Source organism: Anoplophora glabripennis, unplaced genomic scaffold (genome assembly GCF_000390285.2).
Source record: "Anoplophora glabripennis isolate ALB-LARVAE unplaced genomic scaffold, Agla_2.0 scaffold62, whole genome shotgun sequence".
NCBI lineage: Eukaryota > Metazoa > Arthropoda > Insecta > Coleoptera > Cerambycidae > Anoplophora > Anoplophora glabripennis.
Window position 1 is genome coordinate 1,230,591 of NW_019416420.1, and position 144,179 is coordinate 1,374,769.

Here is a 144,179-nt window from a genome sequence, read left to right on the forward strand (position 1 = left end):
CTAATCAGGTTTTAGTAGGTACCACTCTAGCGCAATCACAAAAACTGTAAATGTAAGCGAAAGTAATATTCCTTCTAATATTAATTTTGAAAATTGTACAAATGTAACATTTAATTTAAATGTCAATAAATAATTTCAGTGTTATATTTTTTTTGCATGAAAAACGTTCTCCATAATGTATACTCCCTTGGGAGCATTATACTCCCTTGGGAATAATCGACTACTTCTGTTTTAATTTTGATGTCATAGAAACTGATTTCTACTCCCGACCGTGGAAAAACAATACTTGTTTGTTGCACCTACACAGATCTTCCTCATAGTGAAACCGTTTTTGATAAAGAACATGATCACTGTTTTCCACCCTCTTTATTCGCCAGATTTTTGTCCCCTGCGATTCCCCTAAATACGACTCAAACTTATTAATTGAAGTAAATTTAAAGATAGAAGAATATATACACTAATTTTAGTGATCGATCCCTTTTACTCAAATGTTTAATTAATTTTCTCGCATGTTATAAAATCATTTAACAAAAAAATTAAATGAATGTTCATAGTGGCTAATTCTATAGACTGGAAGTACAAGAAAACAATAAAGGTACATTGGTGTGAGAGACGTTAGAACACTTAATTTGAAGACAAACTATAAAGTAATGAATGTAATATCATGCAATATTGAAGCAATAACTTATATTTAGTTACCGCGTAACGTAAATCACAATGGATCGCCTCGTACCTACTTACGACGCCGGCGTTACGTTACCATCTAGGCCGGCCAATATTTTTCATTGGAATCTGGAACGCTACTCTAAAATATTCATATTTAATAATAAAAAGCGTTTTAAGGAAATTATATTTCTATAGCTTGCTCGGCTATTCAACCGTGGCGTCATAAATAACCACTGGAAAACATTGGACCATTACGCTTAAACCGGCTATTATCTGGAAAATATGGCCCAATAATCTTTCTTAATTGATAATAACGCATCGGAAGAGCGAGATTCGATAAGACGAAGGACAAGCATGGTGCGTTTTAAATTAATAATTAATAAGTTTGTCGTAATTAATTCATTTCACTATATTTTATGTTTTATTATTTAAAACCACTCAATTCCCTGGTAGTAGTACTCCAGACAAATTTTATAATTTCTTATATTTCCTATAAAGTATACCTAAAATATTTGGCCAAATTTTACTGACGTACTGTCAAAAATTAAGAAAAGGTGAAAGCCAGCAGACTCTCAAAAGTTAAAATTTCAAAATTCAGGAACCCGTTACTGGGGGTTCTTATTCTTTTGGCCGTTCTGTTGTATCTTAGAAGCCAACACCGTCGTCTATAACCATTTTAAACCTATTTAATTTCTAGCCACTTTTGGTGTATTCTCAAGGTTCCGTTCTGGGGCCATTATTATTTAACATATTTAAAAAATAGCATAACTGATATATTAAATGCATCGTATTTGATTTAATCTGGTGATTTGAACATTTTTACCACTTTCAAATCCTTAGGAGACTGAGGGATCATTCCGATTGATCGTGCATAAAAAATATATTACCAGTTAATATTCTAAACTGTAAAGTAATGTCATGAGGCCTAGATCTTGAATGAAATGTAGGTACGCAATAAATTTTCAACAATATTCTGAAATTAAATTGTTAATGTAAATTTTTAGAACATACAGTTATGTCACAAGTAAAGGGGTGCTATACAATGCAACTAAAGCAGGAACCCGGAGAAAACTATATTTTATTTTACATATTTTTTTGGAAGAATCGTGAGAAACCCTCAGTAGAGCCTTGGGACCTATTTCTTCTTTGATAAGCAAGGATAAATTCAAGGTATCGAAAGGCTACAAACACGCTTGATTTCAAGTCGTGTACTAATACCAATCAGAGACTTCCACTCTGGTTACTACACAGGATATCATAGTCGACGTTTGATCACAGTTTCTCAATTCTCAATGACTGCCGTTTGGTTTGGATCCTCAAATCTGGCCTTTCTCGATTCGGGTGATTCATGACTGATGAAATTTTGCATAACCCAAGAGGGTTGTCAGTGGTCGCTCTGCTAACAGCGTTGGGCTCTCCAGATGTCACCTTCTGATGCTTGGGATGTTTGGAACAGTTTGCGGCTGTGTGGGCAGTTTTGGCGGTTGAATTAGAAACATAGGTAAAAATTAATTACTACCTATTATCCAAAAGAAGCGTTGTATCCAAATGTAGTAAATCGCAGATAGTAGATAGAGGCATACTGTATAGCAGGTACCTAGTTAAGTTAAACCAAGGGCTAGAAACAGGCGATGGCATAGTTCGCTGAGAAAGAAGCCGTTCTCACGCAAGGCGGCTTTGAAAAAGCATCTCGGCGTGATTTAAAGTAAACAAATCTCAAAAGTTATCGGGATCTCGCCGGATATTCGTTATTAATTTTATCTTTAACACGACTCCTTCGAAAACTGTCAATTTAACAACTTTTGGAAAGATAACTGTTCCTGGAAACTTTCGGGCCGTGGGGAAAAAAGCTGCGGTTGCAGAAAGGAGCAGTTACGCCTTTTTTAGTAATGGCCGACGGTATACTTAGATACTTTTACTTTTTATGATAGAAGACAAAACACTTAAGTGGAAATAATTTATTGGAAAAATTGAATAATTGATTGGTGGGATAGATTTGACCATGTTATAATATAGGAGAGCTTTAGAATACAGGGCGGGGTTAAAATATTGGAAAATCGGGAGCTTAAGACTTTGAAGCAAGTCAGTTAGTCAGTCGTTGCGGGGACTACAGAGTCGTTGCGGCGCTCCGGGAATCGAGGAATTATTGCGTGGATCTGGGATCCGAAAGTCGTTCAGGACTCTGGGAATCCAAAGTCGTTGCGGGACTCGCTGAATTGGAAGTTTATTATCTAGTGCCGGGCACTAGGCCTTGTTTTGGGCCATAATTTTCTAAAGTCGGTTTCGAGTCAGTCAGAAGTCAGGTTTCGGGACGATCAACTGGGAATCAAGGCAATAGTCCGGGGACTATAGAGTCACGGGCATCCGACGGTCGAAGTCGGGAATTAATTACAAGTCAGCTGGGATTGAGTTTTGGGTTTATTCTTTTATTTTAGTAAAGTTGTGGCAACCGCGACGAAGTGTACTGTGCACGGTGGGTGCCATTCTGTTTCGTGTTTCTCAGTGGATTAACACCAATTCTGTTTCAAAAGTTTTGGTAAGTGTACCAAGTAGCATTTTTGTTCTTTTTCTTTGATTTAGCGTGTAAAGTTATCCTAGATAGGGCGGCAGCGATCAGACTGTCTCTCTGAACATTATTCAATAAGTGTACCAAGTAGCATTTGGTTCTTTTTCTTTGATTTAGCTTATAACATTATCCTAGACAGAGCAGCAGCGATTAGACTGTCTCTCTGGACATTATTTAATATATGTACCAAGTAGCATTTGGTACTTTTTCTTTGATTTAGATTGTAACGTTATCCTAGACAGAGCGGCAGCGATTAGACTGTCTCTCTGAACATTATTCAATAAGTGTACCAAGTAGCAATTTGTTCTTTTTCTTTGATTTAGCTTGTAAAGTTATCCTAGACAGAGCGGCAGCGATTAGACTGTCTCTCTGAACATTATTCAAGGTTGTAGTAATGGAGTGTAGAAATTTGGTCACAGGATGGAGAGCTAAGGGGAAAACAATTACATATTCCAAAGAAAAATGGGTTTTTCTTTTAGCGCAAGTTTGGATCGTTTTTTGCACATATATTTTGGTGTCAGGTGCATTGTTGCACATGTACAAAAAAGAGTCAGGTGCTTGAAACACATGTACACAAATATATGTATTTGCACAGGGTGTTCTATTAAAACTCTAGCAAGCGTAATACTTAATTGTTTTTCGACGCATTTTTCAAACCCCAGGAAAATTGCCTTTGGTCTATTCTATATTTTTACCAATGTAATAGATATGAGGGTAGATTCTTGATATGAACTTTTTCTAATTTTGTTACAATTCAAAAACGTGGCCAAGCATTGTATGCTGTGCAAAAGGATGTGTAACGAATTGCAATAAAGGACTAATAACATTTTATGGGTATTTGGGGTTATACAATTTATTACTAAAATTATTACAAAAATGTTTAAATTTATTTAGCTATATACTCCTTCTTCTCCTTCTGTATTGTAATGTTTCGTGAAAAAAAGGAATTATAGAGCTCTAGAAGAATAATAATAAAGAGAGGAAGAAGATAAGAGGAGAAGAAAATAATAGAAGAAAAACAAATGTCTCTCGATAAGTTCACACAGCGGTTAAAATAAAACATTCGAAACATATCCGACAGGTATTGATGTATGGAATGTAGAAGTTGCAGTTTTATTGGGAATCCTGAAAGAATTTATGCACGTGGAAATTCATAAAATTAATTTCAGGCGAGATCGCTGGAGAGAGTTGCCGGAAATATTTGTTGAGAGGGCGTTACAACCCGATTACCTTTATCCGTTAATACGGTTTCGTTGATGTATGTATTTATGGCACCCATGCATCAAATACAACCCGAATAATTTCTCCGATCCGCAAACAACCTCGTTGAAGCTCTGCTTTTTCTGCTGTTTATAAATCAAATTGGATTTCAGAACCGAACTTTTGGTTATTCCTTGCCTGCCTGGGTAATATGTATGTGGGGTCGAGAACAAATTGTTAGTTGTTGCTATATCTACGTCCATATATCTTTGCTATTGCCTTTGTCTGTTGACGTTACTTTATACCTGAGATGATTTTAGGAAATGTGTGGAACTTTCCAATGAATCATGACTTTGCTTGTAATTTATCTGTAACCTACACCAACAATGTTACATGTCTAACGATTAATCATATTTAGAGCTCACATAAATTACTTCCTATAGATATTTCTTCAATTACCAATTTAAAAACAAATTTTGAAAGATCTTTTATAGACGTATATTTACATCACAATTCAGTAAGAGACATTTAAACATAAGCTGGCGAGACGATATTAAAGTCACTAGACTGACTGCTGATTTTGCAAAGATAAGGGAGCTGTGTTCAAGAAAATTAGTTAATTAAATTATTTTCAGGTTAGAAACGTTTCTGAATATTAATACATACTTCGTTTGTTTTGTGGTGACGAATACAAACTTTATCTAGTTAACATGTTTTGATACATATTCTCTAGAAATTCGTATTCACAAAGTTGGAAGGATGGACGAAGTGTAAGAATCTCAAAACTTCTGGCACAGTTTCAAGTACATAACATATATTTTTAAGTAAAGGATTGATTATAATTATTAAGGCGAAGTAATCTACGCAGAGGTGGATGTGATATGAACAACTTATACAGATCACATTAAAACGATTGTATGATGAAATTGTTAAGGACAGATATGAGACAAAGATTATAATGCACGCAATTGAGTTTTGGTTAGAGCTAAAAATCAAGGAGTTGACAGGACAGTTCTATCAGTCCTAAAACCAAATATAAAAATATAAAAAAAATAACGTACTGTTAAGTCCTTTAACATAATCAATTAATATATTTTTTTCTTCTTAGTAAAGAACAAAATAGCCCACACAAACTTGAATGTGTACGTTTTTTATAAAATTAGAAATGCTAGAAAGCAAAAGTAAATTGTTTGGTAGTATTATTTTAATGACTTAACGCACCAACAATTAAAAGATCATCATCACCATCAAGGTGATAAGTTGTATGTTGAATGAATATGTACTTGGTGAATTATAAAGCATTGATAATGAAGTAGTAGATACTAGAAATTAAATAGTAGATACTAATAACAAATCTTCCACTGCACCTGCAACAACCATATCTGTATTGCTGCTGTAACAACACATGCACATGAGGAAAGTAAGCGTTTAGAGAGTATAGGTGCTTCCTCCAGCTTATTTCACTGCGATGGCTGTAAAAACATGAATCGAGCCTGTTTTGAAATTTACTAAACGTGCTAATTATTTCCCCAAATCGTATTATACTATCCTCAAAAATCTTTTCTCTCATAGACACACATTAGACATTAAAATAAAGTTGTAACTGTGTGAGACACTCATATTTTCGAAATTGGGTTAATGGGGCTGGAAAGTAGCGCAGTATTAATAGATTACAACTTTTAAAAAACGCTTATCTTCGTTTTGCCACTTGCCATTCGATCAGGTAGGAATAAATGGGTGAAACTTGATGAAACTGCGCGATATCGACAGCTTTTTTCTAACATAAAATTTTAGTTTTAGGTACACCCGAATGTTTATGGATGAAAATGAATGAAAATTATTCTTCTTGATATATTGCAACTCTAATACCTGATAAAATAAATAAAAATACTTAACGTCAATGCTGTTTATTTTACAAGTGTTATGAAAATCTTTTGAAAATGTCTTCGATATAAATTATGTAGTTAATTTCTTCTTGCTACTAGTTAGTTAGATGTAAGGAAACAAAGGCAGTTTATTTTTAAAATCTATAATTTCTTCTGTTTAACTATTTTATAATACTTTTATATTTATTTATAAGAAATATATTCATTTTCTAAATAAAACATTTATTGACAAAGCCCTGTACTTACTGACTTATACAAATTTTAAGAATGGGTATAAAGATGACAACATTGGACTGTTCAAGTATGGAAGTTTCAAACTATAATAATTAAAATTTTCAATTTTTTAAATCGAAGATGTTATTAGTTTTCCTTAAAATTACCTGATAGTTTCTATTTGTTTCTAGCTTTATATAGTTCAAATTGAAATAGCAACCATCCATCACACTCGTTATTAGTATAGTGCATTTAATGATAATAGTGAATTACTTACTTATATATATTAACAATGAGGACAACGAGAACAGAGAAAACGACTCCATTATACCTCCGAGCATTAACAAATCGCGTTACATTAGTTACCCGTATAATGAAATACTCTCGTATACCGAGAAAGCCATATTTCTTTATAAAAACCGTATAATCTGGACGACTGTATATTTTTACATTTCCTTTGACAGAAAAAGCAGCAACTTCCAATGCTAATCGCAAAGCTTGTAGAGCAAGCATATTTAATGGAAATCCTCGGGTGGTTTTTCCATCTACCATTTGTCTTACGTCTCTCGGGCCGCTGCGTTCTCAATCAATTTTCTTGCTTTTTTTTTCTCTCAAGAAACGCGTCAGTCCGAAGGCCTGCGGGAAACGGCTAAGATACTTAGTTTTAATTATAGCCAGACACAACTGTGCACCAGTCTGACGTTTATTAGCCACTTCTTCGTCATTCTTGAGCTGCCTGTTTACAGTGAGTATTTCCCTAGTGGCTGCCGATCGGCTCACGAAGAATATAGCACGAATTGTTTATATTTACTGAGGTAGTAAATAATTAATCAAGAAAGAGAACAATGAAACTAAACATGGAAAAACTCTAATAAAATAACTTACAAAATAGTCCAAGTGAAACTAAGGGAGTGATAAACTCTCAACACCCAGGCGATGGGTAAGGCGTGCGAAAAAGTGGTTCCATGGGCTTATCATTTTAGAGAAATTATTACATACAAAACAACAAATAGATATGTTCATTGGTTATATACAGGGTAGCCCATCGAAAACGTACCGCAAGGCATTACAGGGTAATAATGAACTTTTCGGAAAAATCCAAAAACAGGTAAAGTTTGCTTCTGAGGGGGACAACTTGTCTCCTTCTTGGGCCTTCGGGGAATCCGAAGGAGTCCTGGGTTGCCATTATATATATTTTTTTTCTTGAAGAAAAAAAAAATGTTTGGGTTGTCGGAATGATAGGTGTAAAATTAAATATTTATATGTGTTAAATGACCAAAAGCGTTGCGAGACTATGTTAAAAAAAATAATGTGAGGTTCGATGAAGTGCGGGACGGCTCGAGTCGAGGTTTGATGTCGTGGCTGGAGCGCGCGGAATATATATTGTAAAAAGGCGGACGGGGGACTGAACGCTGCCGCCGGGCCTCCTGGCTTGGCTGTCGGGCCCTCTGGCTCGCGTTGAATGTGCATTTTCTGTGTCACAGAGACGCGATTTTCGCGTCTTTCGCGGCCTTCACGGCTACGACACCCTCGGTTTTATACGCGGCCGAGGTAGAGCGACGTGTCACCACGACATCCCCCCGGCCGAAGAGTCTCGCAAGTGCTTTTGGTTGACTTTATTTCAATAAAATCAACCTATATGTACAAATCTAAGTAAACAAATTAAATGAATCAATTCTGGGCAAGAGAAATTGCTAAATATAGTATGAAATGAAACAAGTTACATTAAAATATTAAAAAAAATAGTAAAGAAAAAGGCAATGCTGCAATATCGGGAACATATTTACACCGTTTACATGATCTCACCAAGTTTTTAAGTTCAGGCCGCTTGGTCCGGGTTCACTAGGCGGCTCTGGGTTGGAGTGGCCGCGCTGCAGTGGTATGGCTGGTCCTGGCTCGTCGCTCGCGCTGGATTCCTCGGGCCGTGGCTGTGGCGATCTGACGATTACCAGTGATTGTCGACGTGGGCTTCCGAGCTCGGCCTGGCGTGCGGCGCTGAATCGCCGTTCTCGTCCAGTAAATTGTGGCGGAGTACGGGCTGCTAACTGCGACTGGTCCGGCTCTTGACGTGCCAGTTCAGGGGACTTCTCGCGTGTCGGCGGCGTTGGTATAGGGCGTACGGGCTGCCGCTCGGGAAGTGGAGCTGCGGCTTCGGGCTGCTGTTCATCCGGCTCTACGGGGTCGTCGTCTGCAATCTCGACCCTGGGTGGTGGCGTTGGACGGATATCATCGATATGTATAGGTTGTGCATTCCCATTCTGGTCGATTACGTATACTCCGTCGCCTAATACTTCGATCACTGGGTAAGGGCCGGACCACTTTGGTGCAAAAGTCGATTGGCCGGGTCTCGTTTTAGTTAATACCAAGTCTCCGACCTGGTAATGTCGTTGGGCTTCCCTTGGCTCGGGAAATAGCTGCTGTTGGTACATCTCTTGCCGTTGCCTGGCTCTGGCGACTCGTTCGTCGTGCGGCTGTATAGGAGGCCGCGCTTCGGCCGGCATTGTCCAGTCTCCGGGTCGCCTGAGGTTTTGGCCGAATAGCAATGTGGCTGGGGCTGTTCCCGTGGCAGCGTTTGTGCGAGTTCGCAGCGCGTACAGGGCGTTAGGCAATTTTTCTGGCCAGTTATATGGTCTATCCTCGACCAAGGCTCGAATTGACTTCTTCAATTCCTGTATACGTCGCTCGACAGGATTAGCTCTCTGGTGGTATATGGGCGACGTATACCCCTGGATATGGTGTCTCTCTAGGTAGTTGGTCCAAAGTACGGANCCCACTTAGGGGGTTGAAGATTTTGGTATGCTTGTTGAGCCAAAAGTTGTCCCCCTCAGAAACAAATTTGACCTGTTTTTGGATTTTGCCGAAAAGTTCTTTACTACCCTGTAATGCCTTGCGGTACGTTTTCGATGGGCTACCCTGTATTCAAACATCCAACAGGTAACTAAATACTTTTTTATTTAAAGAATGGCAAAAATAGCCTATTATCACTCATGTAGGTACACTTGTTACTTCTCGTTTCATTATGTGACGTATCCAGTGCTATCGTTGACTGGACAAGTTGTCTCTGCGTTAAGTAGTCGTATTAATTGTAACAGTAAGGCCAGACAAAAGCCACTAAAACTACTAAATTACTGAAAAATTAGATGTATCACCGATAACACAGTAGAAACGATGTTATAAACATTAGTAAAACCACTGGTTATTGCTGTCGTTATCACTGTCACTGTCACTAACGCTATCACTACTATCACATATGATAAGTAGTTATAACTTGAACTACTGTATCGAGGTCCCATATAGGTACATTGTTCTTTTTGTACACGTATTCCATGTCTCCACAGTTTACCCTAAGTACTTTTACCATAATTTAAAAGCTGTGTTATTTCGTGTCATGTAAGTTTTTATATCGGCGCAGATTAGTTCAATTGGCTTCAGCCATTTCATCCACTACATATTTCGTGTATATAACATTTTCTTTTTCTACAGTGACTAATAATTGTACTTTTAACATCTTGTTCTTATTTTCCATATGTTTTCTATTCAATCATTCCATAATTTCGTATTTTCTTCGTGCATATGTTAGCAATTTTTCTATTCGTTGACTATGGTAAGGTGCATTATTCACGACAATAATTGCACCAAGTTCGATGTGTGACAAAATAGATGCAAAACATTTTCCCCATTGAGTATCTGTCTGTTTGTTTATGGTAATGTCTTATTCGTCGCGATACGAACACATGTAAACTATTATCCAGAAATCTACATTCACTTCCGATATGCGTGGTTATTAATCGACGTTCTTTCCCACAGGGTCATATAATCCCGTAGAAAATTATTCTACAAATGTTTCTCCTATTTAAATCTTGCTAAACCGATAATAAATTTTCGTTTGCGATGTAAAACGTTCTCTCTTTTCTAAATGTTCTCTTATTATTCTATTAGTTTTTCCTACTTATTCTTTTCTTCTTTTTTTGTTAGCATACTTTTTCGATTGCGTAAAACTATTTGAACAGTACAGGCAAATCGTCGTCTTCTGCAATTGCAGTTTAAATTTTTTTAATATTGGAAGTTCATTTTTAAAATAACATTCATGAATCTTCTTACGTACTGCATAGCCGATTTCAATGGTTTTCCTGCCACACGTTTCGCATTTTTTCTTATTTACACTTAACGCACGGTAAACGTTTTTGACAGACATTTTTGTTAAAAAACTACACATTTAAATGGCATCACTACTTATATCATGCAATGTTCTTGACCGTTAAATTCGCTTGCATTTTTAAAAAATCAGAATAATAACTAAAATGTGCGTTTTTCGCACTTGCATGCATATGATAAGAAAGGAAACGCCTAAGTTGGAAACTGACAAATTGAAAGAAAGGAAACTACCCAGCGCTGATCATTTCTCTTTCTGTATATGACAAGCTAATATAGAAATGGGCGCTTGTAATAACAGAACATCTCAAGTATGCGCTTAAAGGTTAAATATATTATCGGTACATTATGCAAAACAAACGGCACATTACAAATTATTTGATTTTATTATTTGTTATTTATATTATTTATTATTTGTTGGTAACCCAAACGTTCATTTTACTAAAGTAAATAAGTAGAATAAATTTAATATTGGCTTTCCTTCCCTTCATAATTGTGTACAAATCATTGTACATGTACTAATAAACTTATCTGGAACATTATTCGGAATAGCTCCAACGCATAGTCTATTTATACCCGCAATTTATTTCTACTTGGATTAATGGCACCCACTAGAATATTTATATCCGTTGTATTTCAGTACCCAGAAATATTATTTAACTGTTTAAAAATTTCCATTAAAGGTTAAGTGTTATTTTATTATTTGAGAAGGGAAGTTAAAAAAAGTTAAAATAAAAAAAATAAGCAAACAAGAAAAACGCAAAACTGAGTCAGTTTTAAAAACTGAGCGGTTGATGAGCTGCACTTTAACACTAATGCAAATAAGATAAAATTTATTTTATTTTTGAGATTGATAGAAACTTTAGAACCCTAGTTTTGACAGTGAAACGAAATGTAACATTAGGTAGTACTTTAAATGTACGAAAGCACTTAGGGCCTTCGAATTTTATCTGGTGCGGATCATACAGGTTTATGAACTTATAGTTGATTCTCTGCGGATGTATTTCGTAATAAATTTCAAGTCGAAGAAAACCCAATAAAATTCTTAGTGCTATCCATCACCGATTCTTTATTGTAGTTTTACTTTGTAAGATGTGCTCCATTCGAATATACTGCAAACAACTTTGATTTTATAGTCTCTTGCGATGGATGATTATACCGGCAGAAAAGCAGGACTATGGCAAAATCGAAATAAAATTTAAAAGTATAATCACTTGAGGGGAGCTCAGATAGTGCCAAGGGAGATTTAACCACAGATATGTTGGTATTTTACAAAGAGTCCAGTTTACATCTTTCGGCGAGATTTTAATCATTAATAGTATAACTGATACAATAAAAGTATTTTTTTTCTTTTAGCTGAATTATACCTAGGTACACCATTTACGAAGAATGTTTAGTTTTCTGTTAAAGACAATTCAAAATCAAAATCCACTTTTGATTAGGGATTTTGAAACATACAAGAAAGTGTAAAATAATTAAATTGGCCTTATGAGGAACATTTGACACAAAGCCGCTGCATATTCCTGTATAAATATAAAATCTGAAAATTTCAAGAAAATGTGTTATTTTCTCCTCGAACAAAACAATTCCAATATTTTTTGAGACGCAGTTTTGTACCCTCTTTTATTAGATATCAACCTTTGGGGTATTAAACAAATCCTCACGTTCCCAATATAAAGTGATTCATTAGTAGCATGTAACCTCAAAAAAAAATAAAAAATATATACGCTAAACACAAATATCAAAAGAAAAATATTCAAAATATAACTTCTGTATAAAGAGTAAAAGAAAATCCTTTGCAAATACTAAGTTGTTTTTCAGTATAGGAATTTGTGCAAATTCCTATTATTGGAAGTTTCAAGTTAAAAATGCCTTATTAGGGACGGGGTCGAATTTCGTACAGGTACTTTATAGGTAAGCTCCTTAATTTGCTCATTGCTAACTTTCAAATAAATTTTAATAATGTCGTACTCTGGCTTCATTCATAATAATGGCTTGTTTGCATAAAAATGTGTAGCGTTTTATCAATGAATTTTATTTTATACGAAAGTTAATGCGAATCTTATAAGGAATTTTGCCAAAAACTCCTTATACAGGGTGATTCAGTCATAATGTCATTAATTTTAACCACGTATTCGGAATTCCTAATAAAGAAAATCGAAAAACAAAATGTTTACTCGACCTTTAAAGAAATAAGCAAATTACCCCTTAACTCGGGGCTCTAATTCACAATAGGGAACGCGCCGGCAGACTATAGAGCGTTAGAACGTTGAATCGAAACAGCTGATATCCCCAGTCGTCTTGAATTTTGCAACTGGTTTCAAAATCAAGATGTAGCGGATCCCAAATTTATTAACAAAGTGATGACGGATGGAGTGAGTGTTTTTTAGCCGTACTGTCATTTACTCTTTGAAAAGCAATAAGTCGGACAATAGGGTATACGTACTACAAACTAAATAATTATTTGAACATAATACTAATATAAAAACTCATATTCAATAATTATAAAATATAGTGAAAACGTTAACAATATTAAAAATACTAAAATGTAATAACCTAACATTCGAAAACAATTATTATTATCCTTATATATTTGTTTTTATTAACAAATAAATAAAACTTGTTAATATTTAAAATGTACTAAAAATATCTTATTAATTCATGTGTCTAGATAAAAAGCTCTGTTTATTCGTTATTGTTCACTACAGATTAAAAATACATTGAGTACTAGGTTAATGACCAAATAGTAAGGTAGGTCAAGGTTCACTCTCAATAAACCTTAGTAGATCAGCGTTCAGGAGCGGTCCGAAAATGATTTGAAAATATTTTTTTCAGCGTAAATATGAATTTTAATTTTTTTTAATCACGCAAGTATTCGTATTTTATTCATCTTCCCTATCTTGACATTATGACTGAATCACCCTGTATAATTTTTTATTTGATTTTAAAAATTTTAATTCAACTTGTGACGTATTAGACTACGGACGTAGTTATTACATTTAAGTAACAACTTCTCTCTGTCTATTGTATTACTAAATAAAGGAGGACAGTAGTACGAGATTTTAGTTGAGCTTCGTATTAATAGACGGAAAATAAAACAATGCGAAGCAGGTTTTCTGTCACATTATTTCATTTTCTGTTAATATTTAAAAAGGTAGCAAACACCCCATTATTAAAATATCAAATAATATTTTGCTTTTAGTTCTATTTAGCGTAGATACTTATTAAAATATATACATTTTTATTAAATTGGTGTAATTTTGTTCGTGAGAGTTATCGATCTCGCTTAGACCCTTGCAGTTTCTTTGTTCTACCAATCTTATAAATGTGGGTCAAGTTTCTTGAAGTCTATTCAGTTACTGTCCAAAGGTAATATGTAATTCAAACCATTTATATCATTATATACATATTACTACTTTAACTCGTTCGATACTTATTAAACTATTGAAAATAAAATTTCGTTTTAGAAAACCCAAACCGCTATTCACAAAAGTTATTTCGAGTATGATAAATAATTTAAATTAATAATTTATTATTTTGTCATCAATCAACTTAAAGAGAGTACTTTAAAAACTGATTTATTTATATAATTTTAAAATTCTTGTAGGTCTACGGATCGATTAGCTTATTCAGCTCTTTTGCAACATTAATTACGAACTTAAGTGTGTATTGCAGATAAAAAAGCGAAATCAGCGAGAAGACGATTCAAAAAATAAACCTCGATCAATTAGTAAAAATTTGTCCGTGAATAAATCAGGCTTATATCGGCAATTGGTCTTTAATAATCCGTAACATTTCCCCCTTACGCAAAACGATGTGATATTTTCCAGTGTATCAAACTTAATAATCCAGACATCACTAAAAACATAATAATTGCATTATTCAGGATAGCACGCAGATGTATTCAATTTATACCTTAACCAGAACAATGGGGACCATTTCTATCCTAATTCTGGATTTGCGGCGTTTCAGCTGCCTAAACCACTCAGGACTCATGAATTAATCATCGAGAGATGTTGTGGCTTATTCGCGCAATTGTGAAGGGGCGGGAGAGGCGGCGAACGTTCGCACGTCTTCAGAATAGATAGAAATGTCCCATAAAAGCCCAACTCTCAATGTGAACCTTTCAGTGGACCAGCCGCATACACATAAAGCGGTTTTAAAGTCGTTCCGCACATATCAAATCGGAGCTGTCTCCTGCACGAAGTAAATAAAATAATGACACTTAGCCCAAATAGGTTCGGACACGGCTGCAAGGACCTCCGCCAAAGCCTGAGGTTGCTGGATATAATTCTATTTTAGGTAAAATCTAGAGAATACATTTTACGATTAATGATCATACATGTGGTTTCTCCATAAGCTTTAAGAATAATTATTTCGTTTTTAATTACCCACTTCTAGTGGCAGTGGCAGAGATGGAAGTGTGTAGGTACCCGCCTGAACTTAGAGGTGCAGCAATTAGTGTAAGTAATGATTTGTTGCCAGAAAAATCGAAGAGATTGTACATGAATGCATACACTCAATTGCAAACATGGTGTGAAAGTTTTTTAAAACAGAAAAATAATAATTATAAACCCAAAAGAAGAAATCGACAAATTTATATTTGAAGCTTCTGATGACGAATATGTATCAAAAAAGGTACATTTCATTATTAATTTGTGTTTAGCTTTTTACAAGAACTATTTCTATAGGCTATTATGGTAACTGAGGTGGCAGGTGCTTGCAGAACATATGAACTGTGCAATATGGTTATTGATGATTTAGACATCCGATATGATATTATTGTAATAAATATTCCTAATTCAAAGAATGGAACATCTAACAAGTTCATTATTGTTGAGCCAGAATGGATTAATATTGTTAAAAAATACCTAGCTAGCTAACAGGCCAACTGACATTAGAAAACTTTTTATTTTATACAATAGAGGTAAATATATTAAACAAAATTAGGAAGATTATTACCTCGATTTAAATATTTAAGAGACTTTTTGGATACGTACCACCTAAAAATACTTTATTATGCCTTAGTACAATCTCACTTGAATTACGGTATAATTGGTTGGGGTGGGGTGTCTGATAGCCACTTACAAAATTTAAATATAATTCAAAAATGGATAATTAAATTAATGTATAAAAAACCATTACTTACCCTAGCGACCAATTATTTAGAGAAAGCGGCTTAATGGATGTCCGTCAATTATTCTGTTTTAATATTTTAATAAAAACCTATAAAAAAATATTTAATTCCGCAATCGATAAATCACCCATATAGTACTAGAAACAGAGACAATTATGTTAATCCAAGGTCTGTAAAAACAATAGGACAAAGAAATTTTAACTATCTGGCTTCTAGATTATATAATATTTTACCAAATAATATTAAAAATATTAAGCATAAAGTAAAACTATGGATTCATGAAAGAGGCAGAGAAATATTTCATAACATCATAGGTAAGTCAAAAAAATTGAGTTCGTTGTTTTATAGATATTTAAGTACATGTCCAAAGAAGTGTTGTATATTATCTGTTGATAAATGTATGTAGAAGTGTATTTTGTTCACTGTATAGTCACGCACAAGCGGTAGTAGCCGCTTCAGTGACTTACTAGTTTATTTATATAAGTTCAGTTATATCATTGTTTTGTAATTTTGATTTATTTTATTAACGTTTTATACATGTTGGTGATTTTATGTTGTAATGTATTTTGTTCTAAATTTGTCATATACTTTTGTAAATAAACCTATGTCATGGCTGAATATATGAACACTTCTGGCAGAAAATGGAGGAGACTTGCTAAGTTTAAAAAGAAACGGCGGGTGGAAGTCGGCTACAGTGGCTGAAGGATATATTGAGGAATCAATAGCTGACAAGAAGAGAATTAGGTACTAAATTAGTATCAAAACCTATCTTTTCCAATGAAAATTGAAGTACTTATATCTCCCACTTTCTTTGCACGTCAATATGCTGTCCTAGAAAGCTTCCAGGCTACTGACGATTTAGTGCCAGGTGTCAAAATATGAAAAATATTCATAACGAGCGTTCAAATAAAAACGTGGTCAAGTTGGTTCTGAAAATTTGGACGTAGGGCGTAGCGTATAGCAAATGAACTTAAACGTCATCTGTCAAAGCGCTATATCGCCGCTATCAATTTGAATATTTTCGTTTTAAAAANACATTGAAGTAAATACAGTAACGCAAAAAACAGATATTGATAAAAAAGTGTACAAAAGAAATCCGTAAGTACGCCTGGCAACATTACCAAAGTTTTGTTTATATGTTTCTAGGATACGCTTAGGTATGCGGGCCGCTGTATTTGATTCTTCCTAAAATTCTGCTGGTGGTGTACTCTACCGGCAATTCGGAAATTTAAAACTGCTGGCCTATTCCAGGAGCGGTCTGTGACGATAGCTATTTTGTCTGTGGTAAAACTATGGATTCATGAAAGAGACAGAGAAATATTTCATAACATCATAGGTAAGTCAAAAAAATTGAGTTTAGTGTTTTATAGATATTTAAGTACATGTCCAAAGAAGTGTTGTATATTATCTGTTGATAAATGTATGTAGAAGTGTATTGTTCACTTTATAGTCACGCACAAGCGGTAGTAGCCGCTTCAGTGACTTACTAGTTTATTTATATAAGTTCTGTTATATCATTGTTTTGTAATTTTGATTTATTTTATTAACGTTTTATACATGTTGGTGATTTTATGTTGTAATGTATTTTGTTCTAAATTTGTCACATACTTTTGTAAATAAACCTATGTCATGGCTGAATATATGAACACTTCTGGCAGAAAATGGAGGAGACTTGCTAAGTTTAAAAAGAAACGGCGGGTGGAAGTCGGCTAAAGTGGCTGAAGGATATATTGAGGAATCAATAGCTGACAAGAAGAGAATTAGGTACTAAATTAGTATAAAAACCTATCTTATCCAATGAAAATTGAAGTACTTATATCTTCCACTTTCTTTGCACGTCAATATGCTGACCTAGAAAGCTTCCAGGCTACTGACGATTTAGTGCCAGGTGTCAAAATACGAAAAATATTCATATAATACAGAAGTAAATATACCTGTTACAAATGTTAGTTCTATTAATACAGGAAATGCAGGAATACACATGATTTGCCATAACTTTACAATTAACTATAATTTCAATTACTTTTTTTTTGAATTCCAATATCCCACTTACCAGTGTTGAATTTTCGAGTTCATTTGTTTACTTAGTTCATTATAGTTCATTATAAGAGTTCATTAAAAATATAGAAAATTTTTCATTATTTACCTAGGCATGTTTTTATTATCATTAGCTACCTAAGGAGAGAGACATTACTTCTCATTAGAGGAATGAAGTAAATAATGGCGATTTCTCAAGTGAGTTGTAAAAAATTTAATTAACAAAAATTTGCATACATATGCGATTTCAAGATTAAAATATAATATGCATATATAAAACAAATACATACATATACGTTTGTTTCTTTAAAAATTCAAGTAGAAACATTTGACAGATGTCAAAATATAAAAAAGGTACTATTTACAGACACTTGTGCAGGAACGAATTTCAGCACATTATTAAACGCTAAGCATAGACTGCAATATGATGAAAAAAATATAAAGTTATTAACATAAACATATTAAGGAACAATTTCACTAAATAAATCATTTGTATTTGGAAATGAAAAAAAAAAGGTAAATGAGAGGAAAAACAAAATTTAATAACGACTAACCCATAAAACAACAAAATTTGTTGTAAGAGAATTTGAAAAAATATTTGTAAAGAATTATAAAACCTCAAAAAAACCTATAAAACCTATAAAATCAGGTCATACTTACATCAAAAGAAAGCTTAAAAATTATAGGCACAGGAACCAATAGCGGATTCAAAGACATATTCAGGATAGTGGGAGAATTTTCTAATAAATATTTTTATTCTAAATGGCATTATAGAAAAAACTGAAAAAAAAGCAATTTTAATGTAATTTCATAAATGTGATTTATATATTCTATGATTTTTCTTCTTTAATATAATATGGTTTTATTAAATTGCTTTTGTTTTTAAATAAATTGAAGATAAGAGACAACTCTAGAATCAGTACTAACTAAATACAACTATCAATTTAACAAAATCAGAAAAAATTGTTAATTGGATTACTTGTAATTAGTGTTATAGTATTGTATTGTTAATATCTAGAAAATTTCAAGAAACTTTGCCGCTGTATATAGATAAGAGTGAAAAACTTTCTCCTATAAAGTTCATAAAACTGGAAAACCTCATTTGGTCGTATTGACGAGATTGTTATAGAAGTAACTACGTGGAGAAACAATTTTATATTTAGATTATGCCCTATACACCTCAAGAAAAATTATCCCAGTCCACACAGAAAATCAATAAGGTAATTATTCCCATAACCACAAACTGCGGAAGCTGAATCATGTAACTTCTCTGTGATGGCGGCAATAATATTCATTAACCAGGTTATTATCTTCCAATTTCGCAATATCCTTAGTAATCAACTATAATAATATATGACATGGTATACTAAATTAGGTACATGCACATACATAACTCAGATTCCAACAGCAGGAAATTTTACTGGAGATTGGAAACCATCATAATACGTCAAAATATATCACACATTGTGCATAAACGTCGTTAGTAACGAACGTGTTCGCCATAATAGAATGTAGAATATTTTTATTAGTAATTAAACTCTTACATTTTAAGACAACCACAAACCATTACAATTTTTCAAGTTTTGTTAGCAAATTAAAAATTAGGGAAGACCTGCTCAAGTAAGAAGTATGTGGATTTGTACCTGTTTCATAAAAATACACGTTACTTTTTCCAAAATGTATTATTTATTTATAACTACGATTTTATGTAATGTTCGGTATGTTCTTTGACGATATTCTACAGACCCTGACTTTGTTTCAAATTTTCCTTATCATACTTGTACTTCAAAGCAGTTTTTATTAGAACATTCATTTTATAAAGTCCAGTGTTGGAACATGGGAGTAAAACTGCATTGCATCGCCGTCACATATCACATCTCTTTGAATAGCGTTTTTTATTTGCCAATATCTTCCCCGAATATCGGAATTTGTACGTATATATTTTCCTGAATAACATGTTCTAAGATGTTTCGTTTGACAATTTTTGATATTAGGGTTTAATTAGAAATAGTCCCTTATATTGAAAAATCCTTTATTGGGTAAATTTTTCTTCCGTAAGGAAATTTTAGATTCATAAAAAATATATGATCAGTTGAATTGAGTAGCAAAATTTATTCATTTAAATTATATGTTGAAAGCAGAGGAATTTACTTAAATCAATATTATGATAATTATATTATTGCCTATTGCTTATTATTGCTTGTTATTATTATTAAAATTTTTAGTTATTCTAGGAAAAACATACATATACAAAAACAACTAATTTAATTGATGAGGAAAAAATAACTAAAAACCGAACCAAATCAATAGTTAATAAAATTTATAGGATTTATAAAGAACAATTTATTTTTGCAAATTGACCTTTTACCACTGAAGAAACAAATATTTTTTTAAATGATATTAATAATAAAGAAGCAACTATGAAATTTACTAAATAGAAAATAATAGTACATTATTCTTTCTAGATATTGTAAAAAAATGACAATTTTTTAGTTTTTAGAAAAACAATTCATACTAACATATAATATAAATATAAATTTTAATCATGATATTGGTACAAAAGAAAGGTGTTATTCATGTTTGCATAACATAGACAAACCGTTGATTTAAAAAATGAATTTTATATGTTCAAGTAAAATATGTACTAATAGCCAGTCAATACCTTGTGTGGTGTATTGGAGAGTTTTTAAAAATACTAAAGCAAATTATGTCTAACAACAGGGAGAAATTTCATGTACAATAAAAAATCCATATATTCTTGTATTATATAAGAAGTAAAGGTAACAAATTTAACATTAGCACAGTTTTTTAGCCAACTAGTAGGTACTTTACAAACTTTTTAATCAAAGAAGCGCATCGATGTTCAAAATTCAAAGAATTGTATTTACAGCATATCTTGTATAAACATTATGTTGAAGATACCTCCCGACTTGTAAATATTAGAATAGACGAACACAGAGGTTACATTAAACAGCGGGAGTTTGAGAAATCAAAAGTTCCCCATTACGCTTGGGAAAATGGCTATATAATTTATATAGCTCGGCTAAAATTATGCAGAGTTAAATGAAATTTAAAAGAGATAAAAGAGTAAACATTATAATGGTGTCAGTAACTACGTAAGCAGACAAACAAACAAAATTAACTATTAAATCTAACTACGCCACTCTCAGTTTTGAAAACGAAACCAGATGATTTAGTGAATTGGGTGCTTTGGTGGTGAATTTTTTGTTTTTTGTCTGTGCATTTTTCAGTGTCAGATTTCAGGTCATGAAAAAATTGTTTCATAAAAATAACTCCTGACTGATTCACTATTTTTTTTAACTCTGGTGGCAAAATTTTCATAAATAAAGGGAAAGCATGGATAATAAGGTCACTAGATTTACGAACAGAGGTATACTAGCTACTGTAAAAATGTTTCTTTGTTACGCGTTATGCTGCCCTCTGTTAACGGATGTTAGTCGAAATTGTATAAGTAGTGACATCTATTAAAGAGAAGCCAAACGACGAAAACAAAGATGACCACCGGTCGCTGAATTACAAGTGGAAGTGGATCTTATTTGTGGAAGGGCGAAACGGGCGGTTACTATGAGACTCCTTCATTATAGCTATCCTTCTCTATCGCACGGATTTCTATGACTTGACTTTATCGCTTTCACATAACGGCCGATGAACCATGAGGACTTTCCGACCCTGATATGAAATATTCATACCCCTTTAAAAATTTTGATTACTTTATAAATACATTAAAAGTTAAAGACGCTTTCATTAATTTCGACCAAGGCCTGTTTATTATGGGAGCAGCTAATACCGAGTGTCCCAAAATTTTGCGCCATTTGTGTGGTAAAGTGTTGCCAATGAGAAAAAAAAGCAGCGTGACAGCTGATCGTTCAGGGTAATTAAAAATGGAGCTCTACATGAAAGAACAACGTGTTTTAATTGTTGAGAAATATTATAAAAATAGTGGTTTGGCAGCTACAGTTCCCTATTTTCGTACATAATATGGTCGGAATAGTGATTTAATTCTTCAACTGTAAAGAATTCAAGGAGAATGAATCAATTAGTGATCTTAGACACTGGCCGTCCTTTAACAAGTCGTACAACACAAAACATCGAAGCAGTTCGTGACAGTGTTGTTGAGAGTCCAAGACCATCAATTCGGCACCGTGGTCAAGAATTGGACATTTCGAGAAGCTCTACAGATTCTCACGAAGGATTGACATCTTCATGCTTACAAAGTTCAATTAACTCATGAACTGAATGTGACCATGCAAAGCGAAGAGAGTTCGTTGAATGGATTATGAGAGAAACAAGTGGATGCTGATTTTTCAAAAATATCGCATTTGGGGTTCACAAAATAAATACACATCATAGAGATCCCTCTGAGCAACGTCATCACCTTATTCTCCTTGATAGGCTGGTTGATGTCTCAGAAAAGCTGATCTCTCGTTGGGAAGATGCACAAGGAGCCCAATGGGGCCTAAGTGCTGTAGCTCAGTATACTGAGTTACCCTCCAAATTATTCCAGAATCCAGAAGTTTGAGGCCAGGACCACCCACACAATGAAGAAGAAAATGGAACATTTTATCAACGAAATTCAGCGCATTTATGGGGCTTAAGGGTCAAGGAAAATTTCGATAAAGGATTGTTTATGTACCAGCAAAGCAGTGGAGGTCACTTATCCCTTATGCTGTTCCATACATAACCCTATTTTGTATATTTTATTAATCAATACAAAATTTATAATTTTGAATTAAAAACCTGTATTTTCTATCAAAACTGCAGTTCACGAACATTCGTTTCTCGGTATTCGACGAACACTGCGCGTGTGGTACCGGCTTAACAGGATGACTGTATTACTGTATTATTTGTCGAGGACTGGATCCTGAAACAAGCCCACACGAGCGTGCAACATAAACCGTTGATGGGGCACTGATAGAAGATTATTCAAACAAACGTTTGATGCCCTAGTAATTAAAAGTCTAATAAGGCCGATGTGATATGAGCTAGATATGAAGTAGTTAAATATTCAATGACGTCACGTAGTTACGCAGATCCCAGATTAAGTTAAATCCAATGACACAAGTTTGGATAAGCTTAAAACTTAAATGGTAACACTGGTTTCGTTTAGAATCGCAAAAGGGTCGAGATCCCACGTATGATACATTTTGAAACGTATTTCACTGCGTGTCGCTTGTGAATTTAAATTAATGAAATTAAACTTTACCCGCAAGCTTGAATGTGCGTAATTAAGGCGATTATGACATAATAAGGGTGCGGTAAGTAGTTTTCTTAAGACCCACCCCCTTACGACATTCTTTTAATCGACTCAAAAAGTTATGTTTTATCAGGGCGTATGTACATACAGCGAACGAAGGGTGGTGGACGAATTTATTCGTTTAATTTTGTACGTTGTAAGGGATGTCATTGAATGTATTCCATCCAATTTTTTCTTTGTATGAAGGTAAATTTTTTGCTGTCCACATTGCACATTGAGTTTTCTGGATGAAAATCAACTTAAGGCGAATTTTATTTTGTTTCATTCGATGATGTTCTTTACAGCGTACACATTAAGCGGACATTTGTTTGTTACGTGTGTATACACGCCTTTAGAATAACACTGCCGCATATACTAGAAAAAGCATATCTTGAAACTATAGGTCGAATTAGATCATAAAACCTGAAAACTGGAAAAAATTATTAGTAGATATTTAAATCGAATTTGAAACGTTCAAGTAAAAAATCTCGCACGCAACGAGAGCGACGTTCACGCGTATGCGCGGGCCCCTCATGCAGGCCGTTCATTAACGTTAACTTTTACTTTTGCTAGTAAGTTAATTAACAATTAACATTATAAAAAAGCTATCTTGTGAACAAAGAGGCATAGGTGATTTCTTTTATTTTTTAAATTACCGTAAAAATAAGCTTTATTAATGCAAAAAGAGAGATCTCCCGAGCAGCTTTTGCCTGACCCTGGGACAATTTGTTTATAACGCTGCTTTGCACGTCCTAGTTTGTTAGTTGTAAAGAGCTACTTAATTTCAACTTTTTGAAATTTTTATCTTTCGACACGTTTCTTTGGATCAATTAGAACCTATACTCGTATCTACGATATTAACGTTTAGTAATTACACAATTAGTTGTAAAAAACGGACGAAATTGGTTTACAAATACCTGGAGCAACAATTTCACGGTCAATAGAGTCGGCCTTTGGCACACATGTTGCTCTTTGGATTAACAGTCTTTTCCATAAATTTCATCAACATTCATCGCTTTTTGCAATAATAATGCGCAATTTTCAAAAACTGATTTTACGCTTTGCATCCTTTATTTTACAGTCGTGAAATATGACTTTGGATACCCTAAATTGTAGGTAATTTAATTGCTTACAACATAAAACGACTAATTTTCCAATAGTTCTTCTAGATTTTCGTGGGAAGTAAAAAAAGTGGAAACACGTAAATTTGCCACTTAATTGCAATTTGCCAACTTAGCGTCACTACTTTCGAGTTACTTCCTAAATTATGAGCATATCATAATATTCGCGATTGCTAAATTCAAAAGAAAACTTGTAAATACGGCTATTAAATGTACTCTCGAAAAACATCACAGCAACCACTACAACAGTTTATTACAAACTGACTTTCATAAGAAACCTACAAAGTCTTAAGTGTTACAGATTTTTTTGTAAGTATTAGCCGCGATAAAATACATGTATTTCAGCAGTTCCAAAACAATTTTAAACACATTTTTAATTAATTTTTTCTCTAGGACCCTAAACTTCCGATAAAAGTTTGTGACATCAGTTAACTCAGTTTTTGCTCCTTTTTCACCCCTTTAATTTTTTTTACACAAGTTCATTAACACCCTGTATAGTAACAATGAGAATCCTAAAATATGTCTGCTTTAAAATCCCCCTGAAAGACACTCATATGACTATGTACTTAACATCTTAAATTACGACTAGAAACCCACCTGTTTATCAAAGTTGGAAATATATGTTTCGGTAATAGCCACAAGTTACATCGCAGGCTACCTACTTGCTTGCCTTATTCATAACTTACACTCGTATTAGTCTCCACATGGTTAAATATAATATCGAGTTAGCCATTAATTTTTCGTAAAAGCTCTTAATATCCCAGAAAGCCTACCCAAAACTATATTAATCCGTTAAGTAAAACTAAAAGGTTCCACCAACCCTTCCCGTCATATAGATTCTATAGAAGTGACGTGATCTAATATTATTTATTTATGATAATTACTAAATGTGGAATATCCAAAATATAGTTTTATGCAAGTGTTTACAGCGTATTTTAATTATCATACAATCATATTCTGCAGTTACAGTATATTTTCTCTAATTTATATAGGTGATATGTAGGGTAATTTATTTAAAAATTATAAAGAAAGAAATATTCAATAAATAAATGTAAAAAATAAACAATTCAAACATACCGACCAATTTTTTTTGGTCTGCAACATGCCTCTTTGTAATAATGATTGGAAGCTTGTGCATTACATTTAAAATCTCATTTTAACGGGTGAGTAAAATGTTCACGTACGCGATTAGATTTGCTCACGGATTGTGTTTGTGGCATTGTCGATGACTTATATTAGGTCCTGTCCACTACTAAATAGGAAAATGGTGTGCATTATTTCTTACATTTTCTTTTGCAGCACAATCGTGTCACATTATTCTAGAAAAGTTAACATTGTTACGTTTTTGCACCATAATCTTATCTGACACATTCGGACTTGCTAGTCGAGTCACTGAACTAAACTAACTAAGCGTGCGAGCGAATTGGATACGTCGCGCTGAAGCTTGCGTGCAAGCAAATGGTGGGTACATCGGAACATCTATGAAAATCAGCAGTTCTCAAAAATCCGTGTACTTACCTCATTTTGACATAACGGACATTTGGCAAAAATATTTGACATACATTCATTAACACCCTGTATAACTGAAAACAAAGTACAGAAAAATTATAATTGTAGATGTAAATACATTAATATCCTTTATTAAGAATATGCCTAGTTTTTCTAAAGCAATTCACGTCAAAAAAGTATGTGGTACTTTTAAAGAGTGGATGAATTTATTCTTTAGGATACAATCCACGAAGGTAAACACAGTAGAAAATTATACAGCGGAATAATATACATTAAGTCTAACAGATACACAAAACATTAATCATTGTAAAATGGTGTTGACACATACCCATGTTTTATTCTACAGAACAATGACGTTAAATAAGAGGAAAGCGAGGATCAGATGAGAATTTTAAGATTTTTAACCGTTCACTCGAAAACCCTCGTTCATTATTCACTTAAACTGCAGTCCACAATGGAAAAACTTAGTAATAATTAACATTAAAGTGCTATCAGGATTCAGGATGGGACTAAAAGTGGAGACGAGACACCACACCATTTGTCTCTGTCGTGGGGCTTGGGACTCATTTCCTCACACGGTTTATGACATTGATTAACATTGCCCAAGAACAAAAAGACGCAATTTCTATGTGCGTGATATACTAAATCTAATAAGAGAGTTCATACTCAAGTTATTTTATTTCTTAATGTTTTATTTCCCTACGTATACTAGGTGTTTCAGTTGTATTGTTCTAATGGCATATCTCCATTACTTGAAATGCCATAAATTTGAAATTTGGAGCATCTGATATACACTTAAACTTCTTTAAATTGAGCCTAATATTAAAATTCTTTCACCTCCGGTTTAACCGGAAACGACCCTTTTTAGTGACGTATTACACTTTGTATCTAGACTTCAAAACAGAAATGAAATTGCATTTTAAATGTTTCCAAAATTGAGCTTACAGAAAATTGTGAAAAGCATGTGCATTATTTTGGATTTAATTTTAATGTAGCAAATAATACAAAAATAATGTTAAATAAATTACAAGAAGATAATATACCTTTTAATTTTATTTATGCAAGAACGGTATGACTCTCTTGACACCAAAGATTAACCGAAAATGTTGTCCATTCAATGCAACACTTGGTTCGATGCAAAAGTTTACGAGAGGTAACACTTTTTAATAATTCGGCATTAACAGCTACACAGTCATTTCGAATTATATTTTTTAAATCTTCTAAATCTGCAGGAAGCGTCTGGTATACCCTATCCTTCAATTGTCTCTTGGAAAATAATCTAACGATGTTAGGTTAGGTGCTCTTGCAGGCCATCTTATTGGTCCATATGGGCCAATCCACTAGGGAACATTTGATATAAATAAGCAACTACAATTCTAGAATTGTTCATGCTAAAAATACATGTTGGCACGTATATTCAGGAGAAAATTTTCAAGAAAACCTGGAAATTCGCTTTGAAGACATTCTAAATGTGTCATCAATTAATGTTCTTTCATAAAACTTAGGTCCAATAATGGACCCATCGATCATCATCTTACGTTAATTCCTCCAATTCTTTCTCTTCTAAGTCTCTCTCAGCCAATGACGATTATCTACAGACCAGTAATGCCGATTGTGTCAATTGACAGTTCCATTATTATGAAAATGGCTTTCATCTGACCATAATAATCTTCACGAGCAGTCGCTAGCCATGCAAGAAACGCTAGCCTTCATAATCTCCTGGTTCTAATCCTAGATGCAGGTGGATTTTGAAATATCTGAATTTGCCAGATTTTAGGATTCGTTGAATCCTAAACGAGATATATCGGATCCTGCTTCAATTTCTCGAATTGAATGAAATATGCGGATTATTAAACACACTTTCCAAAATACCAATACTGTGAACTTCATCAGTAGCAGTCTTTCTATTAAAAACAGTTTTTATTTTTTTTAGAAGGCTTCACATGTCGCTAAATTTAGCATACGGCTGTCAGGATACCGCTCTCCGTAAACACGGAAGGCATCACACCTGTTTTTTCTGCAGTCCCCATACATTAGGATCATACCCAATTTTCCCCCAATACTCAAAATATAAACACATAAAATAATAATAATATTAGGACTTCATATTTGGTTTACATTTATGCAAAATAATATAAAACGAAGAAGCGTATCTATTTGATAACAATGATACATAAATTTAAAAAAATGAGAAGCAAAGAATATGAGAAAACGACATATTTACTAATTTATGAAAAACACAGCCACACAAAAAAAGAAAAGTAGTCTGTACTTTTCATGCGACATATGCTATCTATAGTATTTTTGCCTCCTGATCACGAATCCGGTGTCAGAATTGAGCTACCACATCACAGGAATTTCCTAACCTCAAAAAACAGGTAAAAAATATCAAAAATTCATGAAAAAGTGCTAGGAAAAATACAAACATTTTTTTTCGATATTCAAATGTTGATTTATATACTTAAGACCCCGCTCAATGTGAATCCGCGGTCAGCATTAATGGTGACCTCGAAAAAAAAACGGGTCAATTAAAGTCAGATACCTATCACGAATTTTCAAACAATAACAGATTCGCGCCAAATTTGATAAATGGGGATTTTCTGGGTCGCTGATCACGGATTCCAGGTCAATTTTGCAAAATTCAAGATTGCGGATCTAAAATGGCCGACCAAATTTTCAAAAAATAACAGAATCGCAGCAAATTTGGTATACGAGGGTTTTCGGGGTAGCTGATTATGTATGAGGTCAGAATTACGAAACTCATTTTGTAATACTTTACTTTATAACCTGAGTACCCAATCATGTGTTAATCTACTTTTTTCGGCTATATCTTGCTCTTTCTTCTGTAAAAGATCTATTCATGGGTTGAATTTTGTAAATCTGAACTCGGATTCGTGATCAGTGACCTCGAAAACCCCCGTATACCAAATTTGGCGCGAATGCGTTATTTTTTGAAAATTTGGTCTTCCGCCATCTTGAATTTTGCAAAATTGACCTCGAATTCGTGATTAGCTACCTCGAAAACCCCTTTATACCAAATATGATGCAAATCTGTTATTTTTTGATAATTTGGTCGGCCATCTGGGATCCGCCATCTTGAATGTTGCAAAATTGACCTCGGATCCGTGATTAGCGACCCCGAAAACCCCCGTATACCAAATTTAGCGCGAATTTGATATTTTTTGAAAATTCGTGATAACTGACCTTAATTGACCCGTTTTTTTTTTTGAGGTTAGAAAACGGACCATCAATTCTGACCGTTAATTCACATTCGGCGGGGTCTTAACTATATAAATGAACATTTGAATATAGAAAAAAAAATTTCTGGTTTTCCTAGCACTTTTTCGTGAATTTTTACTATTTTTGACCTGTTTTTGAGGTTAGGAAATTCCTGTGATGTGATAGCTCAATTCTGACCCTGGATTCGTGATCAGGAGGCAAACATACTACTGATAACATATGTCGCAGCATTAAAAGTACAGACTACTTTTTTTTGTGGCTGTGTAATTAATCGTTTGCACTGATTTGAGATATTCGTTTGATGGTGTATTTAACTGGTGATGACCCTTTCAATGTATCGATAAACGCACCGATTTCAAAGCAAGGACAGAAAATTGGAAACAGACAAAAAATAAATATTACCCAGTATATACGTTTGTGGAAAAAATAAATGAAACTCCATGGCAAGATCAAACGTTTTCCAAACTTCAAAGAATAAAATCAGCAAAATATAACACATCTCTTTTTTTTTTTGTTTTGTATGAATTCAAATCACCTGATCCCACAAATTCAGCGAAGCGCTGAATTTGATACGGATAAATCTGAACATGTTCTCGGGCGATTGGAGCTCGATACAGAGAGAACCTTCTATTGATATAAATATTAAGTTACTTTAAAGAAGATACTTTCAGAAAGGGTATTAAAGGTAGGGAATTACTTTGTAGTTTCTAATATAAATAAAACATAATTTATTCTTTACATTTTAAAAATGTCTCGAATAAAATGTGCAATTGATTTATTTAACAAATGCCACGCAAGTAAATCTTCAATTTTGTATATTCCAAGACTGTCCAACGTCCCTAAGCGAACGTTCATTGAACATTACGAGTAATATTTATTAATGGACGATTTAACAACGACCTTAGAATGTATCTGTGTTATATATGGTACCCTGTACACGATGTAAAATAAGTAAAATATGACTTTAATGACATGTAGTACAAATTCATTGTCCATTCCAGTACAATAATATAGCCTACCACTTTAATTTAGGTACTAAAAATAGTAGATGTACATTAGGTATCAACAAAAAGCACTACAATTTAAGTAATTACTTAAACATCGATATACATATGTTAGTATTTTGTGTCGTTAGAAAAATTATTGGTAATTTTATCGATATTTATGGTGTAGCTACAAACCACCTTTAGTGCCATTATGGCACTAAAAATAATACTTCCAACATAACTCCTGTGAAACTGTTTAAATTTTGTTGTTGTATATGTACGTGTGCTATCATTAACTTTATTAGGTAGATATTACATTTTATTTGCTTTCCTCCTGTACAAACTTTGTAATGTAAAATGTCGATTAAAGACTATTATCGTTTAGTATCCATTACATTTTTCGTAGGTATAGTTTTCTGTGGAGGTAACAGCAAAAAATTTCTTTAGTTGCATATCTAGATAAATACTTTTTGTTAAAAAAAAACATTTCATTTTATTTCGTTTAACAATCATTACATTTTCACATAATTTCGTTAAAACTGATAGAGGCAACGAAATTGTAGGTACTAATTCACTTGCAGACATTGTTTGTCGACTCTTTGGTATGTCAATATGTGTGAAACTATGTCTGTGTAACTTGCTGGTTTCTAACCCGTCGTTTAATGGAATTAATCCTTCGAGGTCACTGGGTAAAAATAATGGCTGTGTAAACGTTTGGAAGTAAACAGTTGTTCGCGGTTAAGAAGTATATACATAAGCAAATCATTATTGACAAAATCAATATACAAGGTGTGGCAAAACTTATGAAGGGTTTGTATCTGGACCCGTTTGTCATTCTTCTCTCGTTATTTAAAAGGTGATTAAGATTCCCACAATTTTGCGGCTACTTGAAAACTAGATAAGCAAATTTAATTTCTAACATTATTTCTAACAAAGAAAATCTTCCATTTTTATAAGCTTTTATTTATTGTATTTATATAAATATGTATGTTTACTTCAAATTTTGCATACTTGTTCAGTTCTGATGGCAATATACTGAAATGAGTTTTTTTTAACATCACATATATGTATGTTTAGTTGAAATCTTGCAAGCCAAATTTGAATCACTTCCTCTAAACTTACGACTTTGAAATTTTGCATCAGTTCTGATGACAATACACTGAAATAGAAATAACCTAATGCTGCAGTCAGGATTGTCTACCCATATTAATTGTCATAGGTGAATGCAAAATTGAATGCTCTTTCGACTGATATAAGGTTGTCCATACTTATCTCTAACAGTTCTCCAGAAAAATCAGGCGTAAGCGTCAAGAAGACCTTGCAAAACCACTTTTCTCTTACATTTTATCAGGCCTAGGATTGACAGTGTCAATATTTATTGGCATGTTAAAAAAGTGGTTTGACAAAAGTAAACCACTAACAACAACTAAAACAAAACGCAAAACGAAACAAACTGAAACTCGGAACACAACAAGGAGAAGAATACTTAGACCGCTTATTTACATTAATTCCTCGAAGTGTCCTCCATTTTGATTAATACACAACTGAATTCGGTTTTTAAAAGACTGTTCAAGCATGTCTGGCGTAATTTCTTGAAATGCTACTGCAATGTGCTCCCACATATTTTCGCGGTAGTTGGTGGTGTAACGTAAACTTTGCATTTTATAAATCCCCATAAAAAGAAGTCGCAACTTGTCATATCTGGATACCTTGAAGGCCAACTCACTGGTCCCCCGCGCCCAATCCATCTGTTAGGAAAAGTTCCGTGTAAAAACTGACGAACCGCAGCGATATTGTGAGGTGGAGCACCATCATGTTGCATCCACATTCTTCGAAGTGTAGCTAAAGGAATATCGCCTAACAAATCTTCTAGAGTGTTTGTTAAAAGGTTTAAATAAACTGCTCCAGTTAGATGCTGGTCAATAAAGAATGGTCCAATGACATGGATTCCCAAAATTGCTCCCCACACGTTCAAAGACCAAAGGCTATGAATTGTCCGGAATTGGTGAGGATGTACTGTGTCATAATAATGGCAATGATGACTATTAACGAAACCATTTTTATGAAAAGTAGCCTCATCGGAGAACATGACCCGTTTAAAAAATTCATCATCTTGATTTAACATCTCAAGTGCCCACTGACAAAACTCCAGTCTCCGCTGAAAGTCTACTTTTAGTAACGCTTGGTGTAATTGGATACGATAAGGATGTGCTGTGGTGTGCTTTTGTAAAATCTTATGTATCGACGTTGTACTAATACGCTGTTGACGCTGTTACATACCTACCTTTTTGGACTTTAGAAAAGAACCTGATTTTTCTGGAAAACTGTTAGAGATAGGTATGGGCAATCTTATATCAGTCGAAAGAGCAATCAATTTTTATTCATCCATGACAATTAATATGGGTCATTCCATTTGAAAAAAAAAGTTTTTCAAATCGTAGGATTATTAAATATAGATCTCAGTATTTCTGAGTCTGAATAATTTACACGTTTTGCTCACAGATGACAAGATAGAGTAATAGAGTAATTTAATTTAATTTTAACTTAAATTAATACAAATCCATTTTCTTTCAAGTCCAATGATGCATAATTTATGTTTAGAGATGTTTCTAACTGGAAAACGCATCGTTAATGTTATTTTTCTTAAAAAAAATTTCTTTTAATTATAACACCTTATATTTCGGTTAGCAGTAGTTTTACAACCTCAAAAATTTGATTACATTAATAGCGATTTCCTGGTAAACGGTTACATATATCGGCTTGAACAGAGAGTATATAATTTTTTCTGATATTGTTTCTCTTTCCAATAATTTTTACATTTCTGTGATGTCTAGCAAGAGAAAAAAGTTATGAATAAAAGAAAGTTTGAGTTCTGGGTAAAATGCCCTCTAGCGGTGCATAATGACACTTTTCTCTGACTGTATATTAATTATTCTTACTTCAGCTGTAACATTAAAGCAGTCATATAAATATTTCTAGAAAATTTCGCATTAATAGTATTTTAATTAAATATTCATATGTCATATCAAATAAAAATTTTCCATTGCTTGAATAACACCGATACAGAGCGTTCATAGATGTTCACAAGACACATGACCCCCGAACTTAGACATTCCAACGTTGCACGATTGGTAGTCGTAACGATTAATATGAATGGCTTGTTTACGTAACAATGACAAACCGTTACGTCTGTGCTCAAGATAATGCGATCGCTGATTGGTTGAACAGAATCTCGTGAAAACACCAATCACGGCCGATGAAGCAGAGTATTGTAATCTTGATCTTATTGTTTTAAATTTACCAAAATTTAATTGCCAACACGAAGGAAATAAAATTACTGTTCCAAACAACATTACTGGTCACGTGACTTGTGATCATTTACGAAAGTTCTTTATAAATTAATTATAGTTAATATTGTTTCAAAGAAATATTGGTCAAATGTATTGGAAAGCAGGTTTCTCCATGTATATGCTATATAGTCAAGGTAAAAACCAGTTAACTTTTAACGGGTTTATATTATAGTATAACAACCCTAGGTTCGATAAAAAAAATCATACAAAGTTGTGGCCAAAAATATGTGATCGTCATAAGGAATACCTACGTTGTGTGTATCTATTTTTAATGGACCGGAAGGCGCTGGCTACTAACTTTTTTTGAGGGGATGTATGGTTTAATTTTATAAAACAAAAGCAGAGTAAATACACCCTACCTATTATTTACGTACAACAGTATTCAAATTAAACATGTGACAAATAGAAAGAACAACAAAAACATTAACAACCATTTAACATAAATTGAGAGTGCCAGGCTCACCTAGAGCTCCTGTGGGGAAAGAGCATGGCAGAGAAACCCACGATCGTTGCTCTTACCACCCAAATATAAATACAAAACAACCGCTAACCAAAGGCATAAATTAAGAACCTTTGCTAATGATAATTAAGACTGAACTTATTTAATGTCTCACTAAATGTCATCTCACTCGAATTAGACAGACACACTTCCAAGTAAAACTGAAGAGGTTTGGTGTTAGTTAGCCGGCAGAGCCGGAAGGTACTGGAGTCCCATACGGGAGGCAATCCAGCTATAGTTGAGATTTCGGAAGATCCTTCATAACACTGGAGTCCCATACGGGAGGCAATCGAGCTTAATCCAGATTCGTTCCGCACGGGCGAAAATGTTAGTAAACTCAACAAGGCTCGTATAGACGTATGACATAAAGTGAGCACAAGAAATCAAAGAACAACTTAATCATGATAAAACAAGTTAAATGTGAAACAAAGAGGTCGTTAATGCAATATCTGGGCAGTCACGACAATATACATATTTTAACATGTAATAAATAATGAGCAATCTATAATAATAATTGTAACAATTTTATCTTAGAAAAATATACGCCCCTGAGCGTAAGACAATGAAGGCTAAACATATACAGAATTATTATCATGAAACATCTATATTTTACGTATAACGTAATCGTGGCAAAAACAAGTTAGATGTGAAACAAAGAAGTCGTTATTGTAATGTCTGGCAATCAGGACAATACATATATTTTTAACATGAAATAAATAATGGGCAAACTTTAAGTATAATTATAACAATTTTACCTTGGAAAAATATATGCCCTTGAGCATAAAGCAATGGAAGCTAAACTTACAAAGAATTATTATCATGAAACATCTATAATCATCACAATCATAAGATTATATAGAACAATTAACAACAAAGTACTTAAAGAATATTACCTGCTAACCGGTTAAACACTTAATTTTCCACTACTTCTGTATTTTTCACACTACACTGTCCGCCGATCGTCTTGCACACTGTTCTCACTTCAACTACCTATTTTCAACTCTTTTAGGCTTCCTTCCAGAATTGCCCCACCTAGGCGTTTTCTTTTTTGCGCTTCCTTCTACCGACCGTTAATATTACTTTTTCATTATTATACAACACTCATGTAACAGGTGACGTCGAAGTTGATAAGATAAGTACGGTTTTGCACAATATTGATAACCTTTATTACATTGTAAGTTTAGAAATAAGAAAACTTACACATTGAACAAGTATCAGCTATTGTGTTAATTTATTTGTCAATTGGCAGTGTTCGTACTATAATTTCTTATTAATATTTTTTTCAGAATGCTGGCATACAAACCATTTCGTTTGAATGAATAATAATTCTTCTAAGAGCAAATAAAAATGTATTTGATATTTATTTAAGGGTGACGTACATAGCTAATCAAATAACGATGTCGCCAGATGAATCGAGCACTATCTTCAAAGCGATTGAGACCATAAATAAAACTGGGAAGTGAATTCGCAAGTGAACGAAATAAAATTTTATTTATTCCTCTTCCTTTCCCCGGTGCAATAATTATCCGCCAGTATATTAAGCTGATTCGAACGAATCCAGTTTAAAATCTGTCAATGTCTGACGCGAGTCGAAAGTTGCAGGAAAAAGGAAATGGCGCCTGAGGTAGGCGCATTTGCATGTAAATTGAATAACGAGGAGCGAGGTGGAGGCCTCGCTGAGACAAGCGAGACTCGGTGACGAACTGAAGGATAGGATTCTAGACAGAAATATGATGAATTGAAACCCAAATGCACCCGACTCATATCTATGTTAATAAATCGGCGAGTCTGGTCAAGGGTTATTCCTGGATAGACGTCACAGAAAAAAAGAGGCTTAATAATTTAGAGACCGAAGCTGTAAAATATGTGGGCGGAAGATGGGTTATACCTCATATTGTCAGATATGATCAAGTGCACATTGACTGTAAAAGGAAAACTGTAACGGTTCCTTACCGTCAACCATAAACCTCCAACATTTTTTCCGGTTATAACTCGTTAAAATAATTTAATTGTTTGACATTGACATTTAACAATAAATAATTTTTTTAAAACACGTAAGGTAAGTAGACTATTTAACTTCTATAGAGCGTTTCTAGGTCTAAATAAACAAATCATTTTAATGAATTATGGCTCAATTCCGACTTCTTAAAAATAAATATATATAAAAATAATCCATTTTGAAATGGTTCTGATAAAGAAAATACGGACATATTTTTTTATTTTTTGAAAAATGCAAAGTTTAACTCTGTAGAGTGTAATAGTGATAGCAACTGAAAACACATTTTTTTTAATTTATACGATTTTCAAGAAAAAATAAAAAAACATGGTTAAGTAGGTACTTTCTTGGACGATTTATCGAAATTGTCAATTGCATGGCCCGCTCGACTGCCAGATTTGAATTCATGCGACTTTTATTTTTTTTAAAACAGACATTGCATTCCACTCCAGTTGACACGGTTGAGAAACTACGAGAACGAAAACGAATAGAGAATGTTTATTATTCAAATTAACCATGCATTTCAATTTACACTCCAGTGGCGTGTAATAAAAATTTGAAATTTAAAAAATTTATACATATAAACTTAAAAACTATGAGGTTCCGAAAAAAAATATTAGACAAAAATTGTTGCTTTTGATGAGTTAAATATATGGTTAAAATTTTAGCATTTGTTTAACACGCTGTATACTATTTAGCTCTTTTTACAATTGTTTTAAATATCAAAACCCAAATAGTTGTCCCTAATGCTTCTCAAATAAGTTCTTGCAAAATATATTACAGATGATCTACAAATGTCTCAATAAAGTGTCGAGTGTCAAATATACGTTGTAGGTATAACTGAAAATTTTAAATTGCTAAAACTATACAGAAAAGTATCTACTAGAAGCATTTCAATAGTGAAGTAACTAATTCCAGATTATTTAACTTGACAATATAAAGCGATATAAAAGTTGTTTTTTTGTAAAAATTACTCATAAGTGTACCATTTTTACTTTGACTAATTAACTTTGCTGTTAATTGTTTTTGGTAAATAAGATTATTACATTATTGCTACAACTAAACGTATTACTGGATAAAGAGCTACAAAGAGTTACCACAAGTAAATATGTTGCTGTGTTAAGTGAATTCGCTCTTTTTTCTGTACCAAATTACGCCACGCAGAAAGGCGAATTGTTCTGATGGTGTACATCGAAAGCAAAATTTTAGTTTTAACTATTATGGACTACCGTGGAAATTCATTTAATTTCTCACCGTTGTGTTATAAAATATATAATTTAAATGTAGCTTAACATTAAAATGAATGAAATGCATGAATGAAATAATTTTTATATTTTCTAAGTAAACCGTTATTACTTAACCATCACTCCATTTTTTTTGCAAATAGACCCTTTGATTTTGAAAAAATTTCTTTCAATGTAAGCAAAAGTTTTATCTTGACGTCAGGGAACATATTAAATAAGCTCTTACCTTAAAAGGAGTTGATTTCAAATATGTATAAGTGTTATATAACAGTTCTCTCATCACAATTTGTTACAAAAGTACATAGTGATATCAAAAGAAAACTTTGCATTTGTGTCGTATATTTCAATGTTAAAATTTTGGTCGCACAAAAGTTACTTTTTGGCTAATTCTTTTTGTTTTTGTACTTAATATTTTAGATTAATACACATTAATAATTAATTTAATAATTAATATCCAACGTATAATGCACTTATTTTTGGAACAGAATATACTGACCTACCTACCTACCTATTTTTTTATCTATACTAAATGAGAAGGCATTCTAGGGTAAGTAAAAAATGTGCACATTTAGCAACAATATGTGTTGTTTCTGATGTTCTATCGAAAACAAAGCTAACCTACAATTGAAAAGTTAATTTGCTGTTAAAATAGTTAAATTATTACAGTAGCTTCAGTTAGATGGCTTTGTGAGTGAGTAAAATCTTGTTTTAGCTACAGCAATTAATTGAAATGTTTATTTGTTATCGTTACAATAGCGAAACTTCTGCCTTTTCTTGTTTAGTTCACCACAATTGTACCAAACTGGCAAAAAATCAACGAACGAATTATTTTTGGATAACAACAATCGCTGAAGACAACAATCATTGAAAGAATGGGACATCTCGTTTCCCTCTTCCGAACAGTGAGAACAATCCGTGCAAAGTAATCTAACCTAAATGTCCAATCAGTTTAAGGGTTTCCCTGACCGCCTGTGAATCAAATAGTCATCGCTTCCACTTACTACTTGGCCGGGGATCTTATTTATTGATGAATGTATTGGGCTAGCGAGCACCCTATATATCCAGTTGTTGAATTCCGACAAGGGTTCAAACCCACTATCTCTTCCGTCGCTGTATATTTTACAGCGCACCACTGGAAGGACGACACCGCACTCGCTGTTATCAGAGTCGTCGGCCGCTGGTTACAGTCCCCGAGGGGTGAGACTTATATTCTGCGCAATTACACTTTGGGGTACGTGTCTTGGGACGACCTTGTAAATTTGTGAATGGCCTGTGTATACAATAATAATTGTCCAGGAACATATCTCAGGCAGTTTCTCAAAAGTAATTAATCTAATTTTTTTTGCCAAAAACTTTAAAAAAATGTATGACACGTTGACTTATTCTCATATACCTGCTTTTCTACTGGTGGGCACATGGCAATAATAATCTGTAAAAATAAATGTAAGAGAACGAAAAGTTCTGTACAAAAAAGTTCTTTTTTCTGAAATCGTTCAGAAATGTGTACTTTTTCGTCCCAATTTCAGATCCCAATATACGTTTTTTAGTATTTTGGTTCGTTGCTAAGCCACCATCAGCAAGCAGTTTTTTTATCTATATTTTAAACAGTAAATACTCATAAGTACATGCAGGCCAACCAATTCACATCAAAAATGCATTATTTAATAAATATAACATGTATTGAACGTATTCCACTTATTAAACGTTTATTAGTGTTTAGTGTTTATTGATCATGTTAAATTGCATACAATCTTTATGGCAACATTATAACTATTTGTTTATATTTATAGTTTTGCTGCAATTTATACAACTATTAAACATTGGCTGAACTTTACTGGAATAGTCGGCGACATTATTGCTGCTACTTACAAGAATATTATTACTCTTAGCAATTTTCTCTTCGTCCCTCCCCCCTCTAAATATTTTTTCTGTTGTGTCTAGTATATTTGTAAAAGATTCCTCTATAGGGTGTCCCGAAATTAGGGGGCAATATTTCTACAGGGTGTTCTGTGTCGACGGTTACTTGTTCTTTAAATAAATATGTGTCCAAAAATTCTTCCTAAGGAAGTTATAGCCTGTTAAAGGGGTTACTCTGATGATGGTCTAAATAACTCCGAATTATGTTGAGATAAATTTATGAAATTTGGTAACTAGCTTAACACTATACGTGTTCAGTCCGCTACTAAAACGAAATTTACAAATTTTCATAACATACGTTCCAACACTGGGTTAGAGGGGGTAACAGTTTTTTGACTTTTGACTGAAAAATACGAAATTTATATTTTTTTTTTGTAAAAAAGGTACTCTTGGTCCATATTTGTAGAATGTTCCATTTTTGTCAATATTTTCTATCGTAGCGAGTTGTGAAGAACAAAAACGCGCATTGACAGTTGTTATTTACTTTTTGCCAATTGTTATTTTCACAGAAATTTATTATTTTTGGTAAATTATTATTTGACAAAGTAAAAAAAAACAATTGAAATTATTAAATAGTAATACAATAAATAAAAATAATTGAAAACCATACTATTAATAAAACTTATCTCAATAGTAATTTCTTTAGCAATGTTCAAAAAGATTTCCATTTTGCTGAATACATTTTTCAACTCGACGTCGAAGTGCCCGCGAATACCTCAAAACTTATTGTTAAAATTATTTTGTGTGATTTGATTCGCAGCCAAATGAATCCTCTGTTGTAATTCTTCCGAAGGATTTATTTCTGTAGCGTAAACTACAGCTTTCATTCTACCCAACAGAAAGTAATCTAGAGGATTTAGGTCTAGAGATCGAGGTGGCCATGGAATGGGGCCACCTCTACCTATCCACCTGCCAGGATAATAATCGTTTAACCAATTTATGATATTATGGGTAAAGTGTGGTGGTGCCCTATCTTGTTGATAGTGTAACCATCCAATGGTTCTTTTACATCATTTTGCAGACAGTTTAAGTATCCTTCTGCATACAGACAAATGGGAAACTGAATTAATTGATCCAAGTATCTGGTACCCTAAAATTCCTGTCCACACATTTATTGCAAACCTATCTGAAAATTTATGCGTCGTATTGCCCATGGATTTTCGTCTGACTAGAAATGGATATTATGAATATCTGCTAACTCTACATTCGTAAAATGTTGCGTATTCGACTGATAACAATTCGCAAAAAGTAAATAACTGAACTGTCAATGCAAATGACGCCAAATGCATTTTTGTTATTCGTAACCTGCAACGATAAAAAATATTGACAATGTCCATTCTCCGTGATTAACAAAATACATGTTAACATTATTTTTTAACTGATTTTATACAAAAACGGAACATTCTACCAATGTGAACCAAGAGTACCTTTTTTTACTTAAAAACTTTTAAATTTCATACTTTTCAGTCAAAAGTCAAAAAAGTGAAAGCATAAAAAAGTTAAGGTAAATTTTACTCCCCTCCCACTTTTAGTAGCGGAAATTTTGCTACAATTTGAGGTATTTTACCAAACTGATGAATTCCTACTACTTGCCTACAATCTTCCCCAGTTGAATATTTAAAGAAAAAGCGTCAACTTTCAAAATTTTCTGGGCGGCACGCAACATATTTTCTATACAGTAGCATACTAGTTTTTTTCGTTTTATTATCCAGCATTTTAATCATCTACATCGTTCAAATTTAATTGATACAGTCCATCACGGCTAAATGCATCGGCAACATCAAATATTTAGGCAACCTAAAAAGTACAAACTAATATCTATATATTTTAAATCTGTTGTTTTTATGTGTTTTTATAGCTATGAACAAAAGACTGACCGTCATATATGTATTTGTCACACGCAGCATCTTTATAGCAGCAAATATGTTAAAATTCCATATGTGATATATTCAGTAATCTTTTTAATAACAAAATGACAAAAATATTATGCAGAAAACCCTCCCCTAAGAAAGAATAATATCTATATTTACCAATAACTTTGTTTCCTTAAAAAAAATAACATATTTTTATTAACAGAAGAAAAAATTTGTTGAAACAGTTTCTATAGAATTAAAAAATTAAGGCATATGTTTAAAAATACTTAAAGTACCGTTGGTGGTTAATGATATCAGGAATTGCTACAGCAGGCTTTTATGTACGTAATGTACATGAAAACATTGGAAAGTGGAACGAACATACATTGTCTAAGGACACAGAGCACTGTAAATAAATTAGGTAATAAAACAGACATATCTTGTTACATTTATGTCCCTTCACAAACATCTCTACAAGCTTTTATGTTGGGGCAACGAATGATAGCGGTGGTCAAGAGCAAAGTGCAGGCACAACAGTTGCTTTCGTCGCTCGCGACGATAGTCGCCAGCATGTAGATAATATGCAAGAGGAGATTTCATCTGTTAATTACACAGCATTACGGTCTCTGATTTCCCATAGGATGCGACTGTTACATCATACTTGATTTTGAAAGATGAAACACAGCTATCATCTCAATGATTGCCTTGAAGACGAGATAGAAGCCCATTTGTTGTTTTCTGTGTAGGCAGTGGATTGTTATCCGCTAATGTGTAATGTGTAATGGTCTTTGAAGGTTGCAAACGTACACGAGCATGTTAAATTCGACTGTAACTTCAGGAAAATAAAATATGATTTATTTTATTCACTAATTTTTCAAGAGGAAATCCTCAAAAATGAGATGCAGATATTGCTCCTGTTCTTTTTTTTTTTTTCAATGGAACATAGCGTATATTTTTACATACTCTCAGGATTACAGAAGTATAACGCTTAATAGAGAGATCTATCTTTAAAATTAAAAAGACCAAACGCATATACTATAAACGGTAATATACAAATATTAAGTAACAATATTCAGTTTTTAATACATTATGAACTGACACGAATAAGTTTGCGTCTGAGATAGCTCCTCCCACAAAATGTGCGCTCGACACAGCAAGGAGAACTTTCCAGTAGTACATTTGTACATCCACTCTCCCAAATCGCCCCGTTTACTACTTATTCCTTCTTGAGGAATACATTCTCTCTCAATATCGCGCAGCTCTGCCTGAGTCAAGAACGCAAACTTATTTGTTTCGGTCTGTACACCTTTTTATGATTATATCTGTCCTCAATATTAGAGATAGAATTTAAACATATAGTTATTTCATAAGAATAAACATATTTGGTGTCTTTGTTGAAATGTCATACTCAATGATTTTTGATAAAAGAAATTAATTCTTCGTGAAAAAAAAAATAGTGAATAAATGATATTTCGACTTTGTTGACTTTGGAAATATTAAGAAAGTAAAAATTTAAAGGATTTTTTTTCTGAAAAAGAAAAATAAGTGTCACATTCCAAACTCTGTTTATTTATGCACCACCCTGAATTTCTTTCTTTCTTTAATATATACATATATGTTTTTTAATTACAGTGATATAAGAATGATGGGTTCGTCTCTATTAGAAAACAGGGCAAAAGAAGTATTTCATAAATAGAAATAAAATAGATATATTATTCGATACATAACTAGACAAATGAGTCTTCACCTGATATGTTGTACAGGGTGATTCAGTCATAACATTATTAATTTTAATTACGTATTCTGAAGGCCTAATAAAGAGAGAAAATCGAAAAAAAAATTATTGGACCTTTTAAAAACTAAGCAAATTACCCCTTAACTCCCGTTAATTCGGCGCAATATTTTGCGTTACATTTTATGACCGGGAACCTGGCGGTGGACTACAGAGCGTTTGAACGTTGAAGCGAAACAGCTGCTTTCCCCAGTCATCTTGAATTTTGCAATTGGTTTCAATATCGAAGTGCAGCGGACATTATTAATAAAGTGTTATGGATATATGAGTGTTGTTTTAGCCGTTCTGGCATTTTAAGTAGATAGGTACCATACTACTCATTGAAAAGTAATAAGTTACTAGGTATACGTACTACAAACTGAATAATTAATTGAACACAATCCTAAAAACTCATAAAAACGATAGGTCAAGCTCCACTCTCGATAAACCTTTGTGGATCAGTGATCAGAAGCGGTCCGAAAAGAGGTTCAAATAATGTTTTGAAAATATATTTTTTGCGTAAATATGCATTTTAATTTTTTTTAATTTCGCATTCGTATTCTACTAATTTTTCCCTATCTTCCCTTAATATTAATGACATTATAACTGAATCACCCTGTTTATCAAATTTTGTAATACTGTATATCTGAAAGAAACAGTATGTAAAAATATAGGATGGTTCATAATTATATACAAAAAAATAACCAATGCATATTGTAACCAACATACCAAAAGATTTTCTAAAAAAGTTATTCCTCGCTATAATTAATATATTTCAAGGAACTTGACAAACGGAATTTTTGGGATAATCAGACTTGATTAATAATTTAATTACAAACTGTAGTATAACAACCCTTGGTTCGACAAAAAATAAGTAAACGTAGTTGTGGCCAAAAACATGTGATCGTCATAAGGACTACCTACGTTGTGTGTATCCATTTTTAAACGACCGGAAGGCGCTGGCTACTAACTTTGTAGAGGGGAAGTATGGTTTAATTATATAAAACAAAAGCAGAGTAAATACACCTAACCTTTATTTACATACAATTCAAATTAAACATGTGACAAATAGAAAGAACAACAAAAACATTAACAACCATTAAACATAAAAGGAGAGTGCCAGGCTCACCTAGAGCTCCTGTGGGGAAAGAGCATGGCAGAGAAACCCACGATCGTTGCTCTTACCACCCAAATATAAATACAAAAACAACCACCAACCAAAGGAATAAGTTAAGATCCTTTGCTAATGATAAATAAGTCTTGTCTCATTTAATGTGTCACTACATGTCATCTGTTAACCCCATATTAGTCATACACATTACCAAGTAAAATTGAAGGGATTTGGTGTTAGTTAGCCGTCAGAGCCGGAAGGTACTGAGGTTCCTTAATACGGGAGGCTACTCAGCTAAAGTTGAGATTTCGGAAGATCCTTCTTAACACTGGAGTCCCATACGGGAGGCTATCCAGCTTAATCCAGATTCGTTACGTACGGACGAAAATGTTAGTAACTTCAACAAGGCTCGTATAGACGTGCGACATAAAGTGAACACAAGAAATCAAAGAACAACCAGATCTTGTTTAAAACAAGTGAAATGTGANTTGGTAAATTATTATTTGACAAAGTAAAAAAAACAATTGAAATTATTAAATAGTAATACAATAAATAAAAATAATTGAAAACCATACTATTAATAAAACTTATCTCAATAGTAATTTCTTTAGCAATGTTCAAAAAGATTTCCATTTTGCTGAATACATTTTTCAACTCGACGTCGAAGTGCCCGCGAATACCTCAAAACTTATTGTTAAAATTATTTTGTGTGATTTGATTCGCAGCCAAATGAATCCTCTGTTGTAATTCTTCCGAAGGATTTATTTCTGTAGCGTAAACTACAGCTTTCATTCTACCCAACAGAAAGTAATCTAGAGGATTTAGGTCTAGAGATCGAGGTGGCCATGGAATGGGGCCACCTCTACCTATCCACCTGCCAGGATAATAATCGTTTAACCAATTTATGATATTATGGGTAAAGTGTGGTGGTGCCCTATCTTGTTGATAGTGTAACCATCCAATGGTTCTTTTACATCATTTTGCAGACAGTTTAAGTATCCTTCTGCATACAGACAAATGGGAAACTGAATTAATTGATCCAAGTATCTGGTACCCTAAAATTCCTGTCCACACATTTATTGCAAACCTATCTGAAAATTTATGCGTCGTATTGCCCATGGATTTTCGTCTGACTAGAAATGGATATTATGAATATCTGCTAACTCTACATTCGTAAAATGTTGCGTATTCGACTGATAACAATTCGCAAAAAGTAAATAACTGAACTGTCAATGCAAATGACGCCAAATGCATTTTTGTTATTCGTAACCTGCAACGATAAAAAATATTGACAATGTCCATTCTCCGTGATTAACAAAATACATGTTAACATTATTTTTTAACTGATTTTATACAAAAACGGAACATTCTACCAATGTGAACCAAGAGTACCTTTTTTTACTTAAAAACTTTTAAATTTCATACTTTTCAGTCAAAAGTCAAAAAAGTGAAAGCATAAAAAAGTTAAGGTAAATTTTACTCCCCTCCCACTTTTAGTAGCGGAAATTTTGCTACAATTTGAGGTATTTTACCAAACTGATGAATTCCTACTACTTGCCTACAATCTTCCCCAGTTGAATATTTAAAGAAAAAGCGTCAACTTTCAAAATTTTCTGGGCGGCACGCAACATATTTTCTATACAGTAGCATACTAGTTTTTTTCGTTTTATTATCCAGCATTTTAATCATCTACATCGTTCAAATTTAATTGATACAGTCCATCACGGCTAAATGCATCGGCAACATCAAATATTTAGGCAACCTAAAAAGTACAAACTAATATCTATATATTTTAAATCTGTTGTTTTTATGTGTTTTTATAGCTATGAACAAAAGACTGACCGTCATATATGTATTTGTCACACGCAGCATCTTTATAGCAGCAAATATGTTAAAATTCCATATGTGATATATTCAGTAATCTTTTTAATAACAAAATGACAAAAATATTATGCAGAAAACCCTCCCCTAAGAAAGAATAATATCTATATTTACCAATAACTTTGTTTCCTTAAAAAAAATAACATATTTTTATTAACAGAAGAAAAAATTTGTTGAAACAGTTTCTATAGAATTAAAAAATTAAGGCATATGTTTAAAAATACTTAAAGTACCGTTGGTGGTTAATGATATCAGGAATTGCTACAGCAGGCTTTTATGTACGTAATGTACATGAAAACATTGGAAAGTGGAACGAACATACATTGTCTAAGGACACAGAGCACTGTAAATAAATTAGGTAATAAAACAGACATATCTTGTTACATTTATGTCCCTTCACAAACATCTCTACAAGCTTTTATGTTGGGGCAACGAATGATAGCGGTGGTCAAGAGCAAAGTGCAGGCACAACAGTTGCTTTCGTCGCTCGCGACGATAGTCGCCAGCATGTAGATAATATGCAAGAGGAGATTTCATCTGTTAATTACACAGCATTACGGTCTCTGATTTCCCATAGGATGCGACTGTTACATCATACTTGATTTTGAAAGATGAAACACAGCTATCATCTCAATGATTGCCTTGAAGACGAGATAGAAGCCCATTTGTTGTTTTCTGTGTAGGCAGTGGATTGTTATCCGCTAATGTGTAATGTGTAATGGTCTTTGAAGGTTGCAAACGTACACGAGCATGTTAAATTCGACTGTAACTTCAGGAAAATAAAATATGATTTATTTTATTCACTAATTTTTCAAGAGGAAATCCTCAAAAATGAGATGCAGATATTGCTCCTGTTCTTTTTTTTTTTTTCAATGGAACATAGCGTATATTTTTACATACTCTCAGGATTACAGAAGTATAACGCTTAATAGAGAGATCTATCTTTAAAATTAAAAAGACCAAACGCATATACTATAAACGGTAATATACAAATATTAAGTAACAATATTCAGTTTTTAATACATTATGAACTGACACGAATAAGTTTGCGTCTGAGATAGCTCCTCCCACAAAATGTGCGCTCGACACAGCAAGGAGAACTTTCCAGTAGTACATTTGTACATCCACTCTCCCAAATCGCCCCGTTTACTACTTATTCCTTCTTGAGGAATACATTCTCTCTCAATATCGCGCAGCTCTGCCTGAGTCAAGAACGCAAACTTATTTGTTTCGGTCTGTACACCTTTTTATGATTATATCTGTCCTCAATATTAGAGATAGAATTTAAACATATAGTTATTTCATAAGAATAAACATATTTGGTGTCTTTGTTGAAATGTCATACTCAATGATTTTTGATAAAAGAAATTAATTCTTCGTGAAAAAAAAAATAGTGAATAAATGATATTTCGACTTTGTTGACTTTGGAAATATTAAGAAAGTAAAAATTTAAAGGATTTTTTTTCTGAAAAAGAAAAATAAGTGTCACATTCCAAACTCTGTTTATTTATGCACCACCCTGAATTTCTTTCTTTCTTTAATATATACATATATGTTTTTTAATTACAGTGATATAAGAATGATGGGTTCGTCTCTATTAGAAAACAGGGCAAAAGAAGTATTTCATAAATAGAAATAAAATAGATATATTATTCGATACATAACTAGACAAATGAGTCTTCACCTGATATGTTGTACAGGGTGATTCAGTCATAACATTATTAATTTTAATTACGTATTCTGAAGGCCTAATAAAGAGAGAAAATCGAAAAAAAAATTATTGGACCTTTTAAAAACTAAGCAAATTACCCCTTAACTCCCGTTAATTCGGCGCAATATTTTGCGTTACATTTTATGACCGGGAACCTGGCGGTGGACTACAGAGCGTTTGAACGTTGAAGCGAAACAGCTGCTTTCCCCAGTCATCTTGAATTTTGCAATTGGTTTCAATATCGAAGTGCAGCGGACATTATTAATAAAGTGTTATGGATATATGAGTGTTGTTTTAGCCGTTCTGGCATTTTAAGTAGATAGGTACCATACTACTCATTGAAAAGTAATAAGTTACTAGGTATACGTACTACAAACTGAATAATTAATTGAACACAATCCTAAAAGCTCATAAAAACGATAGGTCAAGCTCCACTCTCGATAAACCTTTGTGGATCAGTGATCAGAAGCGGTCCGAAAAGAGGTTCAAATAATGTTTTGAAAATATATTTTTTGCGTAAATATGCATTTTAATTTTTTTTAATTTCGCATTCGTATTCTACTAATTTTTCCCTATCTTCCCTTAATATTAATGACATTATAACTGAATCACCCTGTTTATCAAATTTTGTAATACTGTATATCTGAAAGAAACAGTATGTAAAAATATAGGATGGTTCATAATTATATACAAAAAAATAACCAATGCATATTGTAACCAACATGCCTTAGTACCAAAAGAATTTCTTAAAATGTTATTCCTCGCTATATTTAATATATTTCAAGGAACTTGACAAACGGAATTTTTGGGATAATCAGACTTGAATAATAATTTAATTACATACTTAACAAAAAAAAAATAAAATCTAATTACACTTAAATATTGATTGTCCGTAGATAAGAGCGAATTGCGTTAGAAAATTAAAATGCATATTTCTCAGTAAATAATGTGGCGTACAAAAAAACACCTGCATTTTCTTAAAATATCAACCAGAAAAAATTTAACTAGGGTAATAACAAATTACTGTTTATTAGCGACTTCCATGTTTGATTATTATAGAAGTATCCAATGACAAAAAACCTCTTTGAAGGCCCGTAACATATTAAAGAAATTTCTTGGTACCTATTGAGATATATCTGATTAGCTACTTTGTTTTTGTCAAAAGTAGCTTTGGTTACATTTTTTACATCTAGTTATGATGACACCTTGTAATAAAATAAGTAAGGCCTAACCTAAAGTTCATAATACTGTATCTCTTGAATGCAATACTATTGTTTCTTGGTAAGGAATTAATTTTTTGTGAAATCTTAGCCATTAAAACATTTTGAGATTTTGCGACATTTTTTGAAGAGAACAAAGTGAATTACTTTTTAAAAAAAATGTAATTTAGACTAACCGCTAAAATAATAAAGTTTTGAATGACAAACATCGCAACATGGATCTTTCCACAAGTTTTGTCTATAAAGTGTGAAGCAATTAGAACATTTTTCATGTATTGATAACTTATGAAACTTAGGTATACTAAGTACTACTTAGTGTTTAATGTTATAACATCAACTAAACGGAGTCTTTTGTATTAATCAAAATATTATATTATTAAAATGGATAATGGATTATGCCGTTATACGGTTTCATATTTTATATAAAAGTTTTAATAATAAAAACCTAAATCCGTAACCCGAACATTTTTAACTGATTTATATGGCGGAACGGGGCCGCTTATGTAATTAATATATCCCTTATTGATTTCCTCTCAAGTTCCCGGTCCATTAGCTTCCCTCCATTCCACTAGAACACGTATGGTTACCGCAAGCGCACCTGAAAATCAAATTATCTGTCGAATTCGACATTCCTACATATTACCAGGTTTTTTGAAAGGGGAATTTCGATATTTACGTAATGGAAACGTGAATGTAACAGGACGTTTTAATACGCTTTCACATGACTAATCCGCGATACGGCGCTCTCGCAAATAATACGGATAGACAATGTTTTCTGCACAAATATTATTTGATAACATGGTCTCCCTCTTGGTTACATATAAAAAAGTAAGGAACAGATGTAATTTTATAAATAAACATCTATAAAATTTATGTCAAACATAACACGATTGCTAAACAGGGTGTTTCTAAAATAGGGTTCCAAACTTCTGCTGCGTTTATAACTCATTAAAATAAGCTAAAATGTTCCTACTAACATGTGCCCTAAAACGCACCCTTAGGAAGTTATATGCCCTTAAAAGGGCTCAAACAAAACTGTTTTTTTTTCTGTTATTGACAAAACAGTCGAAAATAAATAGAAAAAAATGTATGGGTCTTACATAACTTTTTACGATAAATAACATGGGCTACTCCGTTTTTCGACATGCAAATCATATGTGTCCAATTTAGGTTGGTGAAGGGGGTCTGGAGTCTGGAGTCTGGAATTGTGGGGAGGGTAGCAAAGCTACAGCACTTAGGCCCCATTGGACCCCTTGTACATCCTCCCATTAAAGAGATCAATCCACCTGAGCCGCCAACCAGCCTATTACAGTGAAAAAGTGGTGACGTTGCTCAGGGGGTCTCTCTAATATAGGCCATTGAAGGCCAGCGTTCTCCCAACATGGACTCTCTTGTTGACGAGACGGCAGTGCATTCACATAGTGAATGCAACACCGTCTCGTCTTCCTGTTCACAGCCCCTACAAAGAGGTGTTTCACACTTCCCCAAATTGTAAAGGTGTTTCCTTAGCCAACAGTGTCCAGTTTGAATACCTGTCACCAGGCGAAGATTTGACCTAGACCTATGTTTAATTAGTAAAAGTGGTGGGTGGAAAATTTAAGTACACAACATTATTGCAACTCATAAAATGGAGTCATATTCAAACACGGAAATGGCAGATATGCACTTTATGTACGGCCGTGCGGCTGGAAATGCATCAGAAGCGAGGCGTCTGTATGCGGCAGCAAACCCGAATAGAAGACTTCCTTCTCGACAGGTATTTCAAGTGCATATCTGCCATTTCCATGTTTGAATATGACTCCATTTTATATGAGTTGCAATAATGTTGTATACTTAAATTTTCCACTCACCACTTTTACTAATTAAACACTGCAAAGCTCAATTGATAGTTTATCAATAACTTAAATTGTTAAGCGTTGTGGCAACGTCAGTCTTTTATTTGCCATGGTAAACAGATTTTTGTAATTTTTGGCCTACATTACTTAAAGAGCAGAGTAATTTTCAAACTCAATTTACTCGAAAACCATTGGAAATATCGATTTGGACAAAGATAATAGTTTTTACGTAAAATTATTAAGATTTTATAAATCTGTAAAGAAAATTGTAAAAAAATGGAAATTAAAAAAATTACGGGACGAAAACCTCCTTCACCAACCTAAATGGGACGCATATGATTTGCATGTCGAAAAACGGAGTAGCCCATGTTATTTAACGTAAAAAGTTATGTAAGACCCAAAAATTTTTTTCTATTTATTTGCGACCGTTTTGTCCATAACAGAAAAAAACAGTTTTGTTAGAGCCCATTTAAGGGCATATAACTTCCTAAAGGTGCGTTTTAGGGCACATGTTAATAGGAAGTTTTTGGCTTATTTTAATGAGTTATAAACGGCGCAGAAGTTTGGAACCCTATTTTAGAAACACCTTGTATAATAAAAAAACGGGATGTGCTGAAAATCATATTTGATGTAAACCTGATACCTAACTAAAGCTAACAACGGAATCATTCGAGAAGAAAGTCCTGGAGTAAACTCCAAAGGTCAAATGTAGGTTCGGATACGTTGATGATACGTTTATTATATTTATTAATGGATTAATATATTATATTAATGGATCACAATCGAACATCAGCGTCACGATGAAGTTGGAAGAAGATCTTCCGTTCCTGCATCTTCTTGTCAAGAAGATACTGCCTGTATGCTAAGGCGCAGTATCTGCGGAAACATAAGCATTTAAATGCTGAATCTCATCACTATTCAGCTCAAAAGCAAAAAATAGCTAAACATCGGGCATACACCACCATATACCATCTATGATGAGCTCTCAATAGATATTCCAGCAGGAATATTTACAAACCATCGATAGGATATCTAAGAATAAGGAAAAGGGGATCCAGATGAAACATGTCGCTTCCTTAGAAACTATTTCAAGGACGATATGGGGTCCGTCTTTCCCGAGACGAGCTGCAAGAGCGATACATTTCTAGATCTTGGTGTTAACAGGGTGGTCACGAGGTAATGGGCCAAAATTCATGGGTAGATTCCCGAAGCAAAACTATTGCGATTTAACCGAACTTACCTTAGTCCAAAAGTTGATACTTAAGAAGATACAGGGTGCTAAATGTAAAATATTATTTTAGTTTTTTTTTCATTTATTTCTTAATAAATGCAAATATCCACACAAGATTTTGGGGTTTGGGGTTCTTTAGGTAGAGGAATTGAAATTTATTCACATTTTGGTTTTAGTTCATAGACGGCGCTAGCTGCCGTAGATTGAATTTGAAAACAGTACTAATAGTTGAAATAATTAAAATAATTTAGAAATGTTAGGGTTTATTTAGAATTAAAAATTGTAATGGACAGTAAGAACATTAAAAACATTAGTAAAAATATGCGTTTTTGACAATAATTGCTCAAAATGTCCACCTCTAAGTTCAATACATTTATCAACACGTTTATTAAAAGATTGTCTTATTTTAAAGTATAAATCCTTAACGTGAAATGACTTTGCAGTATTTAAAACCTACTGCCAAAGTTATTTCCAAGTGTTTATAGTTTCTCCATAAACAAATGATTTCATATAACCCCAAAAACGGAAGTCTCGGCTTCTATCTCACATTTATGTACAGGCTGGTCCATTTTCGATGGTATTTCAGGGTATCTCAGAAACTACTAAAGATATGATAAATCTGACACCACGTTCTCGAGCTCGATTTTCATGGCAAACTCGACTGTCCAATCAGAAATTTGCTATCTTCATTTGTTTCTGAGTTACTGTGACACTTTTGGACATGTCTGTATCTCAGCTGTTAAATAAGTTAGAGTTAAAGTGAAAACTGCTCAAGACTAATTCTTTGGCGTAGAATTGAATGCCGGTATTAGATTTTTAGTAGGTCTTAAGATTCCGGAGTTATGGCTCAATGTTATAATTTTTTAAATGGAAATCGTAGCTGGTTATGACCTTAAAAAATGGAGATTTTTTTGCTTTTCAGCAATATACCACATGCTATAGTTATTTTTCCAAACACAGAAGATACGGGGTGTTTTATATANTATAATAAAAAAACGGGATGTGCTGAAAATCATATTTGATGTAAACCTGATACCTAACTAAAGCTAACAACGGAATCATTCGAGAAGAAAGTCCTGGAGTAAACTCCAAAGGTCAAATGTAGGTTCGGATACGTTGATGATACGTTTATTATATTTATTAATGGATTATTATATTATATTAATGGATCACAATTGAACATCAGCGTCACGATGAAGTTGGAAGAAGATCTTCCGTTCCTGCATCTTCTTGTCAAGAAGATACTGCCTGTATGCTAAGGCTCAGTATCTGCGGAAACATAAGCATTTAAATGCTGAATCTCATCATTATTCAGCTCAAAAGCAAAAAATAGCTAAACATCGGGCATACACCACCATATACCAGACGAACCAAATTTCCTGTACAAGGAACTACATCATCCATGATGAGCTCTCAATAGATATTCCAGCAGGAATATTTACAGACCATCGATAGGATATCTAAGAAAAAGGAAAAGGGGATACAGATAAAACATGTCGCTTCCTTAGAAACTATTTCAAGGACGATATGGGGTCCGTCTTCCCCGGGACGAGTTGCAAGAGCGATATATTTCTAGATCCTGGTGTTAACAGGGTCGTCCCTAGGTAATGGGCCAAAATTCATGGGTAGATTCCCGAAGCGAAAATATTGCGATTTAACCGAACATACCTTAGTCCAAAAGTTGTTAGTTAAGAAGATACAGGGTGTTAAATGTAAAATATTATTTTAGTTTTTTTTTCATGTATTTCTTAATAAATGCAAATATCCACACAAGATTTTGGGGTTTGGGGTTCTTTAGGTACAGGATTTGAAATTTATTCACATTTTGGTTTTAGTTCATAGAGGGCGCTAGCTGCCTAAATTGAATGTGTTGAAAACGACATAACTTTTTTGTACATTAAGGTAAGTAGGTAAGGTATCTCATCTTTGGTATCAAATTCTTATTTTTCAACTTTTTTACACAAAAGAGGTATACTTTATGAAAGTAGCTCTCTCGCACCATTTTCGAGATATTTGGCTTTGAAAACAGTGCTAATAGTTGAAATAAATAAAATAATTTAGAAATGTTATGGTTTATTTAGCATTAAAAATTGTAATGAACAGTAAAAACATTAAAAACATTAGCAAAACTATGCGTTTTTGACAATAATTGCTCAAAATGTCCACCTCTAAGTTCAATACATTTATCAACACATTTATTAAAAGATTGTCTTATTGTAAAGTATAAATTCTTAACGTGAAATGACTTTGCAGTATTTAAAACCTACTACCAAAGTTATTTCCAAATGTTTATAGTTTCTCCATAAACAAATGATTTCATGTAACCCTAAAAACGGAAGTCTCGGCTTCTATCTCACATTTATGTACATACAATTTAAATTGTAAACTAAGATGTAATTTTAATTAGGTACGAATAATACTTCATGGAAAGTAGCATACAAATGACAGCAATAAGACAAGTGGAAAACGTCAGTTATTTGATATGCGTCCAAACTTAAGAAACTTTACCCTAAATTAATAATAGGTACTTAATTGTAATTTAATTCAACAGCATTGGAAGTTTCAAAGCCAAATATCTCGAAAACGGTGCGAGACAGCTACTTTCATAAAATATACCTTTTTTGTGTACAAAAAGTTGAAAAATAAGAATTTGATATCAAAGACGAGACACCTTAAAGTATAAAAAAGTTATGTCGTTTTTAACACATTCAATCTACTGCAGCTAGCGCCCCCTACGAACTTTAACCAAAATGTGAACATATTTCAATTCCTCTACTTAAAGAACTCCAAACCCCAAAATTTTGTGAGTATATTTGTATTTGTTAAAGAATAAATGAAGAAAAACTTTAAAATAATATTTTACATGTAACACCTAGTATCTCTTTAACTATCAACTTTTGGACTAAGGTAAGTTCAGCTAAATCGCAATATTTTTACTTCGGGAATCTACCCATGAATTTTGGCCTATTACCTCGGGACCACCCTGTATATAGGACAAATTGGTATAACACCGACAGAGATATCATCAGCAGCTAGAGCTCAATACCAATACAGAACATGCATAGATCTAAATGTTACCAAAAGTTTAATGACAGAAATAGAGAAGATTTTCGCAAAGGATTTAGAGAGAAACAGTAGAAATCCAAGAAAATTCGAAATAACTTCAACCGACACGAGGACCTAGAGCTACCTAGGATTTAGAAACACGAATAAAATTAGCAACGAAAATTGACCATTTTGATAATTGTTTTAAATGTTATGTTATTTTTGTCGGAAACTGTCATAAAATGTTGACATTTTAATTCTGTTTCCTAAGTATTAAAAAGACGCGTTAGTCAATTGAAACGAAGATACGTTCATTTTTGTTCTAGATTAAAAGTCTTTTTCAGAAAGCCGTTATTCCAAATATTGTTCCAAATAGCCCCAAATAATGTTCTAAATCGCCCATATTATTAGTATTAAAGGAGTAAATAAGAAATAAACATTATAGTTACGTCTTTTTTTCCGTAAAGTAAATCCGTTGTTAAAGAGATCTGTATGATTTTTTTTCTACTTTGTCCCAAATCAGCAAAATGTTTGTAGGTAACGAGAATATTAAATAGTTTTCCATAATATTTATCGCCTTATCCTTATTTGTATTCTTTGTTGTTAAGGAACGGAAAAAATAACAGGACCTGCTAACTCAAAAGATATTTTTGCGAACCTTTATATAATGAGAATAAATTTAATGTTGTTGGCTCGTAGCAATTTCCATTTCCTTTAAAGGAAAAGACAAACATGTTGTCTTTTGTATGCTTGCAGAATAATAACATCTAACAGAAGAGATTATTTTGAATTTCATATCCCGCATTCCCATTCTACCTGCTTGAGATTCCAAATATGCCGGGAATGTCTCTCTTCCATTCGCCAGGGTCCATTTGACCTTACAAATATGACTTCTTATCAACGGAGAACAGGAAGTATTTCATTGCTTTAATAAATGGAATCATGTTCTTTTATTGTTTGTAAATATCTACCCAATAAAATTTCTACAAAGCAGAACTCTAATAAAAAAGAGTAAAGTGTTTTTAATAAAAATAAAAATTAGTATACATATATGTTTTCATGTACCTTTTATTTTCGTGTTCATATTTTACATTACTTCTGACTTACTGATAGATATGCGTTTTATTTCGTAATTGCCATCAAATATTATACTTACTATTGTTTTATTCACAATATCGTCTTCTTTTAAGAACAAAAGTCAAGCGAAGCACCTGAATGTAGTTCAGAAATGTATTCTTACTTATCTACTTATTGTTATGAGATACATAATGTAACTAAAATGCTTGGTCACTGATTAAACGCTAGATTACTAAGACTTATACAAAAATATACTTTTGCAGTATGTTGTTTGGATGTATCGATGTCGAGAGAAATGATAAAATGTTATATATTATGTCTAAGATGGATAACTACTAAATGTATTATTTTTAAAACTAATAAAGTAATTATTCAAGTAATCAAGATATTTTTAACTAAAGTACTATAACATAGCTTCCCTTAACTAAGTATATTTTGCAACTTGGAATAAACCACACATTTACATTACTTCCGAATATCAAAAATGAAATGTTTTGGGACATGTTTATATAGAATTTTTTTTATTAATTTGTGACAGGCTCTATTAAAGTATAGTAGAGTACATTCTGTACGAACATTCAAGCGAAATTTTACATTCAATTTATTACTCTCATAATTGTAAAGTTTATAGCGAAGTGCCTGAATAACAAACAAANGAGTACATTCTGTACGAACATTCAAGCGAAATTTTACATTCAATTTATTACTCTCATAATTGTAAAGTTTATAGCGAAGTGCCTGAATGACAAACAAATTAAATTAGATATCTGGTCTTGTTCCATTTGCTAAAATTTGATGTGGAAAAGCTTTATTTTGAAGAATATTCCGTTGGTTAATATAAGCATAAATTTTTTATTACTGGGATTTTATACAGTCCAGCATATTAAAATAAAAAAGCCTATAAAATAAAAGTAATGTATATAGCCACCGAGACCTCCCTTCATACTCTGTTTGAAAGGTAAACAAAACCCAGCAGTAGAATATAATACTGTACTACTATTTATTGCAGTATAGTATTTACAGAAATTACAATGATATTTAAAGTGTTGTTCTAATGATAGTATATAATTTTCAACAAAAATATAGTTTCAAAATAACAGTAGTATGCAAGTTCCCACATTAGGCCATTTTCAATATATCAATCAATAGAATAGAACATTTTTATAAATAAGAAGTAAGGATTCGTATATAAAAAGGCGTGGAAGTGGAATCTTTTCAAATAAATCGCCACTAGAAGTAGTTCTAGATACGCCAGCAATAAGACGAACGCAGTCTTCTGCAGAACGAAACCTTTTTGGGCACTACTAGAATTACCCCAAAGCGAAATGCCATATGTCAAATGACTATGAACTATTGAGTAATACACCATTTTCATTATACTGTTATCAACTGCAGCTGTCTTAACAGGAATATTTGTGTTGATAATTTTGAACATAGGCTACAAATATGTGCTGTCCAATTCAGACTAGAACCTATAGTAACACCCAAATACTTTACATCCGATTTGGATTGGGTTTTGCTACAAGTAAATGTGAGGTGTTGAGTTTTGGAGACATTTAGCTTCAATTTATTCGCTGAAAACCAGTTTTCCACCGAAATCAAACTACTCGAACTCGTATCTCTACTAGCACGAGACAACAGTGTTGACAGGTAAATCGTTGATGTAAAACAGGAAAAGCGCAGGACCTAGTACTGACTCTTGAGGTACACCATTACATATAGGAAGTAAGGTAGATTATTTGCTCTTTATACTGACATATTGCTGTCTGCCTGTTAAATAATATTGAAAAAGTTATAATTCATTATTACGAATACCGTAATATTCAAGTTTTGCAAAGTAACGCAATCAAAGGCAAAGGAAAGATCACAAAAAGAAGCATAAATAACAGCATTATTATCAAAACCATCAATGACTTCGTCAACAACTGCCAGAAGAGCTTTGATGGTAGAAAAGCCCTTTCTGAATGCAAATTGAAAGGTGACAAAAATAAACTGGGAAAATAAACATTTCATTCTTGTGTCCAATGGCGACATTCTGCTCTGACTTTTTCTAAGGAGTTATTCAGTTTATAACTGAAGACAAAGATCCATTGCTTTTATTAGAATAAAATATACATTTATTTACCTATTTATAGTGTCAACCATTTCATGAAAAAATAGATTTTGTTTGTTTAACTGATAAAAAATTTATATGAAAAATGTGTTCTTTAAACGGTAATATAAAAAAATAGAATATTTAGAAAAGATCTTAATGATGTCTTATCTTATTTGAATGAGAATTTAAAACAGAAAACAACCACGTTTCACTGATTTTTTTCTACAAACTATAAATATTTTAACGAATTTGTTCAATCTGTCAATTTGGTAACGTTTAATTAAATCAATTTCGTGAATCTTACCTTTCAATAGGGACTAGAAGTTTAGAAACTTACCTGCAACAAAATAAATATATTAAAAAACAGAATAAATATACATACGAATATTAAGTCGTAATAGACATTTATATTTTACATAAATCGTTTTTTATTCTGTGTACCACAATCAATTTTATTGATATTCGCTCTACATGTACATTCTAGGAATACCAAAATATCTTTGAGCAAGGATGCTGAACCATATATTTGCTAGGATAGATTATTACGTACGTATATGTCCGATTCCGCAAAATTGCATGTAATGTTCCGTTAAAATACAAATAAAACTGCAAAAAATTAGAAAGTAGTTCCATTTCAAAGCGGAACATATAAAAGCTTTAATAAATACTGCCGTTTCAGCAACGTTTGTTTTTGACCGTATATTTGTCATGATACACAAAAACTCACTCCGCTTGGAACTCCTGAAAACTGCAATTAATTTCTACATTGAAACATTGAATTCAAAATTAACCGTTCATAAAACGAAATATGTGCTGAATGAATTGTTAATTGCGCCTTCAATTTCATAATCTATATTTCGCATCCAGCGGCCCCATTATGAAATTGCACCTAAGCAAGGTGATATTTCATTCCAAAAACAAGAGTTGCCGTTGCCGCATACAAAGGTTAAAATCAGTGTCAGCGAATTTATTACACCAAAAATTCCTCTTTAAATAATTATTATTCTTGGTCTTCTGAAAAATATATTTTCCTTCGTGATACCTGTGTCAATAATGGGGTCATTTTCTAAATATAGATTAATTAACGTTTATAAATTTTAAAGATATATGGTACATAATTTTAAGTATTTTTGAAGACAGTAATATATTTTAAGAAGAGAAGCAAAACGATAAATGTACCTACTACTTTTGATAATCTCTACTTCATTGGTCACAAAGAAAATATTCACTCTTGATCCATGATGTGTGGACTGGCCCTTAAGTTAACTGTGTTATTTGTTGCGAATTTCAGGAATGCAGGATTACTAATATAGGGTCCAGTTATTGATAAAGCCTTCTGTATTAGGGGAGTCTCTCCTCGTCAGGGGGCGCTGCGGTCAAATCTCTAAGATCTAAGAACACGTACCATAAAAAGAGACGGGTTGTTATTTAAATTTTAATAACAAATAGCAATGACAAATATGTAATTTCTATAATTTGAGGCAATCTGACTTTAATTAACTTCGTCATTTGTCTTAAATGGAAGGTACCCGAAGTGTCAGTCGTCGATTCCACTGAAACTTCGCTATATTGTAGAGGACAAAAAATACGAGAAACGGATATTTCCTTTCCTGCCGATAAATATTTTAAAGGGGTAAAAGGACCCCGAAAGTTTACCCCCAGAAACAGTTTTTTCAAGAAGTCTCTGTTACTGTACAAACATTTTTTTAACCTATTGGAGTTTGTTTATTATCGGTCTCCGATATTATGTACAGTATTTCGAATCCCAGGGGTTTAATCCCTTATCTTTTATAAGGGTAAAAATTATTATTTTTCTCTGCAAAAATTGTAAAGTGGAATTGTAACCTTAATTGTATTTTGTCCTCACAACACAGCGAAGTTTCATTAAAATTGGGGACCGACACTTCGGGTACTTTCCTTGTTAGTTATAGCATTCCGATGAGAACTAATAAGTTGGAAATTCGAAACTCTCTTTGGATATTATTATATTTTTGGGTTATCGATTTCTACCTTTCTAATTATAACTAGCTTTGTAATTGGGCTAGGATCAGTAGTTGATAAGTTATAAATGTTACAAAGATACCGAAAATATATGACAAAATAAAGTTAATGCGTAGTTTTTTGTCGTTTTGAACGTATCAATTGTGTACGATATACAAAAGATATGTCATATATCTTCTACATAGTGACCCATAGCTTCGCTTTCTTTTAAATCACTTCAAAGGAAGTTTTAAGAATGCTAACAAGGCTAGCATATCGAGGGCTAACAACCATTAAGTAAGAAATGAAATATTATAGAGCATTTTAAATGTTTATAGAAAAATCTTTAAGTCTAAGTTTTGAATTGTGGAAATATGTCGATTATTAATATTATTTCATTGTTCATCTAATTATAAAATTCTTTTACGGAAAATTTCTAATATTGATTGATTGATAGCATCAGTAAGTGCAATTCTTCAAAGCATCACTTGCAGGTATAGTTTTTCCGACCTCAATTGAAGAACTAAGAGTTGGCAGTATGTATCAGGTTCGGCTGCTGACGCAGCAACTCGGCATTGAAATATTTGAACAGCTTGTTCCCATATTTAGTTAGCCATACCCATATACAGGTCTGGTCGCCCAGTTGAAGAACGATCGCGCGGGCAAACGCGGCACAAACACAGCCGCACTGGTCACTTGACCATAAATTTAGTTGTCGAATAGCCTAGCAGTGTAGTGCAGCAATGCGGAATTTGGTGTGGTTCAGGTAATTTGAATTAATTATTTTATTAATCATTCAAATTACAAACGCGAAAGGGAGAAATAACAGGAATATTTTGTTTACTAATATTATTACAACATGGCATTTACGAGACCTTTTGTAACGGAACAAAACGAAATTTACCATCAATATAATAAAATTGTTTGAGGACATAAATAATAATTAATATATGTTGTTGTTTAAATGAACATTTTTTACCTGTAGCAGAAAACTATTTTAAGAACGCCTATAAAACTCATTAAATTTCCCAGCCGTTTTTTAGAAAATCCGTATATGTACTGGGTGTTCCATAAAATTGATCCATATCTGAAACGGGCAATTTTTATCCTTTGTCTTTATTTACTAAAGTCTTTTAATGAAAAATTGTATACTTATTAACCAGTTGTCTTTTTGAATTTTTATACTGAGTATTTATGACCAATAGAACGAAACTTTCCTTAATGTTTTTTTTCCTTTTCTATGTACTGAAGTCTGCAATATTTTTATGAAAACCCCGACTAACCAGGTGTTTCTTGCAATTTATGTACAGGATGTTCCATAAAACTGACACAGGTGTACCAGATTTTCCCTTATTCATTTTGTTAATTTTTTCTTTAAATCTTTTGAAGTCGCTTTTTTAAAAATCCATATACTAGAATTGGTGTTCTATAGAATTAAGGGCAGTTTTATTTCTTTTCACTTTTAGCTTTGTCTATTTACTACAGTCTTTTAATGAAAATTTGTATATTTATCAAGCAGATGTCTTAATTTATTTTTTTTACCATTTCTGTCTTACCTACGTAGTCTTTGGATGAAAAATTTTATATTTACTAACCAGATGCCTTTTTGGAAGTTTGGAACAAACTTTTTTTATTCTTTTCTCGACCGGGGCCTACTCTTTTTTGATAAACATTCTCCTCATATTTTTATATTCAGGCTGTTTAAAAATCAAAGTACAGGGTGTTTAAAAATATATTATATCTACTAACCAGCGAGGAAAGCACCGCGGAGCCCGAGAGAAAGGTCAAACTCCGCGTCAGCGGAGTTTGCCTGCCTTTCTAGTATTACTTAAAATTTGCTTAAAATGAAATAGAAGACAAAAAAATATCTTCATTACAGAATATGTTACTTTTCATTTCGAGGTTACAACTTTATTTTGCTATAAGTAAGATATTGCGATGAAAAGCAGATTCGTTTAAGCAATTTCTCACTTCGAAAGCATTGGCTTGGTCCTTTGCTATAAATGAGCATATAAAAATTTTATGATTATTATTTGTACTATTTGTTTTTATCTTACTTAATAATTTTGTAGACCAATGAAAAATATAAAAACTTATTCTATTGAAGAATTTTCTTGATATGTAAATTTCATTTCCCATTATCACACAAAAATACCATCATCAAATAGTTGGTAACATTTGGTGAATCTAAAGCATAATGGGAAAATATTCGATTGAAATTTGCTCAACTCTCCTACAAATATTTTTCTTGAGTCTATTAAAGTATCCAAAACAATGTTTCTATCAAAATGAATGATGACGTTAATCTATGGTATCTAGACCTAGACCATTCAGAATCGACAAAATCCTTCATTATGTGCATCTTGCAATGCTAAGCCTCTTCCAAGATCCACTAGCAATGCACTGAACATAATTTTGCAAGCGTGCAAACATACGCGGGACACAGATTTCTGACACATCAGATGCAAGCGAGTGAACTTGTGTTTCATTGAAACTGCTGAATTTCAGCGGCGCCGTCAGTAATTAGGCAATATTTTAAATAAGCTACGTAATATACGCAGAAAGGTGATTCCGGAACGCAAACTAATGTACCTACACTTAAATAAAGTTTTAATTAAGCCCTAATTTCGTAATTGTATAAATTAACTGGCGAGAACATTAACCCGAAAATGTCTTCTTAGGCATTCAGGGAATGAATTGGCTTTTTAATAACATTTACCTTAGGATTCGCCGACCATTCACAGCTTTGTTTCGACGCGCAAAGAAGTTTCACCGCCCTTTAAAGTTTGCATAAGTTAGGGTTCCGCCATTACCATAGCTGCAATTAGCGAATGAGAACAGAATGTAAACTAACTCACAAGCCTTTGAGGCACCCTGCTGCAATTACAACATAAAAGATAATATGACAGGAAAAAGCCAACGACACAGAAATAATAAAGAATACTCAGATTAATGATGCTTGCTTTGTCAGTTGAGTAGCAATTCTACGTGGGTTTTAAGCACACGCAATTTCGCGCTTTACTTTTGCGCCAACTTTAAATTCGCCTTTTGTCTACGTTAAACTCTAATTCCAGAATATCAAATGCTAGTTTTCTCGTTATTTCAACAGCTTACTGTTCTACAGGGTGTAACTAAAGTACTTGACTAGGTAAACGTTAATGACGTACTTATTCTATATCACGAATTAACCCAATAATACTAAAAGTAGGATTTTCGAAGGGGGTATCTTTCAACCATTGCACCCGGGCGAAGAATGAAATCTAATCTACCAGACTTTATGTTTTTTGGGGAAGCTCTTTCAAATGGTGCCCACCGAATTTGAAAAAAAAATCGTTCAGTTCACGAAAACCGACTTTCAAATTTAAAACATCGCAATTTTTTCCTGTTTTCAATTTTGAGGACTTTATCGCTAAGGTACGTGCCTAAAACCAATGGCAACGGTGCATAAAACCTCTCAACTTAAATAATCCATGATTCGCGGATCGACTTGATAAATCAAAATAGCGGCTGAACCGGAAAATGGTGGCATTGGATTTTACAACGGTTTTACTGGAAACAGGCGGAATTCCTTGAAAATTTCAAGAGACGAAAAAGTAATAAATTTGAAAAATGGCCCAAAATTTCCACCGTGTTCTTTAGAAGTCCATCTTCTTGGTTTGAATAATTTTTCTTTCAAATTCTATAGGCACCATCTGAAAGAGCATATCCAAAAACATAGTATAGTAGGTTTTATTTGATTCCTCGCCCAGATCAAAGATACCACCTCGAAAATCCGATTTTGAGCGTTAATGGTTTAAGAAAAAAGCTTCACATAGGGTGTTAATGTTTAAAGTAATTTTTAGGATGAAGGTAATTTTTATCCAATGTTTTCTAATAATTGTTTATTACCACTAAATAGTAAAGTTATCAGATCACCTAACTCCTTGAAATATGCTTTACTGACATTTACTATGCATATTTATTTTCTGGATTCACTTGTGTTCACTATATTATGAGCAAAAATAATGAGCCAGGTTCCTATAACATTTTTTCGAAAACGAACGAAATATTAACGTTAAGTTGTAAATCCTAGAGCTGTTTTTTAAATAAATATTTTCCAGTTAAGGGCTTTTCTCAGGTTTGATACCTTATTTGTAATAAACTACAGAGGTCGAAATAAACATTATCAAAATTCTTAAACCCTAAAGAGCTTAATAATGTTTAAAAATAATCCTGATCACAACTTTTTTATCTGCAGATTTATAAAAAAGAAAATATGACGTTTCAACTTGAAGCGCAAGACAATATTCCAGAAATCTTATTTATTTAAAAACATATACATATTTCAGAATTATACAATTGTAAGCATTAAAATATATCAAATTCGTTACATTGACTACTTGTGAAATTGTGAAATTTAAAAACAATTCAAACGTGATCGCAAAATAATATCTAGAAACATTAATAATATTATCCAGATACCAGTTCATCGACTTGAAACAAGATAATTTTTTTGTAATATTTTGTAGAGACCGGAAATGGATAAATTTTAATGAATTTTCTTGCAAATAAAATTAAATTTTTAGTGTTCTTCAAATTTATGTTTAATACCTCTACTACCCAGAGATAACCCTTTTTTAAAAAAATTACATATCATTTCACCCATTGCATCAAGACGTCAAGCATCAGCATAATATTTTCGATTTTTATTAATAAAAATTAAATCTCACAGTATTTACCCAGTATTTCATGGTATAGTCTTTCCGATCTCAATTGAAGAACTGAGAGGTTGGCAGTATGTACCAGGTTCGGTCGCTGACGCAGAAACTCAGCATTGAAATATTTTAAAAAGTTGTTCCCATATTTATTTAGCCATACCCATATACAGGTTTAGTCGAACTAAACGTGGAGGTGGTACTTGCAGTTGAAGAATGCGCGCGGGCAAACGGCGTATACAGACAGCCGAACTGGGCGACTGGGCAATAAATCTCAGCTGTTGACAAGTGGTTGACAAATTGCATAGCAGTGCAGTGCAGCGATACGGATTTTGGTGTAATTTTAATTTATTATAGGCACCTTCTTATTAATCATTTATGTAACAATTGCGAAAGGGATATTTTGTTTACTAATATTATTACAACATGGCATTCTGGAGACCTTTTGAAAGGGAACAAAACGAAATTTACCATCAATATAATAAAACTGTTTGAGGACATAAATAATTAACGTATGTTGTTGGCCAAATGAACATATATTAGACATTTTCAACACATTATATACAAATTATTATAATTTTTTACCTTTAGCAGAAAACTTTTTTAGGAACGCCTATGAAACTCATTAAATTTTATTGCTAGGCGTTTTTATACATGTTCAACTGACTTCGGAAAGACTATACTAAATATGTAGAAAAGTATATTCTCTTCATTGGCATAGGAGCTATCCTTACACTTCTTCATGGTGATCTTTGCAGACGAACCATTCGCATACGGTATAACACCACATCTTTATTCTTTTTACTAATACAAATGTTTTTCAACTACTAAACCATTTAAGTAAACACTTAAATTTTTGAAATTTTACATAAATTGGAAAGTTATTTCTATCACCTTGACATTTCCTTATTTAAACCATGATTATCTTTTGAACAACACGTATTTAGACTTAAACCGTAGTTCTTTTTTGTAGGTGTAGTTTATTACCAAAAAAAGTATACCAAATATGAAGAACAATGTTTAACAAAAAATATTGAATTAAAAAATAATGGGGGATATGTAATTCCGTTAATATTGAGTTGATTCGAACCACGCCCTAACTTTTTTACTCCTAACTTTCGGATCCCCTATATTTATAATGAATAATCAGTTTTGTATTTAAGCCTAGTTACACATAGCCAGGATAACCATACTCTATATATCTTTCTTCAGTTACAATTATTTCAAATTGACCGTCTTTAAATGCTCAAAGTATAAGAATACTTTCATTAGTTACGTAAAGTTAACAATTAAAATAAACGAAAAAATACAATGATAAGTACGAAAGATGCTCAATCTACACTAATTTTAAAACTCTGGAATACCACTAATGAATAGACAGAGGTAATGAAATGTTTGGTACTTACTTGTCGTTACTTAACAGCATAAAAAACAATGTCACCGCAATTTTCATTGCCGCTCAGTAAGATGTAGCACAAATTAAAATCCTCACACTTTTTTGGAAATAACATAAGACTGTATTTTAAGAAGTTCCAAGATCAATAAGAGTTTAATAAGACGAACGTACATATGAAAAAAATCAGAAATTCAAATCAGGAATTGCATGCCCTTCGAAATCTTATTTATTCTCGAATACTTCCGAATTTCTTCAGAATATTTTTTACTATTTATAACCACCTACAGAATTCTAACTCATAGAAAGACGTAATTAACTTATAAGGCGTTAACAGAAAATCAAAAAAATGTAATTATGTTCATTAATTTTATATGTTAATATCTGTAACGAAAAGGGAGCTTCTGATGAAACAATCCCAAGTAAAATGTGGAAACAAAAAGATCTCTTTGCAGCAGCTTCATAAATTGTAAACAGATGTGAGAGGTAATAATAAAATATATTTATTTATGAATTTTAAGTTGAATTTATGAAATTAAATTGTTATTGAAAACATACCATACCATTTATACATACAATAATTGACTGTGTACAAATAGAGAAAAAAAATTAATCAAATAGTAAAAGTCTTCCTACTTAAATAAAACTTTAATAGAAACACCTACAATTCTTTTTATCTATATGTGGTGCCATTAAAAAAATCTTAGCAAATCTAGACAAGAATGGAACAATATATCACCCTCTACATAGTCAACTTACAACTTGATACAGTTTGAAAACTTTGTAGAGACAAACTTGGTAAAATAACTACTTAATATAATTGAGTCTAATAGTCTGCCAACGGTTTTAGCCATAAAGTATCTGCTAGAGTTTAATATTGATTTTGAAGTTACGAAGTAACGTGGTGTTCATTTATAAATTGTAAATTAATTATAAAGCTATATAATTACGAAACGGTTATAAAAGAAACTTTTAGAATGCATATCATTATCTCGAAAATAGTGTCTTCTCCTACAGAGCTAAGACAATGCGGGGTAGTAATTGGTAGAAGTCATTGAAATTTCGTCTCTTCGAGAGAAAAATTGACTTCGTAGCGAATAATGTTTTACCTGCATCTCAACCAAAACTGGCTAATTAACAGATCCTGGAACGCATTTGTTCATAGAAAAGGCATTACCCCGTTATCAATAATTCCACGAAAGTGGTTTAATTATAGTAGGTACATCACGGTTGCCTCCATTAATTAAACGGAATTATAAATTTTTATAACAGTATCTGATTCAAAGGGTAGTGATTATTTTGAGCTAATTAATGAGAATAGACGCTGCAATCGCTTTATCGCAGTCAATTTAATTTGGCACGTAAAGTTATAATCATTATTGGAACTTGGATCCGATTTACCTGCAGGCTATACAGTCTTAATGATTCCGCTGCCTGGGGCCCTTATATGTACTAGAAATGCTGTGTAGACTTCTAAAGCTGATGAGACTAGTTTATATAAGCCGGTGGTGCTTACAGAAACTGAAGTTCGAACTCTAATGGGCAAGACGCCACTTGTTGACATAAAGGGAGATCTGAGGCTCTAATCACCATCTATCAAAGTTACACTGACGATCGATCCCTTGTTTAGCATAAGTAGGTCTTTGTCAGATTATTGCTGAGCAATAGCTCCACTGTGCAAAAATTCCTATGTGGAAAAACTCACTGGAAACAGTTGCGAGGCGATTTTTATTTCCTTGTTTATCAGTTAAAGGCTTAATTTTGGATACGTTTACGAGCAAGAAAAATATAAGAATTCCATCACGACTTTTTCCGTCATTTTATAGTTTTCACAGCAAATAGATTAGAGACGAGCGACTTAAATTATAGATTTAAGTGTGAGTTTGAATACCAATTATTTATTTAGTTTCCATTTAACTTGACATATTATCGCACAGCGCAACTTTTCCAAAGAGTTCGCAAATCATTGAAGCGTCGAGCTAGATTATGCATCAAAATGCAAGGTAGTCATTTCGAGCAGTTCTTGTAATTTAACTTATTTTAATCCCATTATTTTCTATTTCACATTTAGCTATTGTCTGAAGTAGTAATTAGTTCTTTAATTAGTAAATGTAACTCTAAATTTAAATAGTCTTAGTTTATGTCCTAAATTATTTATTAAATGATCGGATCCTTCATAATGCCTGTTCCCCAAATGTATGTACAAACTACATAGAAATTTTTAATTAAGGTTTAAAAAATTAATTGATTTTATCGAAGAGAAATGTCTTCTAAAAAATTGTTAATTCCGTTCATACAAATTGTAGGTGACTCTTTTTTTGTATGTTACCTATGTGTATTTGTGTCTTTATGAATTAATTTACCTGTGAGTTTTCGCTTGAGTTTTCTTTAATATTTAAGTTATTCAAAACTGCTTGACTTTTTCAATTTTAAAGAATATTAATACATTACATTCATGAGAATTAGACTTATAGAAATTCTATCCTGAACTAATATAATGTACCTAGAGATACTATCAAAGTAAAAAATATATTCTATTGGTGAATAACATAAATATTAGATTTAAGTTTTTACATATTCGCTATTCGCCCTTAACGAGTATGTCCGAATGCACGATGCATTTTTCGAATTAATATTGTATTTTGGCATTTTTCAATTTGTTTGAATCAAATCAAATTGAAAAAGGGCATCAAGTCAAATGGTAATGGCAAAAAATCGCGTCAAATCAATAAATAATTTTTTGCTTGATTTCAAGGAAGTTCCAGCAATTTCTAAACAATATAATAAAAAGTTAGGTAAAATTCCTCGAACTTTCCATGGTAACCTACTGCCATGAAATGTTCAATGTTTTACAGGTTTTATTTAATATTAGATGAATGTTGCCTGAATTTTTACTTAAAGAGTCCATGGCAACATGGTCCCATGAAAAGTTCGAGGAATTTTACCATACGTTTTATTATAGTGAACACATCAAGCTGCTTAATGAATCTCAACCATTGCAACAAAGAAAATAAAAAACAACAATACAACAGCTCCTAGATTGATCCAAGACATTTACAAATAATAAAATAAACGCTTCTGATATTTCATTGTTTTGTTATACATTAAAAACATGTTTGAAAACTTTTGTCTTTTAAAGAAATAGTATTGTGTACAGCATCTCACCTGAAGTCGCAAAATTTAACTCACTTCCGATTAAATAGAATGTGCATAATCATTTTATGATACTTTTTAATAATGTATACAGGATACCTGCGAAAGCTTGGGAACCATCAAAGCTGGAGATGCTGGTGACCAAAATAAATCAATTGAGCCAAATATACATTATACAATGTTGCTGGTTTCAAAGATACGTTCAATGTTTGAATTTTATTTTGAAATAATTTTGAAAACTGTCAGAGTATGAACAAAAAAATTGTCAGTAGTTTTTTGACATGACAAATAAAAATGTTTAACTAATTTTGGCGTTGTTTGTATAAGGTGTCAATTATCTCTTTGATAAATAGGGGATATTTTTTTATCTTTAGAATTACGGACACTGTGTATTGAAAATATGAAAGAACATCTCGTTTCATAAAAAAATACTCTTGTTCGTTTTCGATATTTCCCTTGGTTATTGAGATATTTGCGTATACAAATTTCAATATATTAAAACGAAATACATTGAATCTCGTAAACAAGATGTCGAAAATTCTAAAGATAAAAAATATATCCCCTATTTATCAATGGAATAATTGACACCCTATACAAAAAACGCTAAAATTAGTTAAAAATTTTTATTTGTTAATTTTTTTGTTCATACTTTGACAGTTTTCAAAATTATTGAAAAATTTCAAAATAAAATTCAAACATTGAACTCCCTGTATCTTTGAAACCAGCAATATTTGTATAAGGCATATTTGGCTTAATTGATTTATTTTCGTCACCAGTATCTCCATCTTCGAAATTTCCCGAGACACCCGGTATATCAAACTACAAAATATGTGAAAAAAAATCTACCAAATGCCTTAACTAATTATTTTACATTTTTTCGTTTTGCTTTTAATCAGTTTGCTCTAACTGAACCTTAAAAGTAGAAATATTTATAAAAATCATATTTGTCTCAGTCATCACATTAAATTTTCATTGTTTAAATCGAAACAACAAGAAAGAAAAAAAAACAAACAAAAAGAAAGTACGATGACGACTCACCTCTGCCGTTTCTTCCCACAAATCTCAGATCGTTAAACTCAATGCAGTTTCTCAGTTCCGCGCAATAATTCTCGTCATTCCCAGCCCTAACCGTCACCACGGTGCCATCCCCCACGTCACCAAGGGCGACAACCTTGAACGCCACTGGCAGCGTTTTATTCGATCTCCAGTGGGGCGGCAGAACAGTACAAACAACGTGCGGGGACCCGGTCCTTACCAGCTCGCCAGGGTGTTCCGCAAGGAGCCCATCTATAGTCCTTTCCGCCAGCATCTCCGCCGTCAAGTTGCCGTAAGTGCGGTCGTAGTGACCCGTGGTTGACGACACATCGCTGGCCAAGTGCATTTTCTTCGTACACACTAGGTTTGGTCAAAAATGTTTGTACGGTTTGTAGATGCTTGTCATTCCACTTTCCTTGAGTACGACAAAGCTCCATCCATTACATACTCATAAAAATTTTATGTAAAATAATAAAAAAATGTAGATCTTTAGTTACTTTGACGCTACAATAGTTAATTGCCTTATACAAATAAAGTTGCAACAGATAATTTTACAGTTTTTCTGTAATTCATTCAGAAAATAACCAAATTTTATGCCAATTGCGCGCTATTGGAGATATTTATTGATATGCGATTGGCAGCATTGCGTTGCGCATAACTTTCTCTGTAACCACATGTTCTTGGATTGTTTATATCTCATTTAGTTTTCGTGATATTGTTACTTTAGTGCGATGTGTTTAAGTGTTCTGCTGTGAGTTATACGCAATGTTACGAATGGTTTTCACGATTTAAAAGTGGTCGTCATTTAATTGAAGATGGTCCTCGACCAGAGAGATATTCAACTTCAATTGATGGCTGCCACGAGCAGAAAATCAAAGATCTGGTGCGTGCAAATCGTCGATTGATTGTCAGAGAAATTGTAGAAGAGGTTTGCATTCCAATTGAATCATGTCATGAAATTTTGACTGAAAAATTGAGCACGCATTGAGTTACAGCAAAATTTGTTCCTTGATGACAGAACAACAGAAAGAAAATCGTGTGGGCGTTTATCGGCAACTCCTTAAACAATCCAACGACGATGAAACATTCATTCAAGGGATCATAACGGGAGACAAAACTGGGTTTACGGCTATGGCACTAAGACAATAGTTCAACCATCACACGTTCCAAGAAAGCACATCAGTCTCAATCCAATGTTAAAGTGATGCCCACTGTTTTTTCGACTTTAATGATGGAATTGTGCATGTTGAATTCTTGCCTCATCATTCTCGCCTGGTGAGACAGTGAACCGTGTGTACCGTCAAGGCGTTTTACAACGGTTACGTGAAAAAATCCGCAAGAAGAGACCAATGTTGTAGCGAGGCAACTCAAGGTTCCTGCACCATGACAATGCGCCCGAGCACTCAGCTATCTCAATTCGTCAGTTTTGGGACAAAAATCAGTTTACTGTCCTTTCTAATCCTCCTTACTCGCCAGACCTGACCCCTTGTGATTATTTCTTAATTCTGAAATTAAAATCAGTGCCGAAAGAGAACCACTTCTTACGAGTTTGTAGCTTTCTTATGAAGCCGGACTGTATTCGAAAATCAGTTTGTAATACATTGTTGTAGTGATTGCTGTGTTGTTTTTCGAGAGTACATTTAATAGCCGTATTTCCAAGTTTTCTTTGGAAATGCCGCCTTTATGGAGCAAACGAAAATGCCCACAGACCTTGTCAAGTGTACCGTGCAAAATATCCTGAATGCAAGAAATCCTCAATTTACAGCGCAAATACTTGATACAGATGAAGCATGTTTCAGTCGAAATGGTGCACGTAACGTCCACAACACTCACCGCTGGACTATCAAAAATCCACACGAAATACTTCGCAGTGCTTTTCAGCAACAATTTTCAGTAAACATGTGGGCCGGTATCGTTAATGACACTTTAATAGGACCTTTTGAATTACCTAGACGCTTAGACGGTGCTTCATATCTAGATTTATTGCAAAATCGCTTGCCGGAGTTATTAAAAGGCGTGCCAATAAATGTTCGGGAAAATGTGTGGTTACCTACTGCATGACGGAGCCCCTGCTCACTTTTTTCGGAGAGTGCACGATTTTCTAAACATTACTTTTCCCGGTCGCTGGGTAGGCCGCGGCAGCCTAGTTAGATGGCCGCCCGGTCCCAGGACCTCACCCCTTTATACTTCTTTTTATGGGGATATGTGAAAACTGTTGTGTATTCCACGGAAGTTCGTGACATCGACCAACTGCGACATTGTATTGTCGAGGCTTGTAATATGATTGGAAAGGACGTGTCAATGTTGCAACGTGTGCGAGCGAATTGGACACATCGCGCTGAAACTTGTGTGCAAGCAAATGGTGGGTACATCGAACATCTTTGAAAATAAGCAGTTCTCAAAAAGGTGGCTCCTTGCAATGTTGAGGTAAGTCAGATTTTAAAATTACATTTTACTCAACACAAATTCGTGTATTTACCTCATTTTAACATAACGGACATGTGGCAAAGATATTTGCCATAAGTTCATTAACACCCTGTATGCTATGTAAAGATCCAAAATACATACTCATTTCAATAACAAAATAAATGTACCTATTGCTTAATTTTACACACGTTTTTTAGTGAAGTATTTATTCTTCAATGTTAAAATTGGAAAATAAGTAATTAGTTTTATTTTCATGTCTTGAAGCTTGAATTAACCTTATTGTTAGACCTCTAACTATGAAGAATAATTAACAGTATATAACGAGCGTTCAAATAAAAGCGTGGTTAAGTTGGTTCTGAAAATTTGGACGTAGGGCGTAGCGTATAGCAAATGAACTTAAACGTCATCTGTCAAAGCGCTATATCTCTGCTATCAATTTGAATATGTTCGTTTTAAAAAGCGTTTAAAATGTTGTTTTCTCAAGAACAAAAAGTGTTTATCATAGAGTCCTACTTTAGAAATGGACGCAAGATTGATGGAATATGGAAGTATTCTATTGAGGAATGTTTCATAGAATTTCAAAATCAATTTCCCGGCGTTGTTGAGTACAAAATTTTTCAAAGTGCAGTTCAGCGTTGTGTTAATGTTTTTCGTGAAACGGGCAGTGTAACAAGAAAAGAAGGAAGCGGCCGACCTAAAAAGCGGACTGAAGAATTAAAAGAAAATGTCCAACAAATAATGGAAAATGCGCCAAGAACTTCTGTACGTGTTTTATCACAAATGGTGGGAGTATCAGTCGGTACCTGCCACACAGTGTTAAAAAAAGATTTGCGTTTGTTCTCCTATCGTTTAACTTGTCAGCAAGAACTTCATGAAGTTGATTTTCCGCGACGGGCTGTATTTTGTGAATGGTTTTTAAACAACTACGGTGAACTTCATAATATCACCTTTTTTTCTGATGAAGCCTGGTTTCATTTAAGTGGTTACGTAAACTCACAGAATATGAGAATGTGGTCTTCTGAAAAACCAGATAACTTTTTTGTCGAGGGCCCTCTACACGCTCAAAAAATTGGAGTTTGGTGTGCTCTCAATCGAAGGAGGATTTATGGACCTATTTTTTTTAATGGTACTCTTACTGCGCAAAGGTATAGAGAAGAAATTATCGCTCCTTTTGTTAACCAGCTGGAAGAAAACGAAATTACAAACTTTTACTTTCAACAAGATGGCGCAAGGGCACATACGGCAGGCGAGACGATGAATATGTTGAGGGAAGTTTTCCAAAATCGACTAATAAGTCTCAATGCTGAACATGAATTTCCACCGAGGTCATGTGATATTACGCCGTGTGATTTCTTTTTGTGGCCTTACCTTAAAAACACTATTTTTGAACTGCCTATTCCTGATTTAAACCATCTGCAGGCTCGACTTATAGACAAGATTCGTGAAATTAACAATACCCCGAGCATCTTAGAAAATGTCTTTAATTCTTTGAGGAACAGGTGTGAAAAGTGCTTGGAACAAGGAGGGGGACACTTTCAGCAGCTGCTTTAATTTATTGTTATAACAAGGAGGGGGACACTTTCCGCAGCTCCTTTAATTGTTTGTTATTGTTATCACGATTATTCTTTAAAATAAAGTTATATAGTCATTAACGTTATTGAAACTGACAGCTGCTATACAGCTCGTTGAGAAATGAGGTTAAGTTGGTCGCTATAAGCTACTCCCTACGTCCAATGTGTCAGAGCCAACTTCGACCACGTTTTTATTTGAACGCTCGTTACTTATCTGAAACAAAAGAGACGCATTTACTTCTTAAAAATGGGCTCCTAACTTTGGCATAAAACTTGATTCACATAGGTATATTCAAATAAACTTTATGGAGTGGACTGTATATATAATTAAAAATGTAAATCTTTAACAAAGTCGTGAGACATGTTGCCTCAACAGGCCTTCAATTAAATCAATTAACAAAAACATCCTTCATTTATTTCCCTGGGAAAACCCTAACCAAGATTAATCATTTATATGAAGACTTGACTATTGAGGAGGAATTTACTCTAGTTCCTGCGTTAAGGTGTAATTTGAGGTGGACTCTTTGAATCATTTAGAGGATAATACTCCCTTTGAGAATATTGAACTAAAACTACAGTATGATGTAAGTAAAACGACAAGTAAGTAATAATAAGCTACAATCCTGACGCCTTTGTGTAAAGTTAGGCAAAGTTCAGTACTGTTAGTATTGAATAATGTTAAAAAGATTTACATAATTTTCAAGTAAATATTTATTTGCCTCAATATTTATTGATAATAACATTATATTTATAGATAGTTAAAACACTATGTTGCATTACTATGCCACTACTGAATCTAAACATGTGGTCTGCTAGACTGCAAGCACAGTTCTTTATAGGAATATCGGGTAATCACAGATTAATGTACAATCACACTTTTGGTAGTACATTTACGTTATAGTAGAAACTCATAAAATATTAGGTGTAATTCATTTTAAAATCCAATAGAACAACGTAAAACGTAATAATACATCGTAAAAAGAAATGTATCCTCGATTCATAATTTCATAATATTGTCTCTTCGCTGATGACATGCTTCATCCATATGCAACAAATAGACCCTCTTTAACGGGTTTCGTAATACGTGTGTTTACTAATTATTATGTCGGTAATAAAGCATTTGTTCAGATGATAACAAAATATACATGCCTGCAGAACAAAACTTTGTACGGATATTGTTGCCAAAGTGGAAAGAGAAGGATCAACCTGTTTTGTAGCTGACTATAGGTATTTATGTACATATTACTGAAATGCAAAAGAGGAACATTATCTGTTATCTACCCCCAAACTTGGTGAACAAATCTTAACTATTTATTTATTTTTAATACAAGTAGAAAACATAACCAACTTAACGCTCTGTGTAACCTAAACGTATTTTGAAAATATAACCAAGATCAAAATTGTTTCTAGATCCTTAAAACAATGATGACAGGTTGTGACCTTAGAATAATAGTTACTTGCTGACAAATAATCGCAGAAAGCAATGACAGAAAAAGGACGCCCTAGTTATCCAGTTATTAATATACATATAGCATTTGAACTAAATGAAATGATATTTTCAATGACTTAGATAAAAGCAAATAGCTTGTACTAACAGTGAATTAAAAAACTTTTCTTTGCTTACTTTAATTTACTGATGCAAGTGTATCCGAAAAAGGAAAGTCTCAAGAATAAGCGCAAAACTTTAACTATGCCAAACTGATGTTTGGAGATTCCCCGAGGGGTAAAACTAATCCTATGTGAATTTTCACTGCTTACACAATGCGCACTTTACTTGCCTTGGGCACAAATGGCCAGCTTGTCATAATATAGAATTCTCCGTCAAAAATACGAGAGGTAAAATTAAAATAAATGGCAGCAGTCGACTAACACAATTATTGTTTTTTTGTTTTATCTTCTGCCAAAAGGAAGTTGATAAAAAATGGGATGAGAAAGTTTTAATGGTCTAATTTTACTTTTTCATCTCCCAGAATTTCTAAAGCCGTTAATGAAACTTCCGGAAATGGGAAGCTTCAGTCACATCGCAATATTTCCTTTAACTTGCAGTGTAGGCATGTACTCCTACGTTAACAGTAATAAGTACTTTATGTTTTAGATAACCTTTTTAGCAGTTAAATAAGTATTTTAGAATATGATAGTCATATGGGAGATAACAATTAAACAGAAACTTATATACATGGTATTTTCTGGTCCATGTCATAACTTCAGGAAGTTGTTCCTTATATTATTTTGGACCATGATGCCTTCTGAACTCATTTAAAGCTACTGATTTTCGAAATAAAAAAGCACAGTGTTTCAAATACATATATAAAACAAGATAATGTATCGAATTAAATAAGAAAATACATTCAGTTACTTCATAAATATGTCAACTAGGGGGAGATATTGTCATTAAGGGTTACAGAAGTTTGACGCCATGTGTACAATTCAATACATTTCTAAAATATTATTGTTTATATTTTATTAGAACAATGATACACCTTCGAGTTATTATTTTTTTATGAAAAACCTGTTTATAAGTCTAAATCGACTATTTAGTACGAAAACATGCTATCTTAGATTTTGGTTGGAAAACATGCTATCTCAAATTACAGTTGGAAAACATGCCATCTCAAATTAAGCTTTTAAAACATGGTAGCTCAGATCTTTAAGGGCCCCATATTCTTTATATAGTGTTTTCCGCAAAGACAAATAATTTCAAACATTTAATAACTGAATAATCTAAAGCTTATCAAATAATAGGAATGTTATGTCATGCCACCTGAGTATTTTCAAAGACGCCGCAGTAAAACGAATAAACAGGTGCAAAAAACGATCAAACCATCAAGGTTTTAGGTACTGAAATCTACGAAAATACTAACTTTTTTATATATAATTCCACATGTAAATATTCTTATAACATTTACTTGCTTAGTCCTACATATAAAATTGTTTACTTTTATTTATAAGTACGTGAAAATAATTCTTAAAATGTGGGGTTAGAATAACAGCAAACGCATGTTTTACAAACGCTTTTTTTTTAGTTATTATTTTATTTGAGTAAATTTAAATGGTAACAATGAATAAACAAAACATCAAGGATTTTATTTTTGTGCTTACTTTTGTTCTACACGTTTTACTTTTAAAATTTTCAGTACCTAAAAACGCCAGAAATTTCACTATTTCTCGGCCGGGAATATGGCCACCTTAAGTAAAAATATGTTATCTTAGTTTGACTAAAAATTTAAATTGGCATAAAATTGGAATTATTGAAACCGTGCATTTATAATAAACTTATATGTACATGTAATATATTTTTCAAAAAGTAAGGAATATTTAAGATCTGAGCTAGCATGTCTTCCAAGCTTAATTTGAGGTAGCATGTTTTCCAACTGAAATCTAAGATAGCATGTTATCGTACTAAAACGTCGAAATGTATTTATTTCACAAAAATATTGTACAGGAATTTTTTATTTGAATACGATTTTAATTATCTAAGGAATAGTGAAAGAGCACTGCTGTCAAAATAATTAGAATTTCTCCACCAACGATTTTTTGACGAGTTTATAGTTTAAAATATTTAGCCAAATTTGATTGGCTCATTCAGAAATCAACAAAAAAATCCTATAAACGTGTCGTTTTCCAGGAAACAGGGTAACATAACTTAGGAAAGAAAATGATTAAAAAAAAACAAAAAAAGGCAGATTGAATTTCATTCTTGGATTGCCCATAGGGTACATGCACGATACTGGTTTGTTATTCCAAACTGTTTCAAATATTGTACGATGCCAAAGTAATAAAGACTCAAAAAATGTCTTCTTACTGCATGCTAGTAGAATGGAGAATTTCGTGATATGGGACAAAAGTGACCTAGTCTACTCGTTGGTAAAATTGTTTAACGTAACATTGTTAAAAATGCTAGAACAAATTATTTTTTAAATAAAAATAATGATTAATCAAGTAGTAGGTAACCATGTTATCTATAGAATGAAACTGAAGATTATTTACATGGCCTCCTTCATCTGCTTACAACTTGATTAAACCGTATATTTTCACTAATTTTGAACACCCCGTGTACCAAAAACACACATTTATAGGAACTTTTTTGTATTAACTTCTATTCTAGCTACTAATAAGTATTTGGTCATGCATTTAATTACATCCTGTATATTATTTTTGTAACATAAATAGTTTTATATATATTGTTAAATAACAAGTATGTTCATTTAAATTAAAAACAATTAGTAACTCGAAAATTTTCCAATTAATGTGACACATTTTTTTCTTAGGAATTACAATAGGAATTAAATGTACTTATCCATTTTCCAAAATTTCAGCTTATGTTTTGGGGTTTTATGGGTTCTTAGTGTAACATATTACAAGTTCTTAGCTGTTTACATTAGTCCTCAGAGCGGTTGTTTTCTACAGTATAATTAATTAAAAATCTTAATATTCATAACGCCAGCATTTTTGGTGTAAAATGATCTGGGGAACAGCTTCTTACAGTTATGACATACCCTTAAGGAACGTCCTGTAAAACTGGTTACTAAAAATCTATAGGGAATAAAATATGTATTAAAAAAAATAATAATAAAAACTAATTAATTGAGGTAAGACGTAAAATTGAATGTAAAAGACTAGAATTACGAGATATAGGTATGTCAGTTTAAATAAATATCTCTTCCAATTCGAATAAACCTGGGGCAAATTATGTTTTATTGCAGAGTATTTAACTTCTTACAATGCAAAACAAATCCTACACCGAAATAAAATCCTCAAGCCCTTTGTTATTACACAACATTAAGTATCATATAAATCAAAATTGATTTATATTCCGGGGCGAATTAATAACGGCGATTACATTTTAATCTATAAATTAAACGAAAAGTAAAATCTAATAAATTTACTTATAAATCATGTTAAAGTGAAACACCCGAAAGATTTAGAGTAACACTCATAACCCCAAAACAAATTTGCAACACAATGTACAGACAATAAATTTGTCCGACTGACGAGGAGTTCGCCAGCAGACATTTTAATTACAGGCCACCCCCTCGGCGTAGCAGTTCTACCAACTTACACCTGGTTCCTCTAGGCGAAGAACGCGGAGCTCATTTGTCACTACTTTATTCGGGCTAACCAACTTGAAATTAAAGTATGGCACCTCTAATTGTGTTATATTAATAAAATTAATATCTCTCCATTCTATGGCCGTGCCAGAAACGGTTGAAAAGAGAGTAGAACGAAGGAATATTTTTCTCTTATATTACTAGGGTTGATACGAACAATTAACCGGAGTAATCAGGATATGGAATTGTTACAAGGACATTCACTGCGCTAAGCCTTTATGGACAATTTGTATAACCCTTCTATTTAATTTTACTATCACATGAATTTTAGTGTTCATTTTTGACTTATATGCTCTTACAAAATTTTATTTGTCATCGAGAAATATTCTTAATTTCAAAATTACATACGCACAATTTGGTGAAAACAGTACATATAAAATAATTCCAGAACACAAGATGGTTTTCCATCAAATCAGTAATTTGTTTTATTACATAGTACAATTGGAAAATTTGTGATGCGAAAATCAAGTTACTGTCAGTTTATCGCCAACACTTGGCACAATAAAAGGTGTTACATAGCGAACTGTACATTTCTGTAATGTCAAAGTACTTAGAAGAGTATTGGTGGACATGCAGATTGACGAATGTATTATCACTAGAACTTATTTCAGCATATTTTTTAAACCATTTATGGGAAATAATTTATTTTTGATACCACTGAAGGCCAACAGCTCTTAAAGACAGCATACGAATATTACAAAGTCGTAGATAGTGGAAAAATATTATTTTTCTGTAACCACCAAGAAATCATTTTCTTATTACTTCTTATAACATATTGAAGGACATAAAACAACGGCAAAAAACATTACTATTACACAATTTCACATGTTCCTTAATTTTTAAATGAACAATGAAATTATGTTCAATTAGCTTTTAAATTTTATTTTAGCAATGAAAATAACTTAAAGCTTCAAGTTCAGTATCTTGTTGTTTGGGATAGAACACGTACATATTATTTAGATAAATTTTGTTGTTTATAACTGCTATGCATACGATTATAGTCTGTTTAGAAATGAAAGAGAGTAATAAAAGCTCATTATGTGTTCAATATTTTTATATTATGTATTTTCGGTACAGATGAGGTCTACTTTTAACAAAACTTTGTGCGATCGAACTGTACTAAATTGTAGCAGGTAGCTAAAATTTAATCCCCGACAATCCGTCTTTGTCTATGCCGCTTCAATTTCTCGGTCCATTTCTCTCATAAGTAAACAATATAAAAACAGCATTTCAAAACATGAGGCTACTTTAAGCATCATAACCGGGTTAAGAGGGTTTTTAGTAATTCAAATAAAATTATTCAATATTATTATCAAAATATTTATTTAAATTTAATGAATAGACTTTTATTCCACACAAAAATATATGTATTTTGAAAATTCAAATTGTGGTAAGTAAATGTAGTGTTGTATAAATGCACAATAAAGAAAATAAAAAAGTAGGTATATTAAAATTCATCCTCTGAATATTCTGATGAATTATCTTCGTCTCCTAGATTGATAACGATAGGTTCCACAGTAACGTCAATTAAATTATCGAGTTCCCACATTTGATCTTGATCTCAATGTTTTAATAATTTTTAATTGCCAACATGAAGGAAATAAAATTGCTGTTCCAAACAAAATTACTGGTCACGTGCCTTGTAATCACAAGAAGAATTTGTATCTGTATCGGTTAAATACGATTCAGAAAATATAACTATACATATATCTTGCCCCATAAAAAATAGGAAACAAATAAATTTTCCAATCATAAACAAAAGTATATTATAAATATTTAACTGAGCACAGCAAATATTTTAATTCATTTTATTCTCTTATCTTTTAGAACTAGTAGTAGTATTTTCAGTTAAATGAATTATTCAATTAGCTGTAATAAATTTTATTCCTCCCAACTAAATCTTTTCGTCAGGATTAATAACCTAATACTGATACTATGACTTTAGGAAAATTATAAAGGACAAATTTTTCCGAAGTAATGAAATGGTGAGAAAAATGAGTAAAAAGTTACGTTAATTGTTAGTTGTGTTATTATCAACGTGAAACTTAGAAATATGAAGATATTGTCTCTAACTATAACTATTGCTAAAATAATGTTGTAAATCAAAACGCGAATTTTCAGAATTTCACTGTTAAATTAAAAATCGAGTAAATTGTGGCAAGAAAACAACTGAGTAGTTTTTGTGAATAAAGATTTTCCCAATAAAACTTCTTTAATTCTGTAAAATTATAGTAGGAAGTCCAAGTACATAATCCTAATGTCCTTATTGCTAAAGGTAATTTAAAAAATGTAGGCCTAGATTATTACCTCACTCTGATATTACAGTATTCGGACAGTCATTGTTGTTCTTGCTGTTGTAGCGCGATGTACGAAGTACTCATCTCCTCGAGAATACATTGTGCATGCTGCCAGAAGTCGGGTTTAAAACAGGTCTATGCTAGTTACTTGCAATGGCGAACATTAGCTTTGCTGGAGATTTTGACTGTTACTTGCTTTTACACAGTCGTGATTTAAAAACAAGTCAGCTGGTGGGTTAAATGTACGATGTTTATTGAACTTCATTTAATCATGATTTAGTAATTAAATGTAAAAAAATGTTTTATTTAATCTGCCGGTTGTTTTCATATTAAATATACAAAAGGAGGAAGGTTCCACGATTTGCATATGTTGAATATGGTTCATCATATTTATATGATCATTATCTTGCAAGAGTAAGTCAAATGATTTACTAAATAAAGGTACCAAGGACATAACCTTAAAATAAAGTCTCGTGTCAATACCAGTGGAAAAACTAGCACCCGTCCCGTTATTTCGCGTCTTAATCGCAAATGAGATTTCTGAGGACATAAGTGAACTCATAGCAACTTTGAACTTCTTATTGGTTTTGTAACTGTAATCCCATACTTAATTCCTTTCAAATGCGGGCTTACGCAACCACCCGGCTATAACTTTAATTAAAGTCTAGATTAGTGTAACCGCAAAAAATTGAGAACTTATTAAATATGTAAGAATCTAAGAACATCTGCAGACGCCTAAAACAACACGTAGAAGTATTTACGCAAATAATGTCAGTCTTTCAATTTAGTTTTACAACATTGTTGTTTTCTGATCTAACTAGAACCGATATTACTGGGTCGCATCATAAGCAGTTTCACTCTGATATAAAATATTTATAAAACATTTTTTCGGGATTTATTAACCGTTCGAATTTAGCGATAACGATGTATTCAAAATTATGCTGGAAATATTATTCCGTCGATACACTATTGCCATGTTTCAATCACGAGCGAAATGCATTTCAAACATAAAAAATCGGTGCAAAAGACAATACATTTGTTGTTTCAATTATTTTAAAATCATTTTATAGATTTTTAACGCTTCGGCAGCTAGCAAATTATTTTTTGCACTATGAAAAATTACTTTTTTGTGTACATATGTGTCCATAATATTTGTATTTTAAAAATACGTGTACACTTCTGTTCAAATCAAAATTCTCGATTTGGAATATAATAATAGAATTAAAATTAAATTGTAATTAAAATCTAATAAAAATAAAAATTTTTGATCAACATAAATTAGGTACTTAAATATTTATCACTGAAAAGCATAAATCGCAACTTATCTGTGATGTTTAAAGAAAGATGCCTTTTTCACTTTTCCCCGCTGCGCTACGAACAGAAACTGTTAATTTTATGGCGTTGGGTTTTCGTGCACTTTTAAAACTATTAGATGCCTTTAATGCATACGGGTAGCGTTACATTATTTACGTTTACATTTTATGATTTCCATCAAAGTTAAGTTGTAAAGATATCCTCAGAAGTTGCTAAAAGTTCGACGTTAAAACTGACTGAACATAAATTTTCTCCGTTAATTTAAAATATTATCACACAAGAAAATTACTTTTTAAAAGGTCAGCTGAAGCTTAATATTTATGCTAACAAACCAATTAGTTCTTTCTGGAGATATACATCTAGAAAAATATTAAACATAGCGATTGATTATTTTGAAAAGAAATACGAGTATACACCTCACGTAAATCCTTAGAATAATCAGTAGAGTTCGGGGTTTTCGTCGGCTAGTTATAGGCGTGTTCGACGTAAACAAATAAATAAACATAAATAAAAATAAATAAATTTGCGTATTTTATCAGAGAAACGTCGTTTTTATCCCTTGGCGCGTTCGACATTATTAAAATAACTGCCGTTATTACCGGTTTCATATGGTGCGCTGTTGCGAAAGGCCGACGCGACGTCTATGATCATCCGACCGAGTCCCGAACTCTCATAATCAGGCTTTCAAACAAATAGAAATTGAGTTTACACTTAAAATGTGTGGGTAATGAAGTTCATGAGATATTGGGTTAGGTCTACAATTTATTAAACTCCTACCGAATGTTTCAGTTAATATATAACCAATAGAAACGGAGCAGAAAAAAAAAGGAATATTTAAAGTCCTAAGAAAAAATGGCACTGCAAGATTGATTAAAATCTACTTGAAAATATAGATTGAGTAAAATATAAAAATGAAAACTAGACTTATTTACTACTATGTATTTGTTGTTTACTATGAAAAGGTAATACGGCATCTTTTATTCACAGTACTTTAATCTATAAACAAGAAGAACACAATGAACAAATGACAACTAGCTTGGTTAATAACTCAATAATAATAATGGAACAAATAAATTTAATGTCAATATACTTTATTGACCATCTCTAATCACCATATTTATTGCGACTGTTTCATCGAGCTGGCATCTATCTTCAGTAAGTAAACCTTTTCTTTAAAGGTACTTGTTTAATAATGGTTTATTAGTTTTTCTCTTTTTAGTTTTATTAACACACTTTTTTTTCACGACAACATTGTTACATTTTAAGATTATCTTATATAATGATTAACAAAAATGGTATTGCTGATATCCAGAAGGTGAATTATAAATCAATGAAGTTTCGCTGAAGATAAATGTCTTTATTTGGTTCCTAAAACATACGAGTACATAAGAGTACCTAAGGCTCTTGTTTTTTTTGCTATATTTTTATCGATACAGCTTTTCAGAAAATTCGGATGATTTATGAAATGTTACTTTATTTGCTGTAAAAAAGTATACTTATTACACACACTGATAAAAATTGTGAAAATTCACGTAGGCTGTTTATATATTTGTAATGGTTTTTATATACGAAAAATGTATATGTATGTATATGCAAATATATGACACGTTGTGTTACGCGTTTGAGTCTATATTTTCTTATTTTACGTTGTACTGTTACATTTTAAGACTTATTGTTCCTAATCTTTTGTGTGTTTTTACTACATTTGATGTAAATATCCCAATAAAATGTGAATTTACACTGACCTGATTTGGTCAGTGCAAATGAAGTTTTACCTGCTAGTGATTCAATAGACATGTTTAGATTCATTTGTGGCATAATGATACACCTTAGTGTTTTCACTACATGCTTCAATTTAATGTTATAAATAAATGTTACATAACCTTTACACACAAAGGAATCAGGACTGTTGCTCAGGGGGTCTCTCTGATGTAGGCCATAGAAAACACCATTCTCCTAGCATGGATTCTCTCGTTGACGAGACACCAGTGCACTCGCAAAGTACATAGAAAACTATCTCGTCTTCCTGCTCACTACCTCTACAGAGAGGTGTTTCGCGCTTCCTCGTATTGTAGAGGTGTTTCCTTAGTCAACAGTGTTCGGTTTGAATACCTGTCAGGTGAAGACTTACCCTGGGCATAGCCAGGTATTTTTTGGCTATGTGTTTGCTGAGGTATCCTAAGAACTCCTTAGAAATCGACAGCTATTTATTTGATCCCACCGTGTTCTAAAATTCTTACGGGTGTCTTCCTTAATCGTTTTAGAAGGACTGTAGCTTTACTTACACTATATTTAATTGTCAGTTTAATGATCTCAAAATAAATGGCATTTACTCTCGAAATGGTTCATGATTCTATGATCACAACTGTGAGATCCAGCTAGAGCAACATTTTCGTTCAGAATAATAAAAACCTCTGTACGATTTTCCCAAAGGAAGAATATTTCTCTTAATATCAAGTATTTTTAATTAGAAATCAATTTTATAGAAGAAAATGTTATCTAATATTCAATTTTACATATAATTTTTAAGACTACCGCCAAAATTCGTCGAATAAAAGAAAAATGGATTTCAATTTTCTACTGATGAAGTTACACCAATTACATTAGATTAGTTGTGGAGAGAAGATATTGGAAGTATTCTAATTTAATTAAACTTCGCCCTTTTGTCAAATTTGTGCCTTTATAAAATTTCTATTTTACGATTTTAGATCAATTTTCTGAAAGTCGACGCCTACTGAGATATACCTATGCCTCCAAATGCCATTCTCGCAATTAGATTTAAGGTTGTAAATATATCTCGTTTGTTTCAGGCATTTTTATCAACCTATAAGTCTTAGGTAAGAGGTAAGTAATATTCATTTGCAGCTATCCGCAAGAACCCTTATATCAAGTTTTATTGAAGTATCATAAAAAGTAACGGTAAAAAATAAAATAGAAAATGTTTTTGTAAGTCTGTAACTAGATCTAAGTTGGTCTTATTTTCAGCAAGGGAAATTATTCTTGCAGTGTGGCTCAATACTTCCCGGATACTTTGTATATTAATCTGAACTGCTTTGGAACAAAAAACTTTGTATGGGCATGTTTACTTATATTAAAACGTAACATACACTCCTGGACATCTAGATTTTTTTTCTTCATCTGAATTGTCAATTCCCGGTAGTGCATCTATTTTATCATTTGCGTTATATCTAAATTATTAAAGTAATCTACTTTACAACACAAATAATGATCGGCGATATAAAAAGTAGTCCATCGAAATGAAACAGGACTGAACAGAGAAATGTTATGAAATTGTTTGGGCTGCAATATAAATCATCGTTCTCTGATCTACTTCAAGTTCGACATCAAAATCTATCTAATCCTAGATCAGGAGAATAGTTTAATCCTCAGAGCAAGTTTCCCTTCTGGATGGGTTAATTCGTTTTCTGTAATACTGAGCGAACCAGCCAAGCCAGGTCACAATAGCTGTAATCCCTTTGGATCTGGCGAAACAAACTAAAAGCCGTCATTTTGTCGAACAACTTCATTTGCTGAACTTTTCTAAGGTCAGATCGTGACAAACGTAACTTAGTTGATAGTCTTCTTAAAAACAACTTAATAATTAATATCTGTAGTTACCACTGGGGACTTCTGCCGCCACTTAACAACACAAACAAACAGTAATGGAGTTAGTGTTTTCAACTGAATTTACTTAGATACTACAACGAGAATAAAAATAATCTGTCCAGATAGTACTAATAAATCAAATTATCTGATGTATTGAAACAATTGAACACTGTTACAAATCTTCTATTCTTGTTTCTAATCACTCACTATTAAAAAAAAATTAGGTAAAAATTTCCATAAATGCTTACTTATTTCATGTAACACGGAGTTTTTTTTTTCATTAGTTAGCCCTATTTTGTTAGGTTACTTTTTGGTTTTAGATAATTGAATGTTAATGACTAGCTTATGTGTAAAGTTATTTTTTGCCTTAGGTATTTAACAAGTATTAAAAAGTAGTAGCAGCTATTTTATTTTGTCACTATAATTGCTACTAATTTAAACGTAATAAATAAATGTTAATGAGTACTTCAATCATGAAAAAGTATGTAATTTTGTACACCAATTCCTACTGACGAAACACGATAAATATTTCTTCATATGTCTGGTCTTACAATCGTGATTTATTGGTAGCAGCTGAAGTGTGTTCATGTAAATCAATAGTTTCCACTTCCGTACAGTAGGCTTCATTTCTTAAATGTCGTCATAAAAAAAGTCGAGTGGATATAAGTCAGGAGACAATGATGGCCTTCCTACTGGTCCTCATCGTGTAGTCCATCATACTAATTCAACTGCATTAAATTAATTTTAAACGTTTTGTCAAAATGAGATGGCTCATTTAGTGCAATTATCACATCCGTTGTTGAATAGCTAAGGGCACATTTCAGAAAGTTCAAGAAAAGAATTTCGGAGAAATTTTTGATATTGGAAACCATCCATTCGGTTATAAATAGTCCGATTAGGCGATTGTCGATAGTATCTGCCCAAATATATTCAAAGAAAAACGTTGAATCGAATCCGTTGATACACGTAGACCATTTTAAACATTTGTCAGATTAATATAAACAATAAAGCGTAGTAATAAAAACTCTATGAAAACCACAGTAATAGTGAAGTTACCTGAAGTGATATACATAAAAAACTTTAATAAATACAGTACAGTCGTCCAGCTACATAGTGCTTTTAAGTAAAGCTTCAAAAATCCCAAAAAAGTTTTTGAGGTAAATTGTGGATCGTCCTATATTGAAAAAGAACATATCAAAATTATTATTAATGCAAACACTTCACCAATATTTATCTATAAAAAAGAGTTAGCTGTAAACGCAGTCTTCATGCCTCTTATGGTTTCTTAAAAAGTTCTCTTAGCTCGTAGATCTTCTATTTCAAATACTTTCACCTGGGCACGAGGGAAATAGCTAATTATGTAGGCGCACCCTGGCATATTGGTATTTTCATAAACTTTACACATTATTTATTAACTCTGTCATGCATTCCCAGTTTGGAGCTAGCTTTGCTTGTCTGTATTGGTACTGCGAATCCAATTACTCACCTGAGTTATCCGTGCGGTAATATACATTTAATTACAAATTGAAAATCCATTATATGAATCCCATTTATACCTGGATTACACGCTGAGAGAAATTCAAAGTAAACTGTTTCACCAGGCAGGAAGGCAGTTGTGCAATTCCATTATACGATATAATTATACGAGGTGGTCATAAATCATAATTTGGTAGCTTTTAGGTCGAATAGTTCATTAATAAATAAGGGAAACTTTTTATATAAACTTTTTTCTGAAAATGGATAATAAGTGTAGCACATCCTTCTAACAAGGGTTGGTAAATATCATATTTCGAGATACTATTCATATTTTAAAATTAGATTAAGTAGAATTATTTAATGCAGTATTATTCTAATAACACTTGTTTCTTAAGTGTAGTTTTAGGGGAGGGCTATCAGTGTTGCATTTGCAACAGCTACACAGGGTGATTCACAACTTATCCAAAAAATTTGAATTGGGGAATAGATGCATCATGAAAAATGGAATCAATATAGTAAAAAAATGTTTGTAAAATCCTTATAGTTCCCGAGAAAAAAAAATATTGAAGTTGTAGTATTTTCAACCCTTACATCGCTGGGCTACTACACTCTCTAGCGTCATTCGCGTTGTGCATTGTGCGTAATGCGCTCTCCACGAGGTCCCAGGCGATTTCGCATACTGAAATCCGATTTTAGTATTAGCGTTTTTGCGATCGTGTTTACATTACTTTTTTCAAGTGTCAAAAATAGTTTATGAGTACAGCAACTCGGTATTGATTTAATTTATGATGAAGCAAGACAACATTTGTGTTATGGTGAAGCATTGGTGTTACGGTGAAGCAAGATAACATTTGTGTTAGTTCGTAGAAACTGGGTAAGACGGACTTGAATGTATTTACACGTCGGTGGACAAAATTTTGAACAGTTGTAGTAACATCGGTATGTCAAATTTATTAATTAAAATCACAAATTAATTTTATTAATTAATAATAGGAATAGCGCCAAAGCAGTTGAAATTGCTGATATAAAATAGGTGTTATAAAATTTTATTTATTTCTTTCCTTAGGAAAGAAATTCTTTAAATTTTTTGTCCGTTCATTTTTTATTACACTTTGTCTTCGTGCCAGTCGCCGACTGCATACTCTGCCTTGCGCAAGGTCAAGTGTATTTTTAAATCATTTTCGAATTGCCTTTTTGATTTTTTTTACAAAATCGTATTCGTCCCCTGTAGTCAAAAATATTTTTTTGGATATGTTCTGTATTTTAACTAAAATTATACCTTTCCAAAAATAAAAAAGATACTCTTGTTAACTTTTCGAACCGTTCTCCAGAAATTCTGGTCTACATGGGTGACAATTTTTAAAATTTCATAACATCAATCTCATTGGTTTCGCCACCATTTCGAAAAATTTCTATAAAGTGTTTCGTTTGAGTTACCATTTAAAATAATTTATAATTTATCTTCAATGAAAAACTCTCCTAAAATATAAGAAAACGGAAGTACATTATCTTGTGCAAGATTTTAATTTGTTGAAAAGTTTGTTGTTACACTACAAATACGTACTCGTATATAAACTTGTATTTCACGAAAATGGTTCGATTTACCTAACTTAAACAAAGGTATCTTTTTTGTCTAATAGTTTAGATATTAATCAATATTATTTTTTTTTGTAAGAGGAATAAAAATTTAAGAATGCAATAGTGACATCACCCACAAGTGGGATTAGAATAATACAGTATTGTTTACTCTACAGATGATGCGTCTAGATTTAATAAGATATCTATAAAGACTTTCAAGATATCGCAAAATATATTTATCATTTAATACACATTTAACAAATAACTTATAACTATTAATTTAATACGTACAACATAAATAACTATATTTCAGTTTTAAAGAGAAGAGGAGTAATGGTATTGCCATTGAAATTCACTCGTATTTTGATTTTAATCAAATTGTTGCTATTGAAATCTTATGAAAATCCATACAATTGTAGCAAAACAATATACATAAAACAAATTTAAAATACAGTTGTTACCAGCTAAACTATGCCATAATTGCGCCATCTATTAAAGTGAGGTTCAACTAACTTAAAAAAGATATTTTCTGCAATAGTCACAAGTCGATGACGTACTGTTTGAATCAAATTTTGTATATCAAATAAAAATTTATGTCGGGCGTTTATAGCGAAATTGCTTATATGCTTCGCATTAACTTTCATTGTAGGATAATATCCAATGGCAATACGCTACACATTTTTTTTTATACAAGCGTCCCATTGTGCGAATATTCATGACAGTGTGTTTTCCGAGTACATAACATAGATGATGCGTTTTGTTTTCGTTTTTACTTAGTCGATTAATTAAACGTTGTTTTTTTTTTCAGTGTAACTGAAGTTGTTTGCCACTGAATCCCAAATTTATTGCGCATACATATGAATTACTGGAAAACCAGTTGGATAAATGTGTTTCGGTGGTGGAACAAGAGGATGTACAATCACATATTCAGTTTTTAATGGAAAATCACCATAATTCCTTAATATGGCGTTTTTAGTTAAAACCAATATTAAAATTTTAATTTATTTTTAAGTAATGGGCTGAGTGCCAGATTAACCAAGCTTTGAGCTTGTTTGTTATGCGCGAGCGATCCCTTTTTATTTAATTTTCCGAAATTAATACGGGATTTAAAGTTATACAATTTTAATTGGATCGATTCGTATTTTCCTGCTCACAGATACATGCCGTTTAAATCCGTTACATTTCAGTACGGAACGTTGTACCGGTCAATCACATCAAAAAACAGCTAGTAAATGTTCGACATTTCCCACTAAAAATGATCATCATCGTAACTTTTTTAATGACTTTAGGATAAAAGTTGTATTGCCTTCAAAAATTTAAGTATGTTTAGAAAATAGAACATTTAACATTGCATACGCCACTACTTTTTAAATTAGTGACATCTGTAAATTTTTCTTACATTTACTAACAAAATACTAATAAGTAGGCTTAGTGAATTATTTCAAATATGGTTTGACAGTGATCCCGAAGGTTACAGGGACAGGACATACGTATTAAAGGAAATGACCTGTTTTGTACTGTGTGTGAACGCATTATAAATTCTTGTGACAAAACGAAAGAGACAAGACATTTGAATCGTCCAACGCTGAAGACTGTATTTTTCTGATGAACACGCCTTTCTTTCAAGTAATATACATGGTCGATAGCCGCACGGTTTAAGGCGTCAGTACTTAAATCGACGATGTGTCGATCTGCCCGGGTTTCGAATCCCGCGGCCGGTAGACCGTATATTAGCTATGCTTGTACGGAGGATTGGCACCCTCTGTGCAGGTATGGTAGGGTGGAAGAATGTTGGCTTGGGTCAATGTGGGAGATTGACACCGGTTGGCATTTGACCACCCCCCTAATTAATGAGGTTTTCCAGGTTTCCCTCATTCCTGCACTGAAAGGTAGTTAGGGCCTACCAACAAAAGTCGTTCCTGGGCGCAATTGCGGCCTGCGTAATAATAATATGCCGCCTCCACTCCCGCACAAGTCTCCGACTTCTGGGCTAATTCTCGTAGTTAGAATGAGGAGTAGAGATATTATTATTATTATATTATTATTATAATATTCCATTAAACAAACCAGAGAATCCCAAGTTCGGAAATTCCATAAATTGGAATCACATGAACCATCCCTAAATGAACAATGTAATATAATGGATGATGTACAAAAAATATATATGATACCAATAATATACTTCCACTCAGTAGTACGATAAAAGAAAAAATGCAAAGAGTGTTGAAAAAAAATCCAGGATACACCATTTTGGAAAACATATATAAAGTTTTAACTGGTACATATCAGGAGTAAATATATATGATATACAGGGTGATTCAGAACTTATCCAAACAAAGTTCTGGATGTTCAGGGGACCCTTACAAATACAATTTTGCAAAAAAAATCAAAAAGGGCAGTTCGAAAATGATTTAAAAATACACTTCTGCACGGTACTGGAAACTGGTCCATTGTAAAACCTGACCTCACACAATGCGACCGGCATGGCGGTGTGATAAAAACGGACAAAAACTTTCGCAAAGAAAGAAATATGTAAATAGAATTTTATCGCACCTATTTTATATCGGCAAATTCAACTGCTTATGCCTTTATTAATTAATAAAATTAATTTTTGTTTTTAAATAATAAAATCATTTGACATACCCGATGTTACAACAATTGTTCAAAATTTTATTCACCAATGTGTAAACACATTGTCTTGTTTCACCATAACACAAATGCTTCACCATACAGTAAAACGATATCCATCAACTCCGAGTACACGCAAACCATTTTTGACACTAACTACCCATTTTTGACACTAACTACTAAAAACCTATTGTAATCACCACAGATAACAGGTAAATATCGCAACGATGCAAAATCCGAATTCAGTGTTCGGAGTCGCTGAATCCACGTGGCGAATGACGCTAGAGACTACAGTTGTCCAGCTATGTAGTGGTTGAATGTACTATAACTTCAATATTTTTTTTCTCGGAAACTATAAGGATTTTACTAATTTTTTTTTACGATATTGATTCCATTTCTCATGCTGCATCTATTCCCAAATTTTTTTGGATAAGTTGTGAATCATCCTGTATAATTCGTGCCTCAACAATTTATCATACTGTGCGTTGTGAACAGTAAACGTTGAATGGTCATTTAAAAACACAAGTTAATATTAAGTGATAAACGTCGCCGTTTCACTAACAAAACTTAGAGAAACACGCGTAATATGTTTTAACTCCTTCCAATATGCCACGGAAGCATTGTCTCAACACAAAGGTTTATCGGGTAAGTGGTGTCATTTAAATTTATATAGATATTTTATCTTCTACTTAGCTTTGCTCTTTGGTAATAGTACTATGTTGCGACATACTTTCTGTAAACGTATTAATATTTTCATTCGTAATCTGACTACGGTCCTGTTATACTCCGCGCCGCACTAAGCCTACTAATAAGACATATGCTTCAGTAATTTTTTCTTTCTAGATCCAGACTTTTTAATTCATATCGGAACTATGGATGTTTCCATCTGCTGATGAAGGGAAAAGTATAACAGTTAAATTGAAAAAACTGTTCAACATACAAGATATTTGTTGCAAAACCGCAAACCTAAGGTCTTGTATTTAAGGGATATAAATGAATGTCTTGTCGCAGAAAAATTCAAGGAATTACAAAAGTATTAGAGCCTTGTTTTATCCTGTTATAATAAAATATAACAAAACACCCCGTATACAGAAAATTTGTTTAACATATCACAAACAAGTAATACTAAAATTATAAAAATATTTTAATTACATGACAATAAAACGTCTGTTTTAGATTGGAGTATGTAGTGTCCATTTGAATTAAAATGTCTTATATAGAAATAAATAATGATGGAAACGCAAAACATGTTTATACAATTAAAAAACAAATTTAGAAAATATTAGAAGATACTGGTGTTCCATTTAAAAAACTTAACTTACATCTCGAAGTCGCATATGCGATGCTCAATTGTTTTATCGAAATTTTTGAAGCTGTCGACTGCCTATATAGAGCTTGTATATAGGAAGCTTTTTTTTCCTAAAAACAAAAATAAAATATTTGTCGGGCTGATCATACTCTGTAAAACCATTTAGACCCTACGAGTAACACAGACAAAATAAATATAAAAATAACAGTATTAGTGTATTTAAAATAAAACTCCCATTTAACTAAATAGGTACAACTAAATGGTGGTACATGAAGACTTTTGGAAGAAATAAAAGTATACTAAATTTGCATTAAACATACAGTAGAAGGAGGTGGCATTATATTTTAATAGAAAAAGAACTAAGAGTATATTTAGAAAAGACTAAAATTTTTTGAGGCACAATTCGAATGATTTTTTTTATATGCAATGGTATTCTAAATGTACTTGCTGAACCAATTGTGAGGATGAAGTTGTGTCTTTTATCAAATCTGGCTACGTAATTTTAAACAGCATCATTAAAAATTTAAAACCTTTGTATACCATTGGAAACGACTGAAGATGAAAATTGGCCAATTGTTGACACTAATCATTACAATAGGGCCATTTCTTTCGGTGAATTTCGATACAAATTGTTGTAAATGTAAGGTATTTTAAAAATAAAGTCAGTAAATAGCAAAAAGTGTTTTTCATGTATCTTTGAAATTTCACGAAAAAATAACTAACAAAAGTAGAAAATTAAATCGAATTCTGCAATTCCGTCGTTGTCTTCTACTCCCGGGTATATATTATGACACTGTGAAAAGTATATAAACATCTAGTATCTACGTTCACGTGTTACATATTTTAATTGTGTACCTCTTTTTACATAAAACGTGAAAAAATAAAAATGCTGAAATACGTGACATATTTTAATTAATCTGAAAAAAATTTTGCAAAGATATGGGAAATAAATACATAGGTACATATTTACGCAAACTCCACTATTTGTCAATTATAATCAACAATGTTAGTAATTAATTTAAATTTAATCTTCAGGCATTTCCAAAGATTCCTAGATTTTTAAACTGAAATTGAATAATAATAATAATGCAATACATATAAAACATTATTGGAATCCTGCGTAACAAAAAAAGGTAGCTCCTATTTCTTCTCTTCTCCTATTTAGTAGTACATGAGGTAATAAATGTTTAAAACGCAAATTGTTTTGTCAAAATCTATATATATACATAGTAAAAAATATAGGCGACAGGTTTCGTAACCTATTGACATTTTCAGACCAAACAGGCTACATACAATACAACCTTATGACCTGAAGATCTGGTAAGTTTATGGGTCACAAAATTGGTCGTCTATTTTTTTAAAAATAAAGCACATCCATTATTTCTGACTTAAAGGCTTATTCTTTTATATTATTTACATACTGCTTGCAGAGAATAAATGATCAACGATATCAAAGATATTTTTCTGTGATGACATTAAATTTGTACGAATAATGTCTAAATTATTTATCGGCTTTCTATGACAGTTATGTACGTAATTCAAGATTAGATGATAAGTGTTTAGGCAATAAACTATTTAATAGTTCATGAAAAAAATATTATGGTTTTATATTTTGTATAAACTCTAGTAGACAACTAACATAAAGTCCTTTGCATACATACTATATATGTATATCCTGAATATCTTAAAAGAAATTTTGTAATAGTTAGTAACTTATTAAAATCAGTGTTATTAACGATATACTGTGGAGTAGTAATCAAAATGAGGTTTCATTATACTGTTACAAATCGAACGTTTTGAATGTGTTAAATTTTTACCTACTCGAAAGCAAATTTCTTGAAGATTTTCTTACATATATATTTAACTTAAGCTATGTACTATAAATTATGGTTTTCAGATATCTAAATTCAGAGACACACTCTACTGTTCCATAGTGAAAAAGAATACTTATTCAACTGACCAAATGAAGCGGTTCAGCAACGAACTACATGCACGAACTTTTTTCGCGATGCAATCTGCTCTAAAAGTCACACGGTGCAAAATGAACGCATTAACAACACGTTTTTTCAATTAAAGGTATCTATTATAGGGAACGGGTGGAATAGGTTAGTGTTAAATTTTAATTCCGCCCGAACATTTAGAACGAAATTGGTTTCAGTAATTTGAACAGATAAATGTTAATGTCTACCGCACCATTACAATAGCACCGTATAGTACGGAAATGGGTTAGCGAGCGTAGAAATTTGATTTACCGACTGGGTCGCCATATTCTCCGTGATATTGTAGCGGCGTGAGAAAGAGGGAAACTGAAGTCTTGAATTTTAATTAGCACTTGATATGAGGTCGCCGAACAGCGCACTCGAACCTATCGAAGAGGCGAACTTGGTTGAAAATTGGCTAATGCGGCGAAATTATGTGATTTATAACATAACGAAGGGAAGCTCTACTAGTTCACACATGTTCCACCAAATTGCCGTACAACCACCGCTAGTTCCACAGAACTAGTGAAAGTTTTATTGATTAATCACTTAGCTTCATCTCCCGGTAAGTTGTAGCAATTAGGTGCACCACATATTGTGACATCTCTTTAGGCAACCATTATTTATGATCAGAGAAATAAATATGAAATCAATGTATTTGCTTGCATACACTTTGAAATATTGTTTCGCTAAATCACTCAAAATTGTCAACTTTTAGAGTAGATTTATGTAAATATATTTCCGAGGTACTATTTAAAAGATGTAAGTAATATATCATTTATTAAACACTACAGAGCATTATTTAACGTGTAGGTAGACTTTAGCACATAATTTCTGCGGGTGGCCAAATATTGATATAAGATATAACCAAAAACATTTTCACAATTAATTGGAATAATTTATATTTTTGTAGATTAATAAATCATACCTAAAATCATAAACTATAATACTAGAATGTCTATGCATATATTAGTAGTGAAAAACTAGGACAGTAGAAAAATTTAACATATATTTGTATAAATACATCTTGGCATGTTTCATAAAAGATTCTTCAATTGCTGTTTATCAAAAATAGATATTTCCTTATGCCCAAATCTTATACTTTCCTAATTATTTTGAATAAAAACAAGGCTCTTATGTTTAACTATAACTACGTAAATTTTCACTGATTTAATGCAAAATATTAAAAATACAAACTGAAATTAACTAGCTGTTGCTTATATGTCTTATAATGTTTGGACAAAGTTCCATGAGTTTACTGGTTCTTTAATATTTGTGCCAGATTAATTTTTGGTATATCTACAAGTGATTTTTTTTTTCTCTAACATAATATACAGTGCCACATTTTAAAAGACTATGTAATATACTTAATTCGACGTAATAAATAATTACTATCAACATTTATTCATCTGATATATGTTCATAAATATTTTATATTGCAATGTGAAAATATTAGAAATAGTCTTACTGGAAGTAATGGTAACAAAATATTTTTTTCTGCATTTATTTGAACAAACTTTACATTTTTTTGTAACTAAATTGATCTTTTCCCTTATCAATATCAGAAAACTAAATGATACAATATGGTGGATCTGTGAATTTTTAATATTAATAGGTAAGCAAAGATTTTATTTTTGAACTTCAAAGCACGCCAGCTTTTAGTGAAGAAGCAAACTTCATACAACTGTTATTCTTGCTGGGTCTTAATTCAGAAATCTGCAAACCAAATTAACTTTAAATTTCAAATTTATGAATACGAAAGTGTAGTGACAAGAATTTAAGATTATTCAATTATTAAAAAGTCATTTCATGGTACGTAAGATTATATTCACGCTCTACAGATTGAATCAATATTTTCGCTCGGCTAAAATAGTCTATAACGAGGACACTTATCGTAAATTTTCATATGTTTAACAACACTTAATTGATACACGGTATCCCAGCAAAGAGGATTGCAGCATGAAAAAGAATCGCCAAGACTCAGTGTTATGCTGGGAAGGAGGGAGAAAGTAGAAGCATCAGCATGACAAGCAAGGGAAGACGGTACCTGACTTTCCCAGACACATAAAGAACACGAGGTCTCCGAGGTCAAGTCAGCCCAGTGCGAAGAGATGCGCTCCGGGACGCACTAGGACACGCGTATAGCAGCTGGATAACTAGCAACAGGCGGTATCGTGGAAGTCGTCCTCGTAGGGAGGAGTCCTGGCGTCGTGACGTCACGCACGCTGAAGGCGGTGCACTTGTGCGCACTGAAATAGCTTGGCAGAGTAACCATGGAGACGTTGCCCGCCCGTGCGTCAACATAGCGCGTACAGTGCGTCGTCCGTGGTAACCTCCAAAAGAGATGTGGCCTTGGGACGCAGCATGCTCACTCAGGTGGGAAGGTCTTTTGCTCTCTTTGAAGGAGACATATACTTAAATTTAATGAGGAAAAATGGGATTTCGCTAATAACCAAACTTCAAAACAATTTTATTAAAAATTCCATTTCGCCATTAATGAAAATAAAATATTTCGAGGTAGTTCTATAAAGACATATTACCGTAGGTATCAGCTGATGTTGGCATTTTCACTTGATTAAAAATTGAGATGTATTACACAAATTTCCGGTGGTTGTTTCCGTCTGTGTAGGTAGTGACACAGTTAAAGGAAATTAATATTAAAAGAAATGTGGAGATACAAAGTACAGCAGAGAACTTTTATTCAAATGACAAAAAATAATAGCAAATTTAGTGCTATGAAAAATAACATTTAAATTACTGATGTCAGCGATATATAATTTTTCTGCTTCCTTTTCAGTAGGTACGCTATTTATAATATTGCAAACTAACTAATTACTAAATTGAAGAGAAAAGTTGTTTATTCCTTTACCCCAGAAGACACCTTTAATCTGGTTAATATTTCTAATTGTTGTCATTCCAAACTTCAAGGATCCAGAGATAAGGAAATCAGATGATACACTGTAAAAAAATCGGCGTGAGTGAATGCAATAAAGGTACGGTGTGAATCCATTGAGTGAAATTATTGAGTACATTTTCACTCAATATTGAGCATTTTGATAATTTTACCCATTTGTGTTAATATTTGAACTAAAACTGAGTAGTTCCACTCAAATATAGGTAGCCGTTAAATAAATTCTACAGGTAGACTCGTATTTTTGGTGCACTTGTCGCTAAATCGTAGTAAATGTCCTTATTATGCCACACCATTCTATGGTTGTCGTGCGTTGTCTTTGTCTATTCCCATCGTTCTCATTAGGTCATCGCGTGATAGTTATTTTGGTGAAAATTATGTTTAAATGTGGTGGTTTGATTGCAATAATTAAAAAGAATAATATATTGAGTCTCGATTAATATTGGTAACGTAAAATATAAATTATGGCAATATATTCGTCCGATCAGTTAACTAATTCCGTTAATCCTAAAATATTGTCTCTAAAACAGATCTGCGTAGAAACCACTGTGGCAGCTTAGTAGTTTATAACTTTAATACAATGATATTTCAAGAGAATATAAAGTGGTGCAAAACCAATCCAGATATTAATGAAATGGAAGCAAGCAGTGGCGGCAGGTGCGGTGGGCTCTGGGGCGCCACCCCCCTTAGAAATTTTCATGGTACAAAATTACTGAATAATAGTTGAATTTAAATCATATTAGAGAAAAAGTCAACTCCTAATTCGTTTTACATACTCAGAATAGAATAAAAAGTCACTCACTTGATAATTAGCAGAAACTCGGATATGAGTAAAATTCACTCACTTCTGTTGCAATAGTTTCACTAATAAAATTTTAGTTGTACTTATACTAATAGAGTGAAAATTTCACTAAATCGGGTGAGGACAGAAAAGTGTACAAGGTTAGGCTATGCGGAACAATAAAAATTTTAAATTTCAATTTCCACAAAACAAGAGTAATAGCACAACAATATTGAAGATTACACTTCTTCTATGAAGCAACTGAACAATTTACATTAAAGTTATGTACAATAGCTTTGTACTTTTAAAATTCGACATTTACTAGTTACGCCAGAAAAAAATTATTAGATCTTCAGTGAAAGATTTATTCGAACCTTTTCATTTGAGGAAATCTTTACTTTTATACGATACTAAGAGAGGCAGACTGACACGACAATTTCTTGTCTATTTCAATGAAATGAACTTTGTCAAGTTGCAAATATTTCAATTTATTTTTAAATTATGAAATACCCTTGTGTTATCTGAGTATTCATTTGTGACTGACAAACTGATTTTGATCAACAGAAAAACCAAACTATTCACTCTTGTATTACCAATACATTTTCAATATTGATTACAAATAATTTTTTATATTTCTATAATACTTACTAAATAGACTGTCTCACTCCTTCATTCCTCCTCCTTACTTAAACACCTCCCCTCCCCTTATGGTCACAATAAACCAAAGTTTTATTTACACCATCTTATACAGATCTAAAAATCAGTAGTTCAGATCATAATACCCAATATCTCGACGGTCACAGAAATGCAATAAACAGTAGAAGACTGGAAGTTATTACTTCGTAGACAGGTCGACTGAAGACCAGTCAGGGTACTGGGGCTAGTATCTTCGATGAAATAAGAAGCTATATCTATAGGTATATGTGGATCAACAATTCTACAGGTGTGAAGGCACTGACAAATGCACCTGAACTAGCATGCATATGTTTGGATGAACTGGAAGTTCTGGCGAGCCAAGATAAGTAAACTCTGATATAGATGACTGATGCTAGGAATATCTTCAAGCTTTTATATTGGCTCGGAATCTAACCTGATAGCATCAAATTCACAAAGAAATCTGTCCATAATCATGATAAGATATATTGGAACAACCGATCCAGGTACGATAAGAAGAAAAGAGAGAGAAAAGAGAGGCCTACAAGAATTGTGCATCAATCAGATAAAACCTTTAAAATCTTATATCCACATAACTAACAATCATTAATAGGGCTATTGTACAAATAGATAAAAACTGCACTCGCTCTAAATAAACTTATCGACACCAGACCACTATTCGCCCTCAGTTCAATGGAATAGAACAAAAATAAATCAGTTTTCCAAACCGCTTTATGGTAGACACTATAATAGTGTCACTCAGGAACAGGTAGAGATAGAAACAGAAGAGACAGAATAGAGAATAAACACACGAATTCCTTCAGAAATTGCAGTAATACTCTGAAACTGAGGGTTTTATTCCTGTAAAAAGAAATGCAGAAAACGCCATTTATTTCCCACAAGATCTATCATATAATATATTAGCAAGTATTAAGTAGACACATACTGATATAGTAGCCACGGCAATAGCATTACAATATCAATTGCATAAAGACATAAGCCCGTAAACAATATGAGAAGAATAGATATAATAAATTATATGTGGATTTGACTATACACACCAGCAAAACAATCGCTCATCCCGGTGTAATATTTCAAGATAGAACGAAAAATATTTCTTACATAATTGATATAGCCAAGATATAAAAAATAATAGGTACTCAGAAAAGAAATAAAATATGAAGAACTATCAATAACGAAATAAATAATCTGAAAACGAAAAGGAGTGCACGTCATTCCACGCAAATCAATTTAGAGTCAATATTAAAATCTTTGGCACACAGAACGCGATCTTTCGCGGCGGCTAGCGTTCGCGCGATCTTCGCAGCGGGAAAGCGATCTATGATGACACACAGGGCGCGAAATTCTCGTTCTTAGTTCCCGGTCTTACCTGCCGATACGATGAATACCATCTCTGTGTTGAACTGCAGTCGCATAAAGATAGATTTTTCCAATATTTCCGCATGTCGAAATCGTGTTTTGAGGAATTATATGATCTTTTAAAGCTAAATATTGCAAAATGCACCACGAACATCTCTAAATCAGTACAAGTGTATCTCTTGTCGTCACGATCTAAGTTGGCCCGCCGCGATAGACCGCCTTCAGTGTGACTGCTAAAATGCATTGCTTGTAATATAAAATGCCCGCTTTCCGCCGCGATCCAAGATGGTTGCCCTCCGCAACAGACCACGCTCTGTGTGCCAAAGTCGACGTTTACGTGTAAACTTCACGTAGACAATGTAGAGAATGTTGAACAGCTGTTCTGTTGTGAGTGTTCTTCTGTTTAACCTAAAATAGTTGCATGACATTTACAATCATTCAGTGTTAGTGTTTTACGTATAGGTATATTTAGACATAAAAAAGCCCTTAATATTCTGGAGATTGACAGAATCTGTACATCCTAATTTATCAACATCGGCGATCAGACTTTTACAGATACCTGCGTCGTCTGTGCAAATTGAAGGTTATTTTTCAAATTGGGGCAATATTCATACACCTGTTTGAAGTCGACTAACATTTGAACACTTCAAAAAATTAATTCATGTGTACTATTCGCTTAAAATAAAAGGCCTTCAAGCTCTAAATTTGTTGATTATATAAAGAGGGTAGTGATAAATGACATATATAAAATGAAAATTTTTTTAAATATTTTTAGTAAATTGTTAATTTTTTGTTATTATATTAACCACCAATTTATAATTTTTACTTTATTATTGTAACTGCTATAGTTTTAAAGATAAAGAACATATAAAGAGTTTTAAAGATAAAGAAGACATAAAGAACAATAAAGAAATATTTCATTTAATTACCTTTATTAATTGTTGACATTCACTACATTGTCTACACTTCCAAATTATATCTACATTTAGGTCATTGTCTACGCGTGGACAATAATTGTATTTTCTATGTCACGATTGTCTATTTGCTCATCCCTGATCATACCCTTGCGTAAACGGTATTTTCAATTTTTATACATGTAATACAACACAATTTTTTTTAAATAATAAATTTACTTTCACTTTAAAAATTAATAATAATGGCAAATACAAAAATAATTAAAACTAAAATTTAACCAATAAATTAAACATGATCTAAATACAGGGTGTGGCGTGTATAATCTATAAAAATTAAACTACAGCCTGCTAATGATATTTGTAACAGAAAAGTCTTATACGGAAAAGTTATATTTTTGCGTTTTCTTTACATAAATTAAAGTTCAATTATGGATCAAAATATTTTCTCTGGAACGGTCCTGTCCGTGAGTTGTACGATGAGTTATGTGCTGTAGACCACAGCCACGTAAACAAATCGTCGTTGAGAGATAGAAAGATACTTCTCAATTTTTGGGGAATTTTTCAATGCAAAAGTACAAACTAAGAAAAATAGATATTTAAAAAAAAACTGATATTTTCTTATTATAATGATTAATAGTAATTATTATCTTAAATGCATTGTTGTTACTGCAAGAGTTCACAAACAAAACTAAATCTGTAAGCATCTGTAATTGCCAACTGCGTGCACTAAACAAACTCCATTAAAATATGGAACCAAATGGAATAAAACTTACCATTTCTAGAGAAAATGTTGAAATTGATCCCCATTAGCGCGGATACAGGCAAGGTACCGACGCACCCAATTTTGGCGTATTGCCGTAAAAACCATCTGCAAAAACGCATTCGTTGATCACAATCCGGGGGTAAAATCTGGTTGCAGATGATAGGGGTGCAACAGCTGGCGCCTTAAGATACGATGTACGGTACGAGATAAGGTTCTTACTTGCTGTGCGAGTCGTCGAGTACTAATTGTGGGGTCTTCGTCAAGATTTTCCAACACTGCATCTTCAACATTAAGGTTCACTTGCTGACCACGTTCTTCTCCTCGAGGAATAACACTTTCCGTATCTCACAGCCGTTGAACGCACTGTAGGATTGTATTTGCACATGAGGGGTGACGTTGTGGCCATCGTCCCCGGTACAACCTAGTTGCCGCGAGCGCATTTTCTCCGGCTGCATCATACACTAACACCATCGACACGTTCGGAAATAGTAAATGCATTGTTTTCTCGGTTCATTGTAAAACTAGTTTGTGCACAAACTAAAAAATTAAGCAAAGTATGAAATAAGAATCTCGTTTTTAATGTAATCGGCACGCTATTATTTTTTTTACTTCTTTATAAAAATTACACTGTTATTATGATGGAATTACAAAATAAAAACTTTTGTCTGGAATCTTTCACTTTTTAACACTGGGATGGGTCGATGGATGTTGCTTAATATTTAATAATTAAGTGAATAATGAATTCAATACAAATACAAAATCTGTTGACTGCACAATTTTTTTGACAATGGAACATAAACTACTTTTAGCATTACTAGTATTAGATTATTAATAGTATTAGATAAGTTGATGTGGTGTATACCGACTTCTCTAAGGCCTTTGACAAAGTTAATTATGGCATACTTCTTAATAAGTTAAGTTTATTTGGCTTAAACGATAATCTGATTCTTCTCATTAAATCCTATCTTTCTCAAAGTGAACTATATATTTTATACAACGGATTTAAATGTGAAAATTTTATAGCTACATCTGGAGTACCTCAAGGGTAAAATTTAGGGCATCTTCTTTTTATTTTATTTATTAATGATTTATCTCTGTCTTTAAAATCTAATCATCTATTTTTTGCCGACGATTTGAAGCTGTTTCTCAGTGTATCTAATTTGGAAGACTGTTTAAAACTACAAGAGGAGGTAGATCTTGTAAGTAGATGGTGTAAGAATAATCAATTACCTATTAACATAGATAAGTATAAGGTATGCTCGTTTACATCCAAAAAAGAACCGTTAATATTTAGCTACACCCTTGAAAATGCGTTACTAGCACGTTGCGATAATGTTAAGGATTTAGGTGTAATATATGACAATAGACTGTCTTTCACTGATCATATCAATGCAATTATAAATGCGGCTAATAGAGCTTTGAGTTTTATAGTCAGAAATTCAAGTTCTTTTAATGACGTTACTGCATTGAAGTGTCTGTTTTACTCATTAGTTCGTTCTAAATTATAATACTGCAGCCTTATATGGTACCCTTACCACCAGATACGTACTAACGAGTTTGAAAAAGTTCAACGTCGTTTTCTTAAATTTTTAAGCTTTCGAATTGATGGTTATTATCAAAATAGAGGATATGAACATAGGCTGCTGTTAGATAGACCTAAAATGCAATCTTTGCAGAATAGAAAAATACTCAATAGTTTATCTTTCATATTTAAACTTTTTCATGCCAGAGTTGACTCAGCATGTCTACTGGGTTATTTCAATATACGAGTTCCTAGACATGGGTCTCGTGCTGATTCCATGTTCTATTGTGGGAATGCTAAAACCAACATACTTCTTAAATCTCCCATCTATGTATGCCATGGCAAATGATTATAATTTAATATCTATGCAGTGTGATATAAATCAAGGTACCATAAATAATTTGTTATTTGTAGCAACTCAATTTTTTAATTTAATAGATTTTAATTGATATTTAAACACTAGAACGTATTTTGTAGTTTATATATCTATTTGTATTTATTTAGAACTATGATTTTTTTATATTTTTAGTGTTTTGTACTTGCATGTCTATACTTTTTTGTCCTGTAATTGAAACATTTGTTCTGTTGGGCAATAAATGCATTATTATTATTATTATTACTATACCGACTTAAATTATAACGTTGCATCTCGGGTCGCATAAAAACATTTCCAAAGTTTTTAATAAATAACACAGATTCGGCCTTCATTTTCGTTGAATAAATGAACGTTCATTTACAAAAAAAAAAACGCAAAAATATAACTTTTTCCTATAAGACTTTTCTATTACAAATATCATCAGGAAGCTGTAATTTAATTTTTATAGATTATACATGCCACACACTGTATTGTCAGTAGTTAGAATCAATTCTTTAGGTGTTCCATTTGATTAAAGTTTTTTATTTTGTCTTCAAAGATTTGAAACATATTTTTTGCAGTGATTAATATGCTATTACTTATAGTAAGCTGCCCATTTTATATCACAAGTTCCTTTCCCAGTTTAGTTGCAATACATCCGAACTAAATTCAATGAGACCGGGAAACGATTGCAATTTTAAAACGGTTCTACGGGTTGAATGCAGCAAGCATAAAATATTTACTTCATATTCAATGTATTCCGATCCATGCAAAGTAAGAAGCAATAAAAGAATACTCCGAGGATTAAGTTCGCCCACACTACAGCGTTCCTCTTCGATATCACGCGCCTCCACCTCATTACCTTGGTAACCATCTGTCGACAAAACTGGGCTCGTTACCGCCACTTGAACACTCGAGCTGTTATAGATGGTTCCAATACGATGGCAGTCATGCGGAAAACTTCTGTTACCGATGCCATGACAACCGTTTATAATGAATCTCTAATTATATGCCGACAAGGAAAGTTTAATTCTGCAAAACGTACCTCGCGTTAATAATGTGTGTTAGTGAGATGTGTTATTTGTACAGGTCACTGGGGTGAGAGCCAGAGGCACAGACTGAATATCACAAACGCAGGCGTTCCAGAACTTTTTTTAAAAATAATCACTAATTAAATGAGCATTAGGGTGTGTCGTTTTAACATCATTCCCGTGGCTGATAATACTTCCGTTACCTGTTTATTCCGAACAGACAAGTAGGAAGTAACTGCCTAACTGCCTCTGAGCTACGTGTTTATCGACACATTGTTATATAAATCATCAACTTTTTTTTTTAATGAGAATTAGAGTATGTCGTTTTAACGTCATTCCAGTGGCTGATAATATTATCAGCCACTGGAATAATTCCATTACATATTCATTCCAAACAACCATGTAGGAAGTAAATGCCTTTAAGTGACGTGTTTATCAACACATTATACAGAATAACATTTTTTTAGGTGTAATAGTACGTGTTCCCCTGAATAAGAATCTGAAATTCTTTTCTTTTTTATCAAATAAATAGTCGAGTTACAATTAGTTTTTTAAAATGTTCTTTAAAACTTGTATACGTCGCCACTGTAATAATATTCATGTATTACAAATACCATTTCTTCAATTGTAGGCAACCTACAGTGCATGTGAAGGGAGATAGTGCGGGTCGATGGTGACGAAGCGAAGGACATCGCTTGTTCCGTATTTGACAGTAGATCTAATTGTGAATTTTAATGTTTTTGATAGTAGACCAGGAAAGGAAACATTTTGAAATTTATTACTGGGCGTGATTTTATTGTTGGAAAGTGTTGGGAATGATAATACAAGAGGCGTCTCATCTCGTGGGTCATGAAAAAAGTATAGCGTCATTGTTTTTTATCAACAAATAGGTCAAAAAATTCATTTTTCGTTCTACGCGTTATTGTAAAAAAAATATTAATCTTAGCAAAAAATGTTACAAAAAAAATGTTAAAAAACAGACTATTTGATCTAGAGAAAATCATCTTTAAAATGAGGCTTTAAAAGTTAAAATTGCTTTATAAACACAAAATTTATTGTAAAATTAAACGGAAAAAATGCTTTTTCTTTAATTGTTTGAACTTTTTAAATAATTAATAAAATCTTACCAAACTTTCCCAAAATGTGAGTTTTTATATCCTTAAGAGGTGTGCAAAAGATGGGCTCGATCGGTCAAATAGTTTTTGCAAAATTCCATTTATTTATCCCATTTTTGCAAAAAAAGGCCCATTTTAAAATTACTATTCCGATTTTTATCTTTTGAAAGAAGTTATATACACCATTCGAAAGCTCGTAAAAAAACCTACAAATTGAAAAGAAAGTTTCTACGACCAATAAGTCCGGAGTTAACAATTTTTTTACAACTATATTTGAAAAAAATATATATTTTTTTTAACTAGAGGATACTTGGTGTCCCTTCGAAGAAAATGAGCCCAAAAAGAATGTTTTAGTCATAACCCTGCCCCCGGAATAGCTTAACCATAGATTCGGTCCAAGATGGATTGGTAGAAGTGGTCCAATACAAGGGTGGTATTTTTGAAATTTGTTATCTTAATCATATTACTTTGTGTACTTTTTTTTAGCTTAATTGTTGTTGTAATTATGTTCATATTTAAAAATTACACTTGAATAAGACGTATTTTAGTTTTGCACTTTGTTCCATGTATAAAAATTAAATTTTTGATGACGTGACTCTTATTAATTTTTCAAGCAAAAACTTTTGCCTTTTTTCGTATCTTGAAAAATAAGCTACTCTTACGCGAAACAACATTTTTTGGCCTACCCTTTACAACAAAATTGAAGTTCGTCATGGTGATTCGTATTTTCTATACAAGCAAAAACTTTTATCATTAATGTCTTTCATTTTTTGGTCCATTTGTCCTCTTGGAAACTCCATCCGCGGACATACTATATATATGTAGTTCAGTAAAATACTTGAATTAGGCTGCCCTAAGAATTGCTTTTAGGTAAATATTGACTTGCTTAGGGTTAAAAAAATTTGGAGGTGTTTTTCTTTATCCCTCTGAAATATATCTTTTACCCTTTCATTAAGTTACATAATATATACATACAACAAATGCGTAATTTAATTAAAAATTAATAACAATTTCGCAGCATTTGTGTAATTTCTTTCCCTATTTGGAGATAAAATTTTCAAACACTTGCACTGCTAGTATCGTTTTTATTTCATTTCATTTAAAATAATGTAAACAATACACTTTCCCCTGTCATTTTTGATAACACTGAAGCAGGCAATGCTGAAAGGCACTGATGTTTCAATGTTTCACTTAAAACATTTATTTTGGAGTAGCACATACAATGTTTATATAAGTTTAGCAGAAGTATAAATACTTATAGATAGACATTTACATATCACAGTCTATTCTACTTCAGTCTTACCACTAGCACAATAATACCTCAACTGATTTCAAATTTTATTTATATCCTACCTCCACTTAAGTAAATTAAATTAATGGATTAGCATCATTTCCATTAATACTAAATTCAGAAAGCAAGTTTAAAAGACTATAATTTAAAAAGATGGTAATTACATGGTTTTTGATGCTATGCTCCATCTAGTAACAGAATGAAAAACAATATATCATATGTTCATTATTTAAAAAAAATATCTATATATTTTTCCCCTTCTAATGCTTACCTGTGAATTCATATAGACAAAATTTTTATTTAAAGGGGATAGAAAAATGTTTTGCATGCAATAATTTTTTATCCAATAAATGATTCAAAAATTGGTCTAGTAATTGTGACGATTCCCATTTTTACATGTATGACCAATTGACCAATTTAAATGGTAAATCTTGGTAACAATAAGCTATCATCAATAATTGACTTGAAACTTACGCCAAACTTACGTAACAACTATAGGTTTATCTAACCCATTTTTTGGCCAATCAGTTCTCTTGCCTACAATCGACATAATTTAGTGAATTTACTGTATTGAAAAGTGATAAATGTAAAGAAGGTTTAATAATTTTTAAAAAATGCGCTAAAATCTGTATTTGCGAATAAGGTAATTAAATAATTTTTCTATCTAAAAGTCATAATGTTAATATTTAACTAAAATTATTAATAAACTATGTTACATAAATGCCCAAATTTACTTATTTTAATAACTGTAATTGTTAGTAAATTAAATTGCATCATATTACATTAATGCATTATAGTTTCCATTATATCCATTATACATAAAATATTGTTTATATAGTATGATTCAAATTATATTTTCGCATTACCTACGTTAGTTATTTATTAATAGCACAATGTATGAATTTGTTTTATATCATCTCATACACGATTTTTTTTAACAGACACCTAGTTTGTTATTTTTCCAATGCCTTTTCCAGAGTTAATATTGTGACTACTTTAATAAATGAATTAATAGTAAACGTGTATCTATTTACTATAACGTAACAATGTGAAATTCCAATACAAAGACTAAATTTGAAATTTCCAAATTTCGATACAAAGACTAGAACGATTTTTGTGCTCAAAGCAAAAAGTTAAATTCCAACAAAACGAACAAATTTTAATCTAGAGTCGAATTTTCTATAATTCCCTCTGTGGAAAACACTGGATATTGATCGTAAAAAGGGCTATGTGATTTATAGGAATTAATACGTGTTCGACACTGCAAAAGTATAGCGTTTATTTTTATATTTCAGTTTGCAAATATATTGCAAAACCTCCACATTGAAAACATTTCAACAACTAATTAGGAAGAGGATAAAATACTAATTATATTTTAATTACAAAATTCTGAAAACTTCACAATATGTTATAATGGAAATGTGTTTCATTCGCTAACCGGTACAAAACATTGAGAGCACTGCAAAATATGAAAATTAACAAATTTTGTTTTGACGTTCATATTGTTTACCAGTTACAAAATGTTATTCTCGATTTGTAAATTTATTCATTAATTTTACAATAAACACTAAAGTTGGAAAGTTTTAATGGAAATATCCGGAATTAGCAGGCGAGAAAAATGAGGTGTTTACACAGCTTAGTCATTTTCTACTTGTTAGAAGTGCAATACTTTACTGAGTCACTACAGTACTATCTTCTTTTTAACGCTTATACCTAGTTTATGAATGACACTAAATTCGTCCGCCAATATAAAATAAATTTAAAAATTGAAATTATTTTTAATAACATAAATACAGACATAAGAACATGCCTTATTCGAATTGCGTGCTTAAACATGAAATTATGACTCAACAACCACTAGTGATAATGACTTATAGCTGTTTTACATTGACAATTTATTGATCAATTAATTGATGATGTCGCTTCATCAAGAAATTGAACAAGTGTAATGCACCAAATCAGCTGTCAAATAACTTCATGAATTTATTCATCAAGTTCTTGACGAATTAGAGCATGTTCTAATTTTCGTCAATTTCTTCGTGAAGTTCGGAAGTACCAACCCAACAGATTTCCAACCTCAGATCAGTAATGAGGTTATGTTATTGGAATATGTAAACAATTGTGTGGCGTCGTACTAGTTTTACATTGTTTTTAGTGATTTGTTACTTACAAACACTAATATTTATATAATATGTATCAAAACGGTACCGCTGTTGTATCACTACAATTATGAGTGGAAAGGTGACATTTTTGAAATTGATTTGCCTCTTTGATTCCTTGGTGGACCTGATTCATGCGTCAAAAAACTTGACAAAGTCTGTACCAGTGTAAAACCACACTGTTTATCAATAAATTAGTGAATTAATTCATGAAGAACTTCGTCAATTTATTTATCAATAAATTGTCAATGTAAAATAGCTATTACTTATTATTTATGTCTTCTGTAAATATAAACAGTGATTATATGATGATATAGAATTCATACGATTATTCATTCAAAAGTTACACAGTTGCACAAAATGGTGCGAGGTCCGAAATACAAGACCATGGTATCTATATTTTTGGGTCTCTGAATCCGAATCTGGTGTCCGTTTGACCCGATTAGCTCTGGGTTAAGGTCAGTACAAGGTAATATGCAGATAATCAATTGCCAACGTTTTTGGGGGTTGCTTAAAACAAATAAGATTAGAGAAAGAAAGCTTTAACTATGAGCCATTGATCCATCACAAATTCTTATTCTACATCTGCACATCAAATTGGGACTCATGAAATAATGGGTAAAAGCTCTAAACAAAGTGGTCAATGCCTTAAGTATCTCGGAGATCAGTTCCCCAATTTAAGTGATGCGGAATTGCGGAAACAGGATTTGTGATGGATCAGGTCCGTAGGAATTAAAGGATCGCATTTTTGTTACTAAGTGAATGAAAACGAGAAAGCAGCATGGTTATGATTTAAGGAACTAATCGAAAATTGTCTAAAAAATCGAAAGAGTCCAGTCTATAAAGAAATAGTGTCCAATTTGGTAGAAGGCTTTATAGTCCAATTAAATAAGCCTTTAAATCGAAATTTTTGTCAACTTGCCTGAATTTTTAATATGAGTTAGTTTGAGGTATATTATAACAATAATTGATAGTATTTTTTTGTTCAACCCCCGGCCAAGAGTGAAAAAAGATAAAACTAAGGGGTTTTTCAAGATAACTAAAGCATACAATTCTACATAAAAATGGCATTTTTTAGAGTAGATCGAAAAAAAAATTACAAAATTCATTCATTATTCTGCTTATGATTTTTTTAAATTTCTGAAATCTTCCCTTAACGTCTAGCTTCCCTAACTCTGTTAATTTTAATAACACAAGAAAAAGTCAAGATGTCATTTTTATGTAGAATTGTATGCTTTACAACTTTTATAAGAAACTTTTTTTCTAGCCCTTGCCTCTTTCGAGTTATCTTGAAAAACTCCTTTGTTTTATCTTTTTTCACCCTTGGCCGGGGGTTGAACAAAAAATTACTGTCACTTATTGTTATAATATACCTCAAACTAACTCATATCAAAAATCCAGGCAAGTTGACCAAAATTTCGATTTAAAGGCTTGTTTAATTGGACTATTAAAGACCTAGACTGATTAATGAACCTCAAATTACATCTTTTACATTCTCATGTGGATTGTTCCCAATTTGGATGGTTATAGTGAGGACTAGGGAGAAAGATTAACTAAGCTATAAAATAAATGAGGCGTCGGTTCCAAGGTAGATGGAATATAAATATGTCAGCTGATTACTGTTAATCGTTAAAACGAGATTTACGATTGAAATCAAAGAAAACGCAAAAGAAACCCACTTCGCTGATCTTTTGGCAACAAAATAGTTCGATACCACAAAACTTAGTAGTAGTCTCGATACCATAATAGTGAATATAGTGATTTCATGTGAATCGTCAAGGCAAAAAACCTCTTATCTTGAAAAACTATTTTCAAGAATCTCAATTAACATGGACTCTTTAAATTAATGTGCATGAAGCATTAGCTGACACATTGGTTTAAAGCTTAATTAATTAGGCTTATTGATACTAGAATTTTGTTATGTCAAAACAATTAATTCGAGAATTACGAGAGTTAAAGCTTTCTTTCTTTATGAGTATTTATTACTGAAATTTGAATACGCATAAATACTTAGTATGAGTATAAGTTGAGTATTTTGAGCTTAGAGCTTGAAAGTATTTAGCAAACCTGATAGGGTCAAACGGACCTCGGATTCAGCAACCCCAAAAACATATAGATACCTACGTAGGTTTACATTGCTGGCAATTGATTCTCTACATTTGACTTTGAAATGTCCTTAACATAGAGCACATCGAGTCAAACGAATTCCGGATTCGGATTCAGCAACCCCAAAAACATATAGATACGTAGGTTTACATTGCTGGCAATTGTTTCTCTACATTTGACCTTGAACTGAACTGAACTTAACATAGAGCAAATCGAGTCAAAAGAATGTCGGATTCGGATTGAGCAACTCCAAAAACAAATAGATATCATGGTCTTGTCTTTCGGACCTTCCACTTTTTTTATGAGGCTGTGTTATCTTTTTTAGAATAAACGGAATATTACCGAAAAAGTAATTAACTTAATGATTTGTTTAAATCAAAATACAATGTAAATAATACTTACTTTGTTAACTTTTGCAATGCTTTTAAGGAAAAATATAGGTGGAGTGTTTGAATTATATGTTCCAACCTCCTCAGAAATGTTGACCTAACAATGGATTTTTATAAATGTCGTTTTTATTGCAGCTGTAAACAAAAACAATAAATCTCTAATATTTCGAACAGGCAATGTGTAAAATTTTCATGTAGGTTATAAATGTAATTCAAACTTTCTTATTTGAAAATAAGTCAATTCAGCGTAAACAAAATATACCTAAATTGAATGATGGTACACCGTTAGATATAATTCTGTAGTTACCTAATTTATATTTTCTAAGAAATCTTCCATCTGTATCAATAAATGTCAAAACGGGGAAGTAGCAACAACTCCACATTGATTTATCATATTTCTCTTTCTTAATAATAAGCTATCTTTATCTTTGTTGACTTTTACACTTCTAGTTCTAGTTCAATTGATATATTTCGTCCTAACTTATCCAGAAACGGGATTTTATTAGTTAAATAAATACTATTGATTTAAAGTACCTTTTATCGACCCATACGTAACTAAACCCTAAGTAGGATGAAGTGTTATATAAAGTTGCATACGGGCTCGAGTAAACAAAGCTATAAAGACTACCGGGTACGCCAAATCTCTCTTTCAATAGTGAAGAACGGCTAAACTTTCGCAATCACCTTACGAAGCGCTAAATTTAATGCAGGTGGATCTCTTCCAAATCCACCTTATCAACTTACATATATTTCAATCAAATAATGCTGTACGTGTGACTTTATCGCCCCCGTGTAGTTAAAAGTTGCGTGAAATATTATAATACTTACTCGTATTTGAACTGGTTCGTGAAATTTAAAATAAATGAGAAAAACTGCTGATTTTATATACAAGGTGTCCCAAAAGTATGGAAACAGCACAATAACTTTCGAAAAATGCATTTTGAGGAAAAATGATTAAGACAAAAGATTTAGGATTTCTCCCTGGCTATTAAATGGTAACCCCAGATTTGACCTTGACCTTGACCTTCAATGTTATTTCAAGGTCAAGTTAATTTTTTCAAATGGGATGACCTACTTTTGACCCCGGAAATGAAAAGAGCGGAAAATGTTACGTTCAGATATGTTCTTGACCATTTTCCGAAATTGACCTCTGATGGTCATTAAAGGTCAAATCGAGGTCACGCATGGTTTGGCGCGCTGTCTTGAAAACAACGGGTTACAAAAAAAAAATACCATAACTAATGTTGTAGGATTTTTCCCTGGCTATCTGACGGTGACCCTTGATTTGACAGTGACCTTCACCTTCGAAAACCGCACTATATCAATTTTGGCAAAAAAGGTTGATTTTTGAAATTGCGTCCGCCATCTTGGACTAAAATTCCTCAAAAACAGATTTCAGATTCGTAGTCAGCGACCCCAACCCCCCTATAACAAATTTGGCGTAAATCGGTTAATTTTTTGGAATCGCGTCCGCCATCTTGGATCCGCCATCTTGGAAAACGGTCAAGGACATATCTGAACGTGAAATTTTCCGCTCTTTTCATTTCCGGTGTGAAAAGTAGGGCATCCCATTTGAAAAAATTTACTTGACCTTGAAATAACCTTAGAGGTCAAGGTCAAGGTCAAATCTAGGATCACCATTGAATAGCCAGGGAAAAATCCTAAATCTTTTGTCTGAATCATTTTTCTTCAAAATGCATTTTTCAAAAGTTATTGTGCTGTTTCCATACTTTTGGGAGACGTATACCTAAGCACTACCTAATACTAGTCCTAAAGGAAATTTCGAAACTAATAGGTCCCCTAAAGCAGCTTTTTACAAATTAAATACATTATTAGAAATAGCTAGAAGTTACCCAAAAATTATGCTTTAATGAGGAAAAAAAGTTATAACGGTATGTCGATTTTTATCCCTCAATTTCAAAAGTTAATATTACTACTGAAAATATAAAATTGTGAATTTATTTTTACACCTGCACAATTCCGAGAAATTGCTCCTGTATCTTGTATATTTAATTTCATCTGATTTTTTTATTTATATGTGGTTAATTTTTGGCACTTATTACTTTCATGTAACCTATATCAAATGTAATATTAATAGAATTCTGCACATACTGTCAAAATTAGGGTTTTTAATAAATTTCAATTTTAAATTCAAATAAATCAAAAAGTAGTTAAGTAAAAGTTCAAATTCATAAACATGTCTTAGTGAATTTAGTAACATATAATATATCCTAGTAGGCTCGGCACAAAACTATATAAATAACGAAACAAATAATAAAAAAATAAATAACAAAAAATAATAATCAATCTTTAAACTTATTCTTAGTGATCCATAGGATTGATGCAGCTCAAGAGGTTTTCCATAAAACAAAGTATTTTAACAAGCAAGTTCCAAAGCTGTGTAAATTTTGAAACAATCCTATCTTCTCCCTTCCCTGCCATAAAAAAATATTGTATTATTAAAAAAGGATATCAAAAATTTCACAGAAAACAGGTAGCTTTTCCCGATATTCCAAAATAGATCAGGGCGGATCTGTCCAAATATCCCACTACTTGGATGTAAGCCGGGGCGAGCTAATTTTTGCTGGAATACCTTCAATACAACTCACATTAATAAAAATGTAGATCCTTAGATCTGGGCGAGGTCCGGAACATTTTCAAAATTACAAAAATGTTTAAAAAATTTCACTTATGTCATGAAACCTATGCATTTTGGAAGAATATTGAAGAGGAAAAAATTTTTAGAATTGAAATTTATGTAAAAATGTTAAATTTATTACCAATGTTGCAAAATAGCAGAAATTGATGAAAGGCAAAAAAAAATCAAGTTTTTTCAATAATTTTTTTAAAATATTTTAATTGCACCGAGGGCATTCTAATTTTGGTAAAAAACTTTGTAGTATAATAAAACAACACACCAAATTTCATTAAAATCGGTTATATAGTTTTCGCAAAATAATTTTTTATTTATTTTTAAACAATTAGATTACATTTACCAATTTGCAATTTAGTTTTTTTCAAAAATTATAATTTTAAAATACTCGGAAAGCCCCCCTTTCCCCACTTTTCGTGTTTTGAGTCACTTTTCGCCCGTGCAATCGACAGCTTTTCCGCAGATTAATCTATATTGCCGATAACTTATGGATATGAAAATTTTTTCTAGCTTAAACTCGGAAAAACGAAGCCACTGGATCAAATATTATTAATAAATTGTTTATAAATTAACGGTAAATGCCGATACACTTTGACCGCTTATATCTCGAGAACCAATAAACGGAATTCCACTTTTTTTAAAAAAAGAAGCGTCTTTCCGAGTACTTTAAAATTATAGTTTTTGAAAAAACTAAATTGCAAATTGATAAATGTAATCTAATTGTTTAAAAATAAAAAAAGCTTAACTTTAATCATTTACTGTGGCCGTCCTAACCAATCGATTTCAATTTTTCAAAAATCATTTGAGTGTTTTTTTTCTACGTGAAAAATTTTTCAAGTATCTGGATGCTTTATTTGAGACTGCCCAAACTTTTTAAAAATAGAAAAAATTTTTTCAAAATTGCGAAAACTATAGAACCGATTTTAATGAAATTTGCTGTGTTGTTGTAAATTATAAAGTTGTTGTTACCAAAATTAGAATGCCCTCGAAGCAATTAAAACATTTGGCCTTTTTTTCATCAACTATTATTGCTATTTTGCAACATCGGTAATAAATTTAAACATTTTTAACCTACGGTATATTATGCAAAATTCAATTCTAAATCTTTTTTTCCTCTTCAATGTTCTTCCAAAATGCATAGGTTCCAAGATATAAGTAAAAAACTCAGATAAAATAGGAAATTTTTTAAATTTTTTAAACATTTTTGCAATTTTGAAAATGTTCCGGACCTCGCCCAGATCCAGGGATCTTTATTATGTGAGTTGTACTGAAGGTAATCCAAAAAAAAAATTGCTTGCCCCTACTCACCTCCACCTCAAAACAGATCCGCCCTAATCTAAAATGTAGAAAGAATTCTATTCTAATTTGACCCAGGAAGAAATTTTAATCGGGATTCAATATATTCTTGACTTTTAATCATTAATGTGATTAAATATAATTAAAACTAATAATTAAATTGCTTCTATTACGTACCCTGAACACTACATTAGATGGTTGTAGAATAGGGAGAAGCCACCCAAGAATTAGGACATTTACACCAATTTAAGTTCATGTGTACTAAATTCAAGTTTATATAATGTACTTATTTAACTGTACCTAGGTTTAAGTGCAATTAATCAGTTTGGTTACTCAGTATTAAGTGAAGTAGTCAATAATTAGACTCAATTGATCCATCCAGTGCCTTTAATATGTTCACTCACAGCAATTATTTACAGTTGAATTTAAAAGCGCACGTTTCACTGCTCACTTTCTTTACCAACAATGTAGCAACAACGAGAATCCCATTGTGGAAGTGAACTCACATCCATTACCGTGGGCATCTTTTTATTAAATAAATAAAGGGGCAAAATAGAAGACAAATATTCGGATAAATGTTATGAAAACCCCTTTGTTTGGCGAATTCTTTTAATTAAATCAGACAGAACAATGTAACATTCATCCACTGACCGGATAAAATCTGGACTTTATCCAAATTTGCTGTTCCCTCAGGCACTTCTATTTGCCATCAGCCAAACTCATATTCAAACTTTAAACTTCCTGCTATCCCTTATACAACCAGTGTTTAATAATGAATACATTAAAGGATCCGTATTACTGAATATGATTTTTAAAACAGCCTGAGGGTTTAAAAATAAAAGCTTCGGTAATTCCATGTAATTGATTTTGTTTCCGCATGATTCGTATTAAAAATAAGAATGAATTGTTAATTATTATGCTTATATAATACCAAAAGTATTTTATTTATGTCTATTACAAAATGATGTTGTCAACTTCTATTATTTTTGACCAATGGTGTTTACCATCTTATTAGATATTGGCAAAAAAATATTGCTATACCTAGGAAAACAAATAAACCAGAAACCAAACAAACAAACAAACATATTAATAATACAACTCTTTGTGGAAGTTATCAAATGTACGACAGATTTATAAAAATCTTTCTTTAAATCAGTTAAATGTATTGAACAACTTATGACATATGATCCAATCAAAGAGAAAGTTAGTTACGTTTTTTCCCCAATGTTTCAGATTATCTTGCAGTATTATTAAAAACTATCCATTGCTCCATGGCCAATGTATGTATTTTTTGGAAGTACTAGTTCTAATAACAAAGATTCGATTATTTTTTAAACACCTCTATTAACTTCACCACTACGATTGAGTATTTCAAACATTTTAATTGATAGAGGTTGAGTAATAATAGTTCCAGTAATTTCCAAAATTATTTCAACCTCTACATCCTCTCTACTTCATTGAGATAGAAAAAATTAATGAATCTTTGAATATTCTATAGATATAAAAGTACAAGTGGTACTGGATCTGCAAAATTAAACTAGAACCAAAAAAATATTAACAAAATGAAAATTCAAAACGAAAAATCATATAGCCTATATAGTTTATAGAGAACATAAATAATATGATAGGAAATTGCAAAATTATTTTACTCGTCATGTATCTAATCACATAAAGTTTCAAATGGAATAAAAAAAAATAAAAAAATTAGAAGCTGGAAATATTGTGAACATGTCCCGTTCCAAAAAAAAATATATTTTTGAATTCATCTTTCCAAATAAGTTAATTAAGAAGTCACACTTATACTCCAGTCGAATTAGAGTTTTAACGTGAAAAAATTATTAGTAGACATTTTATTGCATTTTATGACGGAGAAGGGTATGTAGAATGATAATTTAAAAAAATAATTCGAAAGAAATGACGGTAAGTTGAACTGAGGAATTTGAAACGTTCAAGTCAAAAATCTCGCGCGCAAGAGGGAGCGACGTTCATGCGTATGCGCGGGCCTGGCGCTCCTTCTCCCGTGCAGGCAGTTCTTTAACGCTAACTTTTACTACTGCTAACGCGTTTATTACATGAACTATCAATGTAAAACTTTTTGAAAATAAAAGTTTAACCCTATCTTCAAATGTCACTAAAATCTCAATAGGATACGTTCAATAGTTAATTAACAATTAACGTTATAAAAAAGCCTATCTTGGGAACAAAGATGTGTAGGTGATTATCTTTTTTTACCTTACCGGAAAAATAAGCTCTACTTAATGTAAAAAAGAGCGAATTTCCGAGCGGTTTTGCCTGATCCTAGGACAATTTGCCAACTTTTGAATTTTTTTTTCGATACATTTCTTTCACAGACCACCTAGCTCGCTTATAGAGCGACTTTAGTGAAAACACTTCGGTACCTGATTTGGTGCCCAGCGCTCAGTCGTGTCCTAACATTTGACGTGTACGCATCGCTGTGATTTCGATAATTAAACGTTTTATCATGGGCAAGTGTATTGTAAAACGTTGTATAAATACAAGTGATCGAGTTGGTGAAGAGAAGCGAAAAGTTTCTTTCTTTAGGTAAGTAAAAAAAAGGAATATATAAAAGGTAAATATGTACGCCATTTTTCGGTTGACGTCACAAGTTTCCAGGGTTAGCTTTATAATTTTATTCGCCCACATAGTGTAGTGATTAACGTGATATTGTTATTATAAAATAATGAATTAATTACTGTAAAATATTTTTNATTTTATTCGCATTATGGTAATAGTATTTTTATATTATGTCTGAGTCACTCTCTATAATTTAGACCGCGGAGTATAGATTTTCGTGAACAGTAAAAAAGTGAAAAAACACGTAAAGTCACTTATTTGCAATTTGCCAACTTGAGTCACTTCTTTCGAGTTACTTTTTTGATATTATCATTCTGTACATACTCTTCCCCTAATGAAACCACTAAAAACGAAAAGTATTAACTATCCACCTGTTAAAAAGAATTTGTTCTAAGAATAATATTAAAATATACCTATAATCTAATCATATTTTACCTTATTCTTCGCAGTGTTGTCAGATATAGTCCGTTCAAGCAATTAAAGCCAACTTGATAAATATTTAAGGAGCGCTTATCATCTCTACTTACCTGAAAAAGAAAAAAAATATTAAATTAACGTATAATAGATGTTCCCGTCAATTATTGTTCATTACATGCACGTTTTTCTATGTTGTAGTTAAAGAATGTATATGTACTCTGTTTTAGATTTCCAATTTAGATTATCTCTAGTTTAATCAGAAAAACGACAGATATAATTTTTTTTTATTTTTATTCTTAGACGTTACACACTATTTAGAACAACACTAACAAAGCTTATATTTCAATATTATGACATGTTCAATGATTATTAAATTACTGTAACATTTTCCAGAAGACCGTCTCGACGCGGTATACAACTATTTTGTAGTATTTATCTTAATAAGACAAGAATATATACATTGAATTATACACGATGTTATAAAGGAACAACAATGGGGTCAGGTGAAACATTGCCATTCTCTTGTAATAGTGACGCTGAGCTCCCATCGCAAATTTGCGACATTTACCCACTGCATACACACCACGTTATATGGCCATTCTCTACCATTGTCAAAGTACACCGCTAAACACCTAACACCTCACCATCCCTTAATGAGGTATAGTAAAACTAGAACTTACTACTATGTTTATTATAATTTGAGTTATTTATATACATAGACGAAGACTTAAATTTCCTAAGCAGCAGCACGATGAATGAAATAGGGTTCCGATACCGTAGTCACAACACATTATTCGAGGCTACTCGAAATTCCATTTCATGAAATTTAGAAACAATTTTTTGTAGAAACAACATTCGAAATACTTGAAGAACTCTTCTAGTCAACAAATCCCAAATATTCTGATCCTCAATGACAACAATAAAGATCGTCATCATCATCATCATGACGTACATAGCTATAGATTGTAGAAGCATCAGAGAAGGCGACATGTAATGACAAAAAACTTTATGAAAAATAATATAAATAAAAGTTTCCGATATTTATATGACCATCAGTTTAAAACAACAATATCTGGATTGATTTATCTTATGTACCTGGTATCAAATGCAAAAATCATTATCCACAGAAATAAATGTAATCTTTTAAATCTTTTAGTACCTTCAAGTAAGGATAGAATCTTTGAGTGGTAACTTTTAGAAAACGAGAGAAATAAGACCTCTCGAAGTTTAAAACAGACGAACGCGAGATTACAAAAATACCAACATACAACAGGTCTGCGTCGATAATAAAGAGTAATGAAAAAACTTTAGGTAGTAAAAAAGATCATAGATATTTGCTGACGTAATAGAAAAGTTTCGTGATATATGTTGGCTGAAAGATTACACATAGACTTTGATTTATAATAAATTTTCACTTTAGTAAAGTTGGAATTTTTTGAGAGTACAAAGATGTTTTTCGTTTTAAAAGTGAGTGGATTCCTTTTTAAGGAGAACACAAAATTGTACTTAAAGTAATTTTGTGACTTATTTCCGAGAAAGCAAATTAACTTTTCAAAGAGAAAATGTAAATACCTTAATATTTTGAGAAACAAATAAAGCGTAAATATTGGAACATTAAATATTGACTTTTAAAATGTAATTTTTATAATTTAAAACATTTAATAGGTACATTTCAGTATTTGATATTGAAGAATAATAATGTAAAGAGATGTTGACGTAGCATTCCATTCCTCTCATCTTTTTTGTTTTTGTATTTAGAAGGAAATAGTAATGACCATAGACATAGACTGAACTGTAGAGTCAAGCCGGCGGCGAAGTCAACTGTCAGCCTAACTTCAGCCCAACCAGCCTCGCGCTCTCAGTCGTAGACATTCGCTGTATTAATATTGTTGCTATTTTATTAATTAATTATATTGTTTTTATTTGTGTAATCATGGGGAAGTGTATCGTTAACGATTGCAATAGCAGATCTGATCACAATAGTACTGAAATTTAATTCTTTAAGTAAGTAATAATATAAAAATATTTTATGGCATGTCGACGGTTTCGCGCATCATGGTCTCACATGCACTTATTTCTAGTGTTGGCTTCATGTTTTTTTATGTCATATATAAGATCATATTATCAACCGGCTATTTACAATTAGTTTTTTGTCACAATTGGTGTTTATTTTCATGATGGCTATTAAAAATAATTGTAAATATTGAACCCTCAACCTATAATTTCAATAATAAATATACATTAATGTTACATTACAGGTATTGTATTACCTATTTTCTTGTTTCTATTCTCAGGTTTCCTAAAGAGGGTGAAAGTGAAATTGGAATGGGTCAAAGCAAGGATTGGGCGCCATCAAAATCATCTGTAATATATATGTTCTTTACATTTTCAAGAGAAGTTTATTATTATTAATAAAAATGGCGTTAGAAATTTATCCAAAAATGCAGTGCCAACTTTAAACTTGCCAAGAGTGGTAAGCAAACTGTAGCTTAAAAAAGAAAAATGATAATTTAAGAAATGAAGACTTAATATATTTTTTTAATAACTCCTATAAAAATAATACATCCAAGCTGTCACCGCCGCCGTACTTGGTGGTGAAAATTCGAAATATTTGAAATTATTCAATTTTCTTGGTGGAAAACATACATAGGCATTGTCGAAACCAAAAGAGTTGCACGAACACAATTTAGACAGGACATATATAATACAATGCGAAACATCGCCTTAATGTTAAAAATGCTGTCACCGCCGTTCTTGGTGGTGAAAATTCGATATATTTGAAATTATTCAATTTTCGTGGCTGAAAACATACATAGGCATTGTCGAAACCAAGAGAGTTGCACGAACAAAATTTAGACAGGACATATCTAATACAATGCGAAAGGTCGCCTTAATGTATAGCGTTTTTTTAAAGGTTCATACTACAAAGTGCGAAGGGCAGCTCTTACAGCAGCGGCAGAGGGAAGTAGGTCGGTTCTAATTTTTTGTGATTACAGCATATAAATTTGCCAGCTTGAGGCAAACGTTATGGGGATACAATAAAGGTGTTAAGAGGGCGCCAACCTTCAAATAAAATAAGTTAAAACAACTCCCTAACGGTTTCCTCACCTTGTAGGTAGGGATTTGGAGAAAAGAAAATAAAAAATGGCACAAATAAAATTCACTAATATATTTCTCACTCTGATTCTGGCTTTTACCGGATGTTCGGCGGAATACAGGGTCTACAGATGTCCTGGTGTCCTGGGGCGAAGACTTAAATCTGGAGCCCAAGGGTGACCTAATCTCTTCCAGGTTTACCATAAAGTTAGTTAAAATTGCAGTGACTATCCTGTTTAAAACTTTTCTGGTAAGCTCTGGTGAGAGAAAAAGGAAGAAACAAAATTCAATTAGCACGTGGTTGCATAGCATTGAAGGTCATACAAAAAAACACAAGCAAAATCCAAATGGTTAACTAGGCTAAAATCTACTGGATTGAATTTAAGAGAAACTAGAAATTTAATATTAATATTAATTACTTTTGATATACTTTGTCGTTCACTAGTGATTAATCTAAGTTAAACTAATCGGTTTTATTATAAATCACACGGGGGCTAGTTGCTTTTACCAGTAGTAAAAATAAAAGAGGCTTTAAATCGCTCCGGCAAACGCTTTATTGATTCAATTCTAAAAAAAAAACTAAATCGACGTGATTGGCCGGTTGAAGGAAAGACTGGGCAACTGCTATTTAACCACCAAGGAACGGGTTCTACAACTGACCACAGCTTATGTCCAAACACAAACTATTCAGTCCACTCTGTGTGTCTTTGATCAATGGTGACAGAAACAAATAAATAACCTTCAATGTATGACAACCAAGTAACCTAATTGTTGGTACTCCAGATTCGATTTACAAATAACAATACTGAAAGGAAATAATACAATAAAAACGGTACAGTTAAAATTATACAATTACAGACATAATTACAATTTATACATAAAGTTTCTCCATGTTTATTTATAACAGGTAAATAGTAAACATTTATGGCACATAGTTTAATACATTGGTGTTCTATAACTAATTGCAGGGTATGACAAAGATTTACATGATGTAACAACAATACAGCAGGTTACAGTTGGAAACAAAACTAATTAATAGTGATAACAAAGTTGAATTTGATGCCAAGATCTCAAGAAGCTGTTTAATTGTTGAGTTATCGTTAAAATAAATAGTGACATTCTCACTATACAGATAGTGAATAATGTTACAAATGTTAAAAATGCTGTCACCACCGTTCTTGGTGGCGAAAATTCGACAAAAATAAAATTGTGTATCATGTATTAAAAAACTTTTTGAATGTGAACACATTTAAAAATATGCATAAGAACTTGTGAGGACTGTATGTGAAAAGTATATCGATCTGAGAATAAATCATGAAGTTAAAATATTTAATTCAGTAAAATCTACTAAAAGACAAATATTAAATAAATTAACATTACTTAAAGGACAATAAATATATTTTAATTATTCTGTAGGTTTATTTAATATAAGCAAGACATTAAAATATATTATTTTCTGAATTCTAAACTTGAAAAATGAATATTTGTCATAAGTGTAAAGATATTGCTTAATCCGGACCTGTTCAAAGTATTCGCGGTCAGATTACCTTGCACACTCCACTTCCCCGCAGTTTGGCTTCACCGGTTCGCATGCTTTGGGTTAGGAAATGTACAGTCTAGGTGCTCAGTGATAATGACCAAAGTTTTAGTAAATTTTCTTATGATTTTAATAGAGAAACAAATGAATGATGCATTTCAGAAATACAAATCAAATTCTCGACATTCTTATGATCATATTTTCCTTATTATTGGAAATATTACCTACTTATCAAATATTATATCACTGTGTATATATAAAAATATATAGGACATTCTATTTAAGATACCCATAAGTTTGATTTATGTGACACGCAACATTTAATAGTTTAAAATACTTAAAATTATACAGGGTGTTAATTAAGTATGTACAATAAATTCAACAGACAATTATTTAAATGACTTTAAGACAAAAAGTTCACATAAACATTGGTCCGCAGATGCTTCGTTTTCAAAATACAGGGTGTTAAACTTTTGTAAAAAAAATTGCTATTTTGTTGCAATTTGGCAGTGTTATTTGTAGTGTTAAGAGGCTAATTTATCCCTAACTTGATTAGATTTGTTAAGTCCAGTGGCGTCCCGAGCGGTACCTTAACGAATATTTTTGACAAAAAAATGTACCCCACTGACTTTTTTGTATCTGTATCTTGAAAACGAAGCATCTGCGGACCAATGTTTATATGAACTTTTTGTATTTAAATCACTCAAATAATCGTCTGTTGAATTTATTGTACAGTCGACGCAAGATAAAGGTTTCCAACCTAAAAGGCATACTACTTTTAAAAGGGGCGAGCCGGTGGACTATTAATAGGAATTTTGGGCGGCATCAATAATTAGGGGCGTGTCATATTTTTTTTGTGTAGGCACGTGTGTAACTACACAACAAAAAATTGCAAGCCTTTAGTATATGCATTATAAAAAGAGAAGAGTATACAGATTTTGAAATTATTTTGTCTTGCCACATTATTTTTCTTGTCTCTGAGAAAATTTTGAAATAAGAATTTGTCATATTCTGCAGAAAGTAGGTAGGTAGGTCATGAAGGCAACAAAATAAACAAATATTGTAAACTACAGTTTTATTATAACTTATACAGTTTCGGGAGGAAAGGGAAATATTTTAAGGACGTGTTCTGGAAGTGAAAATAAGTAAATAAGTTCATGACATTATGGGTCCGGAAATGTTTCCTTTCTGAGATAGATGTCGAAGGAAATTTAAAATCCGGTTTTTTTCTAAATATCTCGAAAACGATTTAAGATATTACACTGCCACTGTACTATACACCAAAGCTGAGTGTAATATCTTTAAATCGTTTTCGAAATATTTAGAAAAACAGGATTTTTAAAAAATTACATCTATGAGAATGGAAGCCGGGCCCATAATGTTATGAACTTATTTACTTATTTTGACATCTTTTTATAAACAATGAAAAAACAAAACAGTCTAATATTTTGTCCAACCACCATCCGAATCAATAACGGTTTGTAGTTTGTTTGGCATAGATGTAACAAGGCGTCGTATATAATTCACGTCTATACCGCTCCAAATATTTTGTATGCGTTCCCAGAGCGTATCTATTTGGTGGAATATCGTCATACTGTTCATTCAACTGACGCATTACAGAAGTCCATAAATTTTCAATCGGGTTCAAATCGTGATTTTTAGCTGGCCAAGGAAGAACGATTATATTATTTTGTTCCATAAATGCCCTAACTACAGGTGATGTATGCACTGGCGAATTATCGTGCTGAAAAATGAATTCCCTGTGGAATACTGAAACTGAGGGTACCATGATATCGGATAATATAGTGTGGTACTGAAGGCCTGTTAAATTTCCCTCAATCCTCCAAATTACTCCGGGTCCGGCATTTGATATCCATGCCCAAGTAGGCACAGAAAAGCAGACCACTACGAGCTCTTTCGCAAACATACCTGGGATGAAATCGTTGATTTTTTGGGCGATAGCCTTTAACTTTTCCACAATTGGTGGATTGAAATATTTTTTCGTCGGACACTATGACGTTATTCCAAAACTGTTGCCCCTGTTGAATGTAATTTCTGGCAAATTGAAGTCTTCTTTCACGATGCTGGACTATTCTTTACTAGTAGCCGTATAATTAAAAAGTCTTCTTGCTGTAGCTGTATTTTTACAACCAGGGAAGCCCGTTGCCTCTATCGCGTGGCGCATATCTGTAAATGGATTTTCTCGCACGTATGCTACCACCGCTCTGTCTTGATCTTCGGTAGTTTTTCTGTTGATTCCTGTTTTTGGTCGACGATCAACTAACAGCTCAATTTCCCATATACGATGGAGTTTATTTATATATGTGTGACTCACATGAAGTTCTCTGACAACACCTCTTGCTGACCAACCATTTTCCAGCATTGCAATCGCCCGACTTCTGCGACGAGGGGAGAGTTGAGCCATTTTTTTTTTAACTATTTACACTTACTACTCTGTACACTACAGAATCACTAAATACAACTCAACTAATCGCTAATTAATTAATCACTATCCAAATTACTAATAGATCACTCTGAAATCTCTAACTAATTCACGGTTTTCTGCCTACAAAATTGACACCTGTCACTTTAAAATTTAAAATAAAATATTGCCGCGCGAGTCTAACGCCCCATATAGACAAGCGGTTAAGCCGTCATATTTCAAACAAAATACGATTCAGATTGGAAACCTTTATCTTGCGTCGACTGTACATAGTTAATATATTTACATGCCTCAATTATTATAATTTTTTACCCAATATGCATAAATGATTGCCAAAAATTGCAACAAAAACTTGGCAACAGCGCACGAGTATGCTGAGGATAATTTGTAAATGTCATAATTTATCAAAATGCATAAGATATGCGCTGTGATGCAAAGTATAAATATTCCACTGTTTACATGCTGTATTTTTTACTTCTTGTATGGAAAGTTTACCGTACTTTATAAATAAAAAAGATCTCAAAAATAAATTCCCATTTTATTTTATTATTCCAAATAAACAGAAATTGAATGGAATCCGTTTCTAATGACTAATTTGTGTATGCGCATATCCTCATTCATACTCTATTGCGCTGCTGCCATTACTCCTTCGCATTTATTACTTGGCGGACAAGTCAGAATTTTTATGTTTGATAATTTATTTTATTTTTTTCTTTCGTTCATCTATTAATTAATGATTCAGGTAAATGTCTATATTTTTTCAACTTTGACCATTCGATTATAAGGGTATGCATTAGAGTATTGCTCTTAGGAATGTATGTTAAATATTCATTATTCAATATTTTTGGCATTAATTAAAAACAAATCGATAAATAATTCAAGAATAATTCACAGAATTTGATTTCGCATTGGAAAAATAATATATCTGATCTGAATAATACGAAATTGACCGCATTTTTTCGTAGCACCAGATCCTTCTTAAGATCATTTTTTTCGTTGTAGCTATTTCAGTAACGCAAAGCTGTATTCCAACTCCTTCTATGTTAGCATATTTCATCTGTCCAGCAAGTTTCCTTTCGAATTTATTACAAGCACGATTCATTTCACATTTTAAATAAGTTTTAAAGGAGGGATCGCATTAAGGTCGGTGATTTTATGTACACACATCATTATCAAAGTAAACTTTCGGCTCGTAAACTTTTATCAAACCAAATAAAATGTAAAGGGAACTAGCAGGAGCAGGCAAGGCACATGGCGGTGACCCAATGTCACAAGTATCGCCAGCCAGCTCGAGAGAACTCCCAAAGTCCGGCGAAGAGACGACCCCTGCCTCATATTCTATATCCGAGGAATTGTTCCATTGTAAAAGCAAATGCGGGTAGCTTCGAGATTATGATTACGTCCGCTCTTAGAAGAAAATAAAAAGCTTTTGGATCTCCGTTGGACCGATAAATCTTTTCGATAAGTATGCGTTTTACAATTAATTAGGTTAAAACACAAAGAAACTGGCGGATAATTCGAATGTATACTCGAAAAATTCGAGAATTCGTTTATAGCTTTTAAGTTAATTCAGGTGAATTAAAATTTCTTGTGTATTTATTTATTAGTAATACGCTACTCCACAGAACAATTCAATGTAATATATATTGAGATGAAATCAGATTATTGAGAGCAATTTAAAAGTTAAATTAAAATACTACATATTTAAATACAACACAGTAAAGAGAAAGGTTGCAATAATTGTTATAAAATTAAGAAAAATATTTGATTAAAAAAAATTTGTTAATATTGAATAAGTATTATGAATCATTAGAAGAAAGTCGGATTATTAGAACAGAATAAATTTCAAGAATTCAAGTATAAAATTATTATCATTTTGGTCAAATAGAGTACATGCCAAAGATGTTATTAGAAAAACATAATTAAAATTAATTAGAAATCGCAAGTGACATATATCAAACAAAAGCTAAAATGTCAGAGATTTATTAAATAGATATAATATGAGTTAGAATAATAAGTAGTAAAAGATATTAAGGTCTAAAGTAAAATTTATATATCAATAAGATGAAAATGTAGGTAATTGTCAAATTAAAGTTGGATCCACAAGGCATAAAATAGTACATATAAAAGTCAAATAAAATTATAGAAATAAGAAATATTTTGAAACATAATTTAAAATTTTTGTAAAGAAACTAGAATAGGTTGTAAATTTGAAAAGGATAAAGTAAAGTGACGTGAAGTGTAAAAGGAAAACGGCATTTAAAAAGCAAGGGCATATAATATGTGGAAAGGCCCTAACAAGGGTGAAGAAATCAAGATAGTAAGAAAGAAAAAAATAAAATGATTATTGATTAGTGACCAGAAAAAATTTTGTCAAAGAGATACGTGTTGCCGAAATTAATTGATAAAACCAGATAAAATAGAAGCAGTTATCGTGAGAGAGTGTATAAAAGAAGCAAATTGGGAGAAACCAAATATATGAAAGTAAAAAGTTTTGGAAAAGTGACTCAAGAAAAATCCAGGAAGAGCGGAACACCAGCAAACAGATTCCAGGAATCCATAGAGAAAGCGGAATAGCAGCAGCAGATTCCAGGAATTCAGAGAGAAAGCGGAATAGCAAGCAGGTCCAGCGAGAGAGGAGAGACAAGGATTCCAGAACAACATTTAAGCAGAGTAAAAGCGGGAAGCCAGTCGACAAGTAGTCAAGCAATAAGACGTAAAAAAGGTATCTTTTTTCTTGTCGTTTTGTGCACATATTCGTACCAAAATTCGTATACGAAATAGCTAGCCAACATAGATTCAAAAGTACAAATAAAAAGGGAAGAATACAAAAATTTCAGATATTCAAAATTTTTCATATCAAACAAATTTAATTTCACAATATAAATCACCATCAAAATTGGCCAATTGTTTTAACTTTATAGACATTAATATTAGAAATAATTAACAACACACTGAACAAGAAATTATACGAGAAAAATTTAAATTTCAGATTGCAGGCAACCAATAATACATGAAATTAAGTAAAGTAACCACATCGAGATAAACTCTTGTTCAAAGCGTTAGAAATATTGTAGGAGATTTCAAAATATTTTGCAAATGTGTTTGACATTCCTTATTTGATTTTTATTGCTATATAAAAGAAAATTTAATAAATTAATTTATTAATAACATCTTTTGTTTAGTGTGGTGAGTTGTGTGTGGTTTCATGCTGAGTAATACCTTCATTTGAACTTACTACTGAGAAGGGTCGAGAGCTAGACAGGGCAAAGTTAGACAACCAACAGTACACCAAAATAGTTATACAAAGTACATATCACTATAAAAAAACATAATATTTTGGCGCTTACACAAACACGAATTCATAATCATAACTATATATATATATACCTACACAAACATAATACATATACACAAAACAAATGAAACAAATGATCAAAATACACAAACAATTAAAAATTAAGATTCCATTTATAGTAGTAGCGATAAAATAAATAAAATTACAAACAAAAGTATTATAAAAAGAACTTGTTCAATTAACTGTTAAAATATAATTATTTAATAATATTTAGGTTAGATTGAAACATAAAATTTATTTTGAAAATTTATAGTATTCACACATCTCAAAAAGGGGCGGTTTGTGTCAGTAGTATTGGTAAGTAAAATAGTGTACTTTGACGGGATAAAGAACGAGGTACTCGAATAAACCAATAAACCAATAAAATAAAAAGGAAGGACACTTATTGTATCAATTTATAAAAAGAAGATCTGTTATGCAATTATCCTATGTCTTTTAGACTCTGACTCAAAAATCTTTATATGCCCTCAGACTTTTAAGAAATCTCTGAACACTCTCTAAATTTTGAATATCCAAATTATAATTAGAACTTTAAACACAGAAGAGTATGGTAATTTGCATATGACAAAAGACTGATATTATAATATAATACAGTGCTTAGTTAAGTTGTGAGAAGAGTGAAATATAAGTAGCAATGTTTTCAAACACTCAATCTTTTTTAACCTTAATCCAATTCACTTATTGATACTTGATATTATTGCATTTAACCGAGAGATGTATGAATGCAATTTACAAATTATAATGCGGCCAGTTTGGTATTTGGGACATGTCAAAATATTAATTAGCACCTTTTCGAAATTAATTTTTTCTATAAACATTTCACAAAACTTACGGTTTTTATTGCAATATTCTACTCATACTACTTTTCAGCATCATCAGCAGAAGTGTCTCAGACTGCTATAAGCAGGAAATAATTGATTTTCGGACCCAAGAACTGTGAAGCAACATAAAACAATTTCAGCCTATTTGACCGAGCCCACAATTTCAAAAAGACAGTGCGGGGTCCTTTATATTAAATAGATAAATCTAAACAATATATTATTCTTGATATATGAGTGTACTGAATCACCATTGGTATATTTTGTAGTTGTGACTGGTTGTAGTTGTAACCAGTTCATCTTTATTGTAGCGAACCGAGACTTGTAACAAGCTAACATAACTTGCAAGTGTCAATTTATATGACATAATGAAACTTTAACTTTTTCCAATACAATTATTTGTTCTTACTAAATATTTCCGTTTGGCGGAAACATCTGCTGAATCACAATGATGACAGAGGGAAGCAACAGGTAGGAAGGATATTTGCTCTGTGGTACCCAGATTTATTTTGCCTTCAGCAAGAGAGTCCCACGTAAACACTGCTTTTTTTCTAGTAATTAGTTTCAATTCAGGTTTACGAAGAACTAAGAAAATCTCTCAAAATCAGTGGAAATTTCGATTATTTGTTAAAATACACAAAAGTGTTAATAAGATCAAAATAGAAAAGTTTTTAATCTTGTAATTTTTTCTCTAAAATGCCTCCTTGTGGTTTAAAATATCGGCATACCCAGATTTCCGGTTGCTATGTTCTTTTTTCTTTCGTTAAGACGGTTTGCATGAATGGGGTCAAAGTAAAAGTTTTTTATTCTTCCACTTTTTTTCTATAAAATGCATACCTAAGGAGTTATACGCATTTTAATAATGCTCAAAAAAATGGCTGCAACTCCATAAGGAATCATTTTAGAGGAAAAAATGCAGGAAAAAAGTTTTTATTTTGACCCCATATACACATATGTGAACTTTAGTTTCAAAATCTCAGCTATTTCAACAAAGAATCGAGATATTCACTGATTTTGAGCTGATTTTTTGAAGTTAGTGAAAAATTCTGAAGTGGTGGAGTATTTCTGACGACTACAGCGTCTACATCGTCTACAGTGGGTCAAAATACAAGGGATATCATACTCTGTAATGTATATGAATAAAGTTTTTTTTTTTGTGTACACAGGTACACATACGAGTACTGTGGCCATAATGAAGAGTACAGCAGGAAAATATTAAAGCATAAAACTCCAAATTTTCAAGAAAAGAGTCATTGCTTTCTTATTTTTTCAACGAACGGTATTGTCTAATTTTTAGTAAATATATCTTCTACATATGTTGTTTACTTATTTATTTTTTTGCTTTCATTAATAATATCAACTTCATTATTTTCTATTTTGTAATCATTACGTTAAGTAAAGAAATTGATACTATTTATTGAAAACATTGGAATTTTACAGCAACAAATTATTTGCCTTCATTATTTGTTTTCATGTATTAAAAAAACAACAAAAATTGCAATGCATATTTACGATATTTATTTAAGAAATGCAGAGATTGCACTATTTTCTATCTAAACTGTAGTAAATTATGTTATGTAAGAATTTACTACAAAAATAAAAGTCTCTTCTGCCAAATTTTATGATAAAAGAGGAGTTATTACTACCTACTTGTATTTGGTATCTGTTTTGTCAACATCTACACATTTCTTTCCATGATAAACGGTCAATGTTATTTTGTCAATTTTATTCAAATCCATAGAAATATAATCACACCCTGACAGGGAAACCATCCAAGAGACGTACACAATTTCCCAATACAAATTTTCATCACTCGGTTGTAAATATTTTTCCTAATAAATGCCTTCCTTAAATTTCATACAATTATAATTGGAAGCCATCGCATACCTTACAAAAAAGGCCAATAAGAAGTAAGACGTTGTGACCTATGAAATATAAAGCGACGATAATTGGAAGACCTTTTTTCTAAATATCTCCAAATAGTAGAGTTCACCTTGTTATATCAGGACGCTGGGAAGTTTCTGCCTGAACGGCGAAGTTTTATTGCAAATGATCGGGAGGAGTCGCGCAAACAACTTTACCTTCGCTCAATAAAACATTATACCCAACGTACCTTCCAGAATGTCCCCAAACTCGGCTCATTAGAGGCAAAACAAACCTCTTTGTAAAAACGTTGGATCGAGTGAAATGCAGATAGACGTCTGGAAGTTTTTAGCCGAATCATTCCTAATTTAACTAGTTCAGGTATTTTCACAAATTAGATTATTTTAGGTTTTTTTTCTGCCAATATAGGCACTTAAAATATCTTATTCACGAACAGCATCAGTAAACATTAGCTAGACTGAAAACTAATTTTATAAATGTACCTAAATGCTTATTTTGTACGGTATTCACTTAAGTTAAGCGAATTTCCAATAAATTCAATCAGTTACTCAAATTCCATGATTTATCATGGCTGCATTTACTCAGCAAATAGTACGGGGTGGTTCAAATTGGTCGGTTTTCAAGGGTTACTGCGAATCTGTCATAGATAAAGCAAATCTCATAGACGAATTCATAGCTCTTTTTTCTAGAAAATAACAATGGCGTAAACAGCATCTCTACACCGTAAAATAATTTCACTCAAATTTCACTCAATATTTTTAGTTTTTCTGATGTGTTCACAACTTGTGTTTTTTTATATGAAACGCCCTGTATTTTATTTCAAAAACAGAAAGAGGGCTAAAATGTATTCCAAAAATATTAACTTTACTTATTTTTTGGGTAGATTTGCGGAAAATACTAAATTTTCAAAATATCAGCGATATTTAAGTTTTCTAACTAAGAAGGCTTTGAAAACAAACAAGTTTGACGTTTTACATTATTAGAAGCGTGTTAACAGAAATAAAACATGGTTCTTTACTCAAATGCAGAAATGAAAATGCACGACCAAGCTATAGAATATCATAAAAATATAAATTAATTTGAATATTCATGAATCTTAGGCTAAACCAGTAAACAAAATTTACAGCAAGGCTAATCGGGATGAATGAAACAATGACTCATCTGTCCAAATGATATTTTCTGTAAGGTTAGGGTTCTGATTGCACTCCTAAATAAACCAATTACAAAATTTTCGTCGTCTATAAAAATCTGTCGGGTACAAATGACGATTTATTCTGATCTTATAGGGCCGAAATTTATGTTTTTTTAAGTATTCTGAGGGTAGTAATCCGTTTAACACTACTATCTACTTCTATTTGTCTAGCTGATCCATTAGGATTTTGTTTAACACCCTGTATCACATCATTTTCTTACTCTTCTTGGTTAGCTCTGTAGTAAATATTGTTCCTTCTAATAAAATTAAACGTCTAACTTGTTTGTTTCCAAAGCCTTCTCAGTCAGAAAACTTAAGTACCGTTAGCATTTTGAAAATTTTACATTATCCGCAAATTACACAAAAAATAATAAATAAGATAGAAAGATGATTTTTGCCCCATTGTTATTTTCCCGAAAAAAGAGCTCCTGACTCGTCTATCAGATTTGCTCTATCTACGACAGAATCGCACTAGTCCTTGAAATATTTCCTAATATATCAGAACACAAAATTTTACTTAAATTAATTTACTGAGAAGAATAATGTAAAAATAAATAAACATTAAAAGAATTCGAGAAATATTTGAATAAATATTACAAAATTTATAGAGATTTAAACGTAAACTGAAAACCAAAGCATAAAATCCAATAGAAAACTATGTCGCACCATAAAATATAATATAATTATATTAATTGTATCAAAAACTCAATCTATGAAACCATCAGATCTCGGAAATGACCAGAGGCGTACCCAAGGGGGGATAGGGTAGGGCCAGCTCCTCATACCCTAGAAAAATTGAAAAAGTAAAGATTTATTTTTATTAAATATACGAATCTATAGAAATAAGGTTACACGCATTTTTACACAATGTTCTACCCCCTCCCCTTCCTGCAATTTCGATCTTGTCCTGGGCAAGTTCCGAGCTACGCCCATGGAGATGACGCATTTAATATTTAACCGATAAGGTGCACAAGAGCCCTACAGAAGCTTAGGCTGCAGTATTTTCTTTCAATTTTATGCTATCCTGCTTCTGCAATGCAAAGCTCCTCTGAGTAATATCATATATTTTCTCTGAAGAATTTTCAATGTGTTCACAAACGTATGAAAATTAAAATATCAGTTTGTATTTTCGTCTCTCTTGCCGAGGTTCAGTAATAATACGCAATATATATACGGGGTGATCATATTTAGATAGACACAGTGCCACAGGACTATTTTATGAAAATTCAAACATTCGTTTTCTGCACTGTAGACAATACTACTTTTATACCTTCAAAACATTATTACTTTTCATAAAATTCATTTATTTTTTTTACTACTTATTTTATACTATCATCATTTTACAGAAAGCTTTAACAGGTGTAGTCTTTTCGAAGTCAGTTGAACATGTATAAAAAAACCGAGCAATCAAATTTAATGAGTTTTATAGACGTCTTTAAAAAAGTTTTCTGATAAAGGTAAATAATTATAATAATTTGTATATAATGTGTAGAAAATTTATATTATATGTTCATTTGACCAACAACATATTTTAATTATTTATGTCCTCAATTTTATTATATTGATGGTAAATTTCGTTTTGTTCCGTTTCAAAAGGTCTCCAAAATGCCATGTTGTAATAATATTAGTAAACCAAATATCCATCCCTCTTATTTCTCCCTTTTGCAATTGTAATATGAATGATTAATAGAAGGTGCCTATAATAAATTAAAATTACATAAATCACACCAAATTCCGCATTGCTGCACTGCGCTGCCAGGCGACTTATCGACCACTGAAATTTATGACGCAGTCGACCAGAGCAATAGTGCATATTGCCCGCACGCTCATTCTTCAACTGGGCGTATACATTTATACCACCTGCAAGTTTAGTTCGACCAGACCTGTATATGGGTATGGCTAAAGAAATATGGGAAAACGTTTTTCAAATATTTCAATGTCCAGTTGCTGCGTCAACGACCGAACCTGGTATATACTGTCATCCTCTTGGTTCTTCAATTGATATCGCAAAGACTATAACAATTGAAGTTTTAAACAAATTCAAAGCCGTCCCTAGTACGGCAACCAGCTGTACTTTTTTGATATCGAAGTTGCCGCGCGTTGCGAAATAGCTAAAATTTATTCAAATCTCGTTTAAAAGTAACACAAACATTAAACGAATAAAGGAATTAGTTACCAATAGACGATATACTCTTCAAAAATTATTTAGGGTTGTTTCCATGTGCTAATAGACATGCTTCTACATCACATATTCACTGAAAACCATTCCTGGAACTGAGATCTCTATACAGTTTGAAGATTTGCATCACACCAATAGTGAATGTTGTGAAAATTTAGTATGCCGTCTCTAGTGAAACAACATTCACCCTTAAAAAGCTTGTAAAATTCGGATCTTGTGCTATTTGATGTCGGAACCACTGGAAAAATCCCACGAGGCTGAAAATCATTGTTATTTAATGCTTGAACTCTTGGATACAACCAGTTCTCGACCAATGTTGCGAGTACTGCGCCTCGGATCGTCTTAAACGAGGTTTATGTTTTCTTCGTTGTCGAAAACACGTTGCGGGCTTCATATGTCAGGTAGACATTCCCGGTATCCCGTAACCTTTGAACTGTCTTTTGCACTGTTCTACTATTAGATTGTCATCTGTTACGGTAACGGAACGCATAAAAACGACAAGTCTCATTTAAATTGTACTGACATTCTCCGTACATTGTCCATTGACCATATCTGCTAGTTCTTGATCAGAAAACAGCTTATACGTCGGCTAAATAAGACAGTAACACAATTAAACACAAGACGTCAGATTTGCTTGATTGTGAAAGTCACGTGGAACGTCAGCCAATTAGAGAAGCGCTTCACACATGTAGAGTGCCCGTGCACGTGCACAAGATGCACAGAGTCGGCTTACATTTATGGTTAATTTTCCTAATTCATTATCTCGAAAACAGAAGCATTTAGACTTTGCTTAACAGTTGCTCATTTTCGTGCCTCCTATCGGCCATTTCAAGGAACGCACTTGTTTCAGAAACACAGTGTATATCCTGCTAAATGAAAATAATTGGTACTACTAAGAGAATATAAACTTCAGCAAAAAATTAAGGGAGCAAAAAAATTTTTCGAATTTTTAGTGATTTTTCAGAATGCTGTATCTCAGTTAAAAATGATCGTATCAAGGTTTTAAAAAAGCATTTTAAAGCGCCGAATGTCTAGTTTCCAGATTTCTAAGCTCAAAATTTTTAGGAGCGACAGTCATCGCGAAATTCTAAGAAATAAGACTTAAAAAATGTTTTTTCAATTTTTTGCGTTTCTTTTTCTCGGTCCACGGGCTTGAAAAAATTTTTTACACAAAAATCATTATATGGACTTGATAGCTTGTTCATTCAGCTTTAATTTCTTTTTTAAATTTTTCTCTACGTTAATTTGACCCGGAGATATTCGACTACGATAGAAAAGCATCCTTTTGGCTTTAACCATCGATATCTCAGCAACTAATGATCAGACAGAAAATTGACGGGCAGTTTCGAAATCTCGAATAAAATTCCTACAAGGCTATGTAGTGTTCTTGGAAGAAAAAAATTTTCTTTCATCCTCGACATTAACTTGAAAAAAGTGAAAAAAAGTGACTTTTTGACTTGTTTTGCTAAGTCGACCGCATCTTTGCTAATATCGATGGAGAGTCTAATGCTTGTACGAATTTTTACACCTCGATGTACCCCCAAAAGCTCCGTAAATGGGCAGATCGATCTATCGAACGGTTTTTCCGGACCGCTTAATCAAAATTTCAGAAAAATTTAAAGGAGCAAAATTTACATTTCTGAGCACCCTGTAACGTTCGTAAAAATGAAAAATTTGATTTTTTTTCAATTCTTTCACAATTGGGCATTTTTTGCTCATTGAATTTGAAAAAAAAAATAATTTTTGAAAAAAAATCTTTTTTTTTAATTTTTGAAAATTTTTTGAAAATTTACTCTTTTTTATTTTTTAACAACTCAAGATAAAAATATTGAGTCATTTTTGAAGCGATGTACTCTTTCCGTACCGTAATTTCCTTTATTTTGAATTAACGAAATTGATTAAAAGTTGATACCCCCAAGATTGGTGTAGTCCTCGATCTGCGAAAAAATAGTGCGTATTATCCTAAACTTTCTTACGAAGCTAACAAGTGTGAAAAAAACAGTTTTTTTTTAAACTCTATCTTTGATTCAAAGGAACCAACCAACAGTTTTTCTCAAAACTAACAATATTTTTTGTAATTCTAGTGAAAAAAATTAATCAAAAGTTTTTGTAGACTTCAATTTTTTTAATTTTTGTCATGCCTAGACGGCATTTATCATTTTTATTTTATTTATCAACTTTTAATCAATTTCGTTAATTCAAAATAAAGGAAATTACGGTACGGAAAGAGTACATCGCTTCAAAAATGACTCAATATTTTCATCTTGAGTCTGAATTTTCAAAAATTAGTTTTTTTTTTCAAAATTTTTTTTTTTCAAATTCAATGAGCAAACATGCCCAATTGTGAAAGAATTGAAAAAAAATCAAATTTTCCATTTTTACGAACGTTACAGGGTGCTCAGAAATGTAAATTTTGCTCCTTTAAATTTTTCTGAAATTTTCATTAAGCGGTCCGGAAAAACCGTTCGATAGATCGATCTGCCCATTTACGGAGCTTTTGGGGGTACATCGAGGTGTAAAAATTCGTACAAGCATTAGACTCTTCATCGATATTAGCAAAGATGCGGTCGACTTTGCAAAACAAGTTAAAAAGTCATTTTTTTTCACTTTTTTCAAGGTAACGTCGAGGATGAAAGAAATTTTTTTTTATAACACAGCGACAAGTGCAAGTGCAAGTGTTATAAACCCGTTAATTAAAATTTTCTTGGCATTATTCTTCATTATCAGCAACAATCCATAACCATAAAAATGTTAATTCGTTGGAAAATCAAGCCACACGGAATTCTAATACCAGATAGATTTAACCGCGGGGAATTTCGATTAAGGATCGGGGCCATGGCGCCATTACAGAATCCAGCTCTGTATCGCCGGGCAAAAGACAAAATTTCCTAGTGTAAATTGTGTGAAACTATTGCCCGTCTGTGTGGTTTGATTGCTTCTGACCGCACAATCATGCTAGTGTTGTTAACCATATCCGGATATTCGCTTCCTCGAACAATCTCAACCGATTACTTCACTCAGCTGTCATTACCAGATGTCGTAGAGAGGCATCAGAGGCGCCCGACTTTTGAAAACCACAATAGGCGAGATGAAAGGAATTGTTTGATAGAATTAGACGGGGAGTAAGGAAATATATGCCGAAGTAATTCCAACCGTCGGGGCGTCGATGAGAAATAGTTTATGTAGACTATTAATACTTATGAAAAAAATACCGATTGTAGAAGAGTGGAACAAAATAATAACATTTCTTAGGTGAATAGATATCTTCAGTTTTATTGATGAAACCAATTAAACTAAATAATGAGAAAATATTTTGAATTACGTGACAAATAATAGTAGTTCCTAAAAGGTGTATTATGTAACACTGTATCCAGAAAACTGCATTGAAACTATGTGATGCAATTGTTCTGAATATGTATATAATTCTTGTCAATTGGTTTATTTATTTGCATTACAACATCCAACTCTTGTACACTGAAAGAAACGCGCTTCATTATTTATGGGAATTCTAATAAATTGTATTATGAGAACATTGTATACTATACGTGACAGATAAATAGTTGTTGAATATTGAATATAAAACGCGTACTGCTAGTCTGTTTGGAAATGAATTAGAGTAATAAAACCCCGAGATAAGAACCGGCTATGGGCGTGGTAATATTTCGTTTCAGGTAATTATCGGGTAACACTAATGCTAACAAAAATGACAGGGATTGGAAAATCGACTATCTACAGACTTTTAAAGGAAACAAAAAATGAACAAGATACTGTAAATCCCCCAAAATCATCTACAGGGAGGTCAAAAGTCGTTATAGATGATTTCTTCAAAAATGTCATTCGCAGAAAAGTACACTCATTTTATTTTAAAAAAGAAATACCAACGCTAAACAAAATTTTAAGTGAACTTTCAGAGGACAACGATTTGCCAAAAATCAGTAGAAGCAAATTATGGGCCGTCTTACGAGAGTTGAATTTTTGCTGGGAAAAGCAGAACAGGAAGTCAGTTCTTATCGATAAAGATGAAATTATTTGTTGGCGAAGATCCTACTTAAGATCAATTAGAAAATTCCGTGACGAAGGGAGGAATATTTATTATCTAGACGAAACTTGGGTCAACGAGGGATATACTGTAACAAAAGTATGGCAAGATAAAAATGTAAAAAGTTTTCGACAAGCATTTTTGGATGGACTTTCAACAGGGTTCAAGGCACCTTCAGGTAAAGGGCGAAGATTAATAGTGACACATATAGGTAGTGCCAGTGGTTTTGTAGATGGCGGTTTACTTTTATTTGAATCTAAAAATACAGGTGACTATCACGAAGACATGAACGCAGATGTTTTCGAAGAGTATTTTACACAGATGTTGGATCTTATTCCTCCGGGGTCTGTAATTGTCATGGATAATGCCAGTTACCATTCACGGCAGACCGAGCGGACGCCTACGACTGCTTGGAGGAAAGCCGATATAATTCAATGGTTATCCGGAAAAAACATTTCTTTTGAAACAAATATGGTGAAAAAGGAACTTTTGACACTTGTCAATCTTAATAAAGATCAGAAAAAATATGTTATCGATGAAATGGCAACAAATCGCCAAATAACGGTACTACGGTTACCACCTTATCACTGTGAACTTAACCCAATCGAATTAGTCTGGGCGCAGGTAAAAGGAGATGTAGCGCGAAATAATACGACGTTTAAATTAAGTGACGTGAAAATTTTGTTAAAAAATTCCTTGGAACGAGTAACTGCAGATAACTGGCAAAGATGTATACATCATGTACAAAAAGAAGAGGAGAAAATGTGGGAACTCGATAATTTAATTGACGTTACTGTGGAACCTATCGTTATCAATCTAGGAGACGAAGATAATTCATCAGAATATTCAGAGGATGAATTTTAATATACCTACTTTTTTATTTTCTTTATTGTACATTTATACAACACTACATTTACTCACCATAATTTGAATTTTCAAAATACATATATTTTTGTGTGGAATAAAAGTCTATTCATTAAATTTAAATAAATATTTTGATAATAATATTGAATAATTTTATTTGAATTACTAAAAACCCTCTTAACCCGGTTATGATGCTTAAAGTAGCCTCATGTTTTGAAATGCTGTTTTTATATTGTTTACTTATAAGAGAAATGGACCGAGAAATTGAAGCGGCATAGACAAAGACGGATTGTCGGGGATTAAATTTTAGCTACCTGCTACAATTTAGTACAGTTCGATCGCACAAAGTTTTTTTAAAAGTATACCTCATCCTATACCGATAATAACAATACAATATAAAAATATTTAATATAAGCACAATTACTACATATATCTACGATTTGCATACACAATAAGCTTTTATTACTCTCTTTCATTTCTAAACAGACTATAACAGTTGTATAGTGACCATAAACCATATTCTATATTAAGTTATTATACAGGGTGTTTCAGAAAAATACAGGGGGTGATAGTATGACAAAAAATAAGAATTTTTTTATCTTATGAACTATATGTCTATCTCCTCCTGTTTTCGAGATACAGAGCGACAAAATAAAATTCTTTAAATAGAATTTTTACGGAAATTTCCAAACGGTGTGAAATATTTTTATGAAATTTGGTATTCCGGGGTTTTTAAGGATGCCAAATATACAGGACTAATTATTTTTTGGATATTTCATAAAGGGCGCTAGTTATGGTACATTCCTATTACATTTTAAGTTCTAATTTTTTTAAGGTTAGGTTTTTTACCATTCGGGCTCCAATTTATAATTTAAAATTTTATTTTCTAAAAATAATATACTCTGGTTAAAACTTCCTAATATGGGCAGTTTTTGAGAAAAAAGGCTTTTAATTAAACTCTTACAATATTACGGTAAGTGACTTTTCTCAAAGTAAGCTTTTGTTAAAATTTATTGATGGATGTCTCATAAACAGCGCATACATTATAAGTAATATTTTAAACTCTAATTAACCTTATATCAAAATTTTAGTTATTGTTAGTGACTGTAGTTAATAATGACTGATTGCAGTCACCACAATTTTGATATAATTTAATTAGAGTTTAAAATATTACTAAGAATATATGCTTTGTTTATGAGACATCCATTAATAAGTTTTGACATAAGCCTGCTTTGAGAAAAGTCACTTATTTTATACACAGTAATATTGTAAGAGTTTAATTAAAAGCCTATTTTCTCGAAAACCATCCACACTAGGAAGTTCTAACAAGAGTACATTATTTTTTGAAAATAAAATTTTACATTAGAAACTTGAGCCCGAATGGTAAAAAACTTAACCTTAAAAAAATTAGAACTTAAAATGTAATAGGAATGTAGTATAACTAGCGCCCTCTATGAAATATCTAATTAGACCAGCGTATTTGGAATCCTTAAAAACCCCGGAACACTAAATTTCATAAAAATATTTCGCTTCGTTTGGAAATTTTCGCAAATTAAAAAATTTTATTTTGTCGCTCTGTAACGCCAAAACAAGAGGAGATAGACATATAGTTCATAAGACAAAAAATTATTATTTTTTGTCGTTCTATGACCACCTGTATTTACGGGAGGTCTTTCTGAAACACCCTGTATAAGTAACGTTGTTTATACTCTTAACGACGCAATAGCTATACCTGAAATAAAGGTGTTGTGTACTCGTTATTAGAATGTATGTATGTACAGGGTCGGAAAGTGGTTCCAAATAAGATCCACTTCTTATTTGTGGAAGGGCGAAATGGGCGGTGACTATTAGACGCCTTCATTATAGCCATCTTTCTCTATCGCACGGATTTCTGTGACTTACTTTATCGCTTTCACGAAACAGCCGATGAACCATGGGGACTTTCCGACCCTGTATCTATACTCTGTATGAGTTAAAAACATGACATAATTTTCGGAAATTTTATTGTGGAACCATAATTACCAGATGAGATTGTAATGTAAACATTTAAGTATTAAAAATGATGACATTTCGCTCCCAAAACTGTCCATATTCTTAATAGCGATGCACCCGCAACTCTTTCACCCTTAGAATGAAGCATCCCCTGAAAGGTTGACTTTTATTTCTAATTCTGTTTCCTCTGGTTGATTGACTTTACCCGTGCTCTTCTCTATCACCGTTATGAATAAGAAGTGGATCTTATTTGTGGAAGGGCTAAATGGGCGATGACTATTAGACGCCTTCATTATAACCATCCTTGTCTATCACATGGATTTCTATGGCTTACTTTATCGCTCTCACGTAACTTCTGATAGACCATCGGTACTTTCCTACACTGTATGTTACATATTTGTTTGTTTATTGAATCGCTTTTACTGGTTATTATTATCATAGAAAATGCATTGCTACTTACTTAAACATATTTTACGTTTGCATATGAAAATTAACTAAAAAATGTAAATAATTTTTACCAAATAGAGTGACCTTTCCCAACCTTCATGTGTACGGAAAAGGTATCAAAAAATCGTAATGAACTTCATTTAAACCTTCTCGTAAAAACAGCATTAAAATAATTCATTGCTACCTTATCTTGTTGCATATTCTGTTTTATTACATCCGTAACGTCGCTTCGGTAATACTTTCTCGAGTTATCTCTAGCATGCAATTCTGAAAAGTCGAAGCTTTGTCTCGGGCGTGTTTTTATCAAGAGGTTTGCATCGTTCATAACTAAAACCTTATACACGCTTATAGAAGTTGTAAATTGCACCTCAAATTCTGATAGATTCATGATTTAACTTTGCGGCTTGTAAACAGCTGTTGAGAAACTAAGTTTGAATTGGAAATATAATTTGTTAGTTGCTCCTCAGAAAAAAATGTCGGAATTAGAGCGAGGAAATTACTTTTGTTGAGACCACGATGATATTTCATTCATGAAAGGGCAGAACTAAGAACTATCCATTCGGAATATTGTGATATAAAATTACTTCAACTTGTTCTAACTTCTAAATAAACAGGTTGCCCGCAGTATAAATATGTTAATTATGTGT

General features: G+C 32.3%; 1 protein-coding gene across 1 annotated transcript; it reads right to left on the reverse strand.

Annotated features, from left to right (window-relative positions):
* Window positions 1-8,333: 8,333 nt before the first annotated feature.
* On the reverse strand, window positions 8,334-70,404 carry LOC111691513. The gene is made up of 2 exons (XM_023454513.1): window positions 70,062-70,404; window positions 8,334-9,304 (listed from the first exon to the last, which is right to left on the reverse strand). The coding sequence occupies exons 1-2, from the start codon at window positions 70,402-70,404 to the stop codon at window positions 8,334-8,336; spliced, it is 1,314 nt and encodes a 437-aa protein (XP_023310281.1).
* Between the last annotated feature and the right edge of the window lie 73,775 nt (window positions 70,405-144,179).